Source organism: Tamandua tetradactyla, chromosome 7 (assembly GCF_023851605.1).
Source record: "Tamandua tetradactyla isolate mTamTet1 chromosome 7, mTamTet1.pri, whole genome shotgun sequence".
Lineage (NCBI taxonomy): Eukaryota > Metazoa > Chordata > Mammalia > Pilosa > Myrmecophagidae > Tamandua > Tamandua tetradactyla.
The window spans coordinates 172925749-173069927 of record NC_135333.1 but is presented as its reverse complement, the minus strand read 5'-3'; the positions used below and the strand labels follow the sequence as shown (position 1 = coordinate 173069927).

Sequence of the window (144179 nt, the reverse complement as noted above, 5' to 3'; positions counted from 1 at the left end):
TGCATGTGAACCTCCCACCTTCCCCTCACACTCAGAAAAGAGCTGAAAGGTGTTCAGACCTCCATCTCGTTCGTCCGCTCTTCTTGGGCTCAGCAAGGGCCAACAGGCCTAAGGCCAAGGAGCAGGACTGGGCCTCAGCATCTCGCACTTCCCAACCCAAGTAAGCCTCAGGTGACCTGATGACATTGGGGTTATTCATGCACACCCCTACACGTACATGCACACACGTGTGAGCTCTGAGTGCAAGCCGCTAGGAGGCATGTGGGGAGAGCTTCCTGCGGCCCTGTTCACTTCATGCTAAGCTTAACCATGCGCCACGAGCTCCCTTCCAATGCAGACATTACCATTCCAGCCTGGACAGAGGTCCTCAGAGCCCAGGCTCTGCCACTGATTTGGCCTTGTGACCTTCAACAAGTTCCTCTCCCTCTGCCGGCCTCCATTTCCAGATCTCTCCAGGAAGAGCGCACGCTGTCTGGCCTCTAACAGCACAGAATGCTTGCGGGTCACCAGCGCAGGCGCCCAGGCTCCCTTTCCCGCATGCACAGAGGTCCTAACTGCAGGCATTTCAGGGCCAGCGCCTGCCCCCAACAACCACAGCCCGCGCGTGCCCGTTCTATGAAACGGGCGCCCGAAGGGAGCGCCAACTTGTGAAGCCACGCATTGTAGTGACTCTTCGTGTTGGCCTCAACCCAGCAGAAAAAGACAGCAGGCGCTGGGATCCTTCCGGCCAAAGCCACCCGAACATTTGAACATTTGTTCCTATTTTCCCTGCTCCAGCTCTGAGCCAAAAACCCCTCCCTCCACCCACCCACCCCTCCTGCATCCCAAGCCTGCCTCCTTCCAAGCTTTGGAACTCTCCCCAAGAACCCAAGCGGTCTCCAACCTCACTCCTTCCTGACTTGAGAGAACCAAGAGATGCCCATCAGCACACTCCCAGCCCAAGCCAGTGGTCTCCACCTTCTCCAACCGTAAGGCAACACACTTAGAATTTCTCTTTGTTCGCCTCCTGCCCTTCCCAGATTGCGCACCGCCAGAGGGAGCCTTCTGCTGAAATGGATTTCCTGGTTGTTGTTAACAATTTGAAGCCAAGGACTCAGACCCAAGAGCCAGACTAAGATGCCCACCTGGCACCACTCTCCAGCCTGAGAGACACGGCCACAGTGTGGCGCTCCCAGGACCGGGTCTAAACAGGAGAGTAATAGGGGCAGCCTTTCTAAAGCAATGAAGAAGTCACCGTCACATGGCCATCCTCTGAGCACGGGTTCCTCCTGGAACCACTCAGGCGATGGAGACCCAATGCCACACTGCCCTGTTCTCGAGGCCCCTGGGGGTTGGTGACACTTGCAAATCAAGGCAATAGAAATAAATTAAGGCAAGAGCGATCCAACGCAGCCACACTCCTCGGTTCCCACTGGGAGGGCCTTCAGCAGAGCTTCTGGGTCTGACTTCCATGCCTATTTCCAGTCCCTGGGCCACCCATGTGGCATTCTTTAGGTAAGTCCAAGGGACTTTACTTAGTCAAGGCACTGAGATTTGATTCATTTGCTGCACATAGAAGGAGAAGAAAACAACTCACAAGGAAAGGGTTTGACATCTTCATCCAGAATGGAGTACTGGTGCACCCTTGGCCTCTTGCCATGAGAATTAGATCAGGTGGGGCTGCAATACCTATCACAGATGGTCTCTCCCCTCCTCCAAATTAGCAGCATTCAAGCCACATGCTGGATTGCAGTGGGACTGGAAAGGAACGCCCCCTTTGTTGTGTATGACCTAGAATGCAGACATTCCAGAAAACGGGAACCTTTCCTCCTCTCCTCTAATGCGATGACGGCCTTGAGGTCTGCACTTAAGGTCATTCTCTTATGTCCAAGAACCCCGGAGCTGGACCATGCCTCAGAGTAGGTGCTCGATACCAGGAACTATGTAACATCTCCCCTGGTGCGGCTGAGACCTGCCGCCCTGCAGACCCGAGTCCCCTGTCACTTAATGTCCACTCACAGCTGAAGGACAGGCCAGAACTCTGGTCCCACAGCATCCTCAAGCTCCAGCATTGGGACACTTCTCTCCACAAAGAAAGAGATGTGACACAACTCTTTTAAAAAGCTCCTTCTGGGGTAGAAAGGGGCTAGCTTAAACTGAAACTAGGGTACTCATGGAACAAATCATTTAATAAGGTCACACGTATCAGGGATCCTGAATGAAGGGCACGGAGAGTGCAAAGATGAGCCGGGCCTCAGGCTTCTTGATTTGGTCACAAGGTTTTTCGCACAACACTCGGTTTGGGGAAAAGCTGGGCCACAGACACCATGGGTGCTTGGAGAAATGATTGGGCAGGACAGTCACAGCGGTCGTTACAGCCTCCGACCTCGGGTTTGGGCTAGGTGCTGCTCTAAGCAAAGTTCCCTACTGAGCAGCCTGCTGTCTTGGTGGACACGTGCGTCCAGCCTCTGAGTCCAGCTTCCCAGGTGACCTCAGAAAACGCTGCTGCCCAGCCCCAGCTGGGTCAGTGCCAGCCTGGTCGGCAGGGTCAGGGGCCGAGCAGCACAAACCACTTATTTGGCTGGGTTGGGTTTCTTGGTCACGGCGGCCAGGCCTGCACCTGCATTAGAGGGCTCTGGGCTTCTAACAAATCTCTCTGCTTTTTCAATATGCCTTTAAAAGGGGGAGAAAAAGCTAGAAAAACAAAGTGGAAAAGGCACCAACTATTATTTTATTGTGGCTTTTCTGTTGGGGAGGAGAGGTGGGGTGGTGGGGGGAGGGGGTAATTTGCAGCCACCCTCACAAGTCCTTTTGAAGTTCTCCAAATAAGGAGAAGTAACGCTAAGGCTTTATTTTCTCTAAAGTTCCATTTACATTATGATTAAATACCTTCCTGGGATACGCATAAAGAAAGTCGTTAATCTATATAGCTCTCCAAAGAATCAATACATTCTAAACTTTTGTAGGATTTGTTACACTCTATTTTGTTACAGTAAGCCAGCTCCTCCCAGTCTAGGCACACAGCTCTCCTTCCCTCCCCTCCCCACCTCCCCCAAGAATGAAAATAAAGTAAAGGTCTTTCACGGTAAACAAAACCAGCTGATTCTTCACAGAGAACCCATGAATAGCTGGAGAAATAAAAAAAAAAACAACTTACAATAAATGGTGCATTTTTTTCTCTGCTGGGTATAGTATTCAAGGATCAGGGCAGTATTCAAACAGAGGTCCATTTTTTGCTCAGCAAGAGAGTTTAGAAAAGAAGCGTGGGGTCCATTCAGAGCTCCCCCCTTCACAGTCGCAGGGCTCTATGAAACCTATCTTCCATGCCTTGTCAGAGCATTTCTGGGGGCCAATTAGCGCTTTGTTGCACGGCTTCTTTGCTGAATCTTTGAGCAGCAAAAAAAAAAGCGCTCTTGAGTCTCCCCTTATTTTGACCATTTCAGCCATTACGCAGTGTAATAATTAATATGACAACTGGACGCGCGGGTTTGTATAGAAACACCTCGGCTGCAGGCGCGGCGTGCGCTGGGCGCTAACAGCGCGCCTCGGCCGGGGCCGGGATGAATGGCGAGAGAAAGAGAGGGAATAAAGATAAAATAGTTGGCACAACGCGGAGGAACATAAAACAGACTCGAATGTAAGGGAGGGGGGACGGGGGACAATTAGAAGAGGAGAACGGGGGGCGGAAAACCCTACGGAGGTTAACTTATTTTCAAACTGTTTTCTGAATAGCACCATGGACCCGAGCGGCCGGCTTTCAGTCGCAGCGCGTTTTCCCCCAACTTTACCGACCTATTTGGAACGCGGCAAAAAAAAAAAAAAAAAAAAGAAAGAAAGAAAAGTGGGGAGGTGGAGAAAATAAAAGAAAGGCCTTGTCAGTCCAGCTCGGAGCTCGGTCGGCCTCCCACAATCTTTAGGTTCTCCCCGGAGTCTTTCTGGAAGATGCACCCAACCCAACTCCATTTTTACCCAAATCCCTTCCGCCTCTCTCCACCCTGGAGGCGGCGCTCTACACGCCCCGGCTCGATGGCAGAGAACCGAGTACTGCACCACCTACCCGGGGATGGTTTTGGGGAGGGGGCGTTCTCTATTCCCCCGAACAACTTCGCAGCGTTAGCTCCAGGAAAGCGCCCTGAGGGGCTCCTGAGCCGGGAGGGGTCTCCCCCTGGTAGCGCAGCCAGACTGGGTGCTGCGCCCCGCCCCTGCACCGTGCCCGGCTCTGCCCGCCCCCTCCAAGTGCGCCTCGGGGTTGCGCCCCGCTTGGTGACGGCAGATTAAATAATTAGAGGGTTTAAGCGCGTTCGCCACAGCTCATGTTAATGAGCCAGATAAAGGCTGGCGCTAACCCGAAGGGACAGTTTGCATACAGGAGGGGAGAGAGAAAGCCCTGCTAGGTTTTTTTTTTTTTTTTTTTTTTTTTCCATTTTCCCCAACTGGATTGCTGCTTCTCAAATTCATCAGTCCCGGTCCCCTTCCTCCCTCCATGCCCCTGAATTCCCTCTCTCCACACCGCCCCACCTGCCGCCACCCACGCAAACTGCAAACGCCAGCCTCGCGCGACCTTCCCACGGCCTTTCACCCGCTCCCTTTGCATCGTGACCCCACGAACCCTCCGAGCGCCTGTATCTGACCTACCCGGCCAATTCACGCCCAGCGCGCCCGGGCACCCACGTGAAGGAGGTTGGTGGGCCTTTCTTTATACACAGCGCTAAGGCTCCCGGGCCTCGGGAGGGGCTCTAAGGGTCAGGGACCTCCGCGTCCCCGCGGCTCTGCCTACCCCCTGGCGTCGCTGCGCTCAGCCTAGCCGGGGCTAGGCGGGGGGCGCCGGCGCGCAGTGCCTCCGCGCTCCGGAGCCGCTCCCGCCGCCTCCCGAAAGCAGGGGCAGTTTGCCGAAGCGACTGAGGTCAGTCGTGTGTCCCCATTGTGTGGCCACGTGTCTTGTGTCCATCATCACCTCCCCAAAGTCCGAGCTCAGCCCGACTCCTTGCGGCGCGGCCCGGGAGTGCTGGACCCTGCGCAGGATCAGCCGGGTGGTCGCCAGCCGCCTCTGCCTCGGGCCGGGCCTGGGCGCGCCCAGCGGCTGGGGCGGGGGGCGGCAGCCTCCAGGTCGCTGAGCCCCGGGGTTCCCCCGGGAAGCCGCGAGCCCCTGGCTCTGCGCCTTAACCCTTTCATCCCAAGCCACGACCTTCCCAGGCCCGGTATCTGCAGCGCCACCACCGGTGGCCAGTAGCTGATTTCCCGTCGTTTCCTTCTGGGGGGAGGGTGTCGGGTAGAGAAGGAAGAGGGTGATTTCTAACACGTAGATATTCGCTGACATGCAACCTTAAAGAAATGCAACGAAGATATGATTAAATGAGTTAATATTTGGAAAGTGCTTAGAGCGGCGCTGGCACTAAGCCACTACCTTGCACATGTTTGTTAAATAGGTGAGCGTGGGCTCCAGAAATATGCCAAAGGTAGTTTATGCTGCTCATCAGAGATGTCGGAAAACACCATTTAGATCTAAAAATAACGAAGGTCGATGTCATTGATTCACCAAACATCGCTGGACATAACAGACACGGAGAAGGCCACCAGGGCCTGGAATGAAGGTGCAGCTCTACAGATGGGACGCGGATGCAGAAGAAAAAAGGCCCACTAAAACCCAGGTGACCCCAGCCTCTGCCACCACCAGGCTAGCCCCCAAAATACACAGTCTGGGTGAGGACAAAGGCCCTGTTGGGCAGACACCCTAAAGTCATCGGGCCTGCAGCCCAACTGGATGGTGGCCCTATGCTCCTCCTACACGGCAGCTCAGGAGCCGACACCAATGTACTAAGCACACGCACGCGCGCACACGTGCACACACACACAATGCATACACATACAACATGTGTGTGCCCAGGTGCACGCACGCGCATGCACACATGCACACACGTGTACGCACCTATGCACACGCGCACACACATGCACATGCACGCACACACATACACTGTCACACACCACCAGTGTTACAAATGCAATGTGACATTTATACACACACACAGATGTGTTACGGACTGAGTCATGTCCCCACAAAGCTATGTTGAAGTTCTCACCCTGGTCCTGTAGATGTGAACTTATTTGTAAATAAGATTTGCAAATCCTAACCCACCCTGAGCCTGTGGGCCTCAACCCATTTGTAAAGGGGACCCTCAAAATCCCATTAAGATGAGGCGGAACGGAAGCAGTGTAGGCGTTGGCCCGGTGGGACCGGAGTTCTTAGAAGCCAAGGGGCCAGCAGGAGGAGTGAGGAGACATTTGGCCAAGCGATGGAGGCCAGGCCAAGCTGCAATACACAAGCGTGCACACATACGCTGCAGCACGAGCTGGCCGCAGTGGAAAGTCAAGCCACTCAAAGCAAGAGGCAGGTTCCAAGTGCTCGGCACTCTAGGGTAGCTCTGCGACCTCTGGCAAGTTGGGCACGGGCTGTCCTCCCCGGGGAGGGGAGCGGCTGAGCAGGACGCCGGCCCCACCACTGACCCTACAGTGACAACGCTCCCCTCCTCGGGAAAGCCGAGGACAACTAAAGTGAGCGGCGGCCTCCTGACCAGAAAGCAGGGCTCCTGGAACGGGGCGCGGCTCCCGGGGCTGGAGGAGGCCGCGTGGGGAACAAGACACGCCATGGCGTCAGGATGCAGGGGCAGGAGGAGGCGACGCCTCACGGTCGCGGGAGAGAGGCTCCCGGCCGCGGCCTGGACAGCGGGGTTCGCGGTCTGCGGGCCGCGCGCCGAGCCCTGCTGAGCGGGTGGTGTGCGTCGCGCGCCACCTGCCGGCCGTGGCTGGGGCTGCAGCCGGACTGTGCGCGGTCCGGCCTTGTGTCCTCCTGTCCGGCTGGGCTGGGTGCCGCCAAGCCCAGGGCATGGAGCGGAGTTCAGGGGCAGAGCGCCATGCTGCGAAGCCTTTTTATACACTGAAGATTGGGAGCTACTTCTCTGGAGATCCTGGGGTGATAGGAGACCCTCTCCCTTTCTCAGGGCTGTGAAGAGCGAATCTCTTCTGATGGAGAATTTACACTCCTGTAAAAATGTTTTCAACCTCCCTTTTCCATTTTAATTTCTTTCCAATCTGGTCTCTCTCTCTCCCCTACTCAGTTTGGAAAGTATGATGATTATTCCATAAACCTTTACCTTATAAAAAGCTTGCCTCCCATTCTAAAACTAAGCCAACTCCACCCTTGCCCCTTCACTTCCTCAGTCAAACTTCTTAGAGGAGCAGTTGATGGCCCAGTTCAGTGTGGTCCTTGGCTCACTGCTCTAGGCTGCCCGTGCCTCGGGCCCTCCCCACTGGCCTTCACTGCCTCCAGGAGACATGTGAGGCCCCCCTTAACTCGGCCACCGCCGAGCATTTGCGCTGCTGACTTCTCACCTCTCGATGCTCTTGATGTTTTCTCTCGTTTGGCCACCATGATTCTTATTCTCTGGTCACTTTTTCTCAGTATCAGCTTCCAGTGTCCCATCCCAGTGTAAAGTCTCCTGACTGCACATGCTGTCCTTGGGTTTAGCTTCCAGCACTTAGGCTGATGACTCTCATAAACTCGTATTTCTAGCCTGGACCTCTCCTTGGGATCTTACACTGTGTGATCAGTGTTGCTACTGAAATGCACCACCAGTGTTGCAAATGCAATGTGACATTTATACACACACACAGATGTGTTATGGACTGAGTCATGTCCCCACAAAGCTATGTTGAAGTTCTCGCCCTGGTCCTGTAGATGTGAACTTATTTGTAAATAAGATTTGCAAATCCTAACCCACCCTGAGCCTGTGGGCCTCAACCCATTTGTAAAGAGGACCCTCAAAATCCCATTAAGATGAGGCCGAACAGAAGCAGTGTAGGCGTTGGCCCGGTGGGACCGGAGTCTTTAGAAGCCAAGGGGCCAGCAGGAGGAGTGAGGAGACATTTGGCCAAGCGATGGAGGCCAGGCCAAGCTGTGGTGCACCGGCAAGTGTCACCGAGCCCCAGGGCTCTGCAGAGAGCGTGGCCCGCTCACACGCTGATCCTGGGCTTCCAGCCTCAGAAACCGTGAGGGAAGAAATTCCTGTCGGTTAAGCTGAGCAACCTGTGGTATTAGTCATAGCAGTCCTGGCAAACTAAGGCAGTACATAATTTATACATGCATGCACACATACTCATGTGTAATTTTTAAGTATATATGTATTTGCATCATTCCCTCCTTTCTATCTCTGATATCACTGCCCAATTTCAATATTCTCCCAACTGCCTTGGTTTGCTCAAGCTGCTAGGACAAGCACCATACAGTAGGGTGGCTTAAACAGCAAGCATTATTGTCTCATGGTTCTGAAGGCTAAACGGCCCAAATCAAGACTCAGCGAGGCGGAGCCCTCTCCAAGGCTGTGTCCAGGTGACTGCCGTCACCTGGCACCTCCTCTTTAGGTCTGCTCTTCTGCTCCGTTTGGACGGCTGGGGCTGACCCCCCCTCATAGGGCCTCAGGTCATAGAGACTAAGACCCACCCCAATTCGGTCTGGCCACACCTTACCCAACCATGGCATCCTCAAAAGGTCCTGTTACACCCGGCGGGTTCGCACCCACGGGAACGAACCTGTCCTTATTGTGGGACACAACATGACCCACCATGCTTTCTGAACCATCCCCAGAGGGCAGGGCGCCCACTGTTGCTCCCAGGCCACTGGGCCCCTGCCTGGCCTCACCCGCGCCCCATCTGCCGCCACTGCTTGTTTCGTTGCCTGTCCTGGGCTAGCTTTGGATGGGTGGGAGCAGGCACGCGTGTCTTTCTCACACGGCGTCTGTGCGGGGGTTGGTCCATATATTGGAGCCCAACACTTCTAAAAATTTGGGAGCTCTCTTTATGAAAAGGAACTCAAAATTATAAATACAAAATTAGATAGAAAAATGAATGAGGCTTTCGAACAGAATTTCGAGGCAATTACACATTTTAAAAAGCTGGCGAAATACCACAAATTTCAGATAAAATAATATTTTTCTTAATTAGTTACCTAACAAACTTCTGTAGCATCTTTTTCCTTTGTATTTTCAGGTGCATACTCTTGGATCATCTCTTCATTTTTACTATCTGTAGACAGATCTGAAAGATAATTCGTCTTTTCTCTTGTATATGATTGGTTTAAATTTGTTTTTATTGTGGAATATTTAGATGCTTAAATCATGTGACATCACACCCAGATGTACTAGTGGTTTGTAAAACTGCTGTAGATTTGTGTCATACAAACACTAGATCTCCGCTAAATTCTATTTCCCACAATTACCTCAAAAAAGGGGGAGAAAAAGTCTGTGTTTGTAAGTTTACAACCTGCTGTCTGCACTGCAGTCCCAGGCGCCGTGGCCATTTCCCCCTGGACAACTGCATTCACCTCCTCACTGCTCTTATCCCCCTCCCCTCCAGGGTCCACACCGAGTGAGGTGTTCCCCTCCTGAAATGCGAGTCTTCTAGGGCCGCCCCTGAGCGCTCACAGCAGGGCCTTGCAGGTGCTTCTGGCATAAAGTAGAACCCCGGAAGGTGGCCTCGGGGCCTGGCCTGCTGGGCTCTGCTCCCCCCCCCCGCCCCACCTCCAGCCAAGCCCCTGTGGTCCCCCCACAAGGCGTACGCGTGCGCTGCTCCTTCTGTCTGGGAAATCCTTCCCTTCCGCTTTCACTCTGATATTTTCATAGCTGCAGATCAAGAAAACTTCCTGGGGAGAGTTCGTGGAGCGCCATGTACCTCTCCTACGTGGCGCTTGTTCAGTTGTATATTCAAATGCATTCCTGTGATTTGACAGCTGTCCATCCCCTAGATAGAACACAACATCAGGGAGGGAGCTGCATCCTTGGAAGCTGGGACCATGCTTGCCTTGTGGTAGGAACCCGATACAGATATTTTAGGTTGGGTGGGTGAACCTCGCTCATTTTCTGTCTCCTCCTCAGCCTTTGCTGGGCTCAGTGGGCTTCTCTCTGCCTCTGCAGGCTGTGAGGTCCCCTCTGTAGGCTCCTGGCTCTAGCATGTCCTATGCACCCACCCGGCGCTCTCTCCCGGAAGAGGGAGCCGTCTTGTCCGAAGGTATGCCTTGAGGTGGTAAGGGAGGCGTGCGCCAGCATGCACCCTGGAGAACGCATCCGGGGAGAGGCAATCCTGAGCTCCAGCTCCTCAAGTTGGACGACTTAGAAGACCCAGCGTCCTGCAGTCCTGGCCTGTAACTGCAACCAGGCAGAAGCTGGGGCCTGAGCTGGCGGGAAAGGCTGCACAGCACAGACATGGCTCACGTGAAGGCCTGCGGGCGAGACTGGGCCAGCTTCTCCTGTCCTCCGGCTCTCACCTCGGCCACTGCTCCCTTGGGGCGGCATCTCCCGCCCTGACTCTAAAGACAGGCCCTGTGCTGTTTGTCTCTGCAGCCCTGCTCTCCTTTGTCATGGGTGCAAGTTCACATCTTCGTCCGCGGTTATTTGGTGAGGGTGCACTCCCCCACTGGGCTATAAACTGCACGAGAGCAAATGCTCATTGAGTGGGTGGGCCACTGTCCCTACGTGCTACACAGTCCCTGGCTCAGCATCACCCCTCAGGAACATCCTTTGGCTGAACATACAACTTCTCCCTTCCGTTCTTCTCGTAAGTCCATCGGTGGCGATCGCTCTCCTGAGGTGGAGACACTTCCATCTGAGCTCACCCTCCACCCGGAGGGAGGGAGATGTGTGGTTTGGAAAGAGAAGGTAAGTTCTGAAGTGAGGCCCTTATACATGCCTCCAATATGAAAATTACTTATATTTAAAGCTGTAACTATTCTTGCAAAATAATGCAGGAAAGAAGCTCTGCAGAGACGTCTCATGGTAGGCAAGTTAATCACATCAGAATTGATATATTGCTCTCGCATTTTGCAAAGAACATTTGGGTGTCGGTGTTTGGCTAGGGAGGGTTTGGTCTGGACTCTGGGCGCTGCTGTGCGGTGCTGTAAAGGCTTTCTGTCCACTGGGGGTGGAACAGCCATCTGCCTCCCAAGGGACATTCCCAAGGCTCCTTGGTTGTCCGGGTATAATCAGGGACTCTGAAACTGGAGCCAGACCCATCTGCTGAAGTGCGGAGCTGAGGAGGAGCCCCGGGACCCAAGACCGAGCCCTGTCCGCAGGGAGGGGCCTCCGCCGGGGTCTGGAGGGAGAGTGACCGACCTCTAGGGAAAGGCCTGGAGCCGGGAGATGCAAAAGTCTGGCTCAGCCTGAGGTGTGCCCCACACCCTCAACCCATCTTCCCCGGAGAAGGAGAGCGGCGTGGTAGCAGAAGAAAAACCCGGGTCTCTAGGAATTCTGTGGTTCTGAAAAGGAATCTATTTTCCATTTTCCTACCGGCCAAATCATGGGAAAACACTCCCTGGGTTCCAAAGAAGATAAGTACCTTTGTAAAAATAAAACAAAACATGCACACACACATACACACACACAGCGCACGCGCGCGCACACGCATGCGCACACACACCTGCACGCACACACACAAGGTCAGAAGGGAGAGGCAGGTGCTTGGACGTGGGTCTTCAGCCTGGCACGGCTGCTGCACCCAGGTGGCTCACAGGGTCACGCAGCACTGCCCCCTGCACATTGGGACATGCACATCTGAGCAAGTGAGGGAAGCGACCTGTTCTCTAAAGAAATGTTCTGCGGCCACCGCAAGGGGTGGACGACTGCGTGGCCTGGCCTCTTGCAGCGTCACGGTGCCCCGGCGGCATTGTGGGTGGGTAGAGGTGGGCCAGAATACCAGCAGAGATCCACAAGACGGCTCACCCATCCGGGCGACACCAAGCAGGTGTCCTCAGGTGACACCGGCGCAGAGGAGTTGGAAGGTCATTCCTGGGCCAAAACACGGAGCCCCAGGCGCGCTGGGCCATGGGCCTCAGCGGGTGTGCATCCCTGAGTTTTCACTTGGTGAGTCACGGCTGCGACCTCTAGGACTGTAGTCTTCGGGGGTCAGAACTGCCTGGGCCCCGTGGGTCATCCCAGTGGACAGGGGGGCTCTACTGCTCCACACGCCGCAGGGCTCTGCCCCCACTCCACAGACAAGAAGGAGCACCACTGGGGACTTTGCAGAACCCCGGCATTGCAACCCCAGGGCTTTTGCCACCTGTCCCCCAAGTCCAAAATACCTGCATCTCTTCCTCTGCACGCTGGGTGGAGTAGAAACTCACCTCACGGCTTGTAGAAAGGGTTACATAAGATGTGTATTTACAAGATGTATAAGACGGCCTGGCACTGAATACAGATTTAAGTGCTGAATAAATATTTGTCCTTTTTCTTCACAGTGGGAATAAGATGAGAGGAACAGAGCTGAAGGATCTCTCTTTTGCTTTTAACTAGAAATCCAATATGTCTTTGGGCAAATTCTCTAGGCAAATCATTTTTCTTTGCTTTGCAACTTTCCTTCTTTATACACATTTAAATGGGAAATGACAAAGATGATGGAAAAAAAGTCACTGTTAAGCCCACCACCAAAGGAAAATCCCTCTTTCCTGTCCTTAATTTTGGTGTGCCTCCTGATGTATTAAAATAATGGAAAGTACAAGGCTTTCCATCTTACTTTTATCAATAATTATGTGCTTTTTAAGATGTCTTAAGTTTTTTATGATTGTTAAAATCATTTTGTGTCTATATTATATTATATGAATGAACTTAATGTATTTAATTCTTCCCCTACTGCTGAATATTTCACTTCTCCTTAAACCTTTTCTGTGTAAAATTGCTCTCAATACTTTTGCGCATGTTTTCTACATTTTTTATTAAATTAATATGACTTGGGGACTTACTGCACATCAGGCACCGTGCCTAGTGAGAACTTAGGAAGGTGATGGCTTTGGCCATTTTGTGAGGCCTCGTCGCCCAGGTGGCAGAGACAGAAGAGTGGAAACGAGTCAACGAGAGAGTTTGTAAGTTTAGTTATAAAGGAAAGTGTAAGCCAACGAGGGGTGACTGGTTTCGGTTTGCTAAAGCTGCCAGAATGCGATATTCCAGGAATGGACCCATCCATTTCACAAAGGGGTTATTAAGGTACAAGTTACAGTTCTAAGGCCATGAGAGTGTCCAAATTCAGGCACCAAGAGGAGGACCCCTCTCCGAGGAAAGGCTGCATCTGGGTTCCCCTGCCACATGGGAAGGCACGTGGTGCTGGTTGGCCCTTTGCTGACAGGTTTCTTTGCTTTCATCTCCTGGATCCAGTGGCCTTCTCTCTGGACATCATCTGTGGGCCCTTTCTTAGCTTCTCTGGGGTTATCTTTGGGTTTTGTTTCCTTGCTTAGCATCTCCAAACATCTCTGTCTGTGTTGGCTCTCCAAGCGTCTGAGCTTTCTCCAAAATGTTCCCCTCCTAAAGGACCCCAGTAAGCTAATTAAGACCCACCTTGAATGGGCAGGGCCACAACTCCATGGAAATAATCTAGCCAAAGAATCGCACCCACTGTTGGGTGGGTCACATCTCCATGGAAATAACCTAATCAAAAGATCCCGCCCTATATAGGTCTTCCCAACAGGACTGGATTAAGATTAAAAGGACATGGCTTTTCTGAGGTACATGACAGTTTCAGACAGCAGAGTGAACAACTCCGATGGGGCCACTGATTCAGAGAAGGCTTTCTGGGGGAGGTGGCACTTGGGTTGAACAACTGACTCTCAACCCTGACTTCTTAGCTTCTCTGTGGTGTCAGCTCTGCCTGACTTGATCTTGGACATGTCTGACCAACTCTCGCTCTAACCCGCTTGGATTTGATGCCCACTGCTCTGCCAACCTGTGGCTGAGCCCACTCTGCCCCCAAGTGTTTTCAATTCCTGGGTGACATTCACGCCTGCCTTCCGGGGCATCTGGCTTCAATTCAGTTCTACTCATGGTTTTGCTGTGCCCTCTAGTCAACCGGCTTCCTGCCGTGGTTATTGCCTGTGGGTGGTGGTAAATGTCTAACAACCATCTCTCCCCCCTACCCCATCAAAACCAAAGCCAAAACAAAACAGACCTCTAGTTGGTATAACTTGCTGATTTCCGTGGTATAAATATCCCCACCATGGCAGATTCCAAGGCTGCCAACACAGCAGCACTGAGCACAGAGTTGCAAAGAGGTATGCAGCGATATATCATTATGTGGTGTTTCTACCACACTAGTTCAATAGATGCAAAGAACCTTCAGAGCGTAAATGATAATAAAATGCAGTAAAATAATTAAAAATTAATGAGCTTTGAGTATTTATTACCTTGGTTTCTAGTGCAATTTATTTAATTGTAAGTTTACATAATTTAACTTGTAATCACGGTTGTGTTTCGCAACAGGCTCACAAAATTCCTGAACATCTAAGTCTGTCTGAGCCATCTTAGAGCACCACTGGTTACAGGGTATGACACGTGCTCCTGTCCAGTTCTTCAAACTCATCTCATTCCTCTCTCCTATTCACTCTTCTGGCCCAAAACTGGCCTCTGTCTGATCTTCATGAAACACCCAGTTGCTTGTACTTCAGAGATTCTGTGCAGGTATTTTCTCCACTGGGAAATTTCTACATCTAGAAATTTGCATTTGATATGTTCTCAAAATTTGGTTCTCGGCTCAAAAGTTACCCTGTTGTAGAAGTCTTCCCTGTGCATGGAATTGAAAAAGAGATTTCCTGAAACAGTTGATCTCTTGTACAATAGCCCTTTCTAAAACCTGATTTTCCTTGGCCGTCATCAGTCCTGAGGTTACCTTGCATTTCTTCTTGTCTGCTTGTTCACTGTTCAGGTCCCTAATAGACCATGAGCCCCGCAGCAGCCCAGTCCCCGCCTGCCAGTGTCGGGACCAGTACCTGGCACAGATTAACACACTCACCAAATATTTGTTGAGTGGAAGAGTATGTGCATGACGCCATTCAGTGATCTCACTGCGAGGTTGCCAGGACGGAACGCTAATGGACTGACTCCAGATCCTGAGATCATCTTTCCCCACTTAACAGACCTGTGATCAAGTGCATTTGATTTACCAACTGATCTTATTACAACCCAATGCAGTGTCCAGGTTCTGCTAAGAATTCCTGGAATCGCCGGCCTTAAGTCTTATTTTGATAAACACGATGACTTCATACTTCAATCGCATTTCGTTGTGGGGGCAAGTGGATAATGACCTTCAGATTGCTGGGTTATCTGTGTAGGAAATGTTAGACTTCACAAGCAACATGCCACACAGAGGGGGTTGTGAAGAGGCCCATGAGCTGGGCTGACATTGCAGGCTGGGGATCTCCCAAGCTGTTCCATTGTTCTCTACATTGGGGGATGGGGAAAGAGTGTTCTCAGATTTATCCATCTCAGACAACTTCCCTGTGTCTCCTTTCATTGCTAGGATTCTGTTTCCCTCTGAGAGACAGCCAAAATAATGGTGGTTTAAACAAAATAGAAGTCATTTTTTCTCCTTTATTAAAGATGAAGTCTCTAGTCAAGGACTTCTGGGGTGGAGCTCCATGGTGGAGCCGTCGTCTCAGGCTACTTCCATCTTGGTCCTCCTCTCTGTTTGCTCTGGCAAGTATGGTTTCCACACCCAAGGGTACATTGTCAGCCTGCCTGCATTCTTACTTTCAAGAAGGAGGAAATGGAGGACACTTTTCACATGTCCTTCAAGGACACTTTTCAGATGTTGCATAGACTACTTCTTGCATTTCTATGGCCAGATATTAGACCTGTGGCTATACCTAGTTGCAAGGGAGTCCAGGAAATGTAGTTTCATTCTGGGAAGCTTTGAGCCTAGCTAATACTCAGAGCTTCTATTCCCATGAGAGAGAAGTAAGGAGAAAGAAGATGTTACCTATAAGTGTCACAATCCTTTTTCTTCCCTATCAAGAGGTCAAGCATTCCTAAACAGCAGCAGAACCACCAGCTGACTTGCCATACCTACATAAATTTGGCCCCTAAAGTAATAATGAGCCTAAACGAATTTAGACAAGACTACTTGGGGCACAACAGGCAACATGAGCCTCAGGTCCCTATTGGTTTCCTGTGCACCCACAGTCCCAGGAGAAGCATTGCACAGCAGAGCCAGGCGGAGGTCAAGCGCACACAACTGTGTCACCAGTTGAGGAGGTCTGAGCTTAGGAAACTCATCTTGTGTAGGGACTGAGGGCAGTGTTCCCATCATCCTCTCCACAGAGAAGCAGTATCTTCACTCTCGTATATAAGCAAGCATCCTCCTGGAATGAGATGGAATCTTCGGGGATGGACATGGTCTCTATCTGGACTCCACTATGCAGTAAACAAACCTGTCCTCTGGCCCTGAGGGGGATACTGCCTCCAGCTTCCAGTGCTGTCTTGATAGGCCAGTATGGCCCTGGGCTCATCCATGGATAGTCCAAGACGTGTAGAAATACCACGGAAAATGGCCTCCTAATATTCACCTTTTCTAAAGCTTGCATAAATGCATGAATCTAGTCAAATATTTCAGGAAATGTCTCAAGTTTTTTGAAACCCAGAGATCTCACTACCATATAAAAGTTTGTTATGTGTTATTGCTTTGTTATGGTTAATTTAGAGGCTGAGACTTTCTAGACAGGACGTGCTAAGAGATGGTGAAACCCGTTCTGCAATCCTTAACTCTCCGCCCACCTTAAGGATTCTTGAGGGGTATTAGGAGAGTAAAACAAATGACACAGAAGGAGAGCATTCATTATTGAGAGATTTTCTTCTGTTTCCATTGAATGGAAGGAAATATTCTCCTCTTTGTCTTACGTCAAATTAGGGAGTTAAAAGGAACCTATCAGAGAGCTTGGCTTATGTTTCATGGAATTAAGCAGTTGTAAGAACTGTGTTCAACTCGTATATAAAGTCAAGAAACTGTCTTGCTTCCTAGAAGACCGGGCATGGACAGGTGGCCACAGTGAGAACAAGCTGGTCTCCTCTGTTGAAGGGCAAACAGATTTTTCTCCAAGTAGGCTGCGTGGTGAGATGACCTCAACAAAGAAAATGGATTGTGGGGTGGTCTCCACAGTCAGGGGTGCCACCTGGGCCACAGAACCGTGCGGAAAAGCCCCCAGGAGGAAATCTGTATGGTATATACAAAGTATGCCATTAAAAAAATAATCAGAATTTGGAGCACAATACCAGACTATAACTGTAGATGCTCCCATGAAGAGCATGTCCCTTCCATGACGGAGTGTATCTGGGATTGGGAGGGAATTTGGAGATGAATCCTAGGTCTCTGTCTTGTCTGGTGATTTAAAAACTAAGGGACAGAGATATACCCAAGAGACAGTTTACAGAAATATAAATAGACATTGTCCTACATGTGTAAAAACCTTCCTTACAGTGTATATTTTCATATTATGATTAAAACTATAACAATAATTTTTTCTCCAAATCAGCAAGGATTTAGAAGCCCAGTAAGTTCAGGAGAGTGTGCGTCTGGGTATTTGATGTTTAGTCTGGTCCCACAGTAACACATTTATAAATGTTCTTGGCTCAAACAGTTCATCTTATACAAGGAAGTTGATTGTGGTGGGCAGAAGTTAGCTCGGGCCTGAGGGCTGTGTGCGTTGTGTCCTCTCCATTCGCCGCTCACTGCAGGACTGAGATGAATGCTCGGCCCACCAGGTGTAGCATTGCAGGCTGGGCCCGGACAGAACTGCTGCTGCCTCGCGCTGACCCGGCCGGGCGGGAAATGGGGAGCTGAGCTGGCCTGCAGCACCTTCCTTCACCCAGATGCTGTCATCTGTGAGGGTGGGTCCTCGTGAGGACCTCAGGCCAGAGATTTACAGATAACATCAATCACCCTTTTTCTCTGAGTCCTGGCTCAACAGATTTCCTTTTCTATCTGTTAGATAAATTGTGTTGGATTTACTCAATCCAGGCCGGGTCTTTCTGTGAGTCTGAATCTACTTATTGGCATTTTTCAACATTGAGGTATGTAACCTCACCCTGAGTTGGAGAAGGTATAGGGACATACCTGTACATATGGAGAAAGTACAGGGACACTTTGCTGCTAAAGTATACATTGGATGGGCAGACCAGCATAAAGATTTGCCTGGGACAATCTCAGTTTATACCTGTTGCCTCAGTGACCATAAGTAGTGCCCTCATCTATTATAAAAATTTCAACTTGGATGATATGGTTGTCCTCTGAAGGGTCAAGTGTCAATATCTATCAAAATGATAAATTCCCGTATCTTTTTATCCTGAAATTCTACTTGTGATGCTTTCTCATATGTAAATGTTCTGACATATATGCAAAATGATGCAGTACAAAGTTATTTACTGCAGCAGTATTTGAAGAATGTATGGTGTGCTACTATTTGTGTAAGAAAGGGAAGGAAGAAATAATGCACATACACAAAAACACAAGCACATATTTGCTTTAAAATCTCTGGGAGAGACAGATAGCAACAGTTAACCTGGAGGAGCAAAACCATGTGCCTGGAAGGCAGGAAAGTTGAGAGGATTGTCTGTATTTATGTATTTACTTTTTGTATTGTGATCCTTGTAAGTGCTCATCTCTAAAAAAAAATAATAATAAGATTAAAATTGTATCTAAAGAGAAAAATGTAAATTAGAAGTAACCACCAAAGGATACAAATAGAAAAGATAACTTCCAAACCAGCAGAATCAAAAGTGATTTATCCAGTGGAAGGCAAAAAGGAGAAAAAAAGAAATAAAATATAAAGTGGAGAAAATAGAAAATATGAAATAAAATGGCAGAAATAAGTCCTCATGTTAAAGTTATTACAATACATATACGTGAATTAAATGATTAAACTTATTAATAAGACAGAAACTATAAGCTTTGATTCAAAAACAAGATTCAGAAATATATTGTCTACAAGACTCAGATTTAAAACAAAAGGATACACAAATGTCGGAGATAAAAATATGTGAAGAGTAGGCCACGGTGGCTCAGAGGCAGAGTTCTTGCCTGCCATGCCAGAGACCCAGGTTCGATTCCTGGTGCCTGACCATGAAAAAAAAAAAAAAAAGTGAAAATGTGGACAAGTCGATTGGCCCATATGAAACGAAAAAAAAAGATGAGTGTAATTATACTAATAATTGACACAAAAAGAATTCAAGGCAAAACCCCATAACACATGTGTGTACATGTATAAAATTGCTTCTCATTGTTCGCAGTAGAGGTGCTCCCTGAAGTCACATGAACACTGAATTAGTGGGTATTGAGCCATCGTTTCTAGGGGAAATACAGGGTTTGCTGCTGCCAGCCTCTGGTCACAGAATTTTAATTAAATGATCAATGTATGACCTTGAACTGTGTGATTATTATGAGGCCCCGTGTTTACTATACGTGGCTGACTCTGTGACGTCGGACTCCCTGCCAACAGCTCTGTAACGCATGCCTAAACGGGGCTGATCTAACACACATACTTCCTCCGAAGGGCACGTCCAACCTTTTTGTTCCCTTAGACACACTGTGCTTGGGGCCATTTTAAATAGCAAAATCACTAACAAAAGAGAACAACACACAAACACAAACAAAAACATGGCACTAAAGCTACCATGAAAAGGTCATTTGTTTACAGTCTGAGAGCTGACACAAGAAGGCAGAGCATCATTTTGTTCAATCTCAGCTGGAAACAGGCACTTTGGGTGACTCAATATATTTGCCATTCTGTGCATGTAAGCGAATAACCACAAGAGTGTTGCAAGTATTGATTTTGGGCTTACAAATAAATTTGGGTTAGTAAGCAAATTTGCAAATACAGAATCCATGCATAATAATAATTGACTATGTATGCATTGGTAAAAGGAATGAGAAGAGATAAATATATAACCATCATAAACAGATGCACCTAGTGAGATAGTTTCAAACAAAAAATAAAATCGACAGAATCGTGGGAATAAATAAAACAATGGTAATTGGATATTTTAATAAGCCTGTTTCAGAAATTAATAGATCAAGCAGACAAAAAAGATTACAGAACATAAACCATAAATTCAAACATTTTGCATATATTTATAAATATGTATGTATATAATAAATATGCAGAAAAGGCACTTGTTAAATTCAATATTTCTGATTTAAAAAATAATAAATACTCCAGTACACTAGGGACAAAAGGGCATTTTGTGAACTTGATGATAACTGCAAAAATCCACATTAGGTAAGATGCTAACAGGGAAACTGTGGCTGCATTCCTAATAAGATTAAGACCCACCGTGTGTGGCTACAACTACTGCTGTTTGAAACAAATGTCTCCAGAGTAATTAATAAGTTCAAAGCTATCATAGTCAAAATGTCATCTGTAATATGGAAGAATAAATGTTTCTTAATAGATAAATAAACTGTGGGGAAAATAAGAGCAAGAAGGGAGAACTTGCCAACCGGACATGAAGACATCCTACCACACCATATTGCAGTAATAAGAGCAGTATGATACTGACAGAATTAAAAACATAGACCAGTAGAGTAAAATTAAACCTTAGAGACAGACGCAGGCAGAAATGGGGACTCCGTACTGTACATTCGGTATTGAAAGTCAAAGGGGTGTCTCTCGAGCTGCATCTCCGAGAAGGAACCTTTTCATCTCATCACACACAAAAATGCTGAAATGAAAAAGTCAATGGGAATAAGTTTTGATACATCTTGGTAGAAAAACTGGCTCATGATACAGAGGAGGAGGAAGAAAAAACTGGGTCTTCACCACAGCTCACATATGAAGGAGATAACAGGTAAAGACTTAAGCGAGAAGGACAAACCTATAACGATGGTAGAAGAAAGGAAAACGTCTTTGCCGTTTAGGGATTGGGGAGACTACTTAAATAAGAGCCCAAGAATAAAAGCCATAAAAACTTTTGAAAGATGCATTTATGTTATAATAGGTCACAAAATTTTGCTGAAAGAAGGATACCAGTCGACAGTAACTGATAGATTGGGAGACGGTATCTTCATTGACTGAAAAAGACATAACACTAATGACCAGGTACTACAAATTATTCCTGCAAGTAACAAGGAAAGACAGGAGTCCCAATAGAAAACTGGGCAAAAGATATGATGATGAACTATTCACAGAAGGGGAACTCGAGTGCCTGAAGTGTATAAAGAGGGACTCAAACTCATCAGTTACAGAAAAGACAGCAACGAGGGTGTCCTCACACCCATCTGATTGGCAAAATTCAGATGTTCGGGGGGCACCGAATGCTGGGGACAGACAGCAGCAGAAACGCTTCTCCTGGTTGGTGGGATCATGTACTGATGCAAGCCACTCCAAAGGGCAAATTGGCAGCACTTTGTGAAATTAAAAATGCACGTTCCCTATGATTCACACTGTTCATCCCAGAAAAAGTCTTGTGCAAGCTTACAAGGGTGAGAATAGTTAACACAGCATTGTGTGTGGAGAGTCAGGAAAAACCTGTGGCCATCACTGGGGCCTGCAGAAGTCAAGCGTGGTGGAGCCATATTGGAATGTTCTGCAGTGATCAGAAAAGCCAAGAACTAGGTTATATTCAGTACTGTGGAAGAGCTTAAGAACTGAGCTGAAAGGAAGAGTCAGAAGTCATGAAATCTGTGGCACATTGCTTAGTTCCATGGAAAATACACACACACACACAAACATTTCTATGTATTTTACAAATACAAGGATAAATGTCAAACACATTAGGGAAGTTGCCCTAGGGGAGGAGAAGAGAACGGGGGTTGTAGATTCTGATGAAGTGCCATGACCCCATGGGTTATGATTAACTAAGCCTTTTGCGCAGGAGGTTAAATAGAAAGGAGCTGATAGCATTTGGTGGTTGGGAAATCGTCCGCTCTGTCAGCGAAGGTCAGCTCTAAGTTCGCCGGGGACACAGCTACGTATCTTGTGACACGGCGCCCACCTCTGCGCAGACCCACAGAATGAATTCTTGGAAGCGCCTGCCAAGAATTTATCTTGCCCTCTCTCTCTCCTTGTTTCCCTCCACACCCAGAATTAGTAACAGCAACACATTCTGTTCCATCCAAACTGAACAAAACAGAGAGTTTAAAAATCATCTATGAAAAAAAATAATAGGAGGGAGAAAAGGTAAAATAAATTGGGTAGATGGAAACACTAGTGGTCAATGAGATGGAGGGGTAAGGGGTAGGGTGTGTATGAGGTTTTTCTTTTTTCTTTTTATTTCTTTTTCTGGAGTGATGCAAATGTTAGAAAAATATGATCGTGGTGGTGCAGTGTTACTGTTGTGCTAAAAATCAATGCAGTCCTCATTTCAGAGAAAAAAATAAATAGAATTTAAGAGCAAGTGTCCTGGAGTCAGGTGAAACCCAAGTGTGACCTTGGGGCTGCTTATTCAAACTTCCTGGCCCTCAGTTTCTTTTTCTGTAGTTCAGAGGTTGTTGAGGGAAGGAAACGAGCTCAAGCACACGGACATTCGCCCAGGGCCTCAAATGAACACTCTGTGTGCACGTAGACAAGTAGCTGTCAGCCTTCACTTTCGTTTATCGAATTCTTGCCATATCTCAGATGCTGTTACAGAGCATTGCTTTCCTTGACACAAAAGGATGAAATATTTATAATACTGTAAGTACTGCCTTTGGAGTCTACCACCCTAGAGAAATGCTGGAGTCGGATCGAGGCTACGAGTCCCCTGAGAGTCTTAGCCCCCATGCTCCACGCTGAGCTCCCAGCTCACCACAGGAAACGTCCATCTGAGACCTAATGAAGGGCTCCTTTGGGGCAGAAATGACACCTTAATCATATCTGCGCCCTAACCCCCAGTGTAGAGGCTCAATGAACACTAAATAACAACCCTTAATCCTCGTTTTTAAGCACAAGAAACTGGAACATAGGATGGCATTAAATTACCTGAGCAAAGCCATACAATCAATGGCGGACCCAGGAGCTGGTCCACTGATTTTGAGTCCGAGCTCGTGGTGGGGTTTTGTTTTGCAGATTCGTGGCCAAGTGGTCAAGGACACCGGGCGGGCGCGGGGGTGCCACGGTCCTCGTCATTGGCTCCTCTGGGCGCTGCCAGCCTCGCCCGGGTCAATACCAGGAAAACAGCAGGCCCGTGCCCAGGCCCTCGGCCGGGTTTTCGGCCTCCTTTCTCAAGCACCGACTTCGCAGTGTCCTTCGGTTTCTTCCTTGCTGGTGACTGATGTTTCCCCTGTTTCCTTACCTGGAAAACGGGATCAGTGGCCGTGTGGGCACCTACCCCGGGGGTCCGCCAGCTCATGCATGCCCTCCACCTGGGCACCCACGGATCGCTCCTGCCTCCTTCCGGATTCATGCGACTTAACCCACCTAAGGACCTTACCATTTGTTCACTCTGCAGCCCAGCAGAATGGCTGCGTGGGGTGTGTGTGTGTGGGGGAGGAACCTGTGCGGCTGCGCTGCCCTCTCCCTTCCCCCCAGCGGGCGCGACAAGGCCCGGTCTCGAGGCTCACGGGGCCCTGCTTTCCACAGCCTCCGTTTACTGACGAGTCTGTGGCAAGGATTATACCGAGTGCTGAATTCACTGCCTCGTTTCTCAAATTCTGAAAGCATCCCTGCGTGGTGGGCCCGGGTCCCGGCCGGATCGCAGGTCCTGGGCCTCCGGGCGGCTGTGCGTGCCGCTCAGGGCCCGAGTCAGAGGCAGGAGGCGCGGGCCGGGGTCCCCGAGGGGCCTTCTCCCCCAGCCCTGGAACTAGGTCCCGGCGCTGCTACTCTCACGGGCGGGGGGCGGTGAGGAAAGGGTGGTTATCACGGCGGGCGCAGGCTCACCCCAACTGCAAAGGCATGCTCTTGGCATGCCGCCGGGAGTCCAGAGGTGCCAAAGTGACCGAGCGCCCATCGGACCTTCCCTCCACCCGCGCGCAGCCAAGTCCCGCCTCCCCGCGTCAGCTGCCGGAGCCCCAGGGAGCTGGGGCGGGGCGCGGGGGGCTGGAAGGGGTGCGGGGAGCTGCAGGGGTGCACGGAGAGCTGAAGCCGAGCGCGGGGAGCTGGGGCGAGGCGTGGAGAACTGGAGGAGGGCGCGGCGGGCTGGGGCGGGGCGCGGGGAGCTGCAGGGGGCGCGGCACCTCCTGGGTCTGCGTCAGGACACCGTCCACCCGGCGGGAGGCGTGTCGCCCAGCGCGTGGGCAGAAGGCGCGCTGGGACCCCCGCCTCTCCCCGCCTCTCCCCTCCGCCAGGTTAAAAGCCTCAGGTCCGCAGGCGGCGCGCACAGCGACCTGCGCCCGACCCAGAGCAAGAGCCGCGCCCGCGGGGAGCCAGCATGTCGCGCGGAGGATTGAGCAGAAAACTCTCCGACTTCGGACTGGTGAGCTAGGGCGGGTCTCAGGTGCGCAGCGAGGGGAGTTTGGCCCCGGGAAAGGGATCCCAGGAAGGTTGATGAGTCCCAGTTCCCTAAGCTCACCAAGAAGGCTGAACTAATTTGGAGAGGATGGAAACATCCAGGATGTCAGCAGATAAGACATGCCTCCAACACTTGTTCCCACCAGAGAGAGCTTTTGTCCTGTGTGCCTTTCGGGCCAAGAGTGGATGCTTTAAGAGTTGGAGATCCAGCTTCCGGAGCTGCCACCACTAGCTGTGTGTCCTTGGGCAAGCCACTGTCCCTCTCTGTTGTGGCTTTTCTCTTCAGTAATGGAAGGGGCTGGTCCTTAATGACCTGGGGTGGGGAAGGGTAAACCCTTCCAAATCAGATCTTTGCGATTCTTTCTTTAAGTGCTTTCATCCAGGTATTGAAATGGTAAATTTGGGAGAAATTGTATCCTTTCAATTCTGTGAGAAAAAAAAAAAAGCATAAAGAAACCCAGAGGCTTATTCATACCTGAAGAGGGGGAAAACTAGTCACAGAGGAAATGAAAGATTTAGCACCGGCCCCAAAGCAATGTTCTTGGAACTTTGTGGGAAACTCCAAATGTGACTTGGGGATCTTCCCAGGGTGTGTTCAGTTACACAGGATTTGTTATTCCCTGGAGGTGCACAGTTGTAGGATATCATCTTTAATTGACTCGTGTATTCACCCGAAGCAGGGAGTCGCCTTCCTGGACTCTGGGATTTGGACTTAAAACGCCGACCTGGCACATGGCCTCAGTCCGCAGACGCGTGCCGCATGGGAATCAGTGAGAAATGTCTTCTGCAGAGGGCAGGGGGTCTGGAGCTGAGAGGGCTGTTGATCTTAAACGTAGACCAACCAGAGACATGGCAGCGCTTTGGGCTGAGTTTGTTTGGGTCCTGTGAGGAAGACTACTCTGAAAGTGGTGTGTGGGGCAGGCGGGCAGGGACCTGGTTTAGGAAGAGGGACATCGTGGGAGCCACAGATGCCTGAAGGGACCCGGGTCCTGCCCAGCGTTCAGTGTCCGTCAGCAGTAGGACCCCCGTGGCCTTGGGAGGGTGTTAGGAACAGCAGGGGGCTGAGCCTTTGCTCATAGCACCCTTAGGAGATTGAGAATCCACAAATTGTCGATGGCAGCGACTCGGAGTGCTACTAAAGAGAAGGGATTCCAGCACACCTGGTGCCACCTCTGCATCTAAAGCCGGGCATTCAATTTTGTGGCCCCTCGGGCTCACTCATTTGGAAAGTAGGAATGAAATGTCTGTATCACAGGGCTGGTATGAGAATTAGAGGAGTAACGCCCGTAAACATCTGACCACGATTCCTGGAGCGTAGGAGAGCACCCCGCGGCCAGTCGAAATGCGTTTTCTGTTCGAGGAAATGTGTTCTGTGCACGGGCAGGAAGGACAGCCCTGAGCCCGACGCAGGCAGGTAAACCGAGTCATGGAGAAGCTGCCGGGTGTGGAGGCAGGAGCTGGTTTCCCATCCGTGAGCCACTTAGGCTTATGTATCCCCTGGTCTACTTGAACTCAGACATGAAGGGATGTTGAGGCTTGGTTTGGTGTCCATCAAAGGAGGGAATAGACTAGGATGACTGTCCAGCTCTGACATTCTGCAAAAATAGACGCGATTTGTGCTTTCTTGATGAAACACACTGACGTAATTTATATAAGGCAGACTGCGCGAGGGACCCACGGTTTGTTGAGGGTGTATGATATGTCAAGTTCTTTACAGACCCAACATGCACAGGAATCCTGCAGAAGTGTGGCTCAGCTGGTCATCCAACTAAGATTTATGGAGCATCTATTAGGCACCAGGCACAGCAGAGAATACATCTAAGTTTCTGCCCTGGGGAAACTTGACATTCTAGTGGAGGAGATGGACAATAAAAAATTAGCCAAATGGACTTAGAATATAATTTCATGTAAAGATAAGTGTTGTGAAGAAAAATAGAGCCAGGTAATGGGACAGAAGATGAGGGAAACTCAGAAATCACAGTGAAGCCGGTGTTCAAACCCAGGTTGACTCCAGACAGCTATGCATACTCCTGTACCACTGGTTCTCCTGTAGATGTGTCCTGGCATACAGAAGTTTGGACATCTGCATCTTGTCTTCTATAGCCTTAAACTATAGGGGTGTGTGTGAAAACAAACATGCACCAACGCACCTCCCACTATGCTCTTGCAAAGAGCTAAACTTGAAGGCCAGTGCCCTGGAATTTACTTGTCAAAGCATATTGCTCTCAGTTTTGAAACCTGCTCTTTTCAAATGGGAACAATGCATTTGTTAGGCACACACACAAAATAATAAATGTCTACTGCTAAATGTATTGCTCAATGATTAAAATTCTTTCCTCCCTAGTTTCTAGAAAAGTTCCTTCTCTGTGTCCTACTTTTTCCTGTATAGTTGCTGAGCTTCTTTTCTCTAAATTGTACACATCCTGGATATACTTGTGTTTGTAAGTTAACTCCCATGTGGGTGCAAACAAATAAGGTACAGAGTGTGAGCCAGTAAAAGCACAGTCCAGAAGAAACTTGCCCCAGAGCCCCTAACTGGCTGAATCAGCACAGGAGCACGTGGCAGGGCTGGCGTCCACCCCAGGCCATGCCATTTGACAAAGTCCCACAAGTTTCCTTTCATTTAACCCCCCGCCTCCAGGCTTTGAAAAGGCAGAGTTGTTGCCCCAGCTGGGTCTGCAGTTGGATGCAGAATTGGGGTTTCGGAAACGTTGGACTTGGGTTCTAGTCCAGGTTCTGCCACCACTGGCTGTGTGTTGCTGGGGAAGCCACTTAACCTTGCTGGCTCTACGGCCTCATTTGCTAAAAGGAGGAATAACCACAGCCACCTCTTGGAGTGGTTGAGAGGACTGAGTTGTTACATGTAAACCTGCAGAATGGTGTAGGTATTGCCAATGATGATGCTTATTAACTATGAAAAATACAAAGTGTGGTTTCTGGCTTGTGATGGGCACTCAGTCAATGGCAAGCTGTTATTATTAATATTAATGCCAACAAAAGGTAGTGCCTCATCATTTGGTAAATGTGCGTTTTTCAACCTGTTTGGAAAAAGTCATTATTTTAAAATAGGTTGTAAATTTATTAATGGGTTTCAAGATTTTCTGTGGTTAAGTATCATCTGGGGTGTTTATAAAAAGGCATATTATAAGGATTTATAAAAGATTCTGATTAGTTAGGTTTGTGTGGGGCCCAGGAATCTGAATTTTAACAAAAAACTCTCCAGGTAATTTTGGAGCAGAGAGCCAGGGAACACTCTGAGAAGCACATGATGCAGAAAGTGCTTGGGGAGGGCAGAGAGAGTGGAAAAGCATGGGTAAAATGCTGGGTGTTAATTTAAAAAGATACAAATTAAAAATGAACAACAACAAAAAAAGTAGGGTGTTAGGAATGGTACTGAACAAAAGTTGACTGGGCCAAGAATAAATTCCCTCCGGTGAAAGAATTTGGGCTTGATTTCCACATCATGTCCATAGCAGAGGGAATTGCACGGAACAGCTAATATTTAGGAGGCTGTGTTCTCCACTACTTTTGACCTCAGGTGAGTTATTCTTTGGCCCTTAGTCTCCCAATCTGTAAAACAAAGTGGGGAGCGAGAGGAACTCTGAGAACATGTCTAGCTCTGCAAGTCAAGGATGACGAAACTCTATAGAGGCATTAGAAGCTGAGTGGAATGCACAGATGTAGGAAGGGCTTCTTTGCCTAGGCTGAAGATTATGCAAGAACTGAGACCCAAGAGGGCCTTTGAGGAAGGATGAAGACTTGAAAAGGGGAACGTAGAGCAGTTATTTTACTGGGCTGTTGAAAAGGCAAGGAGGAAACCAGCTTGGCTGAAGGCAAGGCACCTGTGGACAGATCGTGGAAGGTGAGGTGCTGAGGAGAACCCTGAATGGCAGTGAGAAGTATTCTATCCTGGTGACGTTGGGGAGCCTTCAAAAAATTCCAGAATTCTGTCAGTGCTGGGTCAGTACAGAGCACCGAGCTGGGCTGGAGAGGTGGCCGTGGGGACATAGGAAAGGCAAGAGTCATTTTTTGAGAAGACTGGCTTAGATCGGTGGGTGAGTAGACTGGCCCAAGGGTGGGTGGGAAGGGACCGAGTTTCTAGCATGAGCTCAGTCCCGTCGGGACCGCCCTAGGCACAGGGGCATCTGTTGAGGTGTATCAGGAGTCCGTCACTTCTCTTGGCGGCCAACAGAAAGAGAGAATGTTGCCAAGGAAACTAGAAACAGGGAGATCTTTTGTCATTTCAAGGAAGACCCAACAGACTGAAGGGCTCAGTTTTCTTTGGGAGAAGAAATCTGAAGTCAGGAACTGATCTGCAGACCTCCAGCTGGGTTTCAGAGAGGAAGAGGGGAGGGTGTGTGACAGGCTGTGCTTCGTAGGCAGCACGGCAGAGGTGTAAGGACAGACTGCAGGGGTCACGTGGTGTGGGCTCAGCTCCTGGCTCCTCGCTGACCGGGTGACTCAGGGTCAGTTAATTTACCTGTCTCGGTCTTGATTTTGTCACCAATACAGGGAGTGGCTGAGTGGCTAATAAAAGCTCACTTCAATGGGTGTCGTAGAAATTAAATGAGATAGTCCAAACAGAGTGTTTATTATAGTGCATGGGACATAACAGACCCTTAATAAATGGTAGACTTAACAATTATTTTTTAGAAAAACAGTATCATGACCCAAATAGGGATGTACGACAGTTCCACCGTCAGCTCAGTTGGTGATTCCTGGAATCCCACTTGCTGATAATCTCGTTTCTTCCCCCACAACCCTATTTCCTGGGTCTGGGAAAATCTGGATTTTCTGAATTCAAATAATTCCGTCCTAAGGGTCATCAGCACTCATGCACTTACCATGCACTTATTATTTCGAGCCACTGGTAGAGACCATCCATCAGAGCCTTTTGACACTGAGCTGATATGCATCCCTCCCGTTAATGTCGTTAACTTGCTTACAGGAAAGCAACTGTCCAGTGCATTTGTTTCTCCCCAGTTTTAGGCACATACTGTTCATTTGTGGGCACACTTAGAATTTTATACATACCTTTAAAACTTTACCAAATGTTTTAGCAAACTCTTCCTGGAATGCCAAACCTAAATCCCACCTTAGATTACTGGTACATTCATGTAGTTGGTGTTAGATGTTTTACATTCTTACTGTTTAGTTTAAAGCATCCATCTTCTGAGGAGTTATTTGTGTAATTTTTAATTTTGTGACTCTTTTCCAACAGTTGGATATCTCAGATCCTACCATATGGGAATATATCTATGCTTCCCGGAGAGCTTCGCTATAGGCCAAAAAAGTCATTCTTGCCTTGTGTAGTTATAATATTTCCACCATTTCTGTTTACTTCTCTTGATTTTTTATTTAAAAGCTTTTGTATCCTTTTCTTTTTCCATCATCCCGTTTCTGTTTCAATAGAGCTTATTATTTGGATTATTTTACAGATGTTGGAACTAAGAAGAAGACTAAGTGGTTTTCCAAAGTAGTCTAGTTAATAAAGGAAGAGAGAGGTTTCCTGTTGTAAAAGCCTATGTGCGTTCTATTTGTAGTATTTTCATACTGCATTTCTCAAGGTTTTCCCTGGTTGTTTTTTCAGCTCTCTTGTAGTCCCTGTAAGAGTTATTCTCTGTTCATCTGCTCTGTTCTCTATGGGACCCATAAGCCAGATTGTGGGACTGCCCTAATGTTTACTGGGACATCCACCCTGGAGGATGGGGCATAGTCTTTGCAGCTCTCAGCCCTAATAGTTCTTGGCACTCGGTAGGTGCTCCTTAAAAGGTGCTAATTTATAGGGTTGCCTGGTAACATCCACGAATAACTGCAGCTTTTTAGAACTGAAATCTGACCTAGGAGCAGCACTGATAATTTCATTGCCCAACTTCCGCCGTCACTACCTACTTCTGTACAGAATACGTATAATTCATTGTCAAGTTACAAGGCTTGCTTAGAAGGTTGCCTCTTCCTTGGCAATCTCATGGAAATGAATTGCAAGGCTATGGAAGCATTGCAACTAAGTCCATCTATCTAATCACTTAGGAAACTAGCTATATTGAAGACAACTTCAATCAAAATGGCCCCATATCCCTGATCTTCTCGCTCAAGGAAGAAGTCGGTGCCCTGGCCAAAGTCTTGCGCTTATTTGAGGTAAGAGATTTATTCATTTTTGCATCAGATAATGGTATGGCAAACCTTGCTATTTTCTAGCTAGATGCATTGAAAAGAACACAGGATGTGAAAGTGGAAGACTTGATTTTCAGCACAGGCTCTTACATTACCTAGCCGTGTGACTTAATGAAGTCTCTCCATCTCCTCGAGACACTGTTTCTCCGTTTATAAATGGTACTGAAAATCCTGCCTTGCCAGCTTCAACAGGGTTTCTATATGTGTTACATACAATCACAGTGAAAGTACATAAATAATGATTGAAAACACCACTACTTCTTTCATTTGCCAAATTCATCCTGATTATCTTCTATGTCTAGTCATAAAATAATAGGGCACAATCCCTTACTTCAAGCAGTTTAACTCCAAAGTGTGTTCTAGAAAACAGCTGATGTTCTTCAAGCCACTGGTAGATCTCGTCTGATCAAAGGTGCCACCACAAAGCGAGGCTGAGAAATTCAAGGTTGTGTCATTTTATCTGATTGCTTAATTGTAGGTCTTTCAAGCCTGTAAAACCCTCATGTTTACCAGAGTATCCAAACTAGGGAATGCAGTATAATGTTATTTTCCAAACTTATTTGATTTTGGATCCCCTATTGTTCTAAGAACATTTTTTAATATCTTGGAAGACAGTTGAGGAAATGCTGTTTGGATTTTAGCTGGGCACCTGAACTCCACAGAATTCCAAGTAGGTTTCGGAATGCAGAGCTCTCCCAAGTACTTTGTTCGTGTTTTAGCCGAAACTGTTCTTATCCCAGGGAGGCCAGGGGAAGCATGCAAGGGGAAGCATGCTGGTCAGAGCTGTGCACACACGTTGGAGCTCAGTATGTGTTTGGTCATGCATTCCACAAGATCTTTTAGGATAGGGACTGGCATTTTAGTTTCTTGACTGCTCACGCAAATATGCTGCAATGGGTTGCCTTACATAAGGGGAGTTTTGGAAGCTTGTGGTTTTGAGGCAAAGTCCAAATCAAGGCATCATCAAAACGATGCTTTCCCCCTTTGTCCTGCTTGCCACATGGCAAGGCCTATGGTGACGTCTCCTGGTCTCCCTTCTCTTCCGGCTTCCAGCTGCTTGCTCCTACGGCTTTCTCTTTGTCTGCCTGAATTTCATTCTGCCTATAAAGGACCCCGGTCCTAGGACTGAGACCCATCCTGACTAAGGCGGTACATGCCCTCGCTGAGGGACCTCAGCAGTGTTCTACTTCCAGTGGGTTCACACCCATGGGAAGGGGTTCAGTTTAAGAACATGTGTTTTTCTGGGGTGCACACAGCTCCAAACCATCACAGCTGGGTATACTGAGACATCCCTTGAAGAGCTATGATTTCTCGGTGCTGTGCGTGGGGCGGGTTAAGGTGCAGACTGTAAAGAAGAGAACCCTTGGTGGAGGGTCGGCAGGGGGCCAGACGTGCAGCACAGAGACCCGTCTCCTGTGGGCAGGGCTGGACGGGGGTGGGGAGGGCGGCGCTCAGGGGCCCAGGCATCACACGCGGGCTGTCACTCTGTCTCACAGTGCTTCCGTCCCTGTTTATCAGAGAGAAACTGAGGCTGAGAGAGGTTCAGGAATTTGCCCAAAGTCACACAGCTGGCAAATTCTGACGATGTTATCTGAGGCAGAACCTGAGATCTTAACTGCTATTCAGTTCTGCTTCAGACAGGACCAGCTACGAAATCTGTGGGGCCCAGTAAAAAATGAAAGAGTGGGACTTTTTGTTCAAAGAGAGGGGGAAAAAAAAGTGCCATTAAGAGTCCTAAATTATAAAGCTCTCCCTTTCCCCTGCGCCGTCTCTCTCGACCCGTCATGGAGTGTTTAATGTGCTGTTCCGAGTTATACTCCATCCATGGGCAGAGCTGTCCGCCAGCTGCCAGACTCCTCCTCCTGCCAGCCGCTGCCGAAGTGGGGAAGCCCCTGTCCCCTTCCCATGGGGCTGCCACACCAACCCATGGGACTGCAATCCCTGCTGGGATCCAGTGGGTACCTGCATGGGGGGTGGTAGAGGGGCTTCTGGCCGAGTCTCCCTCCGAACCCCCTGCCAGACACCTGCACTGGAAGGAGGCAGCGACCCCCCCCCAGCCCCATGTGAGCGCATTCCCCGCCCTGGGGAGGGGTCTGCGGTGCGGAGAGGTGGGGATGAGGAAGGGGCCTAGGCAGGGTCCAGGGAGATGGGAGCGAGCCGCCGAGAACCCATCCCAGGAAGGTGGAGAGGTGGCAGGGAGGGTCACCCCTGAGCCTGGTGCATGCTTTAGTATCTCATTGCACTCTGCTCGCAAAACACACATTCAAAATAGAATTACTAAGAACTTCAGGAGAGCTGCCGAAGGGCATTAAACCCGAGTGCAGTTCCCCTCTGAGCAGGGACCTGGGGGCAACACTTGTCACACACCTGTGTGGTCTCAGCGTCTCTTATCAAGACTTCCCTGAACTCACGCCTGCCTTCTCGGGGTCCCTGGGGCATGTTTTACTTTTAACTGCAGCACTTGTTTGTCGTGTTACGTGTGTACATTTCTGTCTGCCCTTGAGAATAGTTTCTTAAGGCTAGTGGTGTCTAAATCATCTTTATATCCTCTATATACCGTGAGTCTTATATATTAAGTACTCAATTAGGGTGAAAATTAATTTAAGTTTCAGGAACAAAAGAGCTTGGGATGTGTTTAGTGTCCTGCCCTGGATTTACAAAAGAAGGATTATGTTTGAGCCAAGGAATTTTGACTCTGAAATTAAAAAAAAAAACAAACAAAACATTAAGCCTGGATATCCAAAGGGAAACAGGTCTGCCTGAGTAAAAGCTGGCAGTCTGTGCGGAGAAGGGAGGCAAGGACACTCTGAGTGACAAATTTTTATGAGAAAGAAAATGTCTGTAAACTGCTTATGCAATTTTAGCCTTTCTATCGAGACGCTTGCTCTTTAAGAGGCCCATTAGACCTAAATCAGAGTTAATAGATGAAATCATAGTAAATGAACAGGATGTTTACACCTAATAAATAAACCACCTGTAACTCATTACTTGACATGATGAGATGCTGTGTGTGTGTGTTTGTGTGTGTGCATGTGTATGCATGCGTGTGCATGTGTGTGCATGTGTACAAGTGTGCATGTACATATGTGTGTGCATGTGTGCGCGTGTATGCGTGTGCATCTCTGTGCATGCATGTGTGTCTGTGTGCGTGTGAGCATGTGTGCATGCATGTGTGTCTGTGTGTGTAGGCGTGTGCATGTGTGTGTGTGTGTGCATGTGTGTGTGAACTGCTGGAAGATCACCCAGAACCCCAGCCGCCCTGCACGTGGGTGAGACTGCCATGACCCTTCAAAGATGAGGGCGTGGAGGCCCTGGGATTGCGTGATTGGCGGAAGGTTGTTTTCAGGGTGTTGCTATTTTTCCCAACAAGTTTCAGAAGTTGCGCTAGAAATGACATAGTCCACTTATCTTCTGCCCTTGTTAGAAACCTGGAAAAATGCAAAGCCAAGTTCTAATCCTTCCAAGTGCTGAGGGTAGGGAAAGGAACCACGTTGTGGGATAAATCCGGCTCGCACGCTGCTGCTTTAGTCCTCGTTCACTTGGTGGAAAATCCTCATTCACTTGCATGGCTCCCTCTCTACATGTCAGGGAACTGAGGTTCTGAGAGGCTGAGACACTTGTCTGAGAGCACACAGCTAAGGGTAGAGACGCTAAGGGTCAGAAGCCCCTGAGTTCTCCGTTGTGCCCCAACACCCTGCCAGGTGCTGGGGTCCCTGCACATCCAAATCATGTGTGGGGTTTTTAAGGGATGAAAATATCCTGACCCCGTCCCAGGCCTTCTAAATCAGATTCTCTGGGAGGGGAATTCTTTCTTTCCAAGTGAAAAAAATGAAGCTAGTACAGGGAAAATAACTACCCCTGCTCCCACTGTTCAGAATCAACCCCTGATGACATTTAGACGTATTTACTTTCGTTTTTCCTTACGTGTGATTACGGCATTTTCAAAAATCAGAACTTGAAGGATAAAGCCATGGTCTTTTCTGGTTTTCCCTCTTTCTTGATAATCTCATAAACTTCCTGGCTAAAGCAGCATTACCGAGAGTTTAATAGATTTCTTGCCAGTTCTTGAAACACAGGACTGAGGCTGCCACGCGTGCTGTGGGCTCCGTCCGACCGCCTCTTTGAGCCAGTGCCCGAGAGAGGGCCAGGCTGGCCGGCGGGACCTGCCCTGCACTGCCAGGGCTGCGGCTCTGGGGGAGTTCGGGGGCTCCTCGGGCCTTCAGCTCCCATCTGGGAAACGGGGATGGCAGCAGCGCCCTCCTCGGAGAGTCGTGCTGAGGGTCCCTCGGTTAACTGCACAACGTGTTCAGTGAGACTTACTATATCTTGTCTCTAAATGTAGTGTTTCTGAGATATGCTTGTTAACAGATAAAGGTCAAGTTCACAACTCCTGAAATTTTAACTCCTGAAGAGTGGTTCTTAACATGCATGTGCCGTATTTCATTCTTCCAGCCTCCTGTTTTTGGTATTCCTGCTGTTTTCTGCAGTCATGGAACATTGTGCAGTACTGCTCTTTGCTTCTGTTTTGCTTTGTTTTTTGTATGCAATGTCCAAGTGTTTCTCTAAGTCAGAAACCAAGGAGCGGAATTGAGGGCCCTGGGCTATGGGCATTTTCAGTTTTTATAGAAATGACCAAGTTGTTCTCCAACTTGTCAGTAACAGTTCAGACTCTCGCCAGCTCAGTATGGGAGCACTCGTTTCTCTATACTCTTAAGAATATTGCTTATTGTTGCTTTTTAATCTTTGACAATCCAGTGGGTGTAACATGGTAATTTGTTGTTTTAGTTTTCCATTTCCTGACTATAGGTGAAAAGGGGTTTCTTTTCATGTTTCATGACACTCGAAGGTTTTATTTTTATTTTGCAAACTGCCCATTCAGATCCTTTTAGCTTTTTTTTATTGTATCCTTTTTTTTTTCTTACTTATCGCTTGCCATTTTATGTAATCTAAGTGCTGATATGTATATGGCAACTATTTTTCCCCAAGCTGATTTATTTTATTCTGGTGCCATATGTCACACTGAAATTTTAAACTCTGATAGAGTGAACATTTTAGTCATTTCTTTTTGGGTTTTTGGATCATTGTTTGTTCTTGGATTTTGGTGGTACCTCTTTTTTTTTTTTTTTTTTTTTTTAAAAAAGCCTCCACTGGCGACCCGATGCCCCGGGAGGCGTGAGGGCAGGGGTCTGGGCCGCCACTTCACGTGGACTGAACCGGGTACCCGCAGCGGGCTGGGGGCGGTGATGCTGCAGCCGCCTTAAGGATGAGCGAGCGGACCTCAGAGAGCTCAGGGGGGTGTCCGGGTCAGACACTTAATGTGGCAAAACCTCAGAATTTGACCTGGGGCTGAGATTCTAAAACCCTCAGGCTTATCATTTTTATCCAAAAGAAACCAATCGTTTATGAGAAAGCAGCACGCCCTGAAGCCATATGAATCTCTATAGAAATCACCGGAGAAAATGCAGAAATGGGAGAAGTGTGGAAGACTGGAGAGAGACAAAAGCCTTGATTTTTAGAATATTTTTTCCAAAAAAGTGTAGCACCTAGAATGAATTGGCCAGTAAGGTCTGCGAACATCTACAGACAGAGGTGAGGGCCAAGGGTGGGGTCATCAGCAAGGAGCAGAGGAGCTTGGCAGGAAGGGGTCAGGGCAGTCTTGGTGCTTCGCGGACTTTATATATCTCAGGACACTTTTGTGTATGGGGTAGATGAAAATACAAGCAAAGCCTTTACATTGTATATTTGATGTTAAACTCTGGACCGTATAAAATGAAGCCAAAGGAAATAGATGGCTAGAAACAAGAAAGAAAGAAATGGTGGGGGTGTGGGGGGGGGAGAGAGAGAGAGGGAGAGAGAGACGGAGAGAGAGAGAGAGAAAGAAAGAAAGAGAGAAAGAAAGGAAGGAAGGAAGGAAGGAAGGAAGGAAGGAAGGAAGGAAGGAAGGAAGGAAGGAAATCTAGCAATGTTCTAAAAAAGATCATGGTGATGAATACACAACTATGTGATGATATTGTGAGCCATTGATTGTATACCATGTATAGAATCTATGTCAAGAATGTTTATATATTTGTTTGTTAAGGCTTACAATAAAAATATTTTTTTTAAAAAAGGAAGAATCTAGACTATGCTTCAGGGCAGTGTTTGCCAAACAACATTCTATCAAATTCTATATATTAGCAATTATTTTAGTAGAATTACGAGTGTTACATTTGCTAAAGCTACCAGAATGCAATATACCACAATGGATTGGCTTTTACAAAGGGGATTTATTAAGTTACAAGCTACAATTCTAAGGCCATGGAAATTTCAAGATTACGGCACCCGCGAGAGGAATCTTGTTGGAGGATGGGCAGCATCGGGGTCCCTCTGTCTGTGGGAAGGCCCGTGGTGACACCTGCTGCCCTTCTCTCCTGGGGGGCTTCACAGTGGCTCTCTCAGCGCCGAGGGTCCTGCTGGCTTCCGCTGGGGCATTTTCTTTCTCTAAGCACCTGTGGGTCCTCCCTTAACTTCTCCGGGGCAAACTCTGGATTTCATCTCTTAGCTTAGCATCTCCTGAGGCATTTTTTCTCTCCAAGCATCTGTGCTTTCTCTAAAATGTCTCCCTCTTAAGGGACTCCATGACCCACTTTGAATGGACTGGGTCACATCTCCATGGAAACAACCTGTTCAAAAAGTCCAGCCCATAATAGGTGTGTCCCCACAAGATCGGATCCAAAGGACATAAACATAAATGTCAAACCAGCACACGAGGGTAAATGGTTTGGAAAATTCTCTATGTAGATTTCTGGGAGCCGTAGTCCATACGGGCATATTAAAGGTGCTAGGAAGTCCTGTGGGAAGGAAGCCTATTCAGTTACGAATCGTTCAGTATTTCCTAAATGTGTTGACCCTGGGACCTTGGGAGTCTCGATTAGAATCATTTAATTGATGGAGATGCAGAGGTTCAGATTAACCTCTTAGCTTCATCTGCCCAAGTCTAGACACTTAGACATAAAAAGCGCTTCAAAGCTTGCCCTCCTTTTTCACAGTAGGCTCGTCTTTTGGAAACAAATGGAAATTCTGGTTTACCTTTGTGGCAGTCCTTCTCTGCCCTTTCTCTGCCCAAAGGACCGACTCCTTCCACTCCTTCTCTCTCATTTATGAATCCATTGAATATTTTTGGAGTACCTACCATTCTCAGACCCTATGCTGCATGCTGGGGACACTGCCATGGGACAGAAGTCAGTCTCTGCCTTCACACGACCTGGAGACTCCACATAAACAGGCAATTAAAGTAGAGCGTGACAAGTGCTAGGAGCTCAAGGTGGAATGGGCATTCTCAGTGCTTACTTGAAGCAAAGGAGGTCAAGAGAGGGTTCTTAAAGATATCAGGCTGAAACTTGAAGAGGTTGAGCAGGAGAAGGAAGAGGTGGGGGAAATGAATTCTAGAACGAAGGAACAAACAGCTTCAGGTGAAAGTGGGTGAGCGAGTGGTCAGGTCACAGACTTTTACCATGTGCCACCCCAGCGTTCCTGGGGGCAAAGGGACTGGCCGGCGTGTGATGGTAAACATGCTAAGTCTTGACTTGAAGACCGGACTTGTGACCTTTGGACGTGGTGAGCAGGCCTGAAGCAAGACTGGTTTTACTCCCCTGTTCTCAGACCCAAGACAGCAGGAAAATATTTACAGGGAACATTTCTTCTTTTAAACAAAAAGAGTTCTGAGTTTCACTGGAGGAGGTAAAAAAAGCTTCTTCCAATCCAGATGACTTCTCCATTTTTTAAACCAAAAAACCATAGATGCTGGAATGCCCAACCACGCAGCTCCTTGTCTGCCGAGGAAACAGAACACTGCAGAAAGCCAACACCCTCTGGGCTTCCCCCAAGACCCCTCCTCAGGGTGAGCTATTAATCTGAACTGGATATGTAGTATTTTGGTGCATCTTTTCATTCTTTTGTATATACAGATGTCCATCAGTGATGTATTATATCGTTTCTCAAGCTATTAAGCTTCGTAAATTTGGGATCATCCTGCAACCATCATTCTGTGGTTTTCTTTTATGCAGGGAAGGTAGTTAACATTGTTTTTGAGCCTTGTTCATGCTGATATATATGGTTTTCTCATTCATTTTCCTCTCTTTCAATTCCATCACGTGAATACACTATACTTTTCCATCCTCCTGTTGGTAGACATTTACTTGCCTGTATTTTTTGTCCTTACAAATATCTTGCATAAGTCTGAGGACCTATTTTATTTAGTGGAAGAGTTTCAGATGGAACATTGGCTCTGCTCTTAGCCACTGAACAGCTCATGGCCGGGCATATTTGAGGAAGGCAACACAGAGTTTACTTTGTGAGGTTCATTATGAAATTGGGCCTCAGATCGTAACAGTTTAGACACAGCGCTGTGGCCATTCGATGGACTTCAGTTCAGGATCGTCCACCGTAGGCTGGACTGAAACAGGCCACGGGCCCTTCCTGACACTCAGGTCTTATCACTCTGGTGGCAAGAAAAGGCCTGTGAAGAGGAACAGGAAGAAAAGACATCTCCTCTTTCTAAGGGCTTAGACAGAGCCTGGCCGGAGCTGCTGCCCTCAGCACTTCTCAGGAGGGGCCTCCTCCAAACCGAGGGCAGCCCCAGCCACAAGGAGGGAAAGGTAAGGAAGAAGCAACCCCATAAGGAGGGAGAAGATGAAGAGACAAGGAGGCCAAGAAATCATAGAAGGGACAGCCCAAGACGAAGCAAGAGTGGGACCCCGGAAGCGTCTCCAAAAGTGGATCCCACTGAAAGGCCGGCTTGACCGGGGTGTGGGGTAATCTTGGCGTCCCTCTATTTAATTTTGCTGCTCAGACTTTCTTTAATTATTTTGGTTCCCTGATCATCCCAGAGGGTTAATTTCCTAGCGTTGACCCAAGCTATTGCTGTCCCTCTAACGAGAAGATCAGTGAAAGTTCTGAGAAGTCCTGCCCGCACCTCCATGAGACAGCTTCACTAAACCTGGGTTACTGTCTTCTCTTACCCAAAGTGTCGCAGTACCCTCCATAGTGTACCTACCTTTGCCCACCATGTCTATTCTTAAAATAGTTGCCAGACTTCTCCTTGTAATAGAGGAATCAAATGATGCCTTCACTCTGCCCAGTTCCCTCCCATAGCTTGTTAGATCAGAGTGAAAACCACAATTCAGGCAGTGGCCTTCACGGCTTCACACAGCCTGCTCTGCCTCACGCCCCACTCCCCTCCCTCTTGTTCACTCTGCCTCAGTCCCGCTGGCCTCCTGGATGGTTCAGCCACACCATACCTGTCACACCCCAGGGCCCTTGCACATGCTACTCCCACATGGATTTCTCCCTCACTAACTTCAGGTCTGTTCAAATGTCACTTGTTTGTTTCCTGAGGTCTTCCCGACCACATTGCTAAAAACAGAACGTCCATTGCATGCATGGCATACCCGATCCCACTGTCCCCCTTTATCCTTCCCCATTGCCACGAACACTAACTAAGACTCTATCTTATCATTTGTAACAGTTACTGTCCTTGTCCTCCCTCTAGAATGTAAACTCCATGAAAGCAGGGCTTTTCTTCTCTGTTCTCTCTTCCACCCTGGTGCCCAGAATAATGTGCTTGGCACAGGGAAGGTGTTCAGGAGGGTGAATTATTGCATGCTCCTGTCTGTTTACTTGAGATCAGTGATTTGGGAAATTCTTCATGAATGTCTTTGATGTCATCTCCAGAAATCTCTGAAATAGGCCAGGACATAACTTCATTTAAGATTACTCTGAGGCATTTGTAACTGTTATTTCTAAATTCTGGATACTGAGCTATTTGAGTATAACCTGACTGTTCCCAGAATTTATGTGACACCTGAGACTCAGAGTTAGGGCACTGAAGCTGTGAAAGTCAGCACTGCTGCATAAAGGAACCAGTTAAAAAAAAGTTCAAGTGATCAAAGTTCAAGTAGAGATAAGAATGAAGGTGATCTGGGTAGGACTCAGGTAAATCAGAATACAGGTAAAGGATGACATGGTCTGTATTTTAAAACTTCAGCTTCTGTGTGAGAGCAAACAGAGAGATGTTTAGTTGGTGTAAAATTTACATTTAGGGTGGTTCGTTACCCAGTTTACTTGCATGGTCAGTTAGGTTGAACACCATAAGTACATGAATCTTGAATAGCATGTGAAATCTTGTTGGTTTGTCCAAGTAAATATGATGCCCTGATATATCCCAGAATAATTTGGACAAAGAAAAAATAAGTATTTGCAAAGTCCCCTTAGAGCACTGGGGAGAAAGGAGTAAATATTCAACTTTCCCATTTGGGGAACTCCTGAGATTCTCGCAAGCAGTGGGACAACCAAATCAATAGGCTGAGCCCTCAATCTTGGTGTTGGCCACTATGAGACTTATTCCTGCAAAGGATAGGCTAAGCCTACTTAAAATTAGGTGTAAGAGTCACCCCCAGAGAACCTCTTTTGTTGCTCAGATGTGGCCTCTCTCTCTAAGCCAACTCAGCAGGCGACCTCACTGCCCTATTCCTTACGTGGGATGTAACTCCCAAGGGGGTAAATCTTCCTGGCAACATGGGGCAGAAATCCCAGGATGATCCAGATCTGACATCATGAGATTGAGAAAGTCTTCTTGACCAAAAAGAGGAAGAAGGAAATGAGATAAGGTATCAGTGGCTGAGAGATTTTAAACAGAAAGGTTATCCTGGAGGTTATTCTTATGCATTATATGTAGATATCCCCTTTTGAGTTTATGGTGTATTGGAGTGACTGGAGGGAAGTACCTGAAACTGTTGAGCTGTGTCCAACAGTCCAGATTCTTAAAGACGATTGTATGATGATATAACTTTTTTTTTCTGATATAGCTTTTACAGTGTGACTTTATAATTGTGAAAACTTTGTGTCTGATGTTCCTTTATCCAGGGTATGGAAAGATGAGTAAAAAGAGAAAAAGGATAAAAAGTAAATAAATAATAGGGGTTGATAAAGGGTAAAAAAATTGGGTAGATAGAAATGCTAGTGGTCAATGAGGGGGATAAGTAAGGATATGGGATGTATTTTTTTCTTTTTTCTTTTTATTTCTTTTTCTGGGATGATGCAAATATTCTAAAAATGATCATGGTGATGAATACACAACTATGTGATGATATTGAGAGCCGTTGATTGCACACCATGTGTAGAATGTGTGTGTGTGAAGATTTGTCAATAAGAATATTTAAAAAAAAGATTACGTCAAGTCAACAGCATATGGTAGTATAAGAAGTCTCCTGTTTAGTCCAGATTCATCTCAAAATGTGTTCAGCCTTTTCTTTTAAAACATGCTTTTAGGAAAACAGCTGAGAAAAAAATAGGGTAAAATAAATTTTAAAGGGTAAAATGACTTATAAAGCTTAAAGTTTTGCATTTCTCAGGGCACTGTGTATCTATATCAAGCTAAGGGAGGCAGCATATAATGAATACTTACAGAGTACCTATTATTAAGGTTGAAATTGTGCTAGGTGTTTTTTCTTATTTGAATTCTCATGACAGCTGCCAGGCACGATCATAACCCTTATTTTAAACATATATTTAAAATACTCTCATGTTAAAGACGAACAAGCAAAAGTTCAGAATGACCAACGAGTGATTCCAAAGGGAGTGAGTAGCAGGACGAGAATTGGAACTCAAAATAGGTTCCAAGTCCATGCTTTCTTCTCTCCACCATTCTCCTTTCCGTAAGGGGTGAGGTGAAAGAGGGGAAGAAAGGACCCCATATTTGAAGTTAAGGAAAGATCCGGAAAGACAAATCAATTTTTCACCATTGTGAATTCTGTGTATCTATAGTTTTGTTCACTTGTGACCAGTCCCCCTTTAGAAAGATTTTCCTCAAAGATGAGAACACAGATGGTTAAATAAACCATTGCTTTCATTTTGCCTGCTTTTTTCTGATCTCCACATCTGTGCTTCCTGCTTCATCAGGATTTTAGCCTGCTGTCTTTGATACGGAAATTAATTACTGAACAAATCAGGAAAGCGTTTTTGAAAGTTTTAGCTCTAAACCTCTCTTGCCTTCCCTCCCATAGTCATTTGGATAAAAGAAAGATGCAGTGAGTTTGGGTGGGTCAGTTTGCAAACCTGCATAGACCCTTGCTTAAAAATAAAAATTCATTTTGTAAAAGTTGATTATGTTTCTAATCAGGTCTGGAGGTTAATTTCTAAAGTCTCGTTTGGCAATCAAAATTGTTGGTCTCTAAGGATCCACGCTGGTAAGATGAAAAAAAAAAAAAGAAATAGTAGGCTTAACTAAAGTGTTCATTAACAACTTGATTCAAATGGGAAAGAAATAATTTAAAAATTTAGCCGTGTTCAGCATGTATATATCTAGCCCAAAACTTCTCTTGCATTTAAGAAATACATTTTTCTTTTCATTATAACTTGGTTACAGAATCTTTTGGTGAATTACCTGAAGTTACACATAATTTCTCATAGTAACTCATTTTGATGCACTTTATTGTAGTTCTTTTAAGGGGAGAGGTGGAGGGTCCTGGATATAATCTCTTAAGCATGTTTACAATTGTTGCATACTTTTGTCCTTGAAAAGTATTTCCCCAAGCATTTTAGCCATTTAAAAAAAGAAAATTGATTTTTCATTGTAAAAGAGATAAATGTTGTCTTCAGAAAAGTTGAATTATGCTAAAAATGAAGACAGAGAAAAAATCGCCCTAGGTCCGTCCTCTAGAGACGGCCACCATGGGCGTGACTTGGGGTGACCCTGACATTTGCTCTGTGCCCGCGCTGTTGCAAAGTTTCCCCTGAGTCCTCCACCTCGTGTTCCCCTGTGGTTGGACACTGAGGTATCTTGCCAATTTTGCTGAAAAGTTGTGAGAACTTTCTCTAGAATTAAGAAAACCAGGTCTTGGGACCCAAGCTGTTCCAGGACTCCTTTGTGGGGTGAACCCTATGGCGCCTGCTTCAGCGCTTCTTCCACCCCCCTCTCCAGCCTCCCCAGTGCCCCAGGATGGCCGGTCCCTGCTTCGCTGTGTTCCCTGTTGTGTACAAAGCGGGAGCTGGCCACCCCTCCTTGTGAAGTTCCAACTGCGGTCAACGGCAGGGGAGCTGCTCGTTCTCTTTCGTCTTGAGCCAAGAAGGATGACATTGCTCTTTGCTCTCTTTGGGAAATAGACTCTGTTTGCCAGAGAAAGCTTCAGCTGTCTCTCTGGCCTCCCACCTCTGTCCAGGGGCCTCTGCCCTGTGCCCGGGTCACTGACCACAGCTCCCAGGAGCAGGCATGGCCCGGGAGCCCACAGGTGGCGGCCGCCAGTGCTTTTGGGACCATAGGGACCTGGTGCTACCGGACCCTACGGTTTTCATCCTCTTGTGCTTGGGGACACAGTAATAGTAACGATAACAGCTGCGCTTGGGGAGTGGAAGGCCAGTGACTCTGAGGCTGGAAAAAACGGGGCTCCCATGCCTGACGCTTCGGGCAGAGCGCCTTCACCTCGGTTTTGTTCTCTTTATTTCTTTTGCGTGTTCCTTGGCCTCCTCAAAGGATTGTTGAGGAGGTCACGGGACATAATCCTAAACTGTAGCGTGATACTCCAATGTGAAAAAGTACAAATATCATTATTATCCACGTTCTCTTCAACCGTAATTACTGTCAGTGATCATGGAAAAAGACACACCTCTTCATCCATGAGCATGACGGATTTAGTTTCTGGAATTGAAGAACTACTCAAGTTGATTTTTTTTTCCAGAATACTTTTTCCCACTTAAATGTTTGGGATAACCCCCATTATTCATTCATTCATTCATTTTTAATCAAATGTGGAGGATACCCCTTGGTTTCTCTGAAATGAAACTCTTTCGGTTACTATCATGGAAATGACAGACCGAATAACAGCAGATGACTTGCCGAGCATTTTAATTTGGGGACCAATTTAAGTAAATGCCTTTTTTGTTTGGTGATAAAATCCATACTAGCTAGACTATCACTAGCTGAAGACACTGAAGTGGAGCAGCTGCCTAAGATAATGTTATTTTTACTGCAATCGGTACAAGTGGCTTCCCAGCTCTGCACAGAGGCGGGACTGGGAAGATTTGGGGCATAGTGTGAGCTCCCAGCTCTTGACTCCCTGTTGACCTCTGCGTGTTGGGGTTTCAAGATGTTTTACCAAATTCTGTCAGTTTCTGCTGAGAAACATTTAGTTTTTAGCCCATTTCTGCTTCTGATGTAAAGGATCCAGGTTCTGCCATATGACCATGACATGTTACTGGACAGACCCCAGTTGCCCCTCCCCACTCCCCTTCCTCTGAAAGGCACAGACTCGGGGAGCCAGCCTTATCATCCTAGGAGTGAATCTGGACAGATTATACAACTAGCTTCGTGCATCTTGTTTATGTGAAATCTGGTGAGCTTCATTCTAAAATTTGAGAACATGTCAGATGTATCCGGGAAACCCTGACCTGAAAGCAGTGGTGAGAAAGAAGTTACTACATTTCCTAGGAACACATTGCAGCCACAGTCCTTAAAATCTACATGACTTTTTACATTTTTTAAAGCCATATTCAAAATGTGTTATCATAGAGATGTCCAATAGCCAAGGATATATGTTAATTTGAATATATATATATATCACAGTTTACATCAATATATCAATTATTACTAATCAGCAAAAATTCTATAATAGGAAAATGACACGAATAATACACAAAAGAAGGGCAAATGGCCACTAGATCTAGGAAAAATGTCCAAACTCACCAGCAATTAAATAAAAACTTAAGCAATGAGATATGAATCATTTTCGCCTATCACATCAAGAGTATTGAAAATCTTCAAAGCTGGTGCAACTGAGAAGCATGGGTCTCCTGCAAAAGGGGGCACAGTCTTTTTGGGACAGTGTACATACGTGCACCCTTTAATTCTGACTCAGCAATCTGACCGCTAGGCATTTACCCTAAGACAACAATCAGGCAAGTAGGCGAAAGTGTATGTGTGATGGCGTTTGTTGTGACGGGTGCGAACCGGAAGCTGCCACGTGGCCGCCTGAAGCACTGGTGAGACAGGTTACGGCACCGGGCACCGGGCACCGGGCACACAAACGTGACATGAAGTCACAGCGCACCCACCTCTGCGGTGTTAGCTGGGCCCACGGCGCTGGATTGGAAGAAGAGGTTCTCAGGGGGGAGACAAGGCTTCCCTGTGCCCCCTCCCGGACCGGTGGTGTCTCGGCTCTTCTTTACTCAGACACCTGGTGAATCAGATCTGAAGAAGACGGGCGTTTTCCCATTTTATCACCGCAAACTCTCCCCGCGCCCCTTTGCAATCAGCATCCCTTTGAGGAACGAGTGAGCCTGTAGGATTAAGCACCCCCCACATCCCCCCACCGCGCTCCAGCCTCGCTCCTGGGCTCAGCCGTGCTCCCCTGGGGCTCCGGCCGCCTACACGACGCTCCCTGGTTACTCTCAACGTGGAAACCACATTTCCTTTTACACCTCAGTGAGAGCATACCATTTCTCTGCTCAAACCTTACGATGACCTTCCATCAACTTTCAGAAAAAACCACAATCCCTAACGTGGCCTCAGTGACGGCGTGACCAGGCTCAATGCTTGTGACCCCTCTGATCTCATCCACCCCACCGTTGACCAGCGTTGGTCCTTCTGGCCGCACGGCTGTCCCCTCAGCAGGCCAGGTGTGTGGCCACCCCTGGGGATCCCCCAGGAGGGCACTTTCTGGTCCCCCCCCCAGCAGCTCCAGCCTGTGCATGGGTCTCCCCTCTCCCCCCAGCCACACATGCCGTCGAGGCTGCAGCCTGCCCCCAATGGCCGTGCGTGCCCTGGGCTTGAGCTGTCTTGAATGTCTCCCTTAGCACTTATCGTCCTAAAATAATGTATGTTAGTTATGTTTATTGTTTGCCCTTTGGACTTGAAAGTAGCTTTATAGATGAAAACTTCATCCAATTTGTTCACTGCTGTACCTCAAGGGTGACTGGTACATGGTAGGTGCCACCCTCGCACACACTAGGGCACATGCACACACTCGGGCGCACGCACACAGTCGGACACACGCACACACTCGGGCACACACACACACTCGGGCGCACGCACACACTTGGACACACGCACACACTCGGGCACACACACACACTCGGGCACACACACACTCGGGCACATGCACACACTTGGACACACGCACACACTCGGGCACACACATGCATACTCCGGCACACATTCGAACACACACCCACATGGTCGGGCACACATGCTCACACTCCAGCACACGTGCACACACTCAGGCACACACACACATGTGCACATATACACATACATTTGTTGAATAAATCGAATTAAAAAGTTATTTCAAATTTTGTCGGTAACGATACTAGGCACCTTTTATGGAGCACTCGCCTTGCCCTGGAAGTGTGTGTTACCGTCTCATCCCCAGGCCCTGAGAGACTTAAGAAGCGGGTGTCTTTAAGATCACCCCATTTCAGATGGAGAAACAGAGGATTAAACACTTTGAAGTCAGTCGTCTGATGTCTCGAGCGAGCACTCTTTAGACCACGGAGTCGCATCCGAGAAGCCTGGGGGTCGCGCCTGTCCCAGCGGAACAAAGCTGCTTCTGTAGGGTCCGTTTACTGAGGTTCTTCGTGCTTCATTTGGGGAGAGAGTTCCCTACCTAGAGATTTTAGCAAACCGTTGTCTTAGATGCTTGCACCAAACCAAAGCCTTATGGCTGCGATTCCGGGCTCTTAGCCTGTTTCCACGTGATTAAGTTCTGTGACGTTTGAATTATTCCCACCCTCTCTCTCAATCTGCTCCTTGGTTTTGCAAAATAAAAGCAAGCGACTTTTTATCAAGGGCTTTCTTCGACTCTAACACAACAGCAGCAGCGACAAGACGGCTCCCCTCGCTGCGTCTGGCTGTGGGCTCCCGCTGGTGGGCTCCCGCGGGTGGGCTCCCGCGGGTGGGCCCGCCGCCAGCCCGCCCACGCGCCCCGCTCTCTTTCAGGAGAACCGTGTCAACCTCACGCACATCGAGTCCAGGCCCTCGCGCCTGCGGAAGGACGAGTACGAGTTCTTCACGGCGCTGGAGGAGCGCAGCGTCCCCGCCCTGGACAGCATCATCAAGACCCTGCGGCACGACATCGGCGCCACCGTGCACGAGCTGTCGCGGGACAGGAAGAAGGACACGGGTAAGGCGGGGGGCTGTGCCGGGAGGGGCCCCGCGCCCTCTTCACCACGGACAGCCAAACCTAACACCCCGGGGGACTGGGCAGACACTGCGCAGGGCAGGGTAAGGAAGAGGGTGGGGGTAAGGGAGAGGGTGGGGGGGTAAGGGAGAAGGTGGGGGTAAGGGAGAGGGTGGGGGTAAGGGAGAGGGGTGGGGGGGTAAGGGAGGGGTTGGGGGAAAGGGAGAGGGTGGGGGGTAAGGGAGAAGGTGGGGTAAGGGGGAGGGTGGGGGTGTAAGGGGGAGGGCGGGGGGTGTAAGGGGGAGGGCGGAGGGTTAAGGGAGAGTGCGGGTGGGTTAAGGGGGGTAAGGGAGGGGGTGGAGGTAAGGGAGAGGGTGGGGGGGGTAAGGGAGAGTGTGGGGGGGTAAGGGAGAGGGTGGAGGTAAGGCAGCAGGACTGGGGCCCAGTATATTGAAAATTTCTATGGGGAAAACCGGGGCTCAGGCAACAGATCGATCTTTTTCTTTTTCCCTTCCTCAGAATTGCTATTTCTTACATAAGTATCTTTAGTTCTGTTGCTGCAATTTTGATGTGTTTTTCACTGCTGGGTTATCATACCTCGATCTCCATCTGCCGAGCTGGCGTCCTTAGGGCACCAGGTGTTCCCCATGCAGAGGCAACTTCGAACCAGGTTCCCTCTCGGTCTGGCCTGATGTGAGCCCCCCGGGGAGCTCCCCTCAAATCAATTAGGCGAAACCACTTTCCATTCTAGCCTCTAAGCCGTTCAGAAGGCCACGTGGGTGATAGAAAGTGCAAGTTTTCAGATTCTTAATTGCTTAGGGTCCCCACCAAAAACAGCTTAAGGAAAGGTTAATTATGGTGACATGGTAAAGAAACCCCAACCTTCTAAAACGCCTCCGGAGAAGCCCATGTGAGTTTAATAGGATTTTAATCCAGTCTTTTAAATACTTGAGGTCTATTCCCCGCTAGCCTCTCTCCTGATGACCTCAAATCCTTCCTCAGCCCGACACGAAAGAGGGTAATATCGTCCATCGATCAGCCTGCTAATCCTGTTACCTTCCCTTCGAGTCTTCTGGTGAGACCGTGCTGGGTGGGGCTGGAAAGTACCTTCCTGGAGCCGGGCTGCAGCCGAGAGGAGCAGCGGGCAGAAGGCCTTAGAGAGAGGGCCGGGGTTATAGTCTTCTGAGAAATTTATCTATTTGGATAAAAATGGAAATTTATTTGTTGAAATCTGTTACTTCCTGAGAGTAAATGGACATTTTGGAGTTGTTTTCTGAGAGTAAATGGACACTTAGTGGATTTTGTTCAAGTTGTGGTGATTACGAATCCTGGATGGAATTAAGGCAAGTTCAGACTGCCAGTCCAGTTGCATTTTTTGTGAGGGTATTTATTTATTTAGCCTGGTGGCGCCTATGGTGTTATCTATTTTATCTGGCTCAATTTCTGAAGCAGCGACACGTCAACATGACTGGGAGAAGACAAAGGCACATCGTTGTGTGCCTTCCTCCTTATACGCCCTCCACCTCCCAGCCCTCCTGAGTTCCCTCTTTCCTGCTCCTGCAATGCTGCCTCAACAGCAGGGCCGTGAAAGGGCTGAGTTCCAGGTCGATGTGGAAGGTTAGAACTCCCTGGCAGGGTCCAAAGGGACTCCAGGATTGCGGACAAAAATGGCACACATGTGGATGTTTTAGGAGAGAAGTTTTCATAAGGCTCAAGGTGTCCAAAAAGTCAGGTTCCTTCAGAGAGAAGCTGGGTCTGACTAGAGGGTTACGATCTCGCCCCACAGCACTCTGTTCCTGGGCCTCTTTTCCTCTCTCCTTCTTCTGCTCATCCCATCTGTGTTTCCACCTTCCCTTTGCCCTCTGCTCAGTTCTCAGCCTCCTCCCACACTGCCCCACCAGAGCCTCTCCGAGCTATAAGTGCTTCTGGTTCAGGGTCTACAAGAGACCAAGCAAATGTCTACATATTTGCAAAAAAGGCTCAGGAATGACTGACTTTGCGGGTCTGCTGATAGCCATAAGGCTTGGCAGCTGGAGACATGACTGTCCTTCAACAGACCAGTAGACCCACAGCCCAAAGGATCCGCCATTCAGGCGTTTGTGGCAGCATCTAGAGTGGAAGCAGCAGCTCAGGGGAGCTTGCTCTCTGCAGTCTGTCGGATGAGGCTCTATTCATTGGCAAGAAAAGGTCCTGAGCAAATGCTCTTTCTATAGACCTGTCAGTTAGAGCACAGGGCTTTGAGCCATGAAAGATCATAAAATAAGAAGATTCTCATTCTAAAAGGGATCTCTCATTTGCTTGCCCAGTCCAGTGTTTCCAAAATTCTTTCCCATCCAGTTGTCTCATGTAAGCTTTGTAACGGCCAACTCAGATTAGTTGGAGCAGGCAGCTAACAGCATTCTCGTTTTCAACGTTAGGAGACAAGACAGAGGTATAAAGTTGGGAAGCAGCATGGATTTTGGAGTCTCATTGTCCCAGTTCAATTCCTGGGCCGTAGCTATTGGGCCAACTTGCGTTCCCTCTGTGAGCCCCCCTTTTTCTATTAGTGACGTGGAGACATCTGTGCACCAGTGTGGTGGTTGGATCATAGGTTTAATTTGTATAAAGTGCTTGGCATGCAGGATGTGTAGTAAACTTTCCCCTGAGCCTTTCGTAAGGGTTGCCAGTGAACCTCATGGGTGAGCAAGGCGAGAACCCCCAAACCCCTGATCTTTTGTAAGGAAAGGCCAGCAGGCCATGCTCTTTGAGTCAACTCGAAAGATCGTGACCATTACGAGGAACAGAGAAGAGCACCTCTTCTGTGTGGGTGCAGGGGCATCCCCTCCATCGAACGTGGCAATGAAACAGGAACTACACATCAGCTTGGCACTCATGCTGCCCTGAGGAAAGCAGTGAATAGAGAGTCGGGAAACCAGCATGTGCACCCCCCTTCCACAGCTGGGCTTGAATCCCATTTGAACGCCCACTCAGCGTCCTTTTCTCACTCATCTGTGAGACAGCATCTACTCTGCCACCTTGCAGGGCTCATGGGGGGCCATGCAGACCAGAGAGATACTGTGTGTTGGGCGTTAGAGGGATTGAATGAAGGTGCTCACGTTGAAGAGTCTCTTGGTCTTAGACATGCTTAGGCCCCAGGAGGGAGAGATTTCTTTGATATATAACCCAGACCAAAAACAGGCCGTTTTCCGTCACCACCCAGGTTCATCAGATCCATGGGAATGGAGGTTGACTAGTCTCATAATGTAACCAGGGAGTTAGGAACTGCCGTCTGCTCCCCGGGATCAGCCTCAGCCTTGGCCAGGGAGGAGCTTCATGCACGGATGATACCGGACACCCCGGGAATTCTCTCTCATATCCAGACATTACCTCCTTCCCTTCCTTCTTCCCCTGCTTTCTTCTCTATATACTTCTGAGCACTTCTCTGTGCCCAGCACTGTTAAAGGCATAAAGTCACGGATCACAGCTCTTCCACTCCAGTTAAGGAAGGAGACGGTACGCCAGGAAATATGCAAGGAGACTTCATGTAATAGCATACTCGCCAGCGTGATCCTGGGTGAGACCCGAGACCTCCCTGAGTCTCAGAGGTAGTTTTTCTCTTTAGCTATTCTCTTCTGTCATTGCATTAGGTTGAATGTGCCCAATGAGTGCTCTTCATCAAGTAAAAAGAACCAACCCACTTTGGATGAAAACAAACAAAAAACAAAAAACAGCTTCCCTTGGGTTCTAATATCTGCCTTCCAACCCCGAGTTTTGTGAAGGATTAGGCCGACCGTCCTCCATAAACCTGCACACTCTCTGACCATAAACATTCTCATCCAACCCCACCACTCACGGAATCTGTTCTTAAAGGTTCCTGGAGTAAGAGAGACAGTATGTGGGAGAAGCACTAGATGTGTCCCCTTTGACCCAGGATGGATTGGCCAGTCATAAGTGGCCACCAGTCTCCTTGCAAAGTGAGCTCTCAGAAGACAGAACCGTGCATCTGAGGAGGTCGTGGGCATCTGCAGATGTATATGCTCAGATGTGGCATTTTTAAAGGGATATTGGGAGGGTAATTCCAGTATAGGTCAGTGATTGGAATAAATAACCCTGCAGGGCATTATTTCATTTGTTCGTTACTGCACTCCCATCCATTCACTCACTCCATCCATTTATTCATTTCCACACTCATTTACTCTTTAGTTCATGGCTCAGGCCCTTTTATTCATCTGGTCCGAGGATTCCCACTTCAGCATGTGAAGAGAGGCCAAGTGCTTTACCGTCTTGTCCTGATAAAATCAGGCCTGAACGCCCCCTCCTGACAGCTGCTCTGTCCAGGGGGCCAGGACTGCGGCTTGGCCCCACCAGCCAGCTTTTGGCTCACCCACTCTTATCCAGGCCTTCCATTCTCCAGAGGAAAGTAAAAGCTTCCTGAAAGAGAAAAATAAGCCTTCAAAAGTCTTCATCCTGCAGGACGTGGGCAGGCCAGCCACCCTCCCTGGAGAACTGACGGGAGCAGCACAGGCATCGCTCTCTGCAGGGCTGGAGCGGCTGCCTCTGAGGAGACAGCCGGGAGCCTGGGACGAGGGGGCAAAAATTCCCTTCTATTTTGGGTCAAAGAGATGGAGGATTTATTGCTCTTCCTGAGACGGGAGGCAGAAGTTGGGGCAGGCTGGGTGCCTTGTTGGCTGACCCTTGGGGCTGGAGAGAGCCTGGCAGAGGGAGGGGTGTTAGGACGGACTCAGCCTGCCCCGTGAACTGCTGTAAATTTAATGGGCCTGCTGCTGACCCGCTGGCGGGAGGGGCTCCAGCCAGGCCGGTGGGCTCTGCTCCCAGCGCTTCCTGAGCCGGCCTCCGCTGGTGTCCCGCTGACCCGGCTTGATGGGACTGCGACGTGGGTGTCCAGGCCAGCTCTCCGGCGGGCTGCTTGCCCCGGAGGCACATCAATACCTATGAATGACCTGCCCCGGGCTCGTCCGGCTTCACAGAGGGCCTCTGTTGTGCCAGGCTGCCCACATCACTCATTAACCAGTGAGCTCAGCAGCCCGGGTGGCTGTGGGGGGCTCACAGGGACCAGCCCGCCAGGGAGGTATTTTGAAAGATCATTAATGCGCTAATCTGATTTAGCTTTTCAGAACGGAGGCCTGGGTCGCGGGGTCAGTCTCATGCCCGGCATTGTGGCTGTGTCCGGGGTGAGGGGAGAGGCCTGTGACCTTGGAGAGGAGAAAGGAAATCCATTTGAGGAACCGAAAAGTTGGGTGTTAAAAACTGCTACCTTAGATCCAGGGAAGCTCAGCATGGAAGGTGAGGGAGGAGCCGGGGCTGTCCCACGTGTTGTTTCCAAGTCCTTTAGCCCTTTTAAGCTCCTGACTTAGCCTGTCACCTCTTCTCCCTTTCTAGGTGGGATAAGAGGAATCTAAAATAAGGGAGAACCCCCCACCTGCTCCATGTATTCTGAGCTAGCACAGAAGAATTCAAACCTTGCTGAGCTACTCCGTGGCGTGGCGATCTCTGCGCCGAGGTCGTGCACCATAAAGCTGGCAGGTCTAGCCCACAGCACTGCTTTGAGAATTAAAGGAAACAATGGAAGTAAATCGCTTGGCATGGTTTCCAGCATATAGTTGGCTCTCAAAACACTGCACCTTTAAAGGAAAAAGCAGCAGCTCTAAGCATTTGGCTGGGAAAAGCGGGAAATGTAGTCATGGGACGTAGATGCAGACGCTGGGGGCGCAGACGGAAACCCTGGCCCTGCTCGCAGGGGTCCAGGTGGGCCGGCTTACTCAGAGGCCAGGCACGCGCCTCCTGGGTTTGTTTTGAGGTCCAAGTGCAATGACGGTTGTAGCTCAGATGCACCCCTCCGGGGGCTGGGGCTTTTCCGGGTAGGTCCTGGGCTCAGGTGGGCCTCACAGCTGGCCGTGCCGTGCTTTCAGCCTCCTGCGGGTCCCTCAAAGCCTGTGGAACAAGGATCCTGTCTCCTCTCTTCTAAGGCTTGAGACTTTTGGGTCGGTGCAACCCTCTTAGGTTCTCCAAACTTTTTTCTTATTTTTTTTTCACGAAGAGGCTTGAACAAGTACTCGGCTACATGGCCCAGTTCATGTTTTCTCTTTGAAGAAGGGGAAAAAGTGGTCACCCAGAGCTGGAAATCTGCTGGTTCTGCTGCCCTCTGGCGTTCGGCTGGGAGATGACACGCACAGCTCTGGAAGCAAGGTGGGGCCAGGGGCTTCAAGCTGTGGAAAAGGACTTTGTTTTTTGGTGAGAGAAGAAAAGGAAATTGCAGGGGTACAGTATATTTGGGAGCTGAAACAGTGAGGTAGACACGTGGACTGAACTGGAAGGGGTCTTCATGCGTCCCTGGGCCACCTCAGCCCATCTCAGGTGTGTCACAGGTCATGGAATATAAAACCCGGAAGGAAACACCGCCACAGGCGAGTCAGATGCTCTCACCCTTCAGAAGGGAAACTGAGGGCCGAGCTTACAAAGCCTGTTTACAGCTTCCTGACCCCGGTTTCCATTCCCATCATCGGCATCAGCCAAGGCCAAAACGGACTGACCACTTACTGTGGTCCAGTCCCTGTGCCAGGCTATGCTGCATTTGCTATAACATTTAATTCATGCAATAACATGGCTAAGAATATAAAGATCATTCTTCGCCATCTATCAATAAAGAAAAAATACTTGCTCAAAGTTAAACACAAAAATAACTACTAGATTTTCCAGCCTAGCTGGAAAGCTTGTATTCTTTCTCCTCTGTACTCTGTTGAAATAAGGGTAGTGAAAAATAAAAATCTTCTGGAGCTTGCGGCTGAATAAAATTAGTATTGACTATGTGTCAGGTGCTGTTCTCAGCAGATCACCTATGTTAGCTCCTTCAACCTCAGATTGAGTCTACCGTGCAGTAGTACCATTGTCGCCATTTCATAGATAGGAAGACTGAGGCCCCATGAGTTAATGCGTTGTTCTTGGCCTCACAGCTGGTGAGCACTCAAACCCAAGTTGTGGTGGCTTGGAGTCAGGTAACCCAGAAAAATATGTTTACTCTGAATCCATCCCTGTGGGTGTGAAACCATTGAAAACAGGAACTTTGATGAGGTTGTGTAAGTTAAGACGTGGCTCAAATGAATCAGGATGAGTCTTCATCCCGACTGGGGACCTTACAGAGAAGGCCACGGAGAGAGAAGCCACAGGAAGCAGCTGCAAGCTGCGAGTTGGCGGATCCCAGAAGGGAACGGAGATGATACTGCCTTGTGTCAGAAAAGGCAGGAAACCCCAAAGTTTCCAGCTAGACGGAAGATGCCAACCCCAGGAGGAAGCAAGCCTTCTGACCCCCGAAACCGTGAGCCAGTACATTCCGATTGCTAAGCCAAGTCATGGGACGGCATTTGCTTTAGCAGCTGGGAAACGAATGCGGGTTTTGGTGCTGTGGTGCGGCTATGAAAAATACCTACACGTGCGGAAATGGCTTTGGAAATGGGTAAAGAGTAGAAGCTGGAAGAATCGTGAGGGCTCAAAAACCAGCGAGAGAGGGAAGAAGACTGTGGGAAGATAGGAGAGTGGGGGCTCCAGGGCTCAGTCTTTCCGCAAAAACAGCTCCTACACAGGCAGGAGCTGTCTGAAACAAGCATGTTGAGTAGGCCTGAAGGGAGCTGCAGCACCCAGGGGAGAGCAGGAGGAAGGGACTGAGGCGAGATGGAAGGAAGCGGTAGATTACTGTCTTGGCGAGGAGGCTGCCGGCACCCATCCCCCACTCCCACGACAGGCGGCCCTGGGGTCCGGCCCCTGGCTCGCTCACTGGCGACAGAAAGGGACATAAAGACCCTGTTCCCCAGTTACAGGGAAGGCACATTCACATCGCTGGCAGCTCGGCTCCAGGGACAGACGGGGACTGTGATGGGGGACACTGAAAGGTGCTGCGTGGCCTCAGGGCCAAAGGGACACTGGCTGACGGGGTGCATTTGCCGCTCAGGCCTGGGCAGCTCAGCTTCGGGGAGCCCTCGAGAGCGTCCCCGTGCCCTTCCTGATCTGCCCCACAGGAACACACGTCCCTGCTGCCATCTGTCCCCTTCGTGGGTCCCGGCCCCACTTCAGCAGGGAGAGGCTGACTTGGGACGTTCTTTCTGGGGTGTCCCTTCTCTGAGAAATTGCCCCCCAGGCAAAAGCAGCTTAGACCAAAAAAGGCATATAGGAAACTACTGAGGGGAACAGTCTGGGGCAAAGGTCTGCCTGGCAGAGGGGGGTCTGTCTCCAGGGAAACAAAGCGGACCACCGAAATCCGTTAGCAGGGGCGCTGAAAAACAGCATGCAAAAATCCAAAACAACAAGCAAAATCCCAGGGCATGACGAGGGCCCGAAAAGACAGTGTAGCCTGCACTCCGCGTTCACCATCATCCTGGGCAGACATTGTGATGGGAGCTCAAGAAAACCTCTGTCTTATCAATAGCTGTCTAAAAAATCAAGAAACTGATATCTCAGCAAGTAAATCCCAGAGTTAACATTTAAAGATATTAGAATGTATAGTATGCAACAAAAGAGTACAAGACAATTAAACAGGAAATTATGGCCTGTCCAAAGGAAGAGGATAAAAATACAGAAAATACCAATGAAGAAAATTAGAATATGGATGTATCAAAGCCTTTTTTAAAATGATCTTAAAAATGCTCAAGGAGATGAAAGCAAATACAATAAAAGAACTAAAGGATATCAGGAAAACAATGAATGAGCAATGTGAGAATCTTAGTAAAGAGGTAGAAATTTTATAAAGGAAGCAAATAAATCTAGTGGAGTTGAAATGAAACATGCCGAGGGGGCTTTCAAGAGCAGATTGGAGCTGGCAGGAGAAAGAATCTGTGAACTTGAAAACAAGACACTTGAAATGAGTCAGATGAGGAATAGAAAGAAAAAAGAAACATTAAAAGCAAAAATAGCCTAAGTCACCATCAGACATACCAATATAGGTATTAAAGGAATTCCAGGAAGAGAAGAAGAAAGAGGGGCAGAGGGAATAGCCAAAGAATAATGTCAGAGTATTTCCCAATTTAGCAAACAAGTGAATATACACAACCAAGAAGCCAAGAGAACACCAGATGGGACAAACCTGAAGAAAGGGACACCCCATCATATACTTATCACACTATCGAATGCAAAGGACAAGGACAGGGTTCTACAACCTGCAAGAGAAAAAGAATGAGTTACATATGAGGAGTCCCAATTAGATTGAGTGCCAAATTCTTACCAAAAGCATGGAGGCAAGAAAGCAATGGGTTGAAATACTTTAAGTACTGAAAGAAAACAGCTGCCAGCCAATAATTTTATATTTGGCAAGACCGTCTTTCAAAAATGAGGGAGAGATTAAGACATTCCCAGACAAATCAAAGCTTAGGGAATTTATCCCCACTAGACCTTCCCTACAAGTGATGCGAAAGGGAGTTCTTCAGACTGAAGAGGAAAGGACACTATGCAACGGTCCAAAGGGGTGTGAGGAAATACAGATATGTGGGTAATTGTAAATGCCAGTGTTATTGTATTGCATTGTATGCAACTCCACCTCTTCCTACAGGTGCTAAAGACAAGCACATTGAAAGTGAAAATTAATTTATTCTTGTGGACATATAATATGCAGAGATATAAGTGGCAAGAACCCCTCAAAAGAGTGTGGAGATAGAGGGGTATAGCAAAAGTATATGTGCATCCTACTGAAGTTAAGCTGGTATCGAACCAGATAAGATTATTATGTATGTAGGTTGTTAAATTTCAATCCCATGGTAACCACAAATGGACTAGATGAAAAATACATCCAGACAGAAATGAGAAGGTATTCACTATGGTAAAACGCAAAAATCAGATAAATAGAAAACAAGTCATTAATGGAAGAACTGAGGGACAAAAAGGGCCAAGGCCTACAAAGACTAAATAGCAAAATGACAGAAGAAAGTCTTGCATTTACAGTAGTGACTTGAAATGCAAATGAATTAAACTCTCCAGCAAAAGGTAGAGATGGGCAGAATGTATAAAATAGAATGACCCAACTATATGCTGTCTGCAAGAGACACCTTTCTTCAAAGATACAAGTAAGCTGAACATGAAAGGATGCAAAAATGCCTGCCATGCAAGTAGTGACCAAAAAAGAGCTGGGGTGGCTATGCTAATATCAGATAAAATAAATTTTAAGCCAAAAAACAGTTATGAGGGGCAAAGACAGTCATTATATATTAATAAAGGGGACAAGAAGATGTAACATTTATAAATATATAGGCACCTAACAGCAGAATCCCAAAATATATGAAGCAAAATTTGACAGACCTGAAGGGAGAAATTGATGGGTCTGCATTAACAGACTTTAACATGCCACTTTAAATAATGGACAGAACATCTAGCCAGAAGAACAGTAAGAGGGCGTAAGATTGGGATGTTCCTCTAGACCACTAAACCTAACGAACGCATGGAGGCCACTTCACCCAGCAAAAAATAAAATAAACATTCTTCTGGAGTGCACATTCTTTCTGCAGGATAGGCCATATGTTAGGTCACAAAACAAGTCTCAATAAATTAAAAAATATTGAAATCATACAATATGTATTCTCTGACCACAATGGAATGAAGCTAGAAATAACAAAGGGAGAAATGTAAAATTCACAAATATATGAAAATTAAATGGTGAACTCTTAAATAACCAATGGATTAAAAGGGAAATTAGGAAATAGCTTGAGGTGAATGAGAATGAGGATACAACATACCAATACTTGTGGGATGCATTGAAGACAGTGCTGAGAGGGAAATTTATAGCTCTAAATGCTGATATTAAAAAAGAAAAAAGACTTTGAATCAGAAACCTAAGCTCAAAACTGGAAGAACTAGAAAAAGAAGAGCAGACCCAAAGCAAGTAGAAGGAAGGAAATAACAAAGATCAGCATGGAGATAAGTGAAACAGAAAACAAAATAAAACAAAAATTATAGAATCAACAAAACCAAAATTTGGTTCTTTGAAAAGATCAATGAAGTTAAGAAACCTAAGCTAGACTGACAAAGAAAAAAAAAAACAGAAGGTAGAAACAATGGAAATCAGAAATAGAAAGGGGTCATTACTATTGACCCTGCTAAAATAAAAAGGACTATAAGTGGATACCATGAACAAATGTATACCAATAAACTACGTAACCTAGATGAAATTGACAAGTTCTTAGAAACACACAAACTACCTAGATTAACCCAAGAAGAAATAGAAGCTCTTAACAAACCAATTACTAAAGAGATTGACTCAGTAATCAAAAACCTCCCAACAAAGAAAGCCCAGGACCCGGTGGCTTCACAGGGGAATTCTACCAAACATTCTAAGAGGAAAACTCTGCTAAAACTCTTCAAAAAAAAACACTGAAGAGGAAGGTATACTTCCTAATTCATTTTACAAGGACAAGATCACCCTCATTCCAAAGCCAGATAAAGGTAAAATAAAAGATATCTACAGAACAATATCTCTTATGAATAGAGAGGCAAAAATCCTCAACAGAATACTAGCAAATGAATCCAACAGCATATTAAAAGAATTGTGCACCATGACCAAGTGATATTTATCTCTGATATGCAAAGTTGGTTCAAAAAAGGAAAATCAACGAATGTAATACACCATATTAATACAATGAAGGAAAAATAATGCATGATCATCTCAAGTGATACAGAAAAGGCATCTGACAAAATCCAGCACGACTTCTTGATAAAAACACTTAGAAGAACAATTCTTCACCATGACAAAAGGGCATATTAAGAAGGACATGGCTAACATCCTACTTAATGATTAGTGAAAGACTGAAAGCATTCCCTCAAAGATCAGGAACAAGGCAACGATGCCCACTGATAGCACTGTTGTATGGGAAATGCTTGCCAGAGCTATTAGACAAGAAAAAGAAATAAAAGTCATCCAAATTGGAAAGGAAGAAGTAAACTTTCCCTATTTGCAGATGATATGATCTTATATACAGAAATTCTGGAAAAATCTACAACACACCTAGAAACCTAATAAATGAATTCAACTAAGTGGCTGGGTACAAGATCGCCATACAAAAATCAGTAGTTTGGGCATGTGGAAAACGCCACCAGATGGCAAGTTAGGATTGCAACTCCGTTGAAGGCACGACCCCTCCTGAACCCCGGTGACCACCCCATAATAACCACCCCCACATCAGGACTTCTCAGGGGAACTGGGTCAATGGTCAGCAGCACCCAAAAGGGCAGCTGATAAAGCTTTGAGTCTATTTTAAATGTTTTGAGTTGTACGACACTTCTTTTACTTCACTGTGGGACAAGTTCTCTAGCAATGAGTCACCAGCGTGGCGGGATTCCACTAAAGAAACCACTGCCCCTTCAGATGTGGGCAGCATACTCAAAGAAACAGAGGTGAAAGGGAGAAGGAAAAGGGGTCATCCTGGCTGCCTCCATCTACAAATAAGAAACCTCAAAAATCTCCAGGAGACAGTCCGGGTGAGGAGCTCTGACCTGCTTGTGTGAACAGTGGCTAATTGCTGGAATTATTTCTTCGTGTGTTTGAATCCTGCTCTATCACTTATCAGCTGAGACCTTGGGCAAATTGCACAACTTCCCTGGGCCTCAATTTCCTTCATTACTAATAAAACCAGTACCCAAGCTAGAGGGTTGCCCCCTCCCCAACTTTATTAAGGTAGGGTTTACATACATTAAAAGTCAACAATTAAAAATAAATCTCCGGGAGAATAGCAGAATTGACGCTGGAGTTAGAGGAACAGGCCGTGGAAGGGTCAATGGGCACCTCACAGAATGGTGAAGGGGAGCCAGTTACATTATCCGAGGAGGTCAAACTGGGGAAAAGTGCAGTGCAGTCCGTGGTGGACGAATGGTTGAATCGCATGGACAAGACAGGGACATTGCACTTGTGGATTTGATAAACATTTTTATCCAGCATTCAGGATGTCGAAATACTGTGAGAATAGAGACATTTCAAAATATGCAGAATGCAGAAATCATCAGATAAATGACTGAAAAATTTGATAAGGACCGTGGTGATTATCCTTTTACCATGCCTGGACCCCTGTGGGAAAAATTTCATTCAAATTTTTGTGAATTTATTGGAGTCCTGATTCGACAGTGTCAATTTAGCATAACTTATGATGAGTATATGATGGACACAGTAATTTCCCTTTTGAATGGTTTGTCAAACTCCCAGGTCAGAGCTTTTAGACATACGAGTACGCTTACTGGGCAAGTCTTGGGGACTAGATTAAATGGGCAGTAACATTTAATCCTCTGCTTCAAAAACTATGTGACAGTTACAGGGCAGTTATGGCCAGATATGATTATCAGCTTTGGAATAAAATGCTCCTTGACATTGTTTATATCTTAGCAGAGAAGAGAGACAATCAGCCAGGAAGCTCGTGGCTGCGCTGGAGAATGTTGCCTTACATCAGCATAATATTCATCGGATAATACACAGAAACAGTGTGAAGCTGAGAGAAATGAAATGATTGGGAAGAGAGCCAATGAAAAGTTGGAGCTACTATTTATGAAATGCAAAGAGCTATAAGAAAGTCAAGATGAAATTGAAAATATGAACTCCATTTGTAAGAGTACATTTACTCATAGACACCATGGTGCTATTACTAAATTAGAGCTATTTGTATTGAAGGAATTGGTACATGGATGAAAATTTTCTAAATGACAATTACCTAAAGCTCTGCAGAGTTTATATACTAAGAGAGAATTATTCCCCAAGTTGGAGCTGTTCACTAACCAACTGAAGTACCATGTTGTGTCAATGATATTGATAAGGAATATGATGCTGCTGTGGAAGCTATGCGACTGGCTGCTCTGATACTCCATGGAAGCAGAGAAGCCCTTTCAAATGAAGATTGTGAAGACGTTTACCACTCGGTGTACTCAGCACGCTGACCTGCAGCTGGAGAATTCCTTCACAAAAAGCTGTTAACAGACATGACCCAAAGCAGAAGAATCATTAGCAAAAAGAAGGGGAAGGGACCATCCAAATGGAAACCTCACTAGAATGCTGGTTCCTTTCTTTCTTGAAAGTTATTTACACACACATGGAGCCTACTCGGTGGACAAACTCTCAAGAACTGTTGAAAGACTTGGAATATATGACAAATTTGCTATTAGAAGAACCTGTTTAGGGAGAGGAAGCAATGCCTGACCATCAAAAGCTGTCTTATAGAGCTGACAGTTTGTACAATTTGTCAAGCTCCTGAGGCACATGCTGCATTGGTGAGGGGTACTAGCAAGAGAATTCTAACTGCCAAAGAGAGAAAAACTCAAATTGATGATAGAAAGAAATTGACTCAGCATTTTCTTATCACACTTACCAAAGTATTCTGCAGATGCAGAGAAGGCAGCAAACTTGCTACAGATCCCACAGTATTCTAACTTAGAAAACCTATAGCACAGGAAGAATGGAAAAGCATCTGCATGCTCAATTAAAGCAGATTAAGTTTGTTGTGGAGGAACGTGTAATATCAGATGCTCTAGAAGTCTGCAGTAAAACCTACAGCCTCTTATGGAGTGAAGAACATAATACCCAGGACAGAGTTGGCATAGCGCAAAGCTAGCTGATGGATGAGTCTGTAGACTAATTTGATCATTCTGTGGAACCTCTGTTGCAAGAGGGAGAAGAAGTTGATGGTGATGATATTTACAATGTTCTTTCTACGTTAAAGCATTTAATTTCTTTTCACAGTGCTCATGATCTCAGAAAGTGGGACCTGTTTGGTCATGGCTACTGATTACTGAAGGCTGCATGGAGCACGGGCTATGCAAGAATGTAGCATAGTACATCTGTACTATGAAAACTCAGTATTGAGTAAAGAAAAGATATTTCTAACTTTATTTTCTTGTGAACAATTTAAAAACTGTTTTAGGATTTTGCCTTTTTATGTTTTAAAAGCTAACCATTTTTATTAAACCTGTGAGTAAGCAGCTCATCCTGATGGCCGAAGAGTGTTTTGGAGCTCACTGAATTTGGTTGACCTTGTGTGACACAGAAATATAAAGGAGAAACTGAAATGCAATTCTGACACACTGCATCTCTATGGATATGGATTTGAATTCCCATATTTTGTTTACTTGTGAATAAAAAGGTTTATTTTTATTTATAAGGGGACATAAAATAAGAAATGTCCATGCAGCCATTTTTCCAACAGAGGCTGTTACACCATTAATTTTATATAGATTAGGGACATTCAAATACAGTACATTTTCTATTGGCATTTGTTTTGTTCATTTTCAGTAACTTCTACCAGCAAGCACAATATTCTCAGTAAAACAAAAACAAATATGTAGTGTTTCTGTATATAAACAATGAACAATCAGAAGAAGAAACCAAGAAAAAATTCCATTCACAATAGCAACTAAAAGGATCAAATATCTAGGAATAAATCTAACCAAGATTGTTAAGGACTTATACTCAGAAAACCATAAAATATTGCTAAAAGAAATAAAGAAGACATAAATAAATGGAATGACATTCTGTGTTCATGGATTGGAAAAATTAATATTAAGATGTCAATCCTAACAAAAATTCTAACAACCTTCTTTGCAGAAATAGAAAAGCCAATCATCAAATATATTTGGAAGAGAAAGGGGTCCCAGATAACTAAAGCCATCTTAAAAAAGAGAATGAAGTTAAAGGACTCCTATTCCCTGATCTTAAAACTTATTACAAAGCCACAGTAACCAAAACAGCATGGTACTGGCACAAGGACAGCCATATAGACCAATGGAATTCAATTGAGAGCTCAGAAGTCAACTCTCACATTTATGGCCAACTTATTTTGGACAAGGAGGTAAAGATCACCCAATAGGAAAGAATAAGTCTCTTCAACAAATAGTGACCTAAATATAAGAGCTAAATGTGTCAAACTCCTTAAAGAAAACATGGGGAAGTATCTTCAGGTCCTGGCATTAAGCAATGGTTTCTTAGGCTTTACACCCTACACACAAGCAACAACAAAAAAAAAATAGATAAATGAGACTCATCAAAATTTAAAATCTTTTGCCTCAAAGTAAAATGAAACTTACACAGTGGGAGAAAATATTTGAAAATCACATATATGATAAATGTTTAACATTCAGAATATATGAAGAAATCCTTCAAATTAACATCAAAGGACAAACAACCTAGTTAAAAAATGGGCAAAAGAATTGAACAGACATCTCTCCAAAGAATATGACCAGCAAATGAAAAAATGCTCAACATCTTTAGCTATCAGGGAAATACAAATCAAAACCACAATATGATACCATTTCACATCCATTAGAATGGCTGCTATGACAGTGACAATGTAAAATGGTACAGACACTGTGGAAGACAGTTTGGTGGTTCTTTAGAAAGCTAAGGACAGAGCTACTATATGACCTGCCAATCCCATTACTAGGTGTTTACCCCAAAGAATTGAAGCAGGGGCTTGAACAGATATTTGTGACAGTGTTCATAGCAACATTGTTCATGACGATCAAAATACGGCAGAGACCCAAGTGTCTGTAGATCAATGAATGGATAAATAAAATCTGGTATATATGGACAATGAATATTACTCATCCATAAAAAGGAATGAAGTTCTGATACTTGTGACAACCTGGTTGAACTTTGAAGACATCATGTTGAGTGAAATGAGATGGACACGAAAGGACCAATATTGTATGAGCTCATTGACTTGAAACAATTAGAACAAGCAAACTTATAGAGTCAGAATCTAGAATATAAGTTATCAGGGGAAGGAACAGGGACAGGGAACGGGAAGTTAAGGCTTTGAAATATAAGTTTCCTCTTTAGAATGATGGGAATGTTTTCGTAACGGATGGTGGTGAGGTTAGCACAACAACGTGAATGAAGTTGATGACACTGAAATATCCATCTGAATGTGATTAAAAGGGGAAGTGTTAGATTGTATTGTTATATGATAATAAGAAAATAAATTTAATCCATAGAAGTACACTACACAGTGAACCCTAAGTCAGATTATGGATTATAGTTAATAGTACAATTAGTGAAGTCTGTTTTCATCAATTATAACAAATGTTCCACACCAGTGCAAGGAGTTTGAGGTGGGATAGTTGTGTGGGAATCTTGTATTTTAGGTATAGTTGTTCTGTAAACCCACAACCTCTCTAATAGAGAATTTTTTTTTAAATGGGTGAGAGCTGTAGACAAAGTTTGTATTGTCCTAGAGAATACATAACTTATGAACAGAACGTTGGTAGAAATATGGATGTTAAAGTTACTTCCAGCAAGGCCTCAGAAGGAAATAAAGTATTTGTTATTGGAAATGGAAGAAAGATGATCCTTATTATAAAGTGGCAAAAAACTTGGCAAAATTGAGCTCTGGTGTTGGATGGAAGGCAAAACTTGCAAGTGATGGACTTGGATATTTAGCTGAGGAGATTTTCAAGCTAAGTGTGAAAGTTGCAACCTGGTTCTTCCTTGCAACTTATGGAAAGATGAGAAAAGAAAGAGATAAATTTAGGATTAAACTCAATCAAAAAGAAACCAGATATTAATGGTTTCAAAAATTGTGAGCTTGTTCTGTATGTTCTGAGACTAGGGCAAGAAGCAGTTGTATCATGGACATCCCTGAGCTTTCAGGAAGTGAGACCCCAGAGGACAGGGCTCCATGTAAGGGTTTAAGTGAACAATCCTTTGCTAAAGAGGGGGGTGTGGCTGAACAGGGATCCCATCAGCCACTTCACTTGAAGCCAAGATTGGAAATGCAGTTATCCAGGAAAGATCTGTGGAAAGTTCTATTGTCTGATAGTCTGGATCCACTTTAACTGCATATGAAGTCAACATGCTTTTGTGAAATTTGTATGAGCAGAGCCATTGTCAGCCTGGACTGAAAGGAACAGATGACTTCAAGGGCAGGGCCATGGAAGCAGAATTCTGATTGAAAAGTTCTCTTTGGGCCAAGAGAGCAGATCACCCCACGAGTGTGGAAAGAGCAGGTCCACCACCGTGTGACACACAGAGACAGCAGGGCCTCACAGAATTCCTAGGGAGCCTGGTTGCCATTCTCATGTTCAGGGAGAGTGAGGCCCACAGCCCAGTACTCGGGGAGAGCGTGGCCAGTGTGCAGGTGCTCGGAAGGGGTGAGGCTGCTGCTCCATCAGGTGCAGAGGACAGAATATCAATCCATGGATGACTCTGAGACCTTGAAATCTAAAGGAGTTTGCCCTGTTGGTTTTCAGACTGGTTTGGGACTTGTGACCCCTGCTTCCCTGCCAATTCCTTTCTTCTGGAAGGGAAATGTTTACCTCTTCTTACCCTCCATTGTATATTGGAAGCAGACGACTTGTTTTTCTAGGTTCCACAGGTCCATCAGAGGAATTTAGCCCCAGGGCTGACCACACCCATAAATGGTGACGAGGCTTGGTACTTGGCATTGTTCTCAAATGTCATACAGCTTTAGGATGTTGTGATGGGATGTATGCACTTTGTATGTCGGAGGAAGATATCTTTTAGGGTATAGAAGATGAACTATGGTGGTTTGGAGTTATATACTCCAGAAAAATACGTTCTTAATCATAATCCATTCCCCTCAGTGTGAGCCCACTTTAATAGGACCACTAGAGGTCTTATTGAAAAAGCACCAGAGAGAGAAGCCATTGGGGCGCAGCTAGGAACTGGAAGTCAATGGACTCTGGATGGTTTTGCTTTTCCCTTATTGCAGATGAGGAAATCGAGGCAGGAGAAGACACTGCCATGTACACTGTCATGGGATGGGAAAGCTGAGGAAGCCCAAAGATGGCTAGCCCCAAAAGATATAACCCCACACAGCAGCAAGCCTCATAGCCTCTGAAGCCATGAGCCAATAAAATTCGGTGGCTAAGCCAACCCATTGCATGGTATTTGTTTTAGCAGCTGGGAAACTAAAACACAGGTTGTTTGGCTCTGTTTTCCAGGCTTTCAACCATGGGTAGACGGACTTTTCCTGAGACAAAGAGGAACTGTGTAGGAAACCAGGGATATCCAGGCTGTCCAGATGGTCCTGGACAGAGGTACTTTGCAGTAGACAGCCTTGGGCAGCAGTGTCAAGTCACCAGGCCCCTCACCCTGGGCTCCAGAGCCATGGGATGTCATATAACATCACATCCCATCTCTCCATGTCCTTCAAGAACTCCTTAGCATTGTTATATATTTAAATTTTATTTATTCTTTATTTGCTGTCTCCACAACTATAATCTAAGCGTCATAGGGTGGAGACTTCATTGTGTTTACCCCTCTATGCCCACTGCCCCGCACACAGTAGGCGCTCAACACACATTTGTGGGTTCTCCTTTGGCGAGTCTAAGGTTCCCACAAATGAGAAGGTGGTACAGGAAGAAAAGGCTGGCTTGCCCTATCTCTGGTGGCAGCAGTTACTACCAGAGTGATGGATGATTTCCAGGCAAACAAGAAAAAAAAAAAGATGCCTTGGAAGTGAGGTGGTGAGGCTACCAGTGGTGTTGAGCCCAAAGGACAGCAGGTGGAGCCCCTTCCTGGAGCCCCTCCGTGGCAGCGTTCTGGAGAAATGGAAATGGTCTTACAGGAGACCCTGAGCCCTGGCTGACTACAATGGTGTCTTCCCTCCCATGCTCTTCCAAACCTGGGTGGGAAATAGACTATTTCCAGTGCTGATAACAGAGGTTCATCGCGCAGGGAAAAGCACTGGACATAGGGAGAAGGGGAAGTTTGCAGAAAGTCCAGGTGATGGAGTGGGAAGCCGGGCTTCATTTCACATGGAGCCTAGTGCTGTGTTGTTCGATGCTGCAGAGTCTAGGCTGCTGGGAACAGAGAGGCCTATCCCAGAGACTTCCTTCTCTGCCTTTCAGTTTCTTCATTTGTAAAATGGGGCTCACAACACTATGTACTTCATGGACTGTTTTGAAGATTACATGAAGTTGTGTGTGTAAAGCGTTTAGATACACAGCAAGTGCTGTATAAGCATTAACTGGAATTATTACGACAATGAAGACCTCTTTATTACTGTCCACAGGGACCCCATCTGGAGAAGTGGGCTGCATTTTCAGGGCATAGAGACCTCCCAGGGGACTGAAAAGAGCCAACCAGACAGCCGGACTCCAGAGCCAGTGTGCTCTGCTGCTCTCCCACAAGCGGCAGGGTAGATCTGTGATGGAGACCACAGAGTCAGCTGGAACCGAGTTTGAATTCCGGTTGCACTGTTTACTGGCAGTGTAAATTTGGTGTGTCGCTTAACCTCATTGTGCCTCAGTCTCCTCATTTGTCATAAGGGAAAAACAATACCACCCATCTCATGGGTATTTAGAACAGGAGTTGGTCACAGTTTTTGTTATTAATATGGGCAGGAAAGAGCTTAAGCACCTCAAATTTGTGGAAAGGAGCTCTAAACTGGCCGTCATTAACATCTTTGAGACGCAGTCCTTGCTGCTGTGGTAGAATATGTAATGCGTTCGCTTCTTCTCCTGAGGCTCCTGGGCTTACCCCATGAGTGATGTTTCCCAGGGTTGGCCACGAGATGGCATGCCTGTCCTTTCCCGTCCCACCACAGCCGTCAGAGAAGGGGAAAGTGGTGAGCTGCCCTTTACACACCAGACACGAAGATGCACTCTTCACCGTCATTCTCCTTTCTTTCCCCCAGCAATCCTCAATTAAAGGGGATATCCCTCAAAAATGCAAAGTGGTGAGCCCTCAAAAAATGTTTGTATCCTCTGTTTCTTTTATAGGTGGAAACTTAGGCACAGGGAGGATAAGCAGGCAGATGTTGGCAATTGCCAATCGCAGTCTAATTAGATTGTAAGCTGGACCTGACTAACTGCGAGCTCAGTACCTGTCCCCTAAACCTCATTTCAGGGGACACTTTGGGCGCCCTGGACTCACTTCATGGTTTCCTACCACGTCTGCTCGGCCGTCTCGTTTCTTTCTGGATGACCCATTTCTTACCTCTGGTTGCTCTTAGGCCACTTGTTTAGCCCTTTGGAGCCTCAGTTTCTTATCTGTACAGGAGAGGTTATAATCAATTCCTGATTTTGGAGATATTTCTGAAACAGCAACGAGACCCTAGTAGATGCTCTGACAATGAATGGTGGCTACTGTTGACCTACCAGTTTATTCCTTCATCCCGCCCCCATTCCCAGAATTATAGTGTACTTGTGATCTCCACCCTCATGGAAGCTTCAGTCCAAAATCTCCTTTCTCTGCTCATCCCAGGGACAATTCCAGGTCCTGTCTGTCCTCTCCACAGCAGGCCATGGAGATGTTGGGTGCCAACATGTCTTTTCCCTAGGGCCCTCCTGCAGCCCCCATTCTTTGTAGGTCACACCACCTAGGCCCCCGTCACTCCCATTGTGCAGTTTTAAAAGCAAGGCCACAAATTCTTGAGGCACCACAACGTATCATCAAATCCCAGACAACCTGACTCCTCCCCAGGGAGTTCCAAGCTGGCTGCAGGATCAGAGGGGCGGCAGGAGAGCCTGGGGCCTTTGGTCCCACAGCACACGTGGGAAGGGAGATGGTCTCAGGGACCCACCCTGGTTTCCAACAGAACAGCTCTGGTTTCATTGATCTGTATCTGGGGGTTACATGTAATATTTTGCTGCTAAAGAAAACCATTGAACACCATTCCACTATACCATGATCAATGGGAGATACAATTTGAGATATTTCAAAGAAAATCTCTAAGAGAGGTGATATGTTTGGGAATACTTTTTAAAGTTAGTTTCCAAGGCAAGCGGAATATAACTTGAATTGGGGGTTACCTGGAGCCCAGGTCGTCATCACTGACAACTCTTTGGGGCGGATCCTTTCTTCTGGCGTTGGGTAAGGCTTTGGCCTTTTCCTGCCCACCTGGCCGGGACGGTGCCCTTCTCTGTTTCAGTGCCCTGGTTCCCGAAAACCATCCAAGAGCTCGACAGGTTTGCCAACCAGATTCTCAGCTACGGGGCGGAGCTGGATGCAGACCACCCGGTGAGTCCGCGCCCGTCCCCACTCCCGTCCCCCCTCCCGGGTCACCCCCGCAGTGTGCCCACTCGCTCGTTCACCCCTTGGGGGTGTGTCCTTATGCAGAGTGAGGACAGCAGACGCTGACACGCGCCACCATCACCACTGCTGTCATAGTAACCATGGGTCACAGTCCAGAAAGTTACTGTGAGATGTGTGTGTGTGTGTGTGTTGCGTGTGTGCGTGTGTGTGCTGCGTGTGTGTGTGCGTGTGCCATTATCTTAGGCTCTGGCTTTGTATGATCACCCATCACAGAGGTTAACATCAGGGCCTTGGGAAACAGCAATTGACAAGTCTGATGGCGCAGGGGGGTGGGATGGGAGCTGTGACCCAACAATGGGGTCTGAAAACCTGAGTGGAAGATGCTAGTCAAGTAAGGAGAGGGGACTCGCTGGGGTTGAGACTGCCATGCGAATGCTCGGGCTGAATGTCCACGGTAGCCCGGATGCTGGGTGCTGGGGGTGCGGTCCGGGCAGCGGCAGGTCTAGGGGGGCCTTAGGCGCGGGGCAGAGGGCGCCGGCCTGTGTCCTGTGGACTCTGAGCGGAGGCCCATGGCGGGAGGACCTTTTCTCTGGAGCAGGGGGGCCGGGGAGGGTGAGAAGAGTCCCCCGCACCGCTCGCTGCCCCCCGCCTTCCGCGCGCTCCCCAGCCTCGGCCTGAGCCGTGAGCCGTCTACACCCGTCGGGGCGTGATGGGACCCGGAGGCGTCCCTGCCTCATCAGGCTGCGCCTCCCAGCTGCCGGGGTCTTTACACCGCATAGGGTGCCCGCGCCGTCTTCCAATTGCTTTCTTGAATCTTCGTTGTGAAATTACTGAGTGTAAAGATAGAAATTATAGTTAAGGTCTCCTGACATAGATAATCAAACACCCACCCCACCCCGAAAAGTAAAGCAGAGGTGGGGGGGCCCCTGCTCTTTCTCCCCCTTTGCTGCGCTCCGGGCAGCCCAACCCTGCGGAGCCCAGCTGGCAGGCGCTGCCCAGGGAGAAGCTCCGCCTCCGCCCTCGGGAGGGCCGGGGTGGCCGATGGCCCTGCCGGCGAACCCTCTCCAAGGATGCCCCTCCTGCCCTGGAACCCCGTCTGTGGGATCCGTCCCTCGGGGAGTTCCCCCGGCGGCCAGCCCCTCCCGACCTTCCCCGCGTGTCCTCCCCCTGCCCCCCGGGGCCGTGGGAGGAGAGGCCCGTCCTGAGTCACCAACAGCCCCGGCGCCCCGTCCTCCAGGCCCCACGGAGGCTCACAGCACTGGCCTTAAAACTCCCCGGCACTCATTTTTCTCTACACACCATGTCCACATCCTTGGCTCCCTGGCTTCTTGGCATCATGAATTTCATCATAAAAATGCAATTTATTGGGGCATAGCCCCTCCGAGGAGGAGGCGCCCGGCTCTCCCTGTGCCCGTGGTTTCTCATCAGGCCCAGGGACATGGGCCAAGGACAGAGCAGACCACCAGCTGCTTCCCAGCACCGGCCAGGTCTGCATCCACGGGCGGACATGGAAGCTGCAGACAGACGCCAGCCCCAGGAAAGGCAGGGCGTTCTTTCCAGAAGAACCCCTTGTTCTGCTCTGTCCCTGTGTCCAGCATGCACTTTTCTCCCACTGACCTCTGCCTCTGGCAGCATGTGCTGACTGTGACCCAAAATCTCACTCAGGGCCCCCAGAACAGCCGCACTGTGAAATGAGGGAAAGCAGGGAGCATTCCTGAAACAGACAGCAAAGGGCATGTGCCTTCCAGCTTAGCTAAGTGGGGAAGTGAAGTAGGCAAGCTGTACCGCCCTCTCCATCCTGCCTTCCTTTGGGTGGTCTGCCTCCCTCACTGCCTCCTCCTCTCTTTCTGCTATAAGAATTAAATAAGCTAATGATATCACAGCTACCACTTAGTGACTGTGTATTGTGTACCAGCCACTGTATCAAATGCTTTACAGGAATTTTCAATTCAAACACTATAACAACCTGTAAGGGTTGTACTTTCTGATTTTCAAACAAGAAATCTCAGGCAGAGAAGGCTGTGTGCTGTCCCGTGCATGTGGACTATTTCCCAGGCCATGTGTAGGAAAAGGGATTGAAAAGATAAATAAAACATAATCCCTGACCTGCAGGGGTCCCCAGTAATGAGATAGAGGGAGAAGGGGTGTCTCCCTTCCCAAAGAGATGCCAGAGGAGCCTGGGACAGCAACTGTGTGTTTGGCAGACAGAATCCAAGTGGTTTCTCTTAATTCCCATTTTTAAAACTGACTCTCTTTCTCTGTTCATTTTCCAGTCTCTGTGCTCCTGTCCTTGTTCCCTTTACGTGAAATACTTCATGGTATCAGCCCACCTATTCTTTACTTTTTGGGAAATCTTTATTCATCTTTTAAAACCCAACTCATAAATGAGAGCTTCCTAAAGCATTCCTGCCTCATCCCCAAAAGCTAAGCTTTTCACGTATTGCTACAGAGCTGTGTGTGTCTCAGCAATGGAATTCATCACGCTGTGTTTTATACTTTAGGGGCAGAGTATCAGACAAAAATAAAGTCCTTTCTTCATGACTTTTAACCTCACAAGAGGCACAAAATATATGTTAGGTGAAGGGTTATATGCACATTTCCCAAACTGTTGTCTATTTAAAAAATTCCATGGTCAAAGGAACATGAACATAGATATATTCTAGAAGTACTTTTTAAGCCCATTATTAGAGGCTCTAGAAAGTCCTGCAAAGATGAAACCCATTCAGCCTACTGCTTCTCAGACTCATTTAGCCATGGAGCCTCTTTTTAATGGAATACCTAGCAACATTATTTTAAACAGTGTATTCCGTGGGACAGTTTGGATCCTATTTAGTTTTAAGTCATCACTCAAAATAGCATATCATTAGACACCAGATTTAATGACCCACATAGAGTCTGCTAACAGTTCCATGGAAGGAGAGGTCGCTGCACAGCGTGGTTAAAGACGGAGATCTGAATCGAGTTCTCCAGCCACCAGGGTAGGCTGACGGCTTGTCAAGTGACCCAAATCTCCATGGCTTCAGCCAGTAACATTTTACTTCCAGGTAGGCCAATAGGGAAACTCTTCAGACAGTCTGTCAGGTACCAGTGCTCTTTCTCAAGGCTTCCCCTCCTCCAGACCCTCAGGGGAAACCATTCTTCCAGCACCTGGGAATAGAGAGTGAGAATTTCTCCTGGGAGGTTTCTACAGGTCAGACCTAAAGCTGGCTCACATGCCTTCACTCAGATCCCATCCGGCAGAGCCCGAGCACGTGGCCACTGCTAACTGCAAAGGAGATTGGAGCAAGTAGTTTAGCCAGGGTCCTGGAAGAAGAGGAGAGGACCAGTCTTAAGGAGCACAGCCTCAGCCTCACATGCCCTAATCCTAGAGCTATTTCAGTTCTCCTGACACAAGTGCCTGTGCCTAAGCTCAAGATCTATGCTGGGGGGAGGGGAGAGCTCTCTATTAGAGAAAATATCAGCACACACAACTGTCCTTCTGGGTTTATTTCCATTTCCTCATCCAAAGATTTCCAAGTCTTTCCATCTTTAAAGGTGTGGGCATTGAGTTTCCCAACTGTCTTATCTTGCCAGAGCTGTTGTGACAAATGCCACACACTGATCAGCTTAACAGCAGGAATTCATCGGTTCCTCTTTTAGGAGGTTAAAAGTCAAAATCCAGGCATCAGCAGGGCCATACTTCCCTCCCGTCCATAGCATCTGGGGCTGGTTGCCACCATCCTTGGGGCTCCTTGGTTGGCATCTCTGCCTCCCGCCACATGCTGAGCTTGCTGTCATCATATCTGCCCTGCTGGTTTCCTCTGCCTGCATCCAAATATCCGCTTCACAAGGCCTTCGTCCTATGGATTCAGGCCCACCCTGGTTCCATTTGCTCTCATCTAAACAAGATCTTCCACGATTCTGTTCACAAATGAGTCCTCGCCTCAGCTAATGACAGCACCTCAAAGGTCGTCTGCAGATGGGTTCCACCCACAGGACCATGGATTAAGACTTGAACACGGCAATCACCAACACCTCCTCTCTGGCACCTTCCTCACGAACAGGGCAGTGTTTTCCAGTGCTTCTCTCCTTTCTCCCAGCCAACCTTCTGACCTCTAGCCCATCAGAAACTATTCTAAGGGCCCACCTATTGAGTCATCAAATACCTGTTGCATTCCTGCTAAGTTACTGTATCAGAGCACAACCTCAAAACCTTAAAAAGGCAGCTGTCGTACAGCTACATGGGGACACCTATCAAAGAGCCGTTTGACTCATTAACGAGGGAAACGGCAGGATGGCACAGGTGACTCAAAGATACAAATGACCAAAGTATACAGAGTCAGTGAAATATGGAATGCTGGAATAAGACTGCAAGGATGAATACACAAATGATTCATGACCTATAAGGCAATAAAACTATAACCAGGCAGAAATCACTTGCAACTTTATCAGAAAAAAATATTCTGCAACAAATTGATTTTTAAAAACCAGTATCTAGCTTTTCAGAGTCTGGGCCTTAATAAGTAGCAAATTATGCATCAAATAAACATCCCATCTCGTAGAGCAGCCAGTGGGCTTGCTCAATAATGATCCAATATGACTTTGAAAAGGCACACAGTGGATTTTTCCCATTTTCCCCAAGTTTCAGGTAATTTTCTTGACAGCTCCTACTCAGGGGTATGATAGGAAAGCAAAACAAACAGGGCGTGAGATCAATAATTATTAACAAGTGTAATGACTAGCTGAAAGGAGAAACACCCAGGTTGCTGAGGGAGCATATTATAGAAGGAAACCAGTATATTTTGGAAAATCAAGGAAGGTATCTAAAATTGCACTTTAAATAGAACCAAGAGAACTGGTCGCGATTATCAGCCTAAGGAGTGTGGAAGAGATTTCAGTCGGAGGGACGAGCCCATGTGTTCTAGTCTGCCAAAGCTGCCAGAATTCAGCACACCAGAGATGGACTGACTTCCAGTAAAAGGGGATTTATTTAGTTAAAAACTTACAGTGCTTCAGAGGAAAGCAGCTGGCTTTCATCTGAGTTTCTCTGTCAATGGGAAGACACAGTGAACACGGCTGGCCTTCTCTCCCAGCTTCTGGGTTCCAACAGCTTTTGGGGGGCGATTCCTTTCTGCATCTCCAAACATCTGGGCTGAGCTATGAGAGCTGAGCTGAGGTGTGCTGAGCTGCTTGGGCTGGGTGCTTTTCTGACCTCTCTCTTTTAAAGCCTCCAACTAATCAAATTCAACATCGCTCACTGGGGAAGGCCGTCCCCTTAGCCGACTGCAGATGGCATCAGCCATAGATGAGTTTCACATGCTAATGGTTGCAGTCCACACACCAGAACTACGCACCATCACCTGGCCACGCTGACACCTGGACCTGACCACCACACCGTGTGAAGGCCTTCAGTCATGGGAGAGAGCATGGTGTGTTTAAGGAATTCCAATAAGGCCAGTACTATCTGCAGCAAAGGTTGAGGGTGACAGTGACTGGGCAGAGATTTGGAAATGTTGGCGAAGGCCAGATGACATAAAGCCTTTCAGACTGAATTAAGGATTTTGAACTTAAAAGTAAGGAGGAACCACTAAGGTTTTTAAAGGGAGGAGTGACATCACCAGATCTGCATTTTATGAGCTCCCTTCAACTTCAGTGGAGGAGGAAGAGAAAGCAAAGAAAGGGCTTTTAGAAAGTGCTTACAAGTACAGGCAAGAAATGATGGCAGTCTGGCTTAAGGTGTTAGGTGTGAAAACAAAATTAAAAAGATAGACGATATATTTGGAAGGTAGAGTAGACAATATAATTGCTTATTGGATATGGAGGAAGAGATAAAGGGAGAAGTAAAATAAGGACCCAGGCATCAGAATCCATTCCAGAACAGGCTTCTTGGACTCACTAGTGGGGAGCATGGCCAGCAGCTCGGAGTGGACAGAGGAAGGGAGCATGGCCAGCAGCTCGGAGTGGACAGAGGAAGGGAGCATGGCCAGCAGCTCGGAGTGGACAGAGGAAGGGAGCATGGCCAGCAGCTCGGAGTGGACAGAGGAAGGGAGCATGGCCAGCACTGTCCTAGCATGTTGCAAGTCTTCTCTGGCCAGTGCCTAAAGGATGGGAGTGGCAGATTCTCAACAAAAACGACTTTAAGCCTCTTGCCGCCTGTACCCTTCCCCAAGTCTTAGTTTTCCAAGCTGCCATTACAGACACTGCAATTACACAAGGGGGTTGGCCAACAACAAGAATCTATCGGCTTGTGGTTTCAGAAGGTGGAAATCCAAAATGAAGATGTCTGCAGGGCCATGCTTCCCCCAACCCCAATTTTGTAGTATTCTGGTACGGCCATCCTTTGGGTTTCTTGGCTTAAATCCCTGCTTCCCATCATGCGGCGATGTCCTCGCCTTTCTCTTCCTGGTTCCTACTGACTTCCACCTTGTCCCTGTGGCCTTTTCCTTGAAAGATCTCTAATAATCCAGATTAAGACCCGCTCTTATTTAGTTGGGCCACACCTTACCTAAACCATCTTCACAAGATCCCATTTCCAATGGGTTCACAACCATAGGGAAGTGGATTAAGATTAAGAACATTTCGGGGGGTACGTAACTCAGTCTAGCATTGAGTTGGCATAGGGCTAATGGAATGCTAAAAGGTTCTCATTATTGGCCTAGATAAATTCCAAGTTAAGAGGTCTGCAGACACTGTTTAAAGATCCCAGTGGTGGGTAGTGGAGCTCAGTGACTCAGGCCAGAGTACATCCTTTTTCTCTTCTGAGCCAGAGTCTCAGCTTTTGGTTTCCCACTGTTTTGCACACATGGAGCCTTTTTCAAATGCCTACTAAATGCGCAGGGTTGATTTTATGATCATTCTGTTCTAGATATATAATCAATAATTCACAATATCATCACATAGTTGCATAGTCATCATCAGAAAAAGGAATAAAAGACAACAGAAAAAAATTCATACATACCATACTCCTTACCCCTCCCCTTACATTGATCACTTGCATTTCAATCTAAATTTACTTTAACATTTGTTTCCCCATTATTTATTTTTATTCATATGTTTTACTCATCTGTTGATAAGGTAGATAAAAGGAGCATCAGACACAAGGTTTTCACAATCACACATCACATTGTGGAAGTTATATCATTTTATAATCATCATCAAAAAACATGGCTACTGGAACACAGCTCTACATTTTCAGGCAGTTCCCTCCACCCTCTCCATTACATCTTGACTAACAAGGTGATAACTATTTAGTGTGTAAGAATAACTTCCAGGATAACCTCTCAACTCTGTTTTAAATCTCTCAGCCACCGACACTTTATTTTGTCTCTTTTTACTCTTTCCCCTTTTGGTCAAGACTGTTTTCTCAATCCCTTGATGCTGAGTCTCAGCTCATTCCAGGATTTCTGTCCCACATTGCCAGGAATGTCCACACCCCTGGGAGTCATGTCCCATGCAGAGAGGGGGAGGGTGGTGAGACTGCTCATCATATTGGCTGGAGAGAGAAGCTGCATCTGAGCAACAAAAGAGGCTCTCTTGGGGGTGACTCTTAGGCTTAATTTTAAGTAGGCTTGACTTATCCTTTGTGGAGATAAGTTTCATATGAACAAACCCCAAGATTGGGGACTCGGCCTATTGCTTTGGTTGTCCACACTGCTCATGGAAATATCAAGAATTCAACTTGGGGAAGTTGAATTTTCCCCCTTTCTAACCATTCCCCGAAAGGGACTTTGCAAATACTTTTTTATTCACTATTCAAATTACTCTGGGATTTATCAGGGCATCACTCTGAACAAACCAACAAAATCTCATGTCCTACTCAAGGTTCCACATACATATGGTGTTCAATTAAGCTGTCTACAAAAGCTATATTAGGAAATGCACTAGTCAAAATATAAATTTTGTACCAAATAAACATTTTTTTGCTCTAGTCCCACACATAAGTTAAAATTTTAAAATATTAATTACCATCTGTTTTCAACACCCTGCAGTAATGCCATTCCTTTGTTGTTCCTCATAATGCACAGACTTTTACTTGAGGCCAGTCTTAGTTTTCTAGGCTGCCACGATAAATACACACAGTGGCTTAAACAATGGGGGTTTATTGGCTCATGGTCTTGAGGCTGGAAGTCCAAAATCAAGATAGCAGCAGGCTTGCTTTCTTCCCAAAATTTGTAGTTTTCTGGCACTGGCTTCCACCAATTCTTGGGATTCCTTGGCTTACATTTCTGCCTCCGTCACATCACATGGTCATGCTTTCTCCCTTCTAGCTGCTCTTTTAGGTTCTGCTGCCTCCAGCTTCTCCCTGTGCCGGTCTCTAACTCTGGCTTTCAGTGTCTTCTCTTCATAAGACCTCTAGCAACATGGAATAAGACCCCACCTCATTCAGTTGGGCCACACCTTAACTGAAATGACATGTTCAAGGTCACACCCACAGGAGTGCAGATTAAGATGAAGAGCATGCCTGAATTGGGGTACATTATTTCATATACCATGATGCCCTTCCTGCCTTACCTACTCCATTCGCCTAACACTGTGACGTAGGAGCTACTAACAGCCTCGTTTTACCGTTGATGAGGCTCTGGGCTGAGTTGATGGGATCACAGGCTCCTACTCAGTGAGTGGGTCAGAGTGCAACCCAGTCTGTGTGACTCTAAAGCCCAGATTCTTCTCCTATTAAAGTGTTCAACCTCAGCCATGACATCAAGAAGTGATCGAACAATATCTCCGCCTAGAGAATAGTCAGAACACTTTTCCATTTTGCTAACGCTCTCCACCAAACTCCCACAGAAATAAATTCATGCCCCTCAACATCCCAACTATTGTCCAAATGGTGAAACTTCTGCAATTTAGAAGAGTGATTTCTTGGAGACTTCAAGTAATGTTATAACTTTGCATCCTGCATAAATCCCCCCACTTTCTCCCATCCACTCCACCCCCAACCCCACCAACTACTTCACCAACAATATATTTTCCTGTCAAAACATACTTGGTTACATGCAGAGCAACCAAAATTGCTGCTATTAGTTTAATTGAGACAGGGTGATTATAAATAAATTACATGCAGTGCTACCAAAATTGCTGCTATTAGTCTAAATTGAGACAGGGTGATTAGTCATTCACCAACTGTAGCTTAATTCAAAATGCATTCCGTATGTCCACAGAGGCCCTGTGGTCACCCAGCAGCCCAAAAGACGGAAGACCAGAGGCCTGAGAGACTGGACTTTGAGGCCACAGCTCTCTTTGACTCCTGATAACTAAGAAAGCAAAAGTCCTTGCATTCTGGTTTGTGAGTGTCCCTCAGGCTAATAGGGAACTTCTGAGAAATGTGGAGCTGGGAAGCTCCTAATCATGATTAGGAACATTTCCATATGGGACCTTTGTAGTATGTTACGTATGTGGGTGTTCCTGCATCTCAATGGGTAAATCTTCTGCCCCTTCCCCAAAATGATTTGGCAGTAGGTTTTTTTCACAGTAAAAATCTTTAAAAAGCATAAATAGTGTAAAAAAATAAGACGATCAACTATTTTCTACCTAGAGATAACATTTAAAACAGTTGGGTGTATTTCTTTTCTGTCATTTGTACGTGCATGTGTGTGTGTGTTTTCCCTCTAACATAGTTGCTAGCCCATGGGATACACAATTTTGTGTTAAGCTTTTCTTTCACCAATGGAAAAATCTTTAAACCACCTCCCCAAGGCACAGTAAAAACAAAAGATAAAGAACCAAGTGGGGAAGCAGAATTTCGGTGGACATCTCATATCTGGAGACAGGACAAGAAGTAAAAAATGCACTGATTAAGGGAAATTCTTTTCTTTTCTTTCCGGATTTCCTGCCTCCCCCATCAATCCTCAAGTTTGAAGGATCAGAAACCCCAAATGAAGGTGAAGTCAGGGCCCCTGAGGCAAAAATGACCCTATGTGCCTCCCTTTCTTTATTTTTAGATCAAAATAGCAAAGTAGATGTTCTCCCAGGGGCTTTGCAGGTGCAAAAATCTACCTTTTGTACTTAGGAGCTGGAGAAAGTCATTCACTGCTGATTGTTAAAAAAAAAAAAGATGGATGGGTGAAGACAAGGTGACAATTAAGACTCGACTACTGACAGACATTAAATTTATTTTTTGAGCCCTAAGTATGGAGAAATGTACAAGTGTTCCTGGTTTAGACCAGTAGACAGGCTTCTAAAAGAGCGTGTCAGTTCTGCTCAGAAATCGAGTCCTGTGTGCCCCGTTCTCTTACTGCCCCATCCCAAAGTGATTTGGGGCCCAAAGGTAGATTTCGGTTCTCGGATTCTAGGCTCTCCTACCTTTACTTAATGATTCAAGGCCATTCACTGTTTTAGGAAAGACAATAGTGCTACACTTTGTCATGAAACATTTCCTAAACTGAATTGCCACTTAATTTAGCTGGGACCTAATTTTGGAATTAAAAAAAATTGTATGGAAACTTTACTTTCCCAGTTTGCAACATTTGTATTCTGTTTCTCAAACTAGATCTTAGGAAAGAAACTAACTTTTTCTTCTTCTCCCTCCCATCCCCCCCCCCCCTCCTTTTCTTCCTTCTCTTTGAGTAAGTGCTTCTAGTTCCTTGTAGTTCTTTCTTTTTGCCAGGCTCTGTGCTATAGATTCTCTGAGGCAGTGAAATTAAACACATCGACCCCTGATTCTTTGGCATTACTGTAGGCCCTGATTTTTAAAACAACCAACCAACAAATCAAACAAATAAAAATAAAAAGCAACAGCTGAAAATCAGGAAGTACCTATCTCTCTTTAAAAACTGCTTTAAATATGAAGCTCCATGAAGCAAGCTTTTATTTGTAAATCATTCGCAATTCGGTCTGGAGGGATAGTGGGCAGAGAAAGTGCAAGCTAAAATGGTAGCTGTCATGGCTTATAGGGTAAGGTTTGGAGAGAATGAGCTGGAGTTCTGTAGCGAGCCCAGCAGTTTTGTGCGGTACTGAAGTTTGGATTACTTTTTAGGAGAATTGGTATCACCTTCAACTCTGAGTGCACTGATAGTGAAAGACACACTTGTCCATTTTTCACTCCAAAATGTGCTGCTTAAGAATTGTGGAGTGAAAAAGGCAGCCTCAGAGGAGAAACGGTTTTCATCTTTTTTATGTACCGAGCCAGATTTCTCAGTTAGCTGAGCCTCTGCCAAGATGCGCAGGCTGACAGCTCTGGGGGTGTCGTGAAGTGGGCATGGGACTGGCACTAGCTTAGCCGTGACTCCGCTTCTCTAAGCTGCTGTTTATTCTCCTGGGGGAAAAAAGGGAGGGGGTGGGAATAATCCCAACATGTTTGCTGCGTGATTCATGAAAAAAATAAATTTCTAGCACAGGCTACCACCGAGTAGGCACACAAGAAATACATTTTAAAAAATGCAATTAGCAATAAGCATGTGCCTGTTTGTCTATCTACATACATGCACACGCACACACGCAAAGACAGAATAGACATTAAAGAAGAAAAGAGACAGTGTTAAACACGTCATCGATCAGAAATTTAATGGATATTGTGTGCCTTTATCATAGGTATTTATGCCTCATTTAGTGCGGTTTCAAGTTGAACTTCCTTAACCCAGGATGCTCTGACCTCTGCGCTGCGGGGGCCATGGCAGGGAGCCCCCACACTGCTCAGTGACGAGCCCGGCTTCCCAGCAGATGGGAGAGCTCGACCCAAGTTAGGCTGAGACTTGATTTTCAGAGTTAATCAGGGGGGAGGACCTCTGCATGGTCAGTCTCAAGAGTCCGCAGGGCAGGCAGTCAGAGCTAGGCCAGGTGGTCAGAGCTAGGCCAGGCCTCTCCCGCCAACACCCTGGAAAACTCAGGTGTCTCTTTTCTCCCAGGGCTTTAAAGATCCTGTGTACCGAGCCAGGCGGAAGCAGTTTGCTGACATTGCCTACAGCTACCGACAGTAAGTCTGCCTGGCTGGCTGCGCGGGGAAGGGGGTGCATTTTGTATTGCATTTATCTCATTCATTCCTACAATAATGTAGCCTACCGCGTGCTTGCCCAAGTTTGGAAAAAACATGCATGGAAAATTCGGGCTTGTGTGTGTGTGTGTGTGTGTGTGTCAACTCTCCCTTTTAATAACGTGTTTAAAAAAGAATTGCCTCCAGGCAAAATAGAACCACTCGCTGCTGGGGCCAAACTTTCTCGCAAGCTTTGTTGTCTTATGCAGTGGGGTCTGAAGTAATTACAAAAGGCCTCAGAACGAACAGAACAGCCTCTGGCATTCTCCACACGGAGGAGAAAGAGAATCATTTACATTAAAGAAGGAGTTGGCTGCTCTACTGAAATAATGAATCATTTGAGGGTTCAGGCCTGCCAAGCTGCAGCATTCTACTTTTATCTGGTCTGACCCAGCTGCGAAGGGCAATTTTAGGAGGGTTTGCTTTTCTCTGTTTGGAGTACTACCCTCCTTCTCTACCCTACTTTAGCCAAAAGAAAATGCAAATAGCAAATGCGTTATTCGGGGGGGAGGTCTGTTGTGCTGGTTTGCACAGCAGGAGCTAGAGAGTGCTCGGGTTAAGGTTTGGGGCTGAGCTGTCCCTGAGCGAGAAGAAACAGGCCTCGGAAGCTGGCTGGCATGGGGAAGTAGCGGTGTTTGAAATGAGCAGCTTTGGTGTAACACCAAGGAGCAAAGGAGATGGTGGGACTTGGTATGCTGAATTCGTACTTGCTCCAAACTGAAAAGACCTCCGGAGGGAGTGAGAACGTTTCCTTCTCTGCACGATTCTCGGGGGTGGAAGGATCCAGAGCTTGGTTGACTTTGGTCAAAACTCTCAAGGCCCCTCTGGGCTTCAGCTTGTGCTGTGCAGAAACCGCAGGGCATGGTGGCCTCTCGCCACCAAGAAAACTAGTGATTGTGCTATCAGGGAAAAAAGAACCCTATCAAGGGATCGGGCAATCTGAATTGTAGGTGTGGCTTTGCCATATATTATACACCCCAGTTTTCCTCTCTACAAACTGATGCCTTTTAGTTGGGTAATCTCTAATCTTCCCCCCTTTCCCCAGTGCTAATATTGTATGAAATTACAATCAAGTAAGAAATTACCATCTACCAATGTATTTCTTTTGCGAGAAGGAGAGAGGAAGGAGTGAATGGAATCTAGGGCCAAAAGGACGTGTGGTGAACTAGCGGGGAAATGCGGAGAGGGAGGACAGCCCAGAGTAGAGCGTGGATGGGGTCCCACCTGCCCAGGCTCGGGACTGGAAAGCCTGTTTCACCCCAGCTCCCGAGTCGGTGTACCTGAATTATATCATAAAAAACAGACCCATTTTGAAACACAAAAACCAAGGAAAGATCCAAATCACTGAACAGAAAATATTACTTCATTCTGTATTTTTCTCCCCCTTATTGTATTCTGTGTGTTTTGGGGATTACGATGAAAGTGCATTGTTTGAGGATGGGTTTTATTTCTTTCATCTTAAACCTAAAGCACTTTCAGCCAACAGGTGTAGTTAAAACTCCACTGAGAGTTCCGGTCAGAATCCTTTTAGCTTCCACCGACCACTCAGGGAGTGCTGCAGAGCAGCTGTTCCTGATAAGCCAGCCCCTGTTACGACGTGACGCAGCAGGGGATGGGAAGGGCAGCCTTTGCCAGGCGTCAAAGGTAACTGGTATCCAGGCTTCAGCTGTAACGGCCACATGGCTTTGGCCACCCATGAGCTCCCGTGATGGGCAGCAGAGGCTGATGCCAGCCAGTGTCCTTCACCTGAGCCCCCTCCAGGTGCCATCTGGGATAACGAGTGCTTCGTCTCCTCCGATCAACTCGTCATGCCCTTGTAGGTTTGGGAGCCTCCGGGCGCTTTAGCGAGATAGTGGTGGGGTGACTGAAGTTGTCATCGGATCTCTCTGGGCTCATTTCCCCTCCAGGCACTCTGGCTACTCAATATGGTCACACAGACACTGGCATTTCACATCAACTTTAAAATGCAATTCTTTGATAATTTTAATATTATAATAACTTTAAAATACAATATCATGCTCATGAACACTTAGCCGTTAGCTGCAGACTCACAGGAAGGACAGCCAGCTGCTCCCCGCCGCCGAGCAGGGCTTAGCCATTGGTGCCAGCTGCAGCCCACTCTCTCCTTTGAGGAGCAGATTTATGCGCCCCGGGGTCGGTCTTTAATCGGGGAGTGTCTCGTTTACACCTCTGAGGACCCAGCCCAGGGACCCTGGGGGGGGGGGGGGAACTGTGACACCAACATAAATTATTTTGAAGGGCCACAAAAGTAGTTACAGCGTTCCCAAAGCCTTCTCCCAGCATCCCAGATACTGACTTCAAAAGAGCCTACTTCAGCTACGGAAACACGAGAGGTGCCACCCCAAGCTTGACGCAGAAGTCTGAACTCTTTCTCTAAGAGCTGCAAAATATACCCGCATTGTTGCATCAAAGAACAATACTAGTGCTAATAATAAACAAATCAAAACAGCATGTCAGACAGTGCCTTCCGGGTAATTGTTCCACGCGGTGACCCGACTCTCGACTTCTGGAATGTGGAGTCCAGGATATTGATCAGTTCATTAAAATGTGTCAGCCTTGTGCTGTGATTGGTACCAGCTGAGGAAGATGGGTACCATGAGCAAGACGGGTCTCCATGTCCCCTGGGGAAGTATTGGGGATGAGAGATAATGATGCCATCAGGGTTACAAAAGCCAGAGCCTGGCTGTGCACATCCTGAAACAAGCTTGTTTTCACATGATTTCCCCTATTATCTTAAAAGTGTTCAGGGAACTGTCATTCATTGAATATTTATTATATCTGGGCACTGCGATAGACACTTCACACATTGCTTATTTGATCATCTTTATAACAATACAAGGTAGATTTGATCAACAATATTTTTTCTGATTCAAAAAAGCTCCAAAGTCTCACACAGCTTGGAGGCTGCTGAGTTAGAATTCAGACTCTCTTGCCTTTTCCCAGAAAAGCAGGGGCCCCTGGACTAGGATGGGTTGCCCCAGGAGGTAGGTAAGGGACAGAGGCTACCACTGCAGCGTGAACTGCAGGAACACTGAGTCCGAACCTCAAACAGGAGGGTCCAAGCCAGAAGGGAGACCCCACTGTGAAGCAGTGAGACCTCACCTCTTTGGGCCTTTCTATTTTAAATGTCATCTTCTTAACTAGACCTTGTCTAACACCCTGTGTAATATCACAACTCTTCTCCCTCTGAAACTCCCTGTAACTTTGCTCTTTCTTTTCACCGTAGCACTTATCACCACTTAACATAATTGTGCTGATTTCTTTCTCCCCCCACTAAAGCTGTAGGCTCCAGGAGGGTGGGGATTTTTGACACTATTGAGCCTCAAGCTGCTCAATGAATATTTGTTGAATGAATGAGTGAACCCAAGAGTCCATATGTGAGTGAAGATTCAGACGTCTGGGTGTGAGGCATTGTGCCCAGAACTATCTGGGAATTGTGTCAGAACCATCCAGAAGGCAGCTGCAGCAAAATTTGATTGTATTGCTGAGGTGGGAGTTTGGCCTTGAAGATTTATCTGGGAATAGACTAAATGCATCCCAGAAGTTTGTGTCTTCAGCGGCAAGTCCACTGAAACAGACAGGAGGCCTTTGTTGGCCCTGTCAGAGGAAGAGTTCAAGGAGGGTAGTTTAGGCACAGAAGGATCAGGGTCTTGGGGTCGTAAGCTCTCTCTCTACCCCTGGTGTCGTCTGGCCTCGCTCTTAGGGGTTGTCTTTGTCTCCCCTGGAGATGACCCTAGCACCTCTGTCTCTTACCAACAGACTCCACACAATTGTCTGTGGTTGAGTCCCGCCAGTTCTGACTTGCAATGAGCACAGCTCTCAGCCGGGTTGTTTGGCCAGGGGAGTGAGACACTGAAGGCAGGGGTGGGTGTCTGCCCTCCTGCACCTCGTAACCGAGAGGGGTACAGGGCCCTTCAGTGCAGGAACGGGGAGTACACGGAGGCCCCTGGAACACCAAATTTCCATCAGGGGGTCACCTACGGGCCTATGTGTTATCATCCCTCAAGAATTTGTTGCAGAAACTTTCTTCTTTTTAAATGAAAGTCCCTAATAATGATAATGCAATTTTATTACTTGTCGATATCAATGTTACGTACTTTATACGTAGTACCTCACTTAATTCTTTCTTCTTTCACCCCTGGGACTAGTCTCTTATTACTAAGCATGTACTGCAGCTGCACAGACTGGAGCCAGGGACAGATGTATTCAGTCATCAGAGGTCAGACAGGAAGGAAACAGCAGAACCGAGTATTGAGACCGTCTCTGTCTGTTTCCAAAGTCTGTTCTTTTCCATCAGCGTTCAGCCTGGAAATAGTGGTGCATTCGGAGGGACACGCTTCGCTGAGGTTCCCTTCGCCATGGGACTCACTGAGATTGTCTTGCTTTCAGTTCTTCAGCAAAACTCTTTTTCTCCTAATCCCTGCCCGCCTTTATCTAGAAACTATCAGTGCCTTTGCTTTAATGTGCTTGGAAGATCCACCACTCTGAAAGGGCAGGACCTTGGAGTTTGGAGCTTGGGGATGATTCAGAATCTCGCAGTAAACAGGCCGCCTGGTCTGGACGTGATGTCCCCTGTTAGGGAAGCAGGCCTGAGGCCCAGGGCACGGCCACTGGTCTCTGAGGTTTGGTTTGGTTTTCATTTGTTTTTGCTGCTCAGAACACATGGGTCATTCTTAAGTAGTTTCAGAAGGATCTCCCAAGCCCTGACTCTCCAACCTTAGAGCATCACACTCACCTGGAGACTCATCAGAATCTATGCCTGGGTCCTTCCCTCACCTGCTGAGGTGGGATCTGTGCAGTGGGGTCTGGCATTTGCCCCTCGACAGGCTCCCCGTAGTTCTGGCATGTCATAGCGGCAAATGCTCCGTCAATGTATCTTTTATCTGGTATGCATTTAAATACCTTTATAACTTCCCAGGGGCAAAAATATCAAATCTAGCAAGTAAATGCTTCCTCTAAGCAGAGCTTCTCAAAGTCTTGGTCCACACATTAAACCCAGGTAGGCCAGTACTGTGGCCGCTTCAGTAAGCGTAACATAAAACTGTCTGGCTTTAGTTGAACTTGGATACCTGTGTTTAGAGGGAGGGACCTGGGCTCCACCCTTGCTTTACGCCTGCCACTTTCCTCATTTATGTTTCCTGCTGGGCCATGAAGGTAAGTGGCTTTCCACCCGGGTAAACAGCTAGAGAAGGAGAGGAGCAGAAAGACCGAGTGACTGCCCACGCTGGCACAGCAGCCCCTCGGGGCAGCTGCTGCGGGGGGAGCTGACATTGCTGCTTAAACCGATTCACTCTGTTGCTGGGGAAACTGAAACAGAAATGTCTGTTTCCCTATGAAGAGGTGGAATTTGGGTGATGGTGGCTCAGCGGCAGAGTTCTTGCCTGCCATGCCAGAGACCCAGGTTTGATTTCTGGGGCCTGCCCATGCCAAAAAAAGAGAAGCGGACTTTTCCTCTCTAAACAAACTTTTAACCCCCTGTGGCGGGGGGTGGGCACAGACCCTGGCCCCTCTGCCCTGCGAACCTCACCCTTGTCCTCGGCTCTGCGCCTGCCGCGCTGCAGCCCCGGGCGTGTGTGTGTTGTAGCGGGCAGCCCATCCCGCGGGTGGAGTACACGGAGGAGGAGAAGGAGACATGGGGCACCGTGTTCAGGACCCTGAAGTCCCTGTACAGGACTCACGCCTGCCACGAGCACAACCACATCTTCCCGCTGCTGGAGAAGTACTGCGGCTTCCGTGAGGACAACATCCCGCAGCTGGAGGACGTGTCTCAGTTCCTGCAGAGTAAGTCCACGCGGGGTCGGCGGGGAGCGGGAGTGACCGCAGGGCTGGGGACGGCAGGGGGGAGGGCGCCGGGAGCAAAGCAAGAGCGGGCACGGGCGCGGGTGGTGCCGGCCGGCTGACCCCCGGGAAAGCCGAGGCTCGCTGCCCTGCGCCGCCTCCCGTCCCCCGCGCAGCCTCCACCGCTCCCCTACGGCCGCGCAGGATGCACCCGGTCTTTTGAGTTTTGCCCGCTTCCCTGACCATGGAAGGTGTTTTCTTTCCTATTCAAAGCCCAGGGGCCAGTCCGGGCTCCCCCTGCAGCCCCTGCTGTGTCCCGAGATGGCAGGGGTGTGTTTGTGTGTGTGTGTGTGTGTGTGTGTGTGTGTGTGTGTGTAAGAAACACGTGTTTGTGAGGCAGTGCCCAGAGCGCTAGGCCGAGTCTGTGCCTCTGCCATGAAAGCTGCCTCTGGGTGGGCCTGCCCGGTAGGGTCACCTCTAGGCTCTTGAGCCTTTCTTAGAGGGCGATGGTGAGGATGAAGGGAGACACAGCTTGCAAAGTGCCCAGCAGAGTGCTGCAGACACAGTGGGCGCAGTGCATTTGGGGTGAACTGGAATCCTGGGGTAACTAGATAATCTAGAGGCCTGGCATCTGCATCGTTTCCAAGGGAAACAGGTGCTTGTTTTCTACCAGGAGGGTGTTAATTCATCAAAAACAAAATAAACCAATATTGATAAAAGCTATTCAGAGAAGACGGTTGTGCAGCCAAAACAGATTTTCTGATATTTTCCCTGTGGATTAGATGAGCTTACCTGCCAGTTCATTGGGCTGGTACAGAGTCCACAGCGCAGCCAAGAGAAACCAGAATACTCTTCTCTGGGTGCAGCAGGGACAGAAGAGAAAGAGCCACTCAGACTGGGTCAGTTTGGAAATATTCATTTCCACCTCCCAAACGCTTCCATCGGAGAAGTCACTGCTTCTCATGGGCGATGTGCGTAGAGAAGCTGGGGTGCTCCTTCCATGGTTTTCCCTTCTGGGAAGGGCAATGAACGTTCTATTCCAATTCTGGAAATAGAAGACATAAGGAATAGGTGTTCCACCCTTACAAACCATGTTGGAAACAAATGAATTCAGTGCCTCCAATGTTCTAGGCTCTGTGCTAACTACTTTATGTTCATTCACCTTTTTAATTTCCAGAATAACTCTAAGAAGTCTCTATCCCCATTTTGCAGGCTCAGAGAAGTGAGGAACTTGGAACCACGTAGAAAGTGGTGGGGCAGAGATGTGAAGCCAAGTCAACTTGGCATCAAAGCCTTGTCGGAGGCAGCGGGTGTCCCGCTTCTCAACCTAAAGCCCTCCCTGGGCTCCCGGCTCCTCTGTGGCTGGTTTTGAGCATCTCTCTCCTTGTCCTCCGCAGCCTGCACTGGTTTCCGCCTCCGGCCTGTGGCTGGCCTGCTTTCCTCCCGGGACTTCCTGGGCGGCCTCGCCTTCCGCGTCTTCCACTGCACACAGTACATCCGGCACGGGTCCAAGCCCATGTACACTCCGGAGCCGTGAGTGCTGCCCCCCACTCCGGAGCCGTGAGTGCTGCCCCCACGCCAGGTCCCAGCCATAGCTGAGCGCAGCCTGTCCCTGGGCCAGCAGCGAGGCGTGGGCTCCTTGTGGGCTGGTCCAAAGGGATAGTTGGCTGTGTTGTTTGATGATGGCATGAGGAGATAAATGCATCCACTCAGGGGATTTTTGGTCAGAAGACACGGGACTGATTGGAGAGCTGGGGATCTTGTGAACCAAGGATTCCAATCCCCAGTGGCAACAGGAACAAGTGACAGCCAAGCGGTCACAACACCTCCTGGGAACACATCTAGATAATGCTGATCTTTCTTTGCCTAGATTGTGTCTTGCCTGGAGGTAGAGAAAGGCTGGCCATGTGCTTCTTACTTTTGTGTAAATCCATGCTCTTAGTCATAACTTATACAGTTTATGCAAAGAAGTCAGCAGAATGTCAAAAATGATTTTTCCTGTGTACCAAGTTCATTGCTGCCAAGCAGTAGAGCAATGAGCTGTTCCTGATGACCTGGTGCATGGAGTGCTCAATAAATACGGGTTTTCTTCCCTAACTGCTGCCTCGTTCCAGGCAAAGAGAGGCAGCACGATTATTTCCAATTCCCATCGAAATTGACGGTGCATATTGTATCTGCCTGGAGAGCTGGCATGTAAAGTCCTCATGGCCAACAGGTGTCTGTGAGAATGCCCAAAGGAATGTTGGCTCTTCTGTCCCTCTCCTCATGCAGCACGTTCCTAAGATCCTCTGGCTGCTGTGCCCTGGTTTGTTCTTTTCTTTCCTCTCCCTTCTTCCTTTTCTCTTGAACCTTGCCTCACCTGACCCCAAACTCTGCACACAACTTATTCTTGAGAGTAAGGTTATAAGCCCGAATGAGTCACGTCCTTTCTTCCTGCCCATTTCTTATATAGAAGGAGTGAGACTGCTTGGTTTGTAGCCTTCTCTGACCTCTGTGTTTTCTGATTTTCAGTGACATCTGCCATGAGCTGCTGGGGCATGTGCCCTTGTTTTCAGACCGCAGCTTTGCCCAGTTCTCCCAGGTGAGGAACAGGTTGCTTTAGTCTAACAGTTACAGGGCCCATGGAGGGATCCCAGTGCCCTGTGCAGGTGGAAACCAGGTAAAATTCTTTGGTGCCACTTGACATGTGTGTGTTGTCCCAGGAAGCAGCGTAAATATCCATCACAGGGGTCCAGTGTGGGGTTGGTGAACGGGCCATCCTCTGAATTATGTGTGCTGTTGTCCCACCAGCTGTAGCTGAAGAGGCTTTTCATTTTTCCCCATGCAGATATAAGCTCACCTTCTCCCACTTTCTCTTAATACTTTTCCCTTCCTCTTTTAAGACTTTTGCCATTTTCCACCTCATCAGGTAGTCATGATTATATGCCCTAATTATGAGTGGTATTTGCCAGGAATCCAGTACCAGTAGAGCCTGCCTCATAATTAGCAAAATTTAATGAGCCAAATATCTCATCATCATCATCATCCAAGCAATAGCCTAGATCTCGATTCATCTTTGATATGGTGAGCAGTTTGGGAAGAGTGAAAGAATTCTACCAATTCTCTCCAGGCCCTGAGAGCAGCTGGAACCATGGCTGGGCAGAACTCTCTCGTGGGAGAGTTCGGTGATGGCTCGGAAGCCCCCACAGGCCCTACCCTGCCACCGTTCAGCTGTGTGACCAGGACAGGTTGTGAGATCACCCTGGGCCTCAGACTTCATGGGTGCAGGTCGACAAAAACCTTCCTTGACCGTCCTCTTCCTCTCTTGGAAGAATGAGGATGAAATAGATGACCTGTGGGGCATGAGATGGTGGCTCCGTGGCAGAATTTCCACCTGCCATGTCAGAGACCCGAGTTTGATTCCCGGAGCCTGCCCATGCGAAAAAAAAAGAGATGACCTGTGAGCAAATGCTGGGTCAAGGCAACATTCTAGCATTCTAACCAAAGACTAAATTCCAGAGTAGAGGATTGTGTATTTTATAAGCAGTTCCCATTAGCTGAAAGAAAGAAAATATTCCCGCTGTTGAATGAAGAGATGACGACTTAGTATTTTAAACAGGAAACAGAAGCACTGAATCTGTTACTTAGCCTGCTAAGTAAAGGAGAGCTGTACTTGTAAGATGCACCTTCAAACAATGAAACTGCTGCTTATATTTGGGGCTTGGGGAATTGTGGACTTGAGAGATCGTTGGACTTGTAGAAGTGGGAGTGTTTAGGGGTTACGCTGGGGTGAGGGTATTGCCGACTGCCTGGCTTTCAGAGGTGCGCTTGCTGTTGCCAGATGGCACTGATTGCTTGGGACAGGTTTAAAATGAGAACTTGTTACTATGGCCAAAGAACAATCCATTTTTACCTTGAATTATAGGAACTTCTTATTCTCACCACCAGAATCTATTCTGGCCAGTCAGAGCTTAGAGGCTATCTTCCTTTAGCCACTTCCACTTTGGGGAAGCCTCACAGAAGAGTGGACAGTTAACAGACAGAAGTTTCCAGCCAGTGTCGGATGGTTCCAGCTTTGATCTGGACAGACCCAAAATGCAGTCATTCTGAAAGTTCTCTGAGCATATCTGTTTTGACCTGAAGGGGGAATTGCTTGCCATTTAGGTGCAGGATGAGATGGGTAGAAAGCACGAGGGAAGCCTTCGTGTCCTTGCTGGGAGCAAGCTCAAGCTTACTAAGAAGGAGGGTGACTAGGAGAACAGGGCGCTGCTTTTGTCTTGGCCTTGGCGAAGGCTTGTTACCCTCGGGATTGTGGCTTGTCTGTGCAGGGTGGATGGAGCGGAAATGGGGAAGAGGTAGGACAGTGGACCCAGGCTGAGGACTGTGTCTCAACTCAGTTCACATAAAATCAGCATTTTCTAAGCATGTAATCTGGGCCAGCCATTGTGCTTGGCTCAGGAAGGGATACAGAGATGGAGACCGTGCAGGCCCTGCCTCAGTGAGGGCACAGTGCTTATCCTCCTTTCTCTCTGCACTCAGTCTCGTGGTGATCAACTCATTCACTCTCATGACTTTAAATGTCATCTCTATTCTGACGAACAAATTTATAACTCCAGCACAGACTTCTGTACCAGAACTCAGACTTACAGACACAGCTGTCTACTCAACATCTCCGCTTGGCTAGCTATTAGACATGCCTACTCGTCCTGTCCAAAACCGAATTCCTGATCTGCCTGCTCAAACCTTCTCTACCAAACCCCCCAACCGCACATCAGTTCACAGCAACTTGGTCCTTTCAGTTGCTCAAACCAAAAACACATGGAAACATTGTTGGCTCCTTTCTTTTTTGCACAAAGAAGACGTTATCGACTCTTTTTTTGTGCACCCCATAACCAGCCTTTCAGGAAATTCGTTCTGTTCCACCTTCAAATTATGTGTAGAATCTGACCACTTCCCGTCATGTCCTCTGCTGCCCTCCTGGCCTCAGCCACTGTTGTCTCTCAGCTGGGTGACCGCCTCCCAACTGGTCACCCTGCCACTACCTTGGACCCCTGCAACCTGTTCTCGTAGGGAAGCCGGTGAAACCACACCACTTCCCACCCTGGGATGCCTCCCTGTTTCATTGAGAGCAAGTCCAAGCCCCAAAATGATGTAAAGGTCCTGCATTTGGTCTCCAGATCCTTTGATATCATCTACCCTTCCTTGCCCTGCTTTAGCCACACTGGTCTTGCTGCTCCTTGAACCTGATGAGATTTCCCTGCCTCAGTGAGCCTTTGCATTAGCTGCATACTTGGCCTACGATGCCAACAGCCTCGGCTCCTTCAAGTCTTTGCTCAAATACCACCCTCTCAATGATGCTTACCCTGGAACCCTATTTAAAATTGCAGTCTCTTCTCACTGCCCTGCCACTTCTGATTCCCTTTGCCCTTTTCCAAACATTTATTCCTTCTTTCCAAATAACTTATCACCTTCTAACACACCAGCTTATATGCTTATTGCATATTATCTGTGTCTGCCTACTCAAATGTAAACTCCAAGAACACAAGGAAATATGTCAGTTTTATACAATGCCTGGCAAATAGAAAGCTTCCAATAAATATCTTAGGGAAGAGTGAATGCATATAATAGAAAGAGATATAGTAACAACTCTGTCTGATACAAGGCAGACTGGAGCAAATGCTGCAAAGAGCCCAGTAGAGAAATCCTGCAGTTGGAGCTGTGATGAGAAATTTCCATAATCGTTCGGCCTCTCCAGCTATGCATATATCTGGATGACTGTCAACCCCTTAGTGCATTTCTCCTGCGGTGTTTCCGGGGTACATGCTTAAGACTCCTCCAAGTACTCCAGCGTCATTTGTGCTGCAGGGGAAGTAACCACCAGGCTGGAGTTAAGAGACAAGGTTCAGATACTAATTTACTGTGTGACCCTGGGCAGTCACCTCCCTACTCTGAGCCTCGGTTTTCTCATTTGTGAAGAGAACACGAAGTACCAAGTGATGGTGAAAGGTCTCCTCTGCTCTAGAGGTCTGTGATTCTATGGTGTGTGGTCAGAGAATGATTAAGGGCAGTCTGGGTCGCTCTGAAAGCATCTAGCCACCGTCACCTTCCTGTGGTCAAGCACCAGGGTGGTGCTGGGGCAAGTGGGCACATCCAGCCAGGCCAATGACTCTCTTTCTCCACAATTCCAGGAAATTGGCCTTGCTTCTCTGGGCGCACCAGACGAGTACATTGAGAAACTTGCCACGGTAATCTGGAATATTTGCATTTCTACCTTTGCACTAAAGCCATCATTGGGATCTTTCTTTTCCTGACACAGGGTGGAGGTGGGAGTGGGTTTTCCCCTCCTTACTGGGCTCTTCCCTCCCCTGGGTGTGTCTGATGATATTGATCCACTGAAGTTATGGAAGCAGCAACTCTCAGAGTGGATGATTTCCTCCATTCAGACTCCTAATTTGAGCACTTCCTTTCCCAACTTCTATGTTTCTTAAAATTTGGGAAGTCTTATAATCTAGAATATGAAAAACAAAAATTTATGATGGTATTTGGGACCACTGATGAATGCTAATCCATCATTAAAATGTTTCATCTTGGAAGTCTACAAATACTATTTATCAGAAAGCCTGAAAATCCCAGAAGTTCTTTTTCACTGATATCTTCTTTGAAATGTAGTGCAAGTGGCCTCTGTTGTCTCATCTCCAAAAATGAGTAGAAAAGCTCATATCCTGCCCATCTTAAAAGGTGGTCATGGTGGGCAGTGTGACGGTGTGACGGTGGCAGAGTTCTCGTCTGCCATGTGGAGACCCAGGCTTAATTCCCGGTGCCTGCCCATGCAAAAAAAAAAAAAAAAAAAAAGGTTTGCATGAGGGTCTAAAGAATTAAATTTATCTGAACATAATTTTTTGAAATGCCAGATGTGGTTCTGATGCTAGAAGCAGTTTTCAAAGAAGCTGAAGAGTGGACAGAAAGTGTCAGAACATAAAGTTGGAACCCAGATCATCATATTGCTGAAACAATGATAAACGCACCAACCACCTGCTTTTGAAGGGATGGAGCCCACCAGTTTTACTTCTAAAAGAATAAATATCATCATTTTATTGATACGCTTGGCTCAGAACAGTCCTGGGTTCTTTCTCATCTCTTAATTTGTTACGTAATCCTGCGACATTGCTTCACCTCCCTGGTTTGAAGATTCTCTTCATACAAGGATGTCAGACCAGTTGAGCTCTGCCAGCCTTCCCAGGTTTGACATTCTATGGTCCAGGGAGCGATTTTACCTAGTGACCCCAGTTCCCCCAAGACGTGAGTCCTGGCCCCATTCAGCAGGATTATGCCAAAACCTCAGTCCGGGCTTCTAGGGCACACTGGACTGGAAGTCCACACAGGTGGAAGAAAAGGACTTGGTTATTCGGAGATGATTAGTGTATTGGTTGACAGGGAGCACTTTAGAAACACCCCACTTTTATCATGGATGACAGGATGTCCTCTCCTTAATTGTATCACTGCCCAATCCCTCTACATCTCACACTGAACCTGCTCGATTGCCTGATAAGTCTGATTAGCCTAAGCGGACATCTCACTCTGGTTGATGCCCCATAAAGGCAGAACGGGTTGAGGAGTTCCTGTCAATGAGAGAGGAACTGGCTGGGGGTTCTTTTAAGGGTCTGGATAGGGGTAGACACAAGATGAAGAGAAGTGAGTTCAGGTCATGCTGATTAGAGAACAGACCTACACAGACTCCCACCTGGAAGGTCCTGTCCTCGGCCATGGGCCATCTGCTGCCTTCCCATCCCTTGGAGTGTGTTCTCAACTTGACTTTCTATTCCAGATTTATTGGTTTACCGTGGAGTTTGGACTCTGCAAGCAGGGAGACTCCATAAAGGCATATGGAGCTGGACTCTTGTCATCCTTTGGCGAATTACAGGTATGACCCTAAGAAGAACCAAGGATGGATTTCATATGGTGGGGAGAGGAGACCGTTCTTGTTTCTTGTTACTGTTGAGACCCCCATTTACATCCTTTTTGAGATGCAACCTGAGAGCTTATTTGCCAGTGGTGGTACTTTGACAGCTCTGATTCGGCCATGAGTGTGGGTGTTGGAGGTAAAACTTGAAACGCAAGTTCCCAGATCTCCAGAACAGAGGGGCCTCTGATACTAAGGTTGGAGCATGTGTACCAATATATGCAAACATACATCAGACAGTGTGATTTCCCCTCACATCAGCGATTGATCACCTTACTGATCAATAGATTGGGTGACTTATCCCCTTCTCTCTTGGTTGTAAGTTTCAGGTGGCTTTGAAGTATAGGATCAAGGATGTGCAAAACAGTTTAGTTCACTGCATTTTGACTGGGGTGCAGAAGGAATCTGGATAAAATGGGAGGAGGTGCACAAATGGCCTCTGGGATGCAGCAGAAATCACTGACCTTGATTTAACTGTGAAAACTTTCATTTGGGGCCTGCAGTACTGCTTATCAGACAAGCCAAAGCTCCTTCCACTGGAGCTGGAGAAGACAGCGGTCCAGGAATACACTGTCACAGAGTTCCAGCCCCTGTATTACGTGGCCGAGAGCTTTAATGATGCTAAGAAGAAAGTGAGGTGAGGCAGCAACCAAGGTGGGCCAGCAGCTCTGCAGACCTCTGGGTGGGTCAGATGCCACTAATGTATGAGTGGTTGGCAGGAGAGTGAACTCAAATGCCTATGGCAACATGATGCAGCAGACAGAGTTTATCTCCCAAGTCTCCCCAGCCTTGTCCCTTCCCACTCTTTGTTGGGAGGTGCTCCTTAGCTAGACCCTATTTCACAGAGAATTGGCTGCACATGCTGACCCCTACAGACAATTCATGCTGCCCAATGCAGCCACCAGGTGCCCCATGCTCAATGCAGCCACCAAATCTATTCATCTAAAGCTTCTGTGTACAGAAAGGGCACAAAAGATCTCTGTCCCCAACTCAGTCATAGAAGTTTTCTAACCTGGGGAAGTTTTGTGTTTGTTGTATCCTTCCAGACACCTACATAATTTGCTCCCTTACCACCTTCAAATATTTGCCCAAATTTTGCCTTGTCTGTGAGACTGTCTCTAAATTATTCAAAATTACAACTACCCCTAACACTCCTTACATCCTTCTGTGATTTATTTTTCTCCAAAGTACTTATTAACTTCTAATACGTACAATTTAAACTTCATAAGGACGGGGATTTTGTCCTTTGTGCTTTCTGCTCTTCCTCCAGCCCTTGGAATAATGCTGGACACATAATAAGCACTTATTAAGAGATTGTTGAGGGCGGGCCACAGTGGCTCAGCAGGCAGAATTCTCGCCCGCCATGCCAGAGACCCAGGTTTGATTCCTGGTGCCTGCCCATGCAAAAAAAAAAAAGGAATTGTTGAATGCATATGTCTTAGAGGCAGCTTATCCGAGACTGAAAGAGCAGCAAAAGGACTCTGAGACACAGCTGTCCAAACTGATAGCCCTGCCTATGACCTGCTCTAGCAACCATCCAACCAGACTGTTCAAGACAGAGTCCCATGAGGTCACTCCAAGCAAGAGAAAGGCCAGGCAGAGGGTTTACCTGGCCTGATACTCACTCTTACATACTCTTCCTTGTAATGGTAATAGGTAACAGAGAGTACATCCCTAGCACCAACTAAGTGCCAAACTCTACTAAGTGCTTTACATCTATCAATTCCTTGAATCCTCCAATGGGACTATGGGGTTTATAGATGGTAGCACAGACACATACAGGGGTAAGTAACTCACCCAGGATCATATACTAGTGAATGGAAGGCCCAGGTTTGGGCCCAGGCAAAGGAGCTCAGAGCCAGTGCTCACAGCCACCCCGTTATACTAAGAGCACATGTGGAAGGGCCCTTGTGGAGACAACTTCGTGACACAAGAGATGGTCGGGTCATGTCTACAAAGAAGAGAATGTGCCAGGACCTGGGCCTCTTGGCCCTGAAATCCTACCTGTGCTGCTGGTCCCTGGGGCCCAGAGGAGATTCCTACTGAGACTCCAGTGCTGCTGTGAGGTGGCTCACAGAGAGGATGCTGAAGAGAAGGGGCCTGGACTTCTCTGGGGGTTTTCTCAGAACATCATGGCTAAAAGAAACCGACCCCAGCAGTTACCAGTTTCAAGATTCAGGTCCCGTTGCAGGCTTGGCTACTGAGCTGGGCCTGTGCCCCCTGCTGGCCGGCTGAGGTGGGTCCAGTCAGTAGAAGTAGACAGTACAAAGCGAAAATGGAATGCCCGATGGGAAGAAGGAAAAGGGGCACAGAGCAGGCAGAACCACAGATGTGCACTGCTGGGCGCACCTCACAGCCAGGCCGAGAAGACCTCTTGTCAGAGAAGAGGTTGAGGCATATGTGTAACTGCTTATTCTCCACGAGTCCCTGGTCAACAATAAAGGGTCACAGCTGACACTCAGATAGCTCTTACTCTGTTTTATAACAACCCTCTGGGGTGGGTGCTATCATTGGCCCCGTTTTACAGATGAGGAAGTTGAGGCACAGAGGTGTGGAGCTGCTTGTCCTGGGTGACAAGGGCTGTCGTTGGCAGGGGCAGAATTTGAGCCCAGAAAGTCTCGGGTTTCCAGCCAGCACGCTCCACCATTCCTGCCCAGCTCGGGAAGCCCTGTGGATCTCCCTTAGACTCTCTCCTCCAGGGCGTACCATCCGCGAGGTCTTTGCATCTTGCAAGCCCTTTTGAAATCACTTGTTAAGTATTTTGCTTAGCATCCTTTGTAAAGGTCCTCGTGCTTTAGGAATGATATCTGTAAGGAGCCAAAAGCAGTTAGGATTTAGCAAAGCTTCTAACACACAGGAAGCATTCAATCTGTGTTAAATTTTATTATTAATAGTGTTGTTTTTTCCAATTATCAAGGGCTGTTTTCCTCTTTGCGTTGGTCTCCGTCATCTCAGAGCCTGTTTTTGTCTATACATTTCCTTGATCAGGTTTCGCTCATTCTTTTGATTTTATTTAATGGTAAGAATTTTTAGCCTTTTTATAATCTATGCTTTTATTCTCAGCTCCCTCTGCCCTTTTGGAGGTACGTAATAAATAAATGTTTCTGTGTGTGTGTTTTCATATACGCATGAATAAAAGCACACAAACACACAAAGGCTTCTGAAGAGGATCACACTAAAATTTTTCCACTTCTCAGCCCTGGCTTTGAATCCCCAGTTCTAGTGAGGTTTCAGTGCTGCTGATAGAAAAGTGAGATTCCACCAGGAGATCTTTTAGGACTACTTTCCTCAAATAAGGCCTTTCACTCAGGTTTATTTTTGGTCTTAGGAACTTTGCTGCCACAATCCCACGGCCCTTCTCAGTTCGTTATGACCCATACACACAAAGAATCGAGGTCCTGGACAGCACCCAGCAGCTGAAGATTTTGGCTGATTCCATCAACAGTAAGTAACTTAAACCCTCTGAAGTCACTCTCTCAGAAGTAGAAGGTTGCATTGTCTTTCTTTCTTTTTTTTTTCCATGGGCAGGCACTGGGAATCAAACCCAGGTCTCCGGCATGGCAGGTGAGAACTCTGCCACTGAGCCACCTTCGCCCGCCCTGCATTTTCTTTTGTTTGCCATGGAAACAATAAGAAATTCATTAAATATCAAATTAAGGAAAGAGGCATCTCCTGTTAAGCGGCATGTTCCTTAGCAAAGAGGCCGCAGTTGCCTTGACTGTCCTCCTTTGACCTTCCTGGGCTCCCACCCCACCCCACACCTCCTTCCCGCCCCAGGTTTATCAGTCTCATCTCCCTCTTTCTCCTCTGCCTCTGCGTCCCGTTTCCTCAGTGCCCAATTGATATTGCTTTTCTGGAATCTTATACACTGAGACAAGTCCTGTCTACATTCTGAGCTCATCCGTGCCACGAGAGAGAATCTTGGCCTTTCATTCCTCTTGAACAATAAGAATATTTTAGTAGTTGCTCTTAAAAATCACAAGAGTTGTCTTGATCATTGCTTGATTCTCTCTCCAGCCCTTCACACTCCCCTCCAGGCATGTCGTTCAACTTTCTGTTCTCATGCGCTCTCCTGGCTCCTTCCCATGCAGTTCATTATGTTTTAAATGCCCTCCTTTCCGCTCCAGTTGAGAGTGATCCAATTCCAGCTCATCCTCTCAGTCTTCCATGCATGCCTCTTCTTGCAGGAAGACTTCCCCGAACCTCCCTCCTCCTCCCCTCGCCTGTGAGTGGTTTAGGTGTCCCTCCTCTGTCTCTGCTACCAGGCCTCTCTTTTGGGGCACTTATGATGTTGTTTGCAATTATCTGTTTATTTGTATGTCTTCCAGTTAGACCTATGTAGGGATCCATGTATGGTTCACCGTCAAATCCCCAGGACCTAGCCCTCTACCTAAAAACATGATTAGGTACTCAAGAATTATTGGGTGATAGATGAAACCACCAAAGGGGTGAGTCTAAATGACAGAGTTCTAGGCCGGGGGTGGTACATAATAAATAAGTGGAAGTACATAATAAATAAATATTTCTGTATGTGTGTTTGCATAAACACATAAATAAAAGCGTACAAGCACACAAAGGCTTATGAAAAGGATCACTCTGAAGTTGTTCCACTTCTCAGCCCTGGCTTTGAAGCCCCAGCTCTAGTGAGGTTTCAGTGAGATTCCACCAGGCGGGGGTCCTTGCCTTGTCTAAATCTGACAAAGGCCAAAAGGGCAGTTAGACTTGAAGTGCCCTTTTAATACCCTCTGACATTGTCTGTGGCCAGCTCTAGTGCCTATAACCAGCTCTGGCCATTATAGGCATTCTCCATTAGGAGTGGTCACTTCTCATCAGCCATTTTGAAAAGGTCCAAAGCTGATTCACCTCCATACATTCCGTCTTGGACACTCAGCTGGAGAAGACGTGTCCATAGAAGAGGCCAACAAAATGCTGCAGAGGCTGGGATGCAGGGCAGAGGGGTCAAGCCATAGCTGTGCTTTCCTTTTCCCTCTCTCATTCCCTCTGAAAATGAAAAACAACGCCATAGACCACTGCTTAAAGGGAGTTTTCAAAATCATAGAATAACAAATTCAGGAATTAGAAGAAGTGTCCTTAGTGTTTCATGACATTCGGTGAGGCCCTATTTTCTCTGCATCTCATGTACGAGAGAGCGAGCTTGTCCAACTCCAAGCCCTTTCCACTTCTAAGAAGAGTCCATGCCGCTCTGACCTGTTGGCGGTGGGATAATGTGGCGCAAACGGTAACCACCCATCATACCTTAGTTTGGTGGCCTAGCTGTCTAGGCTGAGTTATCTGCCTAGACCATGCATTCTCAAACTTTAGTGTGCATCAAAATTGCTTGATGAGTTTGTTAAAAATTAATAGTCTTGGGTCATCACCTCAGATCAAGTTAATTACATGTGGGGTAAGTTTGGGGAACTTGTGTTTGTAATAAGGCCTCGGGTGATTCTGACACAGGAGGATTGTGTGAACCACACATTTAGATTTGGTGGCTTAGCTCCTGGCAGGTTTCTGAGGATGGCCAGGTAAAGGAGAAACAGAGCATATGGGGATTTTCCTGGGGAGAAAGCTATTAGCTCCTTCTCTGGAGAAGGGCCTGTGGAAAGAGGAAGCTAATTACATCAACAGATCTTCTAGTGCTTTGCAAATTGTGGACATGAGTTCTTCTATTTTATAAGTAGCCCATGGAGATGTTTTTCTTTGTAGGTGAAGTTGGACTCCTTTGCAGTGCCCTCCAGAAATTAAAGTGAAGACATGTCCATCCACTGACAAATCCGTAGATGGAAAATCTAACTACGTCTTTCATTTCTTCTGAAAATATCTGAAAAGGCAAACTTTAATCTGAAATGGCAGCCTTAAATCCTTTTTAGGAATAAGATGAAGGATAAGCAAAGAAATCAAAATAATCTGAAATAACTGTATACTACTACATCCACAAAAACCTAATGGTGTGTCTTCTGGGGACATCTTTGATATAGAGATGATAATTCTATATGTTCAATAGGGTTAAAATCAATAATCTGTCACTCTGGTCAAGATTCGTTAAAATTTTGCTTCACTCAAGCTTTTGTTATTTGCTCTGGAGAATCCCTATAGGAGTATATATGGTTAACTGTAAAACACAAGACTGTCATTTGAATTTAGTTTTCAGATTGAATATAAACCGTAACTCACAAAGTTTATCTTCTGTTCGGATTAACTATGATTCCAATTACTGCTTTGATGCTTTGCCTGTGTAGACTTCCTTTAATTTAGGAGCCCATTAAAATAGTTGCCAGCATTAAAGTTCTATAGTGTGATACACAAAACATTTCTGTAAGTTTTGTTGTAATTATAAATAATGCTGTGGAGAGTAATGAAATTCCCCACCTGACCCATACAACCTCCAGTATCATTTTCCAATTAATTCCCAAGTTTGTTTTGGGAGGCATTTTGAAGTCACTTATGATGCAAAACATGTTATAATGCAGGGACTGGCTGGTAGTCATTCAGTAAACATTTATTTAATGAATAAGTGAATATATTATTGAATAACAAATCCACAGCAAAAGTGGGAATTTTAATTATTTTAAACATCTTAAGTGATTACAAAATTTTTCTGGTTTGAATGTTGCTTGAAATAAACTGTGATTTTGGAGTAGATCCTCTCTGTTCTACTTTGCTAGCTGCTGGAATGCAATATACCAGAAACAGAATGGCTTTTAAAAAAGGGAATTTAATGAGTTGCTGGTTTACAGTTCTAAGGCCAAGAAAATGTCCCAATTAAACAAGTCTATAGAAATGTCCAATCTAAGGCATCCAGGGAAAGATACCTTGGTTCAAGAAGAACGATGAAGTTCAGGGTTTCTCTCTCAGCTGGAAGGGTGCATGGTGAATATTGCATCATCTGCTAACTTCTTATCCTGGCCTCCAGTTTCATGAAGCTCCCAGGGAGGCATTTTCTTTCTTTATCTCCAAAGGTCACTGGCTGGTGGACTCTCTGCTTCGTGGTGCTGCTGCATTCTCTGCTCTCTCCAAATCGCCTTCATTTTCCAAAATGTTTCCTCTTTTATAGGACTCCAGAAAGTTATCAAGACCCACCCAAATGGGTGGAGACATGTCATCACCTAATCCAGCTTAACAACCACTCTTGATTAAATCACATCTTCAGGGAGATGATCTGATTACAGTTTCAAACATACAGTATTGAATAGGGATTATTCTGCCTTTATGAAATAAGATTTAGATTAAAACATGGCTTTTCTAGGGGACATACCTCCTTTCAAACCAGCACACTCTCATTGTCTTAGAAGCACATTAGCTGGGTGATCTTGTGCCCTAGAAGATCAAATTTCCAGCCTGTTGCAGGGATTCACTGTGATTATCAGTGTCATGTCTGGGTAGATAACAAGCTTTGACACTTGTGGTTGTGCATTTTATGTGAAACCATGAATATAAAAGAGTCTCTAGGGGCATGCTTTCAAATCCTCACAACACTTTAACATTTGTACTTAAAAAAGACAAAACTTTAAAGGTGTTGCAGGTAGCTCAGCTGTAGTTCTCAGATCGACTGAGCCACCACCAGTAGGAAATTGAATTAAAAACAGATTCCTGGGTACCACTCCAGCTCTACCCGATTAAAACCTCTGGGAATGGGGCCTAGAAACCTACACTTTTAAGTACCCTAAGTGATTTTTTTTTAATATACTCAGGCAAATCTACTGGTACATTAAATTTGAGAAACCCTGACTTCTGACGATCATCTACCATTGCCAATTGCATCACCTCCGAGAAGTCACTTCCCTTCTTTGACTCCCGGTTTTGCATGATAACGATGAGGGTGTTATGTTGGATGTGATGACTTGGAGCTCTGTACCCCTGAAAAACTTGTTCTTGACCCCAATCCACTCCTATGGGATTTGCCCATTGTCAGTAAGACCTTTTGATGAGGTTACTTTGGGTAAGGTGTGGCCCAAATGAATCAGGATGGCTCTTAATCCTATCACTGGAAGCCTTAGAGAGAAGACCACAAAGAGAGAAGCCAGAGGGAGGCAGCCAGAAGAGGGAAGCCAACAGAGCGTGGAAAAGAAAGAAGAGGCCACCACATGCATCCCATGTGAGAGAAGAGCCAGGGAACCCCAGAGCTTACAGGCTAGACAGAAGGTACTGACTCCAGGAGAAAGCAAACCTGCAGCCTCTGAAACCATAAGCCAACAAATTACTGTTGCTAAACCAACCTGTCGTAGAGTATTTGTTTTAGCGGTCAGGAAAATAAAAACACTGGCTAAACCAGCATCTCTTTCATCCCTGAGATAGGACTCAAATGCTCACATGTATCTTTAAACTTCTGTCCCTGATGAATTAGTGTAATAATACTTGCCTAAGCATGTCAGCCAAGCATAAAAACAATTTGTTCTGAATGAGTTTCTTTCATTGTTCTGAAGTTGGGATTTTGCTGCCCTTGTATCTATTTCCTCATGTCTTTGAAGAATCTAATGATAGACACCGATTTTCACTAAAAATGGAAATGGACTTTTTCTCTGATACTCCCTAGGCCTTAAACACTCTGCAAAGGGACTATTTTGGAAAGTGTTTCTTTACTTCACATTAATTAGAGAATCTTTTGGCTTTGGTACAAAAAATATTATAATATTTTAGATTAATTTTTCATTGAATACTAAATTTTGGTCGTTCTGAAAATGTTTTTCATTAAGTTTAGGTTTATTTGCAGTTTTCACAGAAAGAACATACTGACTGGAAGATAATCTTTGAATTTTATTAATGTGCTGCTCATCAATTAACTCTTTTTATCTGCATATAAAAGCCCAATTCATAGGTAAGTTTACAATATGTTAGGTCATCACCTATTTATTATGTAGTAAGTGTGCAGTCTTTTAGAAACAAGAGTAACAGTTTCTGCTACATTTAAACAAAAGAAATACATGTAAAAACATGACAAGTATGTAAGCATTAGCATTTCTGAAAGGAGGAATCTAAATTTTATTTCTAGTTTTCCAAGTTGTATATTTTAGTTTTGCTTCAAAGAATTTATGACTAAAATGTCAGCTTCATAAAAACAGGGACCTTGACCATTCTCTTCACTTCTGGAACACTTAGCACCTAGTACATAGCAGGTGCTCAATAATTTTTCTTAAAAAATTCCTGAGTAGGTTCAATCACAGGGAATGTAGTGAAGATTGTCTCTTACAAATAACTTATTTACAACCAAAGTTTGAGAAGCCATTAAGTTTTGAATTTCCCATTTCTTTTAAAAGTGATTGAAAAAACTGCTTCCTAGTCTATGCTAATGTTTTAGAGAAAGACGTTATGATCCGGTTTTGACTAGATTATGGCTAATTAATATGTATTTATACTGCTGGTACAATAATTGACAAATGAGAAGTGCTTAATAAATGTTTATTAATGGATAAAGGAAACGAAATTACATCACTGAAACTTCACAATTGTCCACACTAGGGCTAAAAATGTCAGAAAGCAACAAATGACTCGACTAACAATTGCAAAAATAAAATCACAGATGATACAAAATATAAATGACCATAAAAAGGCAAAAGAAAGAAAAAAATGTGATCAAAGCTTTCTCTTACCAGTGGACTGTACATGCACAAATACGAAAACACACACATGGTCAGTGCCTTTCATTAGATTTCCTGTGCAGTTTAAAAAGTTATAAACATTAGAAGACTTTATATGTGCTAGAAATTGCCCTTATAATGGAATTTTCATCTCGTTTATAATCCTACTTTCAACTCTGCCAGCTTCAAGGCACAGTTTACTTTCTCCATTGTAGTATGTACAATTCCTTTGAAGAAAGGGCTCAGAGTAAAAGCAAGGGGAGGGAAAATTGGTTTTCGTGTCCCAGTGTATAGATAACTCTACAAGAAGTAAATTAAGAAATATCTATTAAAGACAAAATGAAAGTATTCTCTCTGAGATATCTTTAGGTACAAGTGTTCTCACTGAAATGCCAACTGGACCCTGCCCCTTTCTGCAATCACATTGCAAGTGGAGCGGGCCATGGCAAAGGGCTGATGTTTCTATTTCTTGTGAGGGACCCAGACAGCAGTGAGTTTGGATTTAGAAAGGGAACTGTGAGGAATGAAGCTTCCTTTGTGTCTTTGAGTTTCTCCCTCATGTATTTCTTTTCAAAAGTGTGGTCCTTGGATTTCTTTGAGAAGTCACAGGTCCCCTCCCCTTTCATTCCACTGACCTCTCAGAGGCCAAAAATGAGGCTGAGTAGAGGAAACCTTGAGCTGGGCCACAGAACCACTGGCCTTGCCCATAAAATCCCATCCTACCATGCATATTAGGAGACATCTCTTAAAACCACTCCATAGGGTGGGCCACGGTGGCTCAGCAGGCAGAGTTCTCGCCTGCCATGCCAGAGACCTGGGTTCGATTCCTGGTGCCTGCCCATGCCAAAACAAGAAAACAAAAAAACTTACAAACAACAACAACAACAACAACAAAAGCACCCCATAGAGGGCCTCCAGCAAGGGCACCCCCAGTGGCTGAGAATCAGCCTGCACTTTACTTGCAAGGACTAACTACTGTTGGCCTAGGAAACTTCCCATGCTTGTATATCCCTCGCTGCCAGCCCTATAGTTGGCCCTCGGCCTGATGAGCTGGTTTCCATAACCTAACAAAATGCATCAAATTTGGGAATGGGGGAGGAAGAAGCCTAACTTTTCCCAAAGTTTCCACTCTCAGAATATCGCTGAGTTCTTGAGAAAACTAGGGAGGTAGGAGACCCCCTCAGAGTCTGTCTTGAAAAGTAATTCGTTTCCCAGCACGGAGGATGGGCTGGAATCACAAAAAGAGGGGCTCTGCTCGTGAAGGCCTTGCTGAGAAAGGTCGTGAGCCTGGGGCGCAGGGTGAGACCAGCCCAGCCCACAGTACCGCGCCCACGAGCGCGAGCGTCTCAGCACCGCGGACAGCGCCCTCGCCCAGCGCCCGTCCGGAGGGTTGGTACACCGCACGCCTATCCTTTCACCCGGGAAGGGTGGGAGGGTGGAAAGGGATAAGACCGAGTGAGTGAAAAGACCAGAAGAAAGAACTCTGGAGATTTTTAATATTCATTTTCAGATTTGGAATACATTTTTAAAATAAAAGCCAATGGTGTCATGGTCAACTTGTTTCTACCTGAGAACATTTCACTCAGACGTCAGCCCTTAGAAGAAGTCAATTTGGGAGGCCGAGTGGGAGCAATAACTCTTGCAAAGTAGAGTAGGATGCCTCGGTCCTCAAATATGTGGTGTGGCAAGAACAGCCCCTGCTCCGTGGAGGGTTTCTTTCCAGCTAGCTCACGAGGTGGTTGTAGATTAAAACCTTCAAAAACCTGCCACCAGCAGTATAGTTTGACAGAAGGAATGAGAATTAATTAACATACGATGTTGACACGCGCAATTCGTTGCACTTGCTTTTCTGGGTTGATTAACAAGTCCTTATTTGAGCATCTACTTCTTGTCAGCAGCTCCCAGGCACTGGACACCGTGATGCGCAGGGCCCTCGGCTCCCACGGCCCTGACTGAGCCCACGTTGTGTCTGTGTCCTCCCTGGCCTTGGTTTTTCCTCCCTGCCCAGCGGTGCTCCAAACCTAAAGACAGTGAGAGCAGCCTGTGAGGGAGGCCGCCGAGCTCAGACCAACCTGCAACGCGCGCTGGGTCTTAGGAGGGTCTCACCTCACCGCTCTTGAGATATGGTTTGTCTAAGGCCCCTAAAGCACCGTCTCCGCGGCACCCAGGCCAGGGCGGAGAGCTTTAACCTCGCGGGAGCCTCGGCCTTCCCGCGTGGCCACGTGCCCTCACCTCACGCTCGTCCTGGAGCCAGACATTTTCTCCTGGGTATGGAGATAGCCAAGCACAGTGACTGAGCAAAGGAGAGACAAGGTTTTCCCTGAATACATGGCCTTGAGCAAATTATTCACCACTTTTTGGTTCTGTTTCTTCCCCAATAATAGTAATGCGTACCTCACAGAGCTGATGAGAGTGTCACAGTAAACCTGCACAGGGCTTTGGAGAGTGCTGTCAGCAGCTACTGTCACTAACCTTGCCTAGAAAATGCAAATGAAGTGGCAGTGCAAACCTGTTGGAGGTAGCTTGAAGGTTTTCCAGATAAAAATATCCATAGCATGGATGGACAAGTGGGATAGAGCAAATGAAAGCTGGGGAAATGGGAGTAGTTTAAAAGGCTGAGACCCTGGCCTGCACACTTCACTGAATATCCTGATGGGCTTTAGAGTGAGACCCCCTGAGTGCAACTCCCGGTTCTGCCATTCACCAGTTACTGGACCAAGAGCGATTAGCTGACTTTGTGTACTTTCTATTAGCTGCAAAATGCTGGTAATGACAGTGCCCTCTTTATATGGTGGTTGTGAGAATTACACAGATTCTAAGTATTCAACGAGTATTAGTTATAGTTTGTGCCGCTATTTGTTACTTGTCCTCTAAAGCAGAATTGCCTTTAGTTCCTTTTAGACCGTCCATACTCTTTTGCCCTTTCTACCTCCATGGAGGTTAGTGGACTTCCAACTGCCAGCCTCTGCGCGTCTCTGCCTGAGAGTTTTCTCTGCCCCAAACCACTTTGCCTGCACTTACCGAGGTGCTGGAAATTAGCCCCTCCACTCCCTTCAGTCTACTACCACTGACCAGAACAAGCTGGTGTGTGAATAACCCAGCTCCTCTGATCCTAAGCTGGGATGATTCTAAGGCTTTTAAAACTGTTCCCCAGAGTTTCCTCAGTGGGGCCAGCTCACTGCCCACAGTAACAGCTGCTTGATAATGTGCCTTCAATGACAACCTTTTCTTCCCTGTCTCTCTTTGTTGCTTTTCTACTTCACTTCCCAATAAACTCTTTGTGTAAGAATCCTTTTCTCAGGCTTGGCTTCTGGAAGAACCCAAACTAAGACAGGGGTAGATAGTATTTTGGTGGTGATGATGATATGATGACATGCATCACTCACACAAACGTCTACATTATTTTCTTCTAAGAATGCAATCCCTAAGCCCTTATTATCCAGAATGGTTCATTTTAATGTTTCACAGCTTTCTCTTAGCTCAGATACCTTCACTCCTCTTTCTTACAGTTTCTAGATTTCCAAGGAAAATCTTGACAACTGCTATCTCTTGATAAACAAGTATCAACCTAATTTGGACCCTTATGACCCTGCGAGTGAAAGGCCCTTGTTTGTCTGAGTTCTATTCCATAACTTAATTTTTATACTCCGTAAGGAGAATATCAGGCAGGCTTTCATCTGCATTGAAAATAACTACCATCACTGTCAGCACCATGAAGGGATGTGACAGGAGGGGCTATGTTTCCTAAAGATAAGACTGGGTGGAAACGCATACCTAGATTTAGACCAGTGTACATGTTGTGTTACAAAACTCTAACCCCAAATCTATATACAAGGTAAACAGAGCTCTCATCTTCATAAGCTCCTTGGAAGAAGCAATTCTGAGTAACAGAGTGAAGGATCTGAGGTCAGGAGGCTGTGTGCACACCCGGGCATTTCCATCATTAGCCGCACAGCCACAGGAAAATTACTTTACCTCTCTAAGCTCTGGTTTCCTCATCTACAAATCGGGAATAATCATAATGCATCCTCACAGTTTTTTTGCATGGATTAAATATTCTAATGCATACTAAGTACTTAGCACAATGACTGGTATGCCTAAGTACACAAAAATGTTAGCCATTATTATTATTATTACTATCACTACTAATGATAACAATGACATTTTATATAGGAACCGTGGAAGGCACATAGAGGGCACAGAGAGGGCACTTCGTATCTGGCTTATTTCACTCAGCATCATGTCTTTGAGGTTCATCCATGTTGCAGCAAGTATCAGAACTTTGTTCCTTTTCATGGTTACATTTTATTACATTGTGTGTATGCATATCCATTCTTCTGTTGATGGACATTGGGTGGCTTCCACCTTTTGGCAATTGCAAAAAATGCTGCTGTGAATATAAGGGTGAAAATATCTGAGTTCCTGCTTTCAATCATTTTGAGTTGATAACTAGAAGATTGCCAGACCATATGGTAGTTCTATACTTAACTTTCTGAAGACACACCAAACCATTTCCACAACAGCTACACCATTTTTCATTACCACCAACAATGAACGAATGTTCCTGTTTCTTCATATGCTCTCTGGCACCTATTATTTTTTCATTTTTTAATAGTAGCCATTCTAGTGAATGTGGAATGATATCTCTTTGTGGTTTGATTTTCATCTTCTTAATGGCTAGTTGTATAGAGCATCTTTTCATGTGCTTCTTAGCCATTTGTATTTCTTCTTTGGGAAAATATCTATTTAAGTATTTTTGCTCATTTTTATTGGGTATTTGTTTTGTTATTTTGTTGTTGAGTTATAGAATTTCTTTATAAATTCTGGATATTAAGCCCTTAACAGATATATGGTTTCCAAGTATTCTCTCCAATTCTGTAGGTTGTCTTTTTACTTTCATGATGAAGTCCTTTGGTGCACAAAACTTTTAAATTTTGACAAGGTTCCATTTATCTATTTTTTTTTCTGTTGTTCATGCTTTTGGTGCACTGTCTAAGAAACCATCGCCTAGCACAAGGTCCTGATGATGCGTCCCTCCATTTTCTTCTAGGAGTTTTATAGTCCCAGTTCTTATATTTAAATGGAGTTAATTTTTGTGTAAGTTGTGAGAGATAGGGGTCCCCCTTCATTCTTTTGCATGTGAATATCCCATTTTTCCCACAATATCTATTGTAAAGACAATTCTTTCCCAATTGAGTAGACTTGGCAGCCTTGTCAAAAATCAATGGTCATAGATGTGGAGGTCCGTTTCTGAGCTCTCAATTCAATTCAGTTGGTCTATTTGACCACTGTAGCTTTGTTATAAGCTTTTAAATTGAGCAGTGTGAGTCCTCTGACATTGTTCTTTTTAGGATGGTGTTTTCGTTTGCTAAAGCTGTCAGAATGCAGTATATACCAGAAATGGAATGGCTTTTTTAAAAACGAAATTTATTAAGTTGCAGGTTTACAGTTCTAAGGCCTAAAAATGTCCAGACCTAGGCATCCAGGGAAAGATGCCATGACTCAAGGAAGGCCGATGTTTGTCACATGGGAAGACACATGGCTGCTGTCTCCTGTTCCTGGTTCTGTTGCTTCCACCATCTGATGCTAGCGGTTTCCTCTCTAAGCATCTGTGGGTCTCCACTTAGCTATTCTGGGACACAACTCTGGATTTTGGCTTGCTTAGTGTCTCATGGAAAGGCACATGGCAATGTCTGCCAGGCTCTGAATTTTCAAATGTCTATGTCTAGGTGTCTGCTTTCTTTGATGGCACGCCAAGCCATCTCTAAAATTTCTGCACCTATGTCAGTTTTGAGGCAATTGTGTCTCCTGGGGTTTCTGCATTTCCAAACATCTGGGTTTGCATCTGCATCTGAGGTTTCTCCAAAATATTTCCCCTTTTAAAGGACTCAAATAAAGTAATCAAGACTCACATTGAATGGGAGGAGTCACATCTCCATCTAATCAAAAGGTCACACCCACAATTGGATATATCACATTACCATGGAAACAGTCCAATCAAAGGATTTCCATCTTACAGTATTGAATCAGGATTAAAAGAAACATGGCTGTCCCCACAAGATTGGATTAGGGAAAAGATGGCTTTTCTGGGGTATATAACAACTTCAGACCAGCACAGATGTTTCCCATTATTTGAGGCCCTTTACACTTCCAAAGAAATACAATGATTTGGCTTTTCCATTTTTGCAAAGAAGGCTGTTGGAATTTTAATTGGGATTGTAGTAATGTGGGGATTGCTTTGGGTAGAATTAACAACCTGACAATAGTTTGTCTTCCAGTCCATGAGCATGGAATGTTCTGTTCTTCCATTTGTTTAGACCTTCTTTGATTTCTTTTAGCAATGTTTTGTAGCTTTCCCTTTATGAGTACTTTATATACTTGATTAAATTTATTCCTAAATATTTGATTTTTTTAGTTGAGGTTTTTATTATTAATTTCCTCTTCAGATTGTTAGTTATCAATGTACAGAAACAGTATTGATTTTGGGCTATTACTCTTGAACCCTGCCATTTTGCTGAATTTGTTTATTAGCTCTAGTAGCTCTGTGGTAGATTTTTCAGGACTTTCTTTATTTAGGATCATGTCATCTACAAAGAGTTGCTATTTGACTATAATTTCTTTTTCTTGCCTAATTGCTTTGGCTAGGAGTGCCAGTTCAATGTTGAATAACAGAAGTGGGCATCTTTGTCTTGTTCCAGATCATGAAGAGAAAGCTTTGAGTCTTTCATCATTTAGTGTAACGTATAGTTTTATATATGCCCTTTATCATGTTGAGAAAGTTTCCTTGTATTCTTAGTTTCCTAAGTGTTTTTACCAAGAAACAGGGCTGGATTTTGCTAAATGCCTTTTCTGTCTCAATTGATATAATCATGTGGGGTTTTTTTCTTTGTTCTGTTTATATGGTGCATTATGTTTTATTATGTTGAACCACCCTTGCATATCTAGAATAAATCCCACGTGATCATGGTGTATAATTCTTTTAAAGGGGTGTAAGATTTAGTGTGCTTGTCTTTTGTTTAGGATTATTCCATCTATATTTACAAATGATATTGGTTTGTAATTTTCTTTTCTTGTGGTATCTTTATCTGGCCTTGGGATTAGGGTGATATTGGTTTCATAGAATGAGTTAGGGAGTGTTCCTTTCTTTTCAATTTATGAAAGAGTTTGAACAGGATCGGTGTTAATTCTTCTTGAATATTTGTTAGAATTCACTTGTGAAGCCATCTGGTCCTTGGCTTTTATTTGTTGGGAATTTTTCTATTACTGATTCAATCTCACTTCTTGTAATTGGTTTATTGAGTCTTTCTATATCTTCTAGAGTAAGTGTGTTTCTAGGAATCTGTCCATTACATGTAGGTTGTCTAGTTTGTTGGCATACAGTTCTTAATGATACTGCTTATGATCCTTTTTATTTCTGTGGATCTGTAGTAATGTCACCCTTGCATTTCTGATTTTAGTTATTTGCATAATCTCTCTTTTTTTTCTTTGTTAGTCTACCTAAATGTTTAATTTTATTGATCTTTACAAAAACCAATTTTTAATTTCATTAATTCTCTCTATTGTATTTTTATCTCTAATTTATTTCTGCTCAAATCTTTGTTGTTTCTTTCTTTTTGATTATTTTGAGTTTAGTTTTTTTTTTTCTAGTTCCTCCAGGTGTGCATTGCATCTCTTATTTGAGCTCTTTCGTCTTTTTAATATAAGCATTTAGGACTATAAATTTCCCTTTAGGTACTGCATTTACTATTTCCCATAAGTTTTGATATGTTAGTTCTTATTTTCATTCATCTCAAGATATTTCCCGATTTCCCTTGTGATTTATTCTTTGACCAATTGATAGTTGTTTAACATCCATATATTTGTTTGTTTTTATTTTCTGTTTCTTATTGCTTTCTAGCTTCATTCCATTCTGGTCAGAGAAGATATATTGTATAATTTCAAACTTCTAAAATTGATTGAGAACTGTTTTGCCCTCTCACTTGTGTTCTGTCCTGGAGAATGATCCATGGGCACTTGAGAAAAATGTGTGTCCTGCTATTTGGGGTTACAGTGTTCTGTATGTGCCTCTTAGGTCCAGTTCATTTATTGTATTATTCAAATTCTCTGTTTCCTTATTGATTTTTTGTCTAGATATTCTATCTATTTATGATTGTTATTTCTTTTTCTCAATGGATTGACCCGTTTAGTAATATATAGTTTTCTTCTTGTCTCATTATAGATTTTCATTTAAAAGTATAATTTGTCCAATATTAATATAACTACCCCAACCCTCTTTTGATTACTATTTGCATGGAATATCTTTTTCCATCCTTTCACTTTCAACTTATTTATGTCTTTGAGTCTAAGGTGAGTTTCTTGCAAACAACATATAGTTGGAGAGTTCTTTTCATTTATCAAAACAATCTGTGTCTTTTGATTGGGAAGTTTAATCCATTAACATTCATTGTTATTATTGATCAGGCAGTACTTATTTCAGCCATTCTGTCCTTTGTTTTTTATATGTCATATCTTTCTTGTCTGTTTTTTTTCTTTATTCTAGCCTTTTGTGCATAGTTGATCATTTATGATGTAACTGAGCACCCCTTTCTCATTTCTTTTTCTCTCTATATATGTATATGTATTGTATATGTATATATATATATATATATGTATCATGTTGGGGGAGGGCATGGGCAGGCAGCAGAATTGAACGAGGGTCTCTGGCATTCATACATATTTAAATACTTTCTTTGTGGTTACCCTGAGGTTTGTATTAAACAATCTAAGTCTACAGACCTCTAGTTTAGAAAGATACCAACTTAATTTCAATAGCATACACATTCTTTGTTCCTGTATCCCTCCGTTTCCCCTCATTATGTTGTCTTGTCATATATTACCTCTTTAAATTTTGCCTATCCATTATTTATTATTCAAATTTATTCTAACTCTAGGAAATAGGAGCAGAGTTATATATTGAGGATGCAGTACTATTGGATTTTGTGTTTACTCAATTGGTTACCTTTATTGAAGATCTTTACTTCTTCATGCTGGTCTAAGTCATGCTTTCCTGTCTTTTCCTTTCAATCTGAAGAACTCCCTTGAGCAATTCTTGTAGGGCAGGACTTTTGAGGATGAAGTCTATCCATGAATGTCTAAAATTCTCCTCAGTTTTGAAGGACAGTTTTTCCAGTAAAGGATGTTGGGCTGGTAGTCTTTCTCTTTCAGTGCCTTAAAGATAGCATATCCCTGCCTTCTGGCCTCCATAGTTTCTGATGAGAAATCAGCACTTAGTCTTATTGAGGACCCCTTGTCTATGATGAATCACTTTTCTTTTGCTGCTTGTAGAATTCTCTCTTTAACTTTGGCATTTGGCATTTTGATTAGTATCTGCCTTGGCGTGGGGTATATTAGGGTTTATCCTGTTTGGAGAATGTTATACTTCTTGGACATGCATATTTCTATATTTTAGCCATTATCTCCTTAAATGTTCTTTCAGCCCATTTTCTCTTCCTCTTTTGCTTCTGAGACTCACCTGATGTATATGTTCATATGCTTCATTCTGTCACGCAGGTCCCTTTTTTATATTCTTGTCTCTATCTTTTTTTCCAATCGTACATTTTGACCGTTCTTTTAATTTGCTGATTCTTTCTTCAGTCTAAGAAATCTGCTGGTGTATGCCCCCAGTATATTTTTAATTTCCACATTGCGTTTTTCATCCCCATACATTCTGTCATGTTTCCTTAAAACGTTCTAACCCTTCTTTTTGTTCACCATTGTCTTTTTAGTATCCTTTAGCTCTTTATATCCATATTTAGTTTATAACTATCCATATTTTCCTTCAACTCCTTGAATTAAGATATTGGTTTGAATCCTTCTGATTAGTTGTTCTAATGTCTGTGTTTCTTCTGAAGTTTTAATTTGTTCCCTTGAATGAACCATATCTTCCTATTTTTTAGCATGGCTAACGATTTTTTGCTCATGTCTAAATAATCACATCTGGCTATTTTGGTGTGCTAACTTTGAAAGTAAGTTTTTCCCTCTTCCCTAGATTTTATTATAGATTGACGGCATATTAAATCTTTTCTTCCATGCTTGGAACAGCTTATACTGTACCTTTAGTGCAGCCCATGTTTAATTGTTCAATTTTTCTATCTTCTTCACCTGTTTCTTGCCATGAACATGAGGTGCACCTTTTAACACTGCCCTCTCATGTGCAATCATTGCACCACCTCCAGGAGAACATTTCCTTCCTTCTATTCCTTCTCTGGGAGTCCTGGCTATTCCTTTTTTTGTTCATTTGTTTGTTTTTGTTTTTGTTTGGTGCAGATTTTCCTCCCCAGTGCCTATGATTTTCTCAAATGCTCTCCCATACTCAGCGCCCCATTTCCTGGGGCCTGCCCTGCTTTGTAGCAGTTCAGCTTTCCCTTTTCTCTGAGAAGCTTTTCCTGCTCCAGTGGCTTTCACCCTAGAGTACCCCACCCCAGGGATCCAGGTGGGGTCGGCGTTCACAAATGCCCATGTTTTCATTTAGGTCCTCCAGCAATGGGACACCAGGTTGAGTATATGCAACACTTGCCATCACCTCTGCCGCAGATCTCTTTTGTTTCCTGGGGACCCTTTTGTATTCATGTGCTCGCTGACTGCTGGGGCATTCCCCTGGGTCTCCGTGGCTTGTGGTCCCCTGGCCTGAATGCATCTGTGTTCTAACTTATGGCTGCACATCCCTCTGTGGTCCACGACCAGGGCAGGAGGTGCCCGGGACGGACTGCTGCTGCTGTGTGACCCTCAAGCCACGTGGGACCAAGAGACAGGAGGAGCCTGGACTGGCAGGTCTGAGTCAAAGCGCTCCTACCTTCTATCTTGGTATAAATGTTTTTGCTTTTTCAACTCAGTATTTGTAGAGTCCTCCTCCAGTCTCTAGCGTTCTTCAGAATTCCATGTAAATGGGATTTGCTTTTTTATTAGTTTCTGAGGACAAATGTTTCCAGGGATGTCTTATGTCCCCATGTTGAAGATGTCTGTGTTGACATCTTTATTAGCCAGTTCGTCAGTTCCAAAAGTAGATGATGCACAGTGAGCAGACCACATCGCTGCTGGGGAGCCCACAGTGGCATTTGGTCTAGAAATGTTAGCCCCTTTCCCCTGAACTCCAACACTGGTCGTCCCATCCAGAGTGAACAAACAGAATTCTTTCAGAAATTTTAACCTGAATAAAGCTTGGCTGCCTTGTGGCTATCTCATCCTTTCCAAAGGAACATTGTTGTAATGGCAAAGAAGCATTATTGAGCAATTTAAATCTTTACTGGAATCTTTGGAGAGGCATCTGCGGGGAATTCCACTTCTTGCCAGTCAGCAAAATGCCCTGATGCTCCATTTACACCCTCAGGCATCAGACCAGCTGCCCACACTTTCTCTCCCCTCTCCCTGAACTTTCTGTCTCCCCCAAACCTTCATCTCATGCAGCTCATCTTTCTTTCTTTTTTTCTTCCTTCCTTCCTTTTCTTCTTTCTACTCTCTCTCTCTCTCTCTCTCTCTCTCTCTCTCTCTCTCTCTCTCACACACACACACACACACTCATACTCATTTCCCTTCCTATCTCCCTCTAACTTTCTGGCTCTAAAGATCGCATTGTGTTGTGGGTTAGAACATGACTTCTGGAAATAGAGCACAGTTTCAACCCTGGCCCTGCCACTGTTTGTTCATGGCCTTGGGAAAAAGTTCTCAGTGTTATCTGACATGTATTGGGTGGTACCTTGTCCCAGACGGGTATTAAGTAACTCACCCGAGGTCACATAGCTAGTCTGTGGTAGTGCCCATTTGGGGTTAGGTCCACACTCCTGAAGACTATGAGATTATCCCACAGCCTCAGTGTTCTCACTTTAAAATGGGGATAATAGTAATACTTTCTCTTCGCATAAGGAAGGAAGTGTTTGAGGAGTATGGCAAGGCTGTAAACATTATTTCATCTGACATCAAACATTCTTAGTGGTTCCATTTTCCTAAGTTAACTGAAGTTCTGAGAACCTAAGTTCTTTCCCATCATCAGCTAAGTTGCTGAATCAGGCTGGACTCAAATCAATATCCGCACCATATCTGGATTAACCATCTAAATCCCTACTCAAAATCTGCTAATGATGTGATGCTGGGCATGTTTCTTTATCTCGTTTGCCCTGTTTCCTCACTTTTAAAATTAGGAGATGGTAGTAATGGTCCTGTCCACCTCACACCCTGGTATAAGAATAACAATAAAACATATAAATGCAATTTATAGACCTTCAAAGGTGTGGAGATGTGTGTGGTAGGGTTAGGGAAGGGTCTTCCGGGAGCCTCTGTTAAGTGGCACAAGGCCACAGAATGAACAAAGTTTGTAGGAACCATCAGATATATCAAAATTGCTCAAGAATACCATAGACAGCCATTCAGTCCACCGAGGGATCTATTAAGAAAGAGGAGAGGACAGAGGAGGGGCTGCCCAAGTGCCAGAGGTGCAGGAGAATCGGGGCATTGCTGCACGTTTGGGGCTGGGGGGAGAAGCTCTGCTGCCCCGACAACAGTGCCCTTTGGGGCGCTGACTCCAGGGGAGAAGCGGGCTGCAATCACTGAGGCCACAGGGAACCCAGTCCCTCCACAGCCGGTCAACCCTCAGCCCCTGGCCCAACAGAATGACTGGTGCTTCCTTCCCTCTGGGTTGCAGGCTGCCTGAGACATTTGTTCAACAAGTTTTATTAAGCACTTACTTGTGCCACACAGACAAAACTCTTTATGGAGCCAGCATGACTTACAGGTGAGGGAGGCAGGAAGAGGCGCCCATAAAATAAAGAAAGAATAAAGTTCTTTTATGTGATAAAGGATAGGAAGGAAATATGAACTGATTGCTCATTGAAAGCAATTTTTGATGATAGATGTCTATGCACTTTTGGTAAATAATCTGAAGGCATTCAAAACATTGAGGGACATTAATAATATACTTTATATTCTCATTTACTTATGTCAATAAAGTTTCTCATCACCTACAACTACAAAGAATGAAAAAATGTTAATAGACTTAATACTTATTCTTGTCTCATTCTAGCAATAAGTAAATTCTTAATGAACTAATCGGAATAAAAATCCATCTAATTAGTAAATGCATTTCAAGTAAAAGTGAACTCTTGTGGTTAATAATTATTTATAAAAACTTGTAATGTAGAAGAATTGTGTATTAATAATATTTTTAAAGATTATTCAATCCCAAAGAAGTATTTTAACACTTAGGGCCTTATGGTGACAGAAAATTAGTAAAACGGATTTACTTTTAGTTTATATGAATATTCTTGTTGCAAATTTTAATAAAATTAATTTAGGAATAAAATATATCACATTGGGATGCCATTCTGTGTGCAACGTGGAGTAGAAATAAGGTTTCAAGAAAAAAATGAAGGATGCAAAATTTCTATGACTACAATCACATGTTCAAATTGGATTACGGTGAATTTTGAATTGCCGTGGAACTTGTATTTCTTTGGTTACCAATAGAAGAATGATCTAACAGTTTTATTTTATTTTATTTATGTATTTATTTATTTGCACAGGCAGGCACTGGGAATCCAACCTGGGTCTTGGGCATGGCAGGCGAGAACTCTGCCACTGAGACACTGTGGCATCCCAGTTTTATTTTAAATATAGATATTTTAATATACCAGGAATTGCAGTCTTCGAGACATAATAAAGTTTTGGGGTGACAGCTTAAACTCCATGAGGAGTACCTAGTTTTGCGAAGTTATTTTAGGTAGAAATTGAACACCATGATTTAATCTGAAGGCTGCAGTACATTCAGTGGCCCCTAGAGGGCCCCAGTCCCCTTCCAGGCCACTTGGACAGGCCACAAATCCTGAGAGGCCCTGAGTGGGGAGCTCATGGGAGGAAAACGTGGCGTGGGGAAATAGCACTAGATCGAAGCCAAGGCCTGACAATCCCAACCAGATTTTTGGCACCCTGAGCCTCAGTTTCCCCATTTGTGATATGGGCATGAGGAGCCCTGCTGTTTCCGTTTGCTGCACCAGGAATGACTGGCTTTCCCGAGCCTCAGTTTCCCCATTTGTGATATGGGCATGAGGAGCCCTGCTGTTTCCGTTTGCTGCACCAGGAATGATTGGCTTTCCTGAGCCTCAGTTTCCCCATTTGTGATATGGGCATGAGGAGCCCTGCTGTTTCCGTTTGCTGCACCAGGAATGACTGGCTTTCCTGAGCCTCAGTTTCCCCATTTGTGATATGGGCATGAGGAGCCCTGCTGTTTCCGTTTGCTGCACCAGGAGTGATTGGCTTTCCCGAGCCTCAGTTTCCCCATTTGTGATATGGGCATGAGGAGCCCTGCTGTTTCCGTTTGCTGCACCAGGAGTGATTGGCTTTCCTGAGCCTCAGTTTCCCCATTTGTGATATGGGCATGAGGAGCCCTGCTGTTTCCGTTTGCTGCACCAGGAGTGATTGGCTTTCCCGAGCCTCAGTTTCCCCATTTGTGATATGGGCATGAGGAGCCCTGCTGTTTCCGTTTGCTGCACCAGGAATGATTGGCTTTCAGCAAGGGCCCCACTCGGTTCCCCGTGCACTGTGAAAACGCCCGATTAAGGGGTCCACGGGGTGAAACCTCCTCCCGTCGGGCACCTCTGCACCCCAGGGCACGGCTGCACCCGCTGCCCCGCCCCCAGGCTTCGTGGCCTCTGGCTTCTGGCTTCGGTGGCGCCCTCCCTTTGGTGGACTCTCTCCCACCTTCCGGGGCTTCTCGGGAGCTGTTTTTTTCTGTCTTTCATCGTCTTAGAAAGTCTCCACCAGAGGACTAAGATCCGCCTTGGGTGGGGGGTCACATCTGACTTGGAGCAGCCTCACCGGAGGGTCCCGCCCGCGGTAGCTCTGCTCGCGCAGGGGTGGGTTAACAGAATGTGACCTTTTCTGGGGTGCGAGAAGCTTCGAACCACCCCCTCTGCCACCCCTAACTCAGAGTGGAGAGAATACAGGGGTAGAGGGCACAGACTCAGGGGTGGGGGACTGCCCGGGTTTAAATTCCAGCTCGGCCGCTCCGAGCTGGGTGACCTGACATTAGTTCTTTACATCTCTGTGCCACCTCCCCGCCTTCTAACGATGACCGTAATAGAAATAATAGCAGCACCTACTGAGCAGAGTTCCTGTCGGGATTAATCAAGTTATACTTAGCTCTTAAAATGGTGTCTGGCTCCTAGTTATTATTAATTATCATTGGCTGTTATTATTATTATTATTATTCGCATGGATATTAAGAAAATTACATGGGTCAATGCATGGGAAATACCTTAAACCCTAATGCTGCTACACAAAAGAAATACTGATAAAACTGTTTTAGTTGTGCTTTCAGCAGCAAATTACATAAAATAATAATAATTAAAATAGGCTTAACCCCTCGGGAGATTTGCTATTTCCCGTCAGGGGGTGAGCGGGAGCATACTGCTGCCTGGCCTCGGCCCTGCGGGGGGCACTGCTACTGGCAAGTGGGTAAATGGGGGCTGGGACAGAACCCGGCCCTGACGCTGGGCTATGAGTCCCACGAGGTCTCATCAGGGCCCCTCAGGAGGCAGGTGGCACATTAAAACCGGCCCATGGGGCAGAATTTAATAAGGTGGCCACTGGCCAAGTGTGGGCCACATCCAGGGAACTCACCGAGGGAGGTGCGGCACCCAGGGGCCACCCCCAGCGGGGAGCCAGGGCCACCTCGCAGCCGGGCAGGGCAGGGCGGGTCCTAGAGCCCAGCTGGGAACCCAATGGCGGCGCTGTCCATCGGGAGAGGGTGCCCTCAGCCTGCAGCGACCCGGCAAAGGAGGACGCCGGTGGAAGAAATGCCCAGCTTCACTCTTCTGCCACGTTCTAATTTTCTGCCGAAAGCCACGGTGCCAGGGGGCCGCAGCGTCAGTGCGCCTCCACCGCCGGTCCCGGGTTGGAATGGGGGAGGATGGAGCGCATTAGAAGGGGCAGGTGGGAGATCCCGGGCCCTCGTGGGCTGCGCGGGAGAGGGAGCTTTGGTAGGAAAGAGAAGGGCTGGGATGCGGGCTAGACGTCTAACAGCCCTTCTACAGGTATTCTTGTTCAAAATAAAACGGTTTTGTTTGCTTTTCAGATGTTGTCTAAAATTATGGGCATTTTAAATTTGTAACTAAAACTCATCCTCAAGGGAAATGCACAAGAAGATAACAAAGGGCTGAGCTTCCCCTGCTTAATGAGGGATTCAGGGAAGGAGGCTGTTTGGCCTTTCAGGGAAAAGTGAAGAAATCCATTCCCAGGAGGATTGCAACAGGGAGTGGCTGTTTCCTTGATAAAGCCAGAGAGGGCAAGCCTGACAGGCCAGAGCCAGCGAAAAGGGCCATTTACTGAATGGCATTGGATGCCTTGCAGTGTTTCCGGGCAATTTGTTTGCAATACGTGATTAGTAGGAAAAGGGGATTTGATCATTACCATTTTCCAAAGGAAATTTGACTACCCTGGTAATAGAAATGTTCTCCTTGGAAGGTCTCAGGTTTCTACGCAAAGAGGCGTCTCCAGTCAGAATTTACACAATTTATTATTGCCTTGTTTATGAAGATCAGCTAATGAGTGATTAACTAAATGTCCAGACAAACAGGGCCGATCCCTGGAGGGCTCTAAGCAGCCCTGTGACTCAGGGGCACCACCCAGGGAGAGGAGATGCTACACCCATGGCTCTCAACACTGGTTGTGTATTAGAACCCCTTGGGGAGCTTTTAAAAAATTCCTGTGCCTGAGTTCCACATTGCAGCAATTAAGGAAGAATGTCTTGCAGTGAGGTCTGGGCACTGGTACTTTTTGAAAACTGCCGTAAGTAGTTCAGACTTGCCAGGTTTGAGAACCTCCGGTCCACGGGGTACCTCCACATCTCATGGCTGCACCGTGTCCACATCAATCAGATGGTGGCTTTCTGGCGAACTCATCCATTTGGTGCAAGTGGCCACCCTGGCTGGTGAAGCCTGATGCTCTGTTTCGCTGGGTCTTTCAGCCAGATATTTGGGCAATGGGATAGAAAGTTAAAGAATGGAGGCTCTGAGGTGAGGCTGCCTCGGTGAAAACCCGACTCCGCTCGTAGGCTGCGTGACGTCAGGCAAGTTGAAGCCTTAGTTTCATCATCTGTGAAATGGGTCTAGTTGTAGGAACTACAGCAGAGAAGTGTGCTGAGGATTGAATTAATGTTTATGAAGACCTTAGTGCAGTGCCTGACGGGGGCCCTCTATAAATCCACCCGTTACTGTGCGTGTCGTTTAAGACCCGGAAGGCACCCGCACTCTGCCTCTGGGGTGGGGTCTCGGGCATGGGGCGTGATGACGCAGTTGGACCTTTGGCTCCCTTCCAGCCCAGGACGTCTGGTTCTGCAGGAGCTTCGGAGACGGCAGCCAAGAACACTGACGATGAAAACTGTGACCGCCGATAAGCGGCACCGTTGACTGCGTGCCAGGCCCCACACTGGGCACTGTCCCTCTCCTCTCGATGCCCACACACCCCTGCAAAGCTGGTGGCTCCCACCTCACTGGTGAGGCCTCTTTGGCCTCAGGAGGGGAGCCACACAGCTAAGACTGACCAGGCTGGGCTCCAGCCCAGGTGTCGACGTCCCCAGAGCTCACGTTTGTCAACCAGGTGCTGCCGCCTGCTTGGTGACACGTCTCTGCCTCGGGACTGAGGTAGCAGCTTCCGTTGGGGGTGAATGGGGGGTGCATGTCCCAGCCCGGCCCTTCTCAGCACGTCTTCTCCTTCCCGGGAGCTGGCTCTGAGCCATGTCAGGAAGTCCTCCCGGCCAGAGCTTTCTCCAAGGGAAGCCGTTGAGCCCACGGGGCCCCAGAAGTCAGTGCTGTGCCGCGGGGTGCAGAGAACCCTAACCCTAACCCTAACCCGAACCCCTGCTGCTCTGAGGACCTTCTCTCACCTTCAGCGTGGGGGTGTTCGCAGGGGGAGAAGCTCCCTGCACCATCCTGGAGCCCAAGAACCTGCCCTCGCTGTGCACAGCACTAGACTCATTATCATCCCACATTTCCCCTCTAGTGGGGACACTTGGCCATACATGATTTTTTTTCTGAATTGGGAAAGCACTTGCATGAAAACTCTTACAAAGATAAACGTTTTCTCACATTTACCTCTCTCTGTATTTCAGTACCCTCATTGTAAAGTCAAAATGATGATGGTAATAGCCTAGCTTTATTGAGCGGCTTCTGTGTACCAAGTTTTGCACGTAGTACCCCATTTAAGCCATGTGACCCCGTGAGCTTTGGACCCTGTGCTTCAGCAGAGGAACCTGAAGCCCGGGGAGCTGAGTAGCTGGTGGGGTCTGTGGGAGGTCTGTGCGTCGGTCACAGTCCCGGCAGGAAAGAGAAGGCCACTCAAACTGGCAAACTGGGCAGGACTTAGTACTGGAACTAGTGCACGGGTGGACGCGGTATGAGGGAATCCAGCGCGGAGACAGCTCCCCATCCTGGGCTGAAAGATGGAGATGAGTGAGGAGCCACGGGCTGGACGGACAGCTGTGTCCAGGGCACAGGGCCTGGCCAGAAGGGAGCTGGGCGAATAAATGCCCCTGGCCACCCCCTCCCATCTCCACCACACCCTCTACTGGCTGAACCCAACTCGGAGCTAGCAAAAAGGACCCCTGATTCCGACTAGAGACTCGGCCTCTCTGGAGTGCAGAGCGGGCTTCGGGGAAGCAAACAAGATATTCGGTGCACACCTGACCTCAGTCGGGTCAGCCCAGCCCCTCTCTCTCTAGAAATTTGCGATTGGAAGCAGGGATCTGGGACAGGGCAAGCTTTTCTCTTAGCGACACCCTGTTCTAGGAGCTAAGTACACCTTTGGATTTTAATTCCAGTCAACACTTTTGCTAAACTATTATTAGTTCACTTTCCCTCCTTAATGAGGGCTGAGTTATCCAGGAGAAAAAGCTCCAAGCCTGGAATTTTGTGTAGGTCTGAAGTAGTTCCTGGGGTCCCCAAAAGACTCACTTGGAGAGGCATCCTTCGCTCAGCTTTTCTGCCCCTCCCAGTAGAGAAACCAGCCAGTCATTTACTCTACAAATATTTGTTGAAAATCCCTGGTGTGCTGGGCAGAGGCAGAGCTCCAAATAAGGGCATCTTCTCACGGGGACCACTGAGAACCTCAGCTCTTCCTGTTCCTCTGCCTGGTAATATCTACTCTTTAAATTTCAATAGAGAACTCTTCCAAATCATTTTAAAACACATCTTAGAAAGATTGTTTGGTTGTGTATTTAACTGTATATAGAGAGAGCTTGGCTTCTCAGACTCTAAGTTTCTGTCCACCTGGGGGCAGTGTGCTCTTACAAACAAAAGTTTCTTGAGGAAAACAACGTCTTTCTGAGCTCCTGGCTTCCAAACACAAGCCTTCAGAGCCATGCTTCCCAGATGGTTGACTCCTTACATATTGTCTGAAGAATTATACTTGAAGAAGAGTCCCACTGTCAGATGGGTTTGGGAAACCCTGAGTTAAGCAATGTTGAATGGGCGTCTTCACTGCAGGACTTCTCAGAGCCTTTAACACGCTCTAGTATAAAGTCACCCCCACGGCATGCTACTGTCTGACTCTGGGAATCTCACATTGACCTGGTTAGTGCTCCCAGTTCCTCTGATGCAGGCACTATTATCATCGCCCACTTTCCACATACGGGAACCAAGGCACAGAGCCCATCGGTGGTGGACACGTGCCAAGGGCGGGCCCTGCAGTTGAGAATGAGGGTGCCTGACCATCACACCACAGAGCTTCGTACTGGGAGACTCCAAGAGGGGTGACCAGTTTCCGTAGAACTATTCAGCTTTGGAACCCTTTTATTCCTTTTTGTCAGCATAGAGGGCTACTGCTTAACAAGACACACTTTGGGAAATGCCTCCATAAAGTGTAAGATTACTGCCATCCCCTTTAATATATAATGGAAAATACAGGTCCATAGACGGCCGTATAATTAAGCAGTGACCACGTGGTTGTGTTCTGAGGCTCCTGTCATGTCCATCTCTGACCGCGAAAGCAATGCCCCTGAGCCCAGGCTATTCAGGGTCCGTAAAATATGTCAGATCCCTCAGCTCCCGAGAGGGTGGAAAGTGCCAGGAAAGGTAAGTGCTGACCTCCTCATGAGAGTTCAAACATAAGGTAAAGATTCTACATGGCCTTGAAGAACTTGACCTGGAGCTGACGTGGCACTTCTGACCCAAACAATAGGGGAAAGGCAGCAGCTAGGGGATGAGCTGCGTGCCCCTAAGTCTGCTCACTGCTTTCCGTGTGCTCGCTGGGCTTCAGGGTCTGTGTTTAACCAGAATACCACGACTATTATTTGCCTAGTATTTTCTTAAATTTTTTTAACCTTTGCCTAAATTTATTTTTCTTAAAAAACTTAACACCCTAGAATTCAGGGTTTTGAAAGAATAATCAGATTTTTTTCTAACATGAAAATTGAACAATATAAGACAAGATAATTGTCAGTATTCCATTTAAAGAGGTGGGTGTACCATTATTTGGAAAAAACTTTCCAGAAGGATAAAAACCTGTCAATGTTGTGAAAACAGAAAAGGGAAAAATGAGTTAAAAAGAGGGTAAAGGTAAAGTTGATTGATGGACTAAAGGGGAGAGATGAAATATATCTATCTCTACTTTGAAGTAAAAGTTAAAATTCTTTTCATAGGCTGTTCTAAATATGTCAGCTGTTCTTTTGTTTGTATTTTAATCAATGATCAACTTAGATCATAAACAGATGATCTCTTTCTTAGTTGCAGTTCTGTCTGATAGCTGCAACAAAAATACCAAATATATTTGATATAAATTGTCAACCAAAAGATTCTTCATTTTATGGGATATTCTTATGACAACCTATATTATAGCTTTGAGTTAACGTGAGCATGCTTGGCTTTTTAAAAATCGAAGATAAATTAACCTACTACAAAGTCCACTTCTTCAGACAACACTTTCTCAATCCACAGATCCCTATGGCATCAAGCGTCCTTCTCCAGAAATTGAAACGTGGATAATTGAACCTATTTCAATAAACTATGAATCAGCAGAGGATTTGATAAAAGAAGAGGCAGTCCCTAAAGCAATACTATCCACCCGTGCTCCCCATGCTAGCGGAAATGTTGTGTAACTGCACTGTTCAATCCAATAGCTACTGGCCACGTGTGGGTGTTAAGCACTGGAAATGTGGCAAGTGCAGTTAAGAAACTGAATTTAATTTAATTTAATTTTAATTAATTTAAGTTTAAATGGACCCTGGGGGCTGGCGGCTACCATACTGCACAGAAAGCCCTGATTGTGGAGTAGACGTTTTTATGCCCAGGACATGGCTTCAGTGTCTCATTCACATCTGATTCCTTTTCCTTACAGAGGAAACCACAATTATCCATGCCTGCATTTTAATAAAACGGTTTGTACATTCTTCTTTAATAATTGGTCTCATAATTGGTGGTGCTCAAAAAATTCAACTACAATATGGTAAAAATGTTAAAAGACAACTTCTTCAGCTATTTGATGGTCTTTACTCATACATTCAGTGGTATCAGAGGTACATTTATTGAGTTACACAGCTGGCAATTATTCTTACTCAATGGAAATATAACTTTCATACCAACAAAAATTTAACATTTTTTTCTTAAGGAATTTTAGAAATCACCTTTTAGAAAATTCGCTATTTAAGGTAGCTGAACTTCTTTAAAAAAAAAAAAAAGTTGTGTTTGCTCTGAAGGAGTATTTACCTGATAGAAGAACGCTGAATGCTTTAACAGGAGCCATCGCTATTGCTTGGAGGAGATGCTGCCCAGCGCTGCGTGATGGCTGTCAGGAAGTGCAGGGCCCAGACACGTGAACCAGAAACTAAAGCCTGTGGGACGCTTCAAATATGTGCACTTAACTCCAGCACCTGCCTGGCAAGAGGCTAACCTAAACCAGAAAGGGGAAATCTTTTTATATAGTGCCTTTCTTTGTGTCTTCTTTTTTATTCTACTACTCTCCCAGTATTGTCCCCTTGCCAAGAGTGAATTGTACATCCCAGGAAATATTAACTTGGCAAGTTCACCTTATTTTATTTTTATGTATTTATCTGTAGTGATTGGCTTTGCACTTTGAGAAGAGAATTTCTAAAATCGTCATGTGTATTTTCTTTCTACCTCTCTGTTAATGGCTCTGCCAGGCAGGCTGGGGTTTCCTCGCTGTATATGTCAATCCTCCTGGCATCAGTAAGCAAGTGAATAGAGATGACAAGACTTGTCTCTAACCTATGACTGTCCATAACGAATGGATAATCCTTAAAGATCAAATAGAGTCAATGCTATACCTTAGTTGTAGCAGCTAATTTGATGTGCATGGGCTATTTTTCTGGAAGTGGGGAAGTTACAATTTATAAAATAATACAGGTCGAGTCTGAAGGCATTTTAAAATTACGTCATGATAGAGAATTGGTAACAATTCCAAACCCAGGTACATAATGCAAATGTGTGAAATGGATGGAGGGTAAGAACTCAGAGACTAAACTCCATCAAGCTAACTCATTGCTAGTTTCATTTCCTGTTAAAATACGGTTGCCCAAATAAAACTTCATCTATTAGGTAGTAAAGACATAGTGTTTAAAGTTTAAATTTGTTAGAGCTTATCTTAATATTTGAGACCTGGTAAAAACATTGCTTTGGGCTCCAAAATATAAAGATACAAAGATAAAGTCAAAATTAACATTCAATTAGATGATCACAAAATGTAATAGGCCAACCAATCAATTATAATTCAACTATTTTCTAGTTAATGTAACTTTTATTTAATTTGGTTATGTGGGCAATTTTAACATCCTTGATAAAAGTGATGGAGCCTCGTGACTCCTACATGAGGGCTTTTTGACCCAATGTTGCCCGAAGGCCTTGGGATCATTTGTACCTGATTCATCAATATGCTTGTTAAAATGCAGATTCATAGGCCACGCTGCTGCTCTACTGAATTAGGGTCCCAGAAAGGAATCTGCATTTTGCCCCCCACCCCTTTGTCTGACGTCTTTCCAGTTCAGCCAGCTTACTTGTTTTCAAGAATTTGATAAGCTGGATTCAGTTAACCCATTACTTGGGCAAACTGTGAACGCCTATAATGAAGTGACTTCTCTTTTATAAAAATACCCTGAAATGGAGAAATATCAATACCCAGGTTCTTTCTTCAACCACACCACAGGATCAAGTGTGTCACAGCTCTCTGGTAGCAGGAGTTTTGCATCTGCTGGTCAGTGTGCCTGGCGACCACTGATGGAGAGGAAACTGAGAACAAAAGTGGAAGTAGTCACTTGGTAAAGGCTCAGAGACAACCAGGGCAGTCACCTAGCCTATTGGCCTCTCTGCTGCTTTTCTTAAATCCCTTAGCTCGAAATGGTGGGTGTGTGGATATAGGAAATGTTCCAAATATGTAAGTGCCGGGCACTGTCCTAGGTGCTGAGGAATCTACGATGGGAAATGAGACACGGCCCTTGTCTTGAATTAGCTTACAGTCTAGCTCAGACAGGGCCAGCTGAGGTTTCAGCCCAACCCGGCTACTCACAGGCTGCTGCTGCCAAGGACCTGGGGTGCAGGTGAAACAAGGCAGACATGGCCCTGCCGTCATGAAATTTGGGTAGCAGATGGGCGAGGCTGGAGGCATCAAATCTCAAATCTCCATCAGAGAGTGCAGCCTTGGGTAGGCCACGTTTCTGGTCCCTTATCTGAACCTCTAGTTCAGGATGCTTCTCCATCCGCCTGGGAGAGTGGGTGGGCCTCCCTGTGTGTCCATAACTCATTGGTGCTGCATCTTCTGCCTTCCTGCCTGCCAACTCTTGCTGATTTGGGGCTAGGCTTGCCACACCATAATAGGCAGTCTTCCCCACAGGGCCGCACTCAAAGACTCTGGGGCCAATCACAGCAACCCTTCCTGCAGATCTGCTCTTCAGACGAGCTCTCCTGCTGCAGTCCTGTGAGGGTTCCATTCATCACCTCGCAGACGTGCGGGCTGCAGGTAAGCCCCGGGGCAGGGGGGACGGGGATGTGCCACCCACGGCAGCCTCCTTCCCACGTCCCCCAGGGACTGGAGCTGTGGTGCTGTCCCAACAATGCCCCGGGGCCTACCGAGGAAACAAGAAGCCTGGGACAGAAAGAGGCATTCTGAAAACAGCACCATGCTCAGACAACTGTGGGGAAACTGGCGGAAGGAGGGAGGTAGAATGCTACTTAGGGTCAAAAAGGAGACCTCCAACCTGACGTCTGGGAACAGCGGGTGTGTTTTTATGAGCATTTATGTTTAATCTGTGTTTTCCAGTCACTGAATTGATCTAGAATACACATCCTGGATTACCCAGTGTCCTAGCTTGCTAGCTGCCGGAATGCGATATACCAGAAACAGAATGGCTTTTTAAAAGGGGAATTTATTAAGTTGCAAGTTTACAGTTCTGAAGGCGTGAAAATGTCCAAATTAAAGCAAGTCTATAAACATGTCCAAATTAAGGCACCAACAAGAGGTTACCTTCACTCAAGAAAGGCCAGTGAGGTTCAGGGTTTCTCTCTCAGCTGGAAAGGCACATGGTGAACACGGCGACGTCTGCTAGCTTTCTCTCCAGGCCTCTTGTTTCATGAAGCTCCCCCAGGGTGTTTTCCTTCTTCATCTCCAAAGGTCTGGGGCTGCACAGGCTCTCGGCTTTGTGCCTCTGCCGTCGTTTTGACGCTCTCTCCTGGTTCTCCAGCTTTCTCCAAAATGCTTCCTCTTTTTTTTTTCTTGTGGTTTAAAAAAAGTATTGCTGAAACATATATATAACAAGAAATTTGCCATTTTATTCATTCAGTGGCATTAATTGCATTCGTAATATTGTGCAGCCATCACCACTATTTCCAAAACTTTTTCATCACCCCAAACAGAAACTCTGTACCCTAGGAAAAATAATTTCCCATTCCTCCCTCCTCCCATATTCTGGTAACTCTAATCTACTTTCTGTCTCTATGAATTTGCCTATTCTAGATGTTCATATATTGTTAAGTGGAATCATACAGTATTTTTCCTTTGGTGTATGACTTCCTTGACTTATTATAATGATTTCAAGGTTCACCCATGTGTCAGAACTTCATTACTTTTTTGTAGTTTGTTTTTTTTGAAAATGCTCCTTGGTTTAAAAGATTCCGGAATGGGTGAGGTCACATCTCCAGCTGGTCCAAATTTATACCCATACTAGGCGTATCACACCTCCATGGAGGTTGTCTAATCAAGTTATTCCTCACTGTTTTATTGAATAGGGATTAGAAAGAAACCCTTGCTCCCAAAAGACTGATCAGGATTAAAACATGGCTTTTCTAAGGTCCATAAATCCTTTGATGCCAGCACACCTGGAAAGCATAACAGTCAATATGACTACGATGTCATGTACCTGCCGTCATTATGGGTATTGGGATAAAATGATGACCAAAAAACCAAACCAGTCTCTTCCTTCATAATATACACATCTTAGTTAGGGGAGACAGAAAATAGTACCAAACCAAATAAAGAAATAAATAAAAAGCCATAATTTCAGGTAATGAGAAAAAGTATGAATAAAAAGAAAACAGGAAAGAGGAGCAAGGATAAATAGAGAAAAGTCTGTTCTTTGAGATGAGGGGACAGGGACAACATCTCAACAGAGGTGACATTTGAGCGGAAACTTAAATGAAGGAAGGGGATGTGCCAGGCAGAGGTTTAAGAAAGCATTCTATGGAGACGAAATAAAGTAAGTTGAGCTGGCTGACTATGTATTTTACACTTATTATACATATTTGCTGAATTAGTTTATAAATCCTGAGACATGGTTTTTGCTGTCATTGGGAAAACCGAGAGGCGGAGGTTAAGTGATGTGTCCAGGGTTGCACGACAAATCAGGTGTCAGAGGGGACGGTGATGCTGGCTCAGTGCTCTTCACTGCTGACTTACTGACTGCGGGTTTAAGCGCCCCTAAACCCCACTGGAACCTGAGTCTCCCTTTCCCCCCCACAAAGCACATTCACTGACCAAGCTTCTGCCAGCCTGGAGGTCTGGAACTGCTGCAAATCCCTAGGGAGAGAGCTTGGGAGTGATGCCTGTCTCCTATAAAAACTTAGACAAGGAGCCCCTGAGAAGCGAGCTGAGGCACATGCCAAAAGATTTCTGGGTCTTAAAGCACCTGCAGGCATGGGTGGGACGTGCCCACCACGTCTCCTGCTTGCACAGCGGGGAGGTCTGCCTCCCAGAAGCTCGCGTAGGCTGAGACACTGGCCCCACCGCTTTCCTTCTGGGAGAACCGGGTGTGAAGGGGGTGGCAGCTCCACCCGCCGGGAAGCAGTGACGGTACCAAATGGAAAGCCGGCCGGACCCCGGCTGGCCACTGTTCCCGTAGCAACAACAGCCGTGCACACATTCACACACAAACACTGCACCAAAACAAGCAAAGGTCATTCTCTCTGCACACTTCCAAGAATGATCTCAATTTTTCATAAAGCAATGTTTATAAATTAGATGGAACCCCAGAGCAGTCCGGGAATAGAAATAACCATTTTTATGAGGCTTCCTGCCATTACATTATTGCTTGTTTCCTTTGAATTAGCAAATATAGAGTGCAGTCGACCCCTTCCAAGGCCAAACAAAGGCCTCTTTACAGAGCCTCTGTCTGGCCAAGCCAGCCTGATTGGGTACGAGTAGGGGCTTCCATTCAGGGTTTTTTTACTGCAAGAGTCTTAGAGGCAGGGACTGACCCTACTCATCTCTCCATCCCGTACCTAGCAGAGAACAGCAAGGCAAGGGCATTTAAGAAATAGTGCTGATTGCTGAATGACTGGCTGACCGAATGAATGATCTGATCCCAAGGACAACGGAGATACCCGATAAAGGCTGCAAATACTTTTGAGCCCTTGTGACATGTCAGGCTCTGTGCTCAGAACTTCTTATGCGATGATATTAAAGAAACACCTGTGTTCTTTGACCTGCTTTCTGCTCTTATTGGCTCTTCCTCAGTCCCTTTTTTCCTCCATGCTGCTTGCTCAAGCCCCAAGAAAGGCTGATCCTTAACTCTACCTGCAGAATCAACCTCCCCTCGTCACCCATAAAAATCCCACCACCTCATCGCCTGGTCTGTGACTGGCTGGCATGAAGAGAAGGACTTGAACTAAACGCCTTGGGTTCTGTTCTCAGAAGCAGACCCTGAGGCCAGGGCGAGATGCAGGTGGCTTATTCGGGAAAAGAAGGTGCCAGTCACCACTACGGGCAACTGGGCCTGAGTCCCACGTGAAAACTCTGCAAAATGGTGTGGAAAACCTGCCCCTACCCAAGGGCAAGGGAGCCAGGGGTTCAGACACCCGCTCCTGCCAGTCGCGAGTGAGGGCTGCCCTGGGGGTGCTTACGCTCTGGCACTTCAGGTTTCTGAGCACGGGGGAGGCTGGTAGCCTTCCTTGCCTTTGAGAAAGCCCTCGGTGAAGCAATGCAGGTGTCTGCAGGTGGAAGCAACTGGAGCCCTTCCAGGTCCTTCCTTCATGGTACACACACGCAGTGGCACACCTGAGGGGCTGACCCCAGCCCATCCTCGACTCCCACCCTTACAGGGGGAAACAGCTGGTCACATCTACCACAAATTACCCTCCTCCAAGTGCCTGCCTTTCAAAGGAAGAACTGGGATGCGGTGACACCTTCATCCGAAGGAGTGCCTCTAGTATTCAGGTTGGAAGAGGAGGGCGGAAGTAGAGGTTTGGTGGCAGAAGGGGACAGATGAGTTCTCAATCATACATGGAAGAAGAATGAGCCCTTTTTGGAATTCTCGGTGGGAGTATCCACTCCCAGGAAGGAGTGGTCATACACGGATAACCTTCCAGGAGCAGAGTCTACCAGAAACCGAGCAGCCTCCAGCCAGCCCGTGCCTGTGAGAACCACCTGGATGCCTTTCAGCTACCGGAAATAAATGGCTACTCAGATGCCGCATCCCTCAGCTTCAGGATATATCGAACTTTTAGCAAAACAGGCTTACCTTCTCTTTGCCCCTTTGCTGCCATCAACCTCTGAGAGGGAACTTTCGGTTTCATGGAATTTTACTGAGTGTTAAAACCAGAAGGCAACTTAGAGGCCATGTCTCCCAAGCCTGCCTTTTGGCAGAGTCGAAGCTGGGCCCAGAATGGAGAAGTCGCCCATCCCGTGTCCCATGGCGGTCGGAAGGGGGCAGGTTTCATCAGAGAGGGCTCAGCCAGCAGGACAGAAATCTGTCTAGGCCCGTCAAGTGAAGAGGGACTTAGAGAACTAAGAACTGACACAAGTATTGAAAAGGTTAAGGGGGCCAAACTTATGAGGATTACCATTAGCTTTTAAGGTATGGTTCTGAGAGCCACAGAGCTGTAGAAGCTGTCCAGAATTTGGAAACCAGTTCCTTCCACATGCTTGAGGCAGGTAAACCACAGGAGACACTGGCCAAAGCTCACGCGTGCATGACCATCACGTCTGCTCCTCCTTCTGGGAGAAAATGAAGGTTTTGCTCTCTCTCTTCCGCTTTCCACATCTCAGGCTAGTGCCTCTCCCTGGGGGAGCGTAAGTCACGCCCGGACAGCACCGAAGGCAGAGGAGTCCGGAAATGTAGTTCTCAGGCTGCCAGTCCCTGAGGTTCGTGGGGGAGAATGAAATGGGTAGAAATGAATGCAGGCTGTCCCAAACCAAGCACAATCATACCTGGCATTGTGGTGAGCCCCAGACGTGGGTGAAAACCTGGATGATGGGGGGCCTCTTCTCAGCGGTAGGTGCGTCTACTGAAGAACGAATGGGGAAGCAGAGCAGAGTAAAGAGTTGGGCTTGGCCGGAATTCTGCCGTGTTCTCACGCTTGAAAAGCAGCTCTAGGGGCCCTACACAGGAGGTTGGCAACACCATTATTTAATCCTTTATGTCCCTTTTCTTCATTATTTTCACCCACCCTACAGGGGACAGACCATAACGCTCCACCACGGGTGTAGAGCGGGGAACCTCGGGGAAGCCTGGGAGGCGTGAGGGCCTGCGGGGCCTCCGGTGGGGCAGCTGTGGATGGGCCTGCGGGGAACCCTCAGGCGTGGGGCCTTCAGGTGCGCGTGAGGAGTGCCCGCCAGCGCCTCGCGTGCGTGAGAACTTTGCAGTACCCTGGCTTGTTGCTGATGTGCTGCGTCTTCGGGCGATCTGTGTCCTTTCCCTGTTTCGATGACAGTACCTTGACATCAGAGCATCTTGTTTTAATTATAAGGTTGCAACATTGCCCTGTACCCCAAAGTGTGGATAAGGTTTCACTAGACTCTGGAATTTTCTATTTGAAGGGGAAAGGCTTTGTTTAAACAATTCTTTCCTGAGCTTCTCGCCCTTAACAAGAGTTCGGACTGGCCCTTTGAGGCGGTTGGCCCCTCTGGCATCTAGCTCACAAACACTTGGGACCACCTGTCCTCAGGCATAGTGTAATCACCGCTTGTCCGTCAGCAGCTGCCCTAGGGCCCTGAATCCAACGTTGGAGCAATCCTGGCGCCAGGCTTTGAAACAATGCCTTTGGGACGACAAAACCTTCACTGTCTTTCTGGCACCACCTGCTGCTATCCCTTCCCTGTCTAAACTCCCCCAGCGTGCAGGCCTCGCACGTTTATAAGCTCTTCCTCGCTAATCAAAACTTACCAAGTGTCTCTCCTTCCTAAGATATTGTTCTCTATACTATGATGAGGGCAGCATTAGTCAGCTAATTGAATCCTCACTTATTTCTTGATGGATTAATGTACTATCTTGTCAAATTTATAGCATATGTGAAATAATTTAAAATGTGGCATTCATGATGGGTTTATTAGTTGCTATTATTGGAACTACTAAAATTTGAACAATAATATTATTTATCGTTGTTGTTGATGACAGCACTTTATCTTAGCAGAGAGTTTTGTGGATTTCAAATTGCTTTATGATTGATTTTCTAAAGAAGGAACTAAGGCTCTGATCAGATGAGGGATTTACCCACGACCACCCGACTGATTAAGTGGTACAGCTGGAAGTAGAGCTCAAGCCCCTTGGCTTCCAGCCCGTGCTCCCTTCACTGGGCATCTCCCTGCTGGAAAGCAAAGCCTACAGATGCCCAGGGGACCTGAGGATGAGCAAGGAGGATGGATGAACCCAGTAGAGGCATTGGTGCCACACGACACTCGCCACCTGCAGTGCCACCCAGCACAGCACCCACCCAGCACAGCACCCACCCAGCACAGTACCCACCCAGCACAGCACCCACCCAGCACAGCACCCACCCAAGAATAACACCCAGTACCCACCCAGCACAGTACCCACCCAAGAGTAACACCCAGCAGCTGGCCCACAGGACTGTCTGATTTCTGAGCTTTAACAGGTTAACAGTAATTTCTAAACCTGTCAGTCTGCTTCTCCTCCTTCGGACGCACGCCTTCATGTAGGCTGGATACTGAACAAACCTAGGGGGCAGCACTCACCGGATAGGCGCTGTAGATGTATAAACGTCTAATGCAGGTCTCTGGAAGGCGACTGCATCCTGTGATGCTTTTCTGAGAGACGGAAATGAAGCGTCCTGAGGAAGGCTGCTCCTTTCTCTGATTCACACAAAGCCAGCTGGACCCCTATTTGTCTTAGACACAGTTTAGGATCCAGAGGGATGGAAGACACAGGAGGGAAACTCGGCCTTCATCCATTTACTCATTCATTTAGTCACACCTTCATTCACCCTTCAGACATTCATTTGGAAATAGACTTTGAGCAGTATTTTGTGCCGGACATTGGGCCAGGCAGTAGAAATGCATGGGCCCTCACTCCCGCTTTCAGGGAGCTCAGTCTCATGGGTAATCAGACGAGTAGACGAACGTATTATAGTAACACAGGGTGTCATGAGACTGGCCGCTTACGGGGCCACAGAGACAGGATGGGGGAGTCGGAGAGTCACTTTCTGAGGCAGGGGCATCAGGCTGTCGCAGAGGAACAAGCAGCAAATGCCTGGCTGGAGGTTGCAGGCTATGCTCAGCACTTGACATGAATCAACTCACTTAAACCACGAGGCAGGGACTGTTATTATCCCCGTTCAATAAATGAAGAAACTGACGCACGGAGAGACTCAGCAACTTGCTCAAGATTACACACGTCTGATGAAGAACACACCTGGCATTTGAACCCAGAAAATCTGGTTTTTGAGGCCACGCTACACCCCGCTGCCTCCTGAAGAGAGCCTGGGGGCTCTGGGGGAACTGCGAGCAGTGCAGCCCCGGTGTGGGAGGGCACGAGGCACCGGCTATAAGGAGGATTGAGTAAGCAGGCCCTGAGCGCCGGCAGGAGGTTGGATTCGGGCTTGGTTGCTAGAACACGAGCTTGCGTTGTCTCTTTTAGCTCCAGCTGGTGACTCGAGCTTTTCCTCTAGCCACTTCTCGGAATCCACTGCCCAGTCCCCCAAGGGGACCCTACCTAACAAACTGTGGGGACCCCAGGATATTACTCATTTCCCCATCCATGTCTGCACTGACTCCACAGACATTTTCCAGAAATTGCTTTGTTAGTTTTTAAACTAAATTTCCATCCACTTGCTTTGTGGCTATGAGACTCCTTTCCCTAAATTTTGAGTGATGGGAAGAATGGCCCAAAAGCTGAATTCTAGTTATCTGAAGACTCTGGTTTAGATCAATTACAGGTAGTCATGAGTTCACTCTATTGTGTTGTCTTATTCAAGTTCCAAAAAAGCTGGAAGGGATGCATAAATATCAGGAGACCTGTTACTTGCCCTCTTGGAGCTTTTGGTCTACTTTGTCAAAGTAAAAAATTTATCCCTGAGAGATCATTAGAAAATATTAAATTGGAACTTAGCTCTCCTGAAGACTTATTCAGCACATGTGGTCAATACAGTGGCCCATCAAAACCACCAGGCAGAGTCTTGCCACTCTTTACAGGACTATCCAACAAGCAGAGTGCACTTTTATTTTGGCTCTGTTATGGGTTCAATGATTATTTAATCATCAGATATGAAAATTGGATCATTAAAGTACCAGCTCATTGCATACACTGGTTACAAACTCTGTCTTATCCAGCACTCCTGTACTTCTGTTCAATACGTAACAAAAAGACCTTAATGAAATGCCCCTTCTGAAAACCAGTTCAGTGTGGGTATTTTGCTATTATAAAAATACCCACACTGAGGTGGGTGTTTTTATAAGCAGTATAAAACAAAGACCTGTCCCTTTGGTTCATTCGCTGCGGGGATGAGCTCCCGTTTTGATAGGCAGCTCATCTGGTGGAAGAGGCTCCCAGGGGGGAGCCACAGCTTTACCACTAACTAACCCTGAACAAGTTACTTTATTGTGCAAACCTCAATTTTTCATCCAAAATCAACTGGACTTCATGATCTCTGAAGACACTTACTCTTCTAAATCTATAGTTAAATGAGATCAAAGCTTTGATAGAGATATAGATAGGCAACAAACACTCAGATAACGTTAAAATTTACTGAGAGCAGGAGTCTTCAAGCTTCTATAAAGGGCAGAGAGTGCATGTTTTAGGACTTGTGGGCATCTGCTGTCAGTTGCGGCTCCTCAGCTTGTAGGTCGAAATACAACAATCGTACTGACCGTGTTCCAAAAACCCTTGATTGACAAAAGCAGGGAAGAGACGTTGGGATTAGGCCAGAGGGCCCTAGTTTTTAATCATCAGATTAAACCGCCCCTGGTTTAGATAAGGAAGGTGGGGGCATGCTGAGGGCGGAGACTTGCCCGGCTCAGGGCCTGACTTTCTTTCTAGGGAAACTATTCCGACTTCGGGATTTGCTCTGCCACACAGCTGGAACTCATTACTGTCAAAGTTTTTTAAGTTAAGAAGTTTTATTTCGGCCCCTACAAGGTTTTCTTAGGCCAAGACGCCCTTTTGCTCACACGGCAGGCTCTCCCCTTCTCTCCTTCTAGCCTCTTCCACAGACCATCCATCCACCTGGCCCTCTCTGGCCCCGGCAGGGCTCCAGCAGCTCAGGGACTCCACAACCGAACAAAAGAGGACTTGCCTCCTGGTTGGACAGGATCCACACTGCACACGTTCTCGGTGAGCCCCGGAATCTCACATGTGGGTTTTGGAGACAGATCCAGGGGCTGCTTAGGACACACCATCTGATCGGTCAGCACATGCATTGAAAATCAAGGGGAAAAACATACATTCTGTTCCTTTCTTTCGTGTCGATTCTCACAAAGGAGGTAAAGGGGGAGTTTGCCTGGAGTGGGTGGGGGTCAAACACTGTAATTAACTTAAAGTCCAATGAACAATGACCCTTGGTTAACTAGACATTGTTTTTCTCTTTTCCTTCACTTTTAGGCTGAAGAAATAAGGGGTTCGGGAACCAGCGGGTGTTAGGGCTGATAGAAAGACATCACGAGTCAGCCCCCGGCGCAGTGCCCCCAGGGCGCAGCCTCCAGCCCCCGCCCTGGTGAGGACTTGCAGGAACGCTGACCATTTAGGTTCAGATGAACCAGCTTCAGGGCTGCGGATTCAGAGTCATCACAATTTAATTCCTTTCCCCATCCCGGGCTCCCCTAAAGCAGGCAGCACCCTCAGACCTGCCAATGGGTGGCCACCAAGACCCTAAACCTTCAGATTGCTAAGAAAGCTGCCCAAAGGAGCAGCCCTGTCTCCAAGCCCTGTGCTAAACATCTGCCAACTTTAGTGACCTGGTCAGGGTACACCCGGTCCGGTCAGCCGTCCTCTCAGAAGGCCACTTGCCAGGCGACTTGTGGCTGGAGTAGAAACAGGTGCAGAGGACCATGAGGCAAAGACTCATAGGGCTGGGACCCGTCTCAACGAATTCAGGGTTTGGTGCCCACATTTGGATAATGCCAACCAAAATATTCCAGAGTTAGGAAAGAACTGACAATAAAAGCTGCCATATTAGGGATGACCAATGTTTGATGAGAGCTTACAATGGGCCGGGCATTTCCACACATTACATGAGGAAGCTATAACTGCTCCCATTTTACAGATGAGTACTTAGGGCAAAGGGGCAAAGCAGCTTCTCAGTGACACATGGTCACCATGCAGCAGGCCACAAAGGAGGCCAAAATCTGGCTGATTGTGGAGCCTGCACTCTTCTGGGGTGGACAGGAGAAAGGCCATCTGGATAGGAGCTGGAGATCTGGGTTCTAGCTGAAGCTCTGCCACCCTGCAGCTGGAAACGCCCTTTCTTGTCCCAGGCTTCAAAGCCCACCCTCACAGAGAGGGGTTGTCCCAGAAGATCTGGGAGTGCAATGGTGGCCTGGGACTCCAAGTCCATCGGTGGGCTTTCAGAGGTCCAGCTCTTCTTCTTCCCTTGTGTGCGGAGGGAAGGGGCATTCAACTGAGACTTACTGCAGAACAGCTGATGGCTTGGGTGCTCCTCACCAGCCTTGCTCTGGGGTCTTCTGGTGTGCCCACACATCAGACGTTTCTCGCCCCTGATGCATCCCCCAAAACTGTAAGTGGGAAATGTGGCTCCTGCCTCTCTGCTTGGTGCTTTGTTGGCTGCAGTTGCTCTTGCTGTGCATCCTCCCAGGCCATGTGCTGGGTCTGTGAACTCTCTCCTAGGAAGGCCCAGTTCCCTAGAAGGCTCCCAGGCTGACTCAGCCAAAAGCCAGGACAAAGATGGAGTGGTTGTCAAAATCCTACCCCATATGGCCTGCCACAACCCTGGTACCCTGAGGCCATCTTAAAACCCAGCATCTGAAGGGCTGATGCCTGGTCTACCCCAGCCTATTGCTGACATCACAATGTGATGGTGGCTGTCATCCCACTTATTAAATGTTTTGAATATCATCTCTGGCCCCAGCCAAGCTCCTTGCATTACCCCTTGAGCAGAAAAGATGGTCCTTTCTGAGAAAAGTTTTCAGAAAACTCTTCTCTCCTGATATTTGCTCTGTCCACCCAGTAGTACTTTTTTAATAGCCATGCATTCTTCATAAGATATCAGAAATACTTCTAATGGGTGGCAGGTACCTGATTCGATTCTGAAAATACAGATGTGGGAGACAAAGAGGGAAGGCAATGAGAAGTTAGAGATGAAAGATGAGGCCAGAAGTGACAAAACAATGATCCTCCTTTCAAATAATCCTGTTGAACTCCAGCGCAGTTCTTCTCAGGGGTCCTTGCTGCAGGCCAGAAGGCCACTGCCGCCACTGCCTAGTCTGGTGCACTTGAGGCTGGTGAGGTGCTCAGCTCTGTGTCCTAAAGCACTGAAGGGTTCATGGTGTCCCCTGCTGGGGGGACCTTTAGAACTCATCTTCCACTCTCCATTGAAGGGCTGATGCTTCCTCCTGCTGGAAGGGGCTTTACAACTCTTAGGCTCCTGTCATCGCCAGCCCCAATGCCTCTCCAAAATGCTTATTATGCAAACTAAGTGCTCATTGTTTATGGTAGTTATTCCAAATCTTTTCTCTGCCAAAGCATATGTGATGGATGTCATCTACATTTTTTGACAGATGCCCTGAGACATGTTAAGATCAAACACCGAGACAAGATCCACTATAGGTCATGTGTAATTCACAGCTGAGACCCAGACTCTGCCCTTCCATGCTCCAGAAAGCATACTGCTACGCAAATGAGTCAGAGGGCTGCTAACATAAAAGGGATCAATTCTGAAAATTATTTTGGTAGAGTGAATCATGTCACCCACAAAGACATATTTCAGTCTTAACCCCTCTACTCTTGTAAGTGTTATTGGAAGAGTCCAGTAGGTGAGGACTCATTTGTGAATAGGATCTTTAGAGATCCGATTTAGATGAGGCCAAACTGAAGGAGGGCAGCAGTGGCCTTATAAGCAGAGGAAAAGTAAAAGCACTCAGGCCGGAGAAGCCAGAGAATGAGACAGATTCCCATGCCGTGGAGCAGAGATGCTAACCAAGAAACATCAAGTATTACTGACAAGATAACACCAGGATCCTATGGACCCTGGAGAAAGCATGGCCTGGCAATGCCTTGATGTTGGACTTGTAGCTTCCAAAACTGTGAGATAACAAATTCCTGCTGTCGAAGTCAACCCATTGTGTGGCATTTGTCATAGCAGCCTTGGCAAACCAAGATAATTATTGTGTTTTTTCTTTCTATTCTATTGGTAATAGTCCTAATTACTCCTCACTACAGATGAATATAATAAGCCATGTACTAGGAAAAGCATATTATTATTTTCAAATTACCATCTCTGTTAGGTCGGGGGAACGCGGAAGGGCACTGCAACCAGAGCTGCGAAGGCTGGACCGTCCCTCCCAACCTGGCTTCTGGAACCGCCCCTTCCGGACACCTGACTTCCGGAGAACCGCCCCTTCCGGACACCTGACTTCCGGGGAACTGCCCCTTCTGGCCATCTGACTTCCGGAGAACCGCCCCTTCTAGACACCTGACTTCCGGAGAACCGCCCCTTCCGGACGTAACCTGACCCCCTTGCTTAAAAACTGCGCAGGCCTCCACTGTGGTGCAGACTCATCTTCCTCCGTCTTCGATTTGGTGAGCTCAGTCCGGGAGTGCAGAAATAAACCCGCCCGCTTTAACTTTCCCAGTCTACCTTCCTTCTTTCTCACCCTTTTGCCTCCTAAACCTTTCAATCTCCATTTCATTCTCTCCTTGGTAAAGTTTTGCATACCTATGGATAACTTTTACTTACATCTTAGGACCATCGCAGTTCAAGTTGGTTGAGTCCAGGTCACTGTTCAAATCTCTTTTGCTATCCACACTCCAGCCTGGATTTGAATCTTGCTTTGGTAAACCTTGGAAAACCTTGGTACTGATGGAAGTCTTGCCTACTTCCGCTGGGGTTCGTTCTTAAACACCCAAGGAGACGTAGTTCCCGCCTAATACTGACTACAAGGCCCCCCCAGGGAGCACAGCCACTAGAGCAGATAGAGCTTTCTTAAGAAGAGTGAGTCCCATGTAGTTAAGGCTTGGTAAAGGACTTCTTATGCAGGCGTCACTCTCTGCATGAATGCTGTGTCCTCTTCCTGATCTGGTTACGGATCCCATCTCATCCTCATGGTTATTTCAGAAGGCCCCCGCTGGAATAATGGTCTGAATTCCAGCTAGAATTGGACTTTCTTTTCTAAGAACAATTAAGTCTTTTAAAATTTCAAAATTCAAACAAGGCCTCATCATGATAACTTATCTTGTTCCTCTCATCTACTGATAATTATAAGTTTGTTTCTGACCTTGGTATGACTTGCCTCCTTAAATTCAGTTTGGGAATTTGTTAATCCATCCAACATGCAGACAGGATGCCCACCGGTCCTTGAAATCCTCCTCGCTTCCCCACACATGACTAGCCACAAATTCAATCACTCAACAACCAGATTATGCAAGGAGAATGCAATGTCATTGCTTTTTCTATAATAAATTCTCACTTGTCTCCTGATAGCAGGGCAAAAAATTAACTTTCAGTTCTATTTAGCTCAAAACCTGAGTCAGATCTGATCTTCATAGATAATGCTCAGTGTCTCAGAGTCTTCAGATTTCTTATTACCTCCCTGGGTCTTTGGCAAGTTGGCAGCGGGGTGCCTAGAGGAGACGGGGTGCCCATGTGACATCATGGAGGAAACACAGAATTAGAGCCTTTAAGGTACTCTCTGACATTCCTGCTTTTAAAGATGATGTTTCTTGCCACCTGGAAGCTGGGCATGAGACAAAGAGGGTTGGAAAACCATTTTCGGAACATAAGTTTGAGTTTCACCACCAATTTCTTGCTTTGTAAGTAAAAAAAAAAATGAACAATGCCCTAATCTTTAACTTTGAACTCTTGTAACATTGCTGCTCCCAGGCCAATGGCTGACGAGGCCAACTAGTGTGACGGTCAAATACCCAGAAAAGGAAAGAAAAGCTTATTGGTTTTTTAAAAATTATCAACTCCATTGTGATGTTATAAAGATGATCTTGTGTCCACCTTCAATATTTTAGCTATCATTAGTAGAAATCTACTTGTGCATTGATAGTGCCTCTCAGAGGAACATGTCATGATAACTTTGTAGTTTAGCTTTGCAAGACCTCATAAGTTTTCAAGTTATCCCAAGAGATGATGCAAAATTTTCAGTAATAAATTGTGTCCATTTACTTTCTAAAATACATGAAGAGTTGGTGACCGAGGGAATCTTTGATGCTTCTAAATCCTTTCAAACCACTGTTGTTATTTATCATTTGCAGCTGAGCACTGAAAGGGCCAAAAAATGGACTGAAAAGGTGTTTAACCCTGGATACACCCCGAAAGTAATCCTTTCCTCCTTACTGTACCCCTTATGTCATTTGGTTTCCTTATTACTTCAATTTTTATTATAAATATAGGATAAAAAGCATCTTTCTAATTGAAAGGTCTTGTTACTTTGGTTTTAGTTAATCAAGATGCTGCTATAATACAAATATAAGCAATCTTCTTGTTCCAAAACTTGAAGCAAACCTCCTGTCCTTTTCTTATGAAAGCTGGTCAGGATTATTATTCAAAATTTGGCCAGCCATCAAGTAAGCCTGCTGTAAAACTGCTGACGGTCCCAGAGCCAGCTCCAGGAAATGTTGGGCCGAAAGCCGCCTTGTCATCTCTCTTCTCCTGTATTCGGAATTCTCAGTTCAATGCCCTTAAAATCAGCCGTCATCACGTTGGCCCCACCAAGGGGTCCCCAACTCAGTTGATAATCTTACTCTTTCTGCTCCTCTGTGGTTATCATGACTGGATTAAGATAGAGGAGATTGAGGAATAGGGGTGGCTTCATGCTCCTGATGATAAATTTGATCTTATACATCTCCATTAAAAGGAAACTGCAAACACCTGGGTTTCCAAAACAGACTTCCTGCTCAAACGGCGTTTTCCAGCCTGTCTCTGGGCAGACGGATGGGTAGGATGTAGACAGGTATGAATCCATTAGCTTTCTGGGACTGTACTGGAATTCTTCCTTTTTATAACTAGCCCTTGGCTATAGGTAAAGAACTCTGTTGGGCAAGGCCAGACCTAAAAGGCACTAATTTTAAGCCAAGAGACTTTCTGCACTGTTAAAAATACCTGAGTGCTTGAGTGTCAGTGGGAACCAGGGACTTCTTTCATGACCGTCAGACTCCAGACGGCCTCCCTTTCTCAACAGCTACCTGCTTAGAGACACTGGGGAAGCGTGCTCATGTACTCAGATGGATACACTGCTGTATATTCTATTTTTGGAGTGTACCGAGATTATAATCCAACTGGGAATGTATTTTATTATCTATTTAACTCCTTTTATAAATATTGGAGTCATTCATTAAATAATTTTTGAATGTCAACCCTTTGCCAGCACTTACTCCAAGCCAGTGGTTCCCAAACTTTTTGCTCTTTGGATCCCTTTACACTCTAAAAAACTATTGCGCTCCCCAAAGAGTATTTGTTTATTGTATCTGTCAATATGTACTTATTTAGCAGTTCAAACTCAGACGTTTGAAAATATTAATTAATTTTAAAATAACAGCAAATTTCATTACATGTTAACATATTTTTATTAAAAAAATGACTTTTTTCAAAAGAA

At 46.3% G+C, this 144179-nt stretch overlaps 1 protein-coding gene, 1 long non-coding RNA gene and 2 pseudogenes across 2 annotated transcripts; 3 read left to right on the top strand and 1 right to left on the bottom strand.

Annotated features, from left to right (window-relative positions):
* Nucleotides 1–24036: 24036 nt before the first annotated feature.
* On the top strand, nt 24037–101784 carry PAH (phenylalanine hydroxylase). The gene is made up of 13 exons (XM_077111829.1): nt 24037–24161; nt 30227–30334; nt 47337–47520; nt 69354–69442; nt 81280–81347; nt 87010–87206; nt 88601–88736; nt 89715–89784; nt 93371–93427; nt 95008–95103; nt 95646–95779; nt 98471–98586; nt 100849–101784. Exons 1-13 carry the CDS (start codon nt 24117–24119, stop codon nt 100890–100892), a joined length of 1344 nt encoding a protein of 447 aa, XP_076967944.1. The 5' UTR covers nt 24037–24116; the 3' UTR covers nt 100893–101784.
* LOC143690355 (cohesin subunit SA-1 pseudogene) lies at nt 60032–60934 on the top strand (annotated as a pseudogene).
* Nucleotides 60876–62249, top strand: LOC143690354 (cohesin subunit SA-1 pseudogene; annotated as a pseudogene).
* A 35355-nt stretch (nt 101785–137139) lies between the features above and the next one.
* LOC143642876 (uncharacterized) lies at nt 137140–140940 on the bottom strand. Its single transcript, XR_013155964.1, has 3 exons — nt 139033–140940; nt 137702–137804; nt 137140–137291 (listed from the first exon to the last, which is right to left on the bottom strand). It is a non-coding gene; the product is annotated as an uncharacterized LOC143642876 (long non-coding RNA).
* Nucleotides 140941–144179: the final 3239 nt, after the last annotated feature.

Excerpts from the sequence above, each read along its gene's own strand:
- PAH (XM_077111829.1), top strand. The coding sequence starts at position 24,117 with ATGTCGCGCGGAGGATTGAGCAGAAAACTCTCCGACTTCGGACTG. Across the intron at positions 47,521-69,353 it reads GGACAGGAAGAAGGACACGG|TGCCCTGGTTCCCGAAAACC; the intron begins GTAAGGCGGGGG and ends TCTCTGTTTCAG. Across the intron at positions 69,443-81,279 it reads AGCTGGATGCAGACCACCCG|GGCTTTAAAGATCCTGTGTA; the intron begins GTGAGTCCGCGC and ends CTTTTCTCCCAG.